This window comes from Falco rusticolus, chromosome 13, assembly GCF_015220075.1.
Source record: "Falco rusticolus isolate bFalRus1 chromosome 13, bFalRus1.pri, whole genome shotgun sequence".
Classification (NCBI taxonomy): domain Eukaryota; kingdom Metazoa; phylum Chordata; class Aves; order Falconiformes; family Falconidae; genus Falco; species Falco rusticolus.
This window is the reverse complement of record NC_051199.1, coordinates 29110568-29251497: the sequence shown is the minus strand read 5'-3', so window position 1 is coordinate 29251497 and position 140930 is coordinate 29110568. Positions and strand designations below refer to the sequence as shown.

Genomic DNA, 140930 nt, shown 5'->3' with positions numbered 1-140930 from the left:
AGTAATGTATAAATCATAGTTTTTATATTTAAATCTGAGCTACACTTTTGAAGTATTGTAATATATTTTAACAGTGGCTGCATAGAACTGGGGAATTTGAGTAAAGCATGGTATCAGACAATAAGATAAAGTCTACAAAACTGAGCTCTGCACTGGGAGCACACTAATATTCAAGTTTTCTGATTTTCCCAGAGTTTAGGGTCTGATCCTGCACATAATTTGTACACGTTCTGATCTATGTCAGTCCTCACATCAGTAAAGCTGCACAGCTGATTGCAAGAATCAGAAGGAGCTTTAAGAAGGTAAAAGGCTTTAAATCTGCAATGATATGTATTAAACATCCTCATGCAGATTGCAAAGGAACTTACTGCTTTGTATATCAAAGCAAACATTTTCAAAAATAAGTACCAGATACCTCAGATGACTGCTACAATAGGTATATTTAAAAACCTATGTTCCTTTTAGCTTTCCAAGTTTGTCATCTGATAAAAACATTTTGATAATAAACTGAAATTATGAGCCAAATGCAATGTGTGTTCTTTAGAGGAAATACAAAGTAGAAAAAATATTATCTGCAAATGATCTCTGTACTCGCCCCTGAGCGCCACACCTCAACATCTGTAACAACTGACAAAAGGAGAATTCAAATCATTTTGTTCTGGTTTAAAAGCAGATGTTAGTTAGTATCTTAAGGAAATCACACCAAAATTGCCTGCAGACAACTTCCTCTTCCAGGACTTTTCCCCAACAGTATGACAAAGAGAACAGAAAACAGAATCCTTTTCACAAATTCCCAGCTGGAAGACTCGTGCTTAATGCAAGAGGAGCAGCAAAGGTGCCGGGTAGCATCCAGCCCAGCCCCTGTGGTGCTGGAACTCTGGTGCCTGGGCCTGCAGTTTCCAAACAGCAGCTGAAGGGTCTTTGCTTGTGGTGTGCTGGGCAGAGCACGCAGCCGCAAGCAGCCACAGACCCCTCCGAAGGCACAGCGTGCCCAGGAGACCACACCACTGCCTGCTCGTGGCTGCCTTGCCTGTAAGTCACTCCTCGCCACAAAAGGGAAGCAAAGTGTGAAAAATCAGTCAAATTTAGAGAAAAGCGCCAGAAAAAACTAATGATCGAGTTCACCGGGTTTTCACCTCCCTGCTGGGCCCCTTGCTTCACTCCTCTCCATGTATTTGTCAGAGATTTTTTTATACTCTTTATCATTACCCTGATGCATGCTAGTGAAACTCAACCCTTTACGAATTCAGGCCCATGGAACTGTGAGACAGGATCCCCACGTCACAGCTAGACATGGTAACAGTCATCAGGGAGAGAAAAGAAATTCAGAAGGTAACTAAATAAACCAGTGGATCAATAAATACAGAATAAATAGCATTAAATGTAATAATAAATACAAAATCATTAATAATTAGCAAGTAGATAATATATCCCTCATAAAAACTGAGTAAGTCAATACAGGTCAGTCACTTCTAAAGTGTGTTCGGTAGCCTATTGGCAAGCTTTTCTGATACGCCTTGTGTTTCATTTACCTGCTAGACAAGAAACTACAAAGAGCATATTTATTGTTGGAGATAGTGTCCTCCCTTTGGGCACACTACACAGTGAAGGTTTTTTCACTTCTCAGTGGCCTACCTACACACAAAAATAGTTGTGTCTTGATTCACGCTACCTTCTGATGGAGCAGGAAAGGTGAATTCCAATATATTACTGAGGATATGGTAATTTCTATCACCGCCACAGTAAGAAATAAAGCTGCCCTTGTAGAAAGTAGCCAGCAAAGCTCTGGCTGGAGCAGCAACAGATACCTCTAAGGACAGAACACATACATATTTGACAGCTGGCTTTAGCCACGTCATCAAACCTAGCTTTTACACTCACGAATTTTTAGACTCCCCTCCCAGAACCCCCATTTCATCACTGCTCCCTCACCTTTATTTCACTACAGAAAATCCATCTGTAACAATAAGACAGAGCTTGGAAAGAAGTTTGTGGAACATAAACCAAACATAATGCTTCTGACCAAAAGAAATAGCAAAGTTCCCCTAGGGATTATTGGCTATGCAAAGGGCCAGATATATCCCCCTTTTATTGTGTGAAATCATGAAATGAAGTGAATGGACATCTAGAAAACAACACAAAAGCACCCCAGGATTTGATGTGAGTGAGAAGGATTTGAAGACAAAGGACCTGGTCAATATAGGAACCTAAATGGTCAAACTGTTTGTACAAGTCCTGTTCATACATGCCCATGCACTTGTATCACTTGGCAGAATCACAGCACGGTCAGGGCTGGAAAGCACCTCTGGAGATCACCCAGCCCAGTCTCCTGCCACAGCAGGCTCTCCAAGAGCAGGCTGCACAGGGCTGCATTGGGAATATCTCCGGCAAAAGAGACTGCACAGCCTCTCTGGGCAGCCTGCTCCAGTGCTCTGCCACCCTCCAGGTAAAGCAGTTTTTCCTCATATTCAGATGGACCTTCCTGTGCTGCAGTTTGTGCCCGTTGCCCTTTGTCCTGTCGCTGGGCACCACTGAAAAGAGCCTGGACCCATCCTCTGGACACTCACCTTCAAGATACTTGCAGACAGAAGTTCCCCACTTGGTCTTCTCCAGGCTAACATCCCCCTGAGAAGCCCCCTCCTTCCTTCCCACAACTATTCTACTACACTCACCACAGGCTCAAGCCTGCAGGTGCAAACGAGCCTGCTCATTTCCTTATTCCCCTTTGGAGCGGGTGGGGAAATACATGTAGGGTTGGCCTCCTGGCTACAGCAGCTCAACCAGAACTGTGCGGGTAGCTGCAACTACTGAAATAAGCCCTAACAGGAAAAGATTACACTCCAGAACAAAGAGAAAACAAAGAAATCATCTGCAGCACAGATCTGAATCTCAATGTCTTGTGACATCAATCCTGGGCCTAGGCACATCATACACCACCACTCATCAATGTAGTGTTATCCAAAAGTCACTTGGCACATCAGCATTATTAGTATTTAGTAATAGTATTTAACAGAAATCTAAAATGCAAAATACACATCTTAGAAACCAGACTTTAACCAGTGGCAATTACAATTTCCTTGCTCATGCAAAAGTGAAATTCAGGTCTTCATAAAAGAAAAAGCACTTGTCATTCAGATGCGAGGTACTCGACATTAAACAAGCAGTGACAATCAGAATGTATCTTTCATCACAGCTTGCAAACTAATTAGTGCCTGCAAGTATTCTCCTTCTCAGAGCATTATTATGTCAGGGAAGTATTAATAGACATACCATGGAAGGCATTTACCAAAGGCCTCAAAAACAACAAACAAGGATGCAGAACATGTCACTGTGCCGCATTCAGATTTTACTGCTTCAGTTCTAAGCTTCACGAGAGTTCACATGGGGTGCAAATGTACTGGTCCTTTCTAGCATGCCCATGAGCTTGGCATGAGGCACCTGTGAACTCAGTAAATTGACAGGTTTACTGCCAAAAGTTATAAAAGCAGTAAACATGATATCACTAACACAAACACTGTGTTGCTTAAGTGTTTGCATTTTCTGTAGATTTTACTTGCCTTGGCTACACTACCTAAGAAAGCATGTCTCTGTTTTAAATAAAAGATGCTTAGAATCAAGTTGGCATGAACACCAGAAATATGAAGAATTTTTGACAATATGCAGGAAAAAAAATTAACTAGTGCTTTATGAAGTGTGCATCAATGTGTGTGTGTTAATGTTCAAAACCAGAAAGAGTCAAATACAGTGAAAAAGAGCAAAACCCCATCAGTATTACCACGATGGAAGTCCAAGGGATTTCTGGAAGAGTATTCCATACCTAAAAGAAAGAAAAATATGTTAATACCTAATGAGAATTTAAACTGATTTGTAGATGAATATGGGCTCTCCCCTCCTTATCAGATTCCTCTAATTCCCTCGCCATTGGTAAGTTTTATTCTTGGTTTTTGTTCTCCAGCTTCTTAAATCACCTTCCTTCTATACGCTCTCAGATAAATCAATTCCTTGCAAATAACCACACAAGCACATACTCCATCTGCAGTGTTTTTCCTTATTTCCTGCCCATTTAAGCTCCAACTTCTCCCTCATCTGTATTTTCCTTCAAATACATTCATACGAATGCACTGTCATCTTTGACGCAAAAAGCAGTTTTGAGCCTGCTGCTGCATAGGTCTACTCTTAAATCCAGCATCTTATAATTTATAATATAGCAGAAGCATCTGCTCCCATCTGTCTATTACTGGCCACCTGATCTGCAGTTAGAAATGCACGAGCAAGCACTAGTCAAACAAAAGCTAAGTAGTATGGTACAAACAGTCCTTGTGGAAACAGTTAATACTGCCCAAATATTGGTTACATCTATCACTTTCATTTCCTAACCACCAGAGAAAAAAGGGACGAAACAAAATATCTAAATGAATTATATAAAATAATTCTGTTCCCTTGCATGGTGGCTTTGCAGAGCCATTTCCAGTATCTGTTTGCATGAAGACTGCTGCAAGCCCAGGAGGACTTACACTCAGTCTGGGGGCTAGAAAAGGTCACCTACAGAGCATCACAGTCCCTTTCCCCAAAAGCTTGGTCAGGCTGCAGTTGTCAAATCCTGCCCCTGCCCCTGCCCCCACCCCCTTCTAAAAAGCTCTCAGGTTCTGTGGAGAGCATCAAAATGTGAAGGGAAAAACTGGAGGGAGCACCCTCTCTTTCTCATGATGCATTTTACATTTTTTCATTTTGGCTGAAATATCAGTTCACCTTTTTGGTCTATCACAGTATCCTCAACACCAATGAAATGTACAGGAAAAAAACCAAACGCAGGTATGAGAAAATAGTCACTTATCAGCTTTCTCTGATCTACTTCAGTGCAAGATAGGACTAAATTAAACTCTAAAATAAGTTTAATAAAGAGTGAGAATGAAATACAGCAGGATCCAATGGGCAAACAGCTGCATTTTTTCATACTTCTGGGAAAAAAATCCACTCAATTTTACCTAAAGAAAAAACCCAAAACACTGTAAACAATTTACAGTATCGTTGTCAGCTTCTGTAAAATCTAAGTCAGTCACTACAGTTCTACAGATGCCTTTTGATTGTTTCAGATGACTTAAAGTGGCTTTCCATGGCAGCAGGCAGACAAAACTTTGGGGACTACACAAAACATATAAATACAGACATCGGCCAATTAATTGACAATGTATTAATGAAACAGCTACCAAACACACACGATACACAGCCATCACTAAATAATCTCAGTCTTGCTGAGATGCTGTGATGCACAGTCAGACAGCTTCACGGCTGCCGCCCCGGGGCTCGGGCCAGACGCTCGCTAAGGCCCAGGGCAGATCTCCGAGGAGCTGCGCAGCCAGGACAGTGCTCCGAGAGGTGCTGGGCCACCCTCCAGCCATGACCAGCGTCTGGACTAAGCCCGGAGAAAAGCTCCAACAGTGAAGATGCTGCTGCTAACAACCCTCGGGGACTTTTTCTTCTGGATGAGTGACTAACCATGATTTCTTAACCAGGTGTTACTTATTTTCCTACCTATGCTACATTTGCTTTTTTTTTTTTCCCCCCTTTTTGAACCTATCATTTTTGGATATTGTATCATGGGCCTTTAAATTAACTCCAAAACAGAAAGGACCTGAGTTTTCTCAATCTTTTAGAACATCCAGTGGAAAATCAAATACAGCAAGATGCAAGTACGATACAGCACATACTGTGTCCACAGAAGCCATGATGGACTCATATCTTCTGTAACATTGTGAGGAGAGCTTTTTACCCAAGTGGCTAATGAGCAGTAATTGCCCAAGAAAGGATTTTCCCCAATGTTGTGCTTAATCACAAAGAAAAATGGCAGCAGATTTAAGAAGAAAACTGAAGTGATTCAACCCCACATCCTACAGGCTGTGTGGGAGCTGAAGCTGGAGATGCCTGGCATTCCATCCTGCCCCTGGATCATTCAGAGCAGGCTGTGCGCTTCACTTCATCCCCTGCCTGCACCCTAAGGTTTCCTTCCAATGCAAAACAAGGCACAGAGGCAGCAACCTGCCATTGGAGCCCATCCCTAGTACCTTAGTTCCTTTCCTCAAAGGGCATTACTGGGTGACTGTGGTCAGTAAAGTATCTTGTTCCTTCCAGACCCTAGCACTGCCACATCCTAAACTAGTTCACAGTTTGAGGACACAGCCTGATTCAAAGGCTACCATAATGTCGTTTCAATTCTCACTGGGATGGAGCTTCTTGATGTTAGTCCTTTATCTTAAAAATCACCCTTCACTCATGGCAAATTCAGATGAAAGCAAGCAGGTAACCAAAAAACCCCACAGCACATAGGGTGAAAGATTTAGCAGACACAGATGTCCAGAAATGAAACTAAGGCTAAACTGTCATGGAACAGAGATAAACTTTTTTCCCCACTGCTTATTTCAGCTACTGACCCAGAAAACACGCTTCACTCTTCCCAGCACGACAGCAACCTTTGCACTGCCAGGCTGCCCCCCCAGGAAAAGCCCAGCACTCGGGAGCTCCTTCTATTCAGAGTCCAAATTCCTTGTCCTTCCTTCCCCTTTCTCCTGGACTTCTTACTTTTTACCTCCACACAGGGAAAGTTTTGATGTTACCGTAATATATCACAGTATTTGGCAATTTTCCTTTGGATATGCCCCAGTGCTTTTCTTACTTGACCAGCTGCTGACAGACTGCTAAGTACAACATTCATTTTCTTAGCTAAACCACCAAGGAATTCTTACTCCATGATGAGGCAAAAATCTTTCCAGCTGCTCTGGGACATGTTTGCTCCAAGTGAAGCCCCTCCATACATTGATCATTATTACCTTACAACCACACAGAAACAGGCAATTGTATTTCACAGAGACATGCGCATGAGCTCAGTGCACATGGCTAATTACTGGTGTTTCACTAAAATCATTGGGTCATTTTATTGCTCTGTCACATTACGGGTGTTACTGACTTTGTAAGAAAGGCAATTAAGATAACTGCTACAGGAACACAGACAACTTACAGTGTCTACCATACAGAGACAAAATCTTAAAAAAGTATTTTTTAAAAGATTTTTTAAATAAATTCTGAATTTAATCTCCTTCTATGAATATTAAGTATCTCAAAAGTTATCTGAAAATTAAATCCTCCCACTAACCTAAAAAAAAAAAAAGTCCAAATATTATTTTATCAGGAGGCACTGGAACAAATTCTCTTCCAGAAGAATCAAAGATGCACATATTGAGTCAGTCACACTGTGAGTGAGCAGAGCCGAATTTGGAATTACTTCATATAATACAACCAACTTTACGCTGTTGGAGCAATCCACAGAAAAAAAGCAGTCAGTTCAGAAAACAAATGAAAGTGGTAATAATGATCATCATCATAATAATATATATACACACTGAATTTTTACAGTAGGCAGATTTTTCCCAAATTATTCAGATTCCACAAGTCTCGATATCTCCTTTGCTCTGCATTAACTCAAGCTGTTCTTGTCACATCACACATTGAGACACCAGAACCAAAGATGGGAGGAAGTGATGGTGCTGACCCAAGACTAAAATAAATTCCTCATAAAATCAGTGTTTAATAGGAGTGAGGCCTAATGAGCTCAGACTCAGTAACGGACAGAAGGCTGGATCTGTGCCCTGAAGTCCTACTCACCTCCTCTTTTATTAAATTATATTCATTCCCTCATGCAGGCTCAGCTGGCTGCTGTGTTGCCTGGGACTCCTATGTGATGACTTTAGCACACTTCTCACCAAACGTGATTACCTCTGGTGAGGGAGGTGTTTCCTGTATCCAGGAAAGAAATACACACACTGAGTTCTAAACAATGCAACCCCCCTAGAGCCTTTACAGGTACCATCCAAAATCTTACAAACATAGCAGAATCTATCAATCATACATTTAGGACAACATTTCTCATACTGGCACTGTTCAGACTTCCCATCCACAGCTGCTGTTTTACACTGATCTCCTGGCAACAACAGTACCATTCAGTACATTCTCCACGGTCCATGCAGACCCTCACGTAGCAGTTGGCTATTACACTGACAGGAACAACAGAAAACAAGAAAGTAGTTTGGAATAATCCTTTGTGAGGTTACACATTTCAGGCTACTAAATAGACCATTTTATTGTTCTAAGGCTTCCTTCCTTATATGGGGATTTTATTGATGAAGTTTTACAGTTATCTGAGAAGATTGATCTATTTCCACTTGATTGCTACCAAACATCCCACATCTATTCCAAGTCAACCACGATACGCCAGCAGAATACTAAACAAGAATAAGCTTGCTGTTGCTCTCCTCACTACAATATCAGATATGCAATACAGCATCCACTTTCATTTAGTAATATACAAGCACTGCTATAAACATTCATGTTGGAGAAGACATGGTCAAAGGTGCAAAGTAAGGTGGACACAGAGAGTTGTATGATATGGTTTCTGTTGGACCTTAGAAGTCAGATTTCAATCCAGAGTTCAACCAGCTCCTGAGAAAGAGCCCCCTCCTCCTGCACAGGCCACCTCCTGGCAGTTACACAGTGCTTCAAAAATAGGTTTGTCTGTCAATTACATTCTTTACCCAGAATTGTTTAGATATCCTGGTGTTGTGTCAGTTAGAGCCTTGAATGTAAGGACTGACACTGCCAACCTAATCTAGTATTTTATGAAAGCTAACATAGGAGCAAAAGTCAGTTGTCCTGCTGGTGTTGAGACTCACTATATTAGGCGGGACTTTCTTACAGACTGGGCTTCATGCCCACATGAATTACGTGCCTGTAGTCCAGCTATGAGGCGATGAAGTGAGGTAAAGTCATTAATCACCATTATGAGATATGGCAACCTGGTCAAAACAGATGGCAGAAAGCCACACATAACTTACAACTGCTCTTATGGAAGAGCTTGCATCAGTGAGGAAACCACCAGTAACCCCCAAGCTCTTCCCTAAATAAACCAGTTATCCAGTGCATCTTCAACCAGATGCAAATACAGAAGGCTACAGACTCATCAAAATGTTTTCACCTGTTTAAAAGAAACACTTCCTGCCCTTGCTGAGGACAGCTTTCCGGACTGGACCTGGTAAACCCAGCTGCCTTTGTCAGCCCTACATTCCTAATTCTAATTTACCTGTTGCTCTCCAGGAGGGGATCTCATCCAAGTGCTGAGCTTCTCTAGTGATTTTCTCCCTTCGTCATCACCCAGAATAAGATACCTACACAAAGCACTAGTAGCTACCATTTTATTATAAAAATCAATAAGCTGTTAAATCAGTTTTAAATAGTTCAACTTAAGGCACATAAGTTAGGCAGAATAACTCTTAATTCTGTTAAGAGTTAATATATCCAACAACAACAGCTGTCTTGATATGCAAGGGGTTCAAATCACCAACTAAATCATACAACTTCATGAGCAACAACAGAAGAGGCCATCACAGGTGTGAACCTTATTTGCCCCCCAGCCTGTCATTACCCCTCAGCTCACAAATCACTGGCACTGAGTTGGCTGATAGACTACGCTTCCTTGCATCGCACCAGGCTCACGAGGCTGCAGCCTGGAGGGCCTTGTGCACCGCTGCTGTAAAATCATTAAAGACTGACATATTTTAATCAACATGCCGTGCCTGCAAACAGGTACAAGCTGACCTCTCTGTGAATGCCTGAGACTGTGACCCTCTTTCTAGACAACGGGAAGAGAGTATGCACTTTGGAGAGATGGCTGGAGATGAAGAACGGGACTCATCCCCCAAGGGATCCTTTGTCCTGCTCTCTGGTTAAGTGCAGCTTGCTCACCGCACCCAGATCCTGCATCAATGTCAAAAGCGAGAGGTTGCTGTTAAGTCTGACCTGCTGAAGCTATTGGCGATGCGAAGTGCCCAGCCTAGGATATGCCCACGCGGCTGCCTACAGAGGTCAGACCGTTTGACTGGGGGCAGTGTGAGGGTGGGTTCACCTCCAGCTGGTGAAGCACAAGGTCCCACAAATAACTGACCCAAACAGGCCACCAATTTCCCAGGGTCAGTTTCCTAAACATCAGTAACCAAAACCTGCAATAAACAAAACACAAGCTTGCTACATGACATGGAGTATTTGTTTGAACAGAAAAAAGCCTCTCACGGAACAGGAAAAACAAGTGCTCATTTTTCACACAGGAACCAACATTCTCTTCGGTTTTGTACAAAAAAAGCATTTTTGCAAGCACATGTAATTAATCAGGTGCTACTAATCCTAGTAAAGCAGCATGGCTGCAGAGCCTCTGCTGCACTCTCACATGGGAGCCAGGAACAGGTTGCAACCTTGGGCAGGAGCCGAGTTATGCCTGGATTTCTACACAGAGGAAAAAACACCATTGCTGTTGTACTTGGAAGTATTTCAGTTTCATGCCGCACAGACAGGGTTAAAGACTCACCAGCTATGTCCATAGGTGGCCCCATCTTGGCTGCAGGTTAAACGTAGAGCGAGGCATCGGGCAGCCTGAGCCCTTGCAACACAGCCCGGGGTGGGCTCGGGGCTGAGCCCTGCGCCAGGCCTTACTGAAATATGTCCCAGAGATGGCTGCGAGGAAAACAGGGGGTCCCACCCTGGGGCGAGGAGCTGCAGCTGCCTCCTAGGCCTCTCCTGCAATACCTGGGCTGCCAGGGACGGAGGACAAGCAGATGGCGACCTTCACCTCAGCCCCAGTGTGCCACAGAGCCTTCCTCCTGCCTGCCACAGGGCTACTGGCATGGCCCAGCCCTACCCCTCAGCTCCTCCCCCTTCCAGAAGGTTCCTCGACCCCACCCCTCAGCACCTCAGCTCCTCCCCCTTCCAGAAGGTTCCCCAGCCCTGCCCCTCAGTGCCTCAGTTCTTCCCGCTTCCAGAAGGTTCCTTGCCCCTGCCCCTCAGCTCCTCCTCCTTCCAGAAAGTTCCCTGCCCCTCAGCGCCTCAGTTCTTCCCGCTTCCAGAAGGTTCCTTGCCCCTGCCCCTCAGCTCCTCCTCCTTCCAGAAGGTTCCCTGCCCCTCAGCGCCTCAGTTCTTCCCACTTCCAGAAGGTTCCTTGCCCCTGCCCCTCAGCTCCTCCTCCTTCCAGAAGGTTCCCTGCCCCTCAGCGCCTCAGTTCTTCCCGCTTCCAGAAGGTTCCTTGCCCCTGCCCCTTAGCTCCTCCTCCTTCCAGAAGGTTCCCTGCCCCTCAGCGCCTCAGTTCTTCCCACTTCCAGAAGGTTCCCTGCCCCTCAGCGCCTCCCGTTTCCAGAAGGTTCCCTGCCCCTCAGTACCTCAGCTCCTCCTGCTTCCAGAAGGCTCCCTGGTGGCTAAGCCTCAGCTTGCAGGAAGGGCAGCCCCAGGCCATGCCGCAGCCCCAGCAGCACGAGGGGGTGAGCATCGCCGCCATCTCCCATCGGCCCCCCAGGCACAGAGCTGTGCCGCCCGCCGGGATCGCTGCGGGACAGGCTGGGGCTGCCATGTCAGCGTGGGGGGCAGAGCTGGCTGCCTGTCTTCCCCTTTCCACTTGTACCCAAGGGAAGATGAAAAGCATCGTCCCCCTGACGCTGCTGGGGAGCTGGGGAAAGGGGGCTGCCTTTCCTAAGGAGTGAGGCCAGGGCTCACCCCAGGTGTGAAAGGAACTGCCAAGCCGGGCAAGGAGCTGGTGGGCAGCAGGTTAAAGTGACCTCAAGATCACACAAGAGATGTAAGAGGCATCTTCAGAGCCACTGTCTCTGGTTTAGGTCTGGAGCAGGAAGGGGCTCCTTAAGATAAACTCCAGTCTACAGGCAGGCTTTCCCGCAGTGGCTCCGCTCTGCACGCAGCGGAGGAAAACGCAGCTATGCTCTTGTGTACACTAATAACCTTAAATTGGATTACAAGCACTGAAAGAATATAAACAAGACACTGGAACGGTTACCAGGAAGCCTCGTGCAGCATCCCAGGACAGATGGGCAGAGAGAGACTCATCCCTAACCAACTCACCCAAACAGCTGTTCAGTGGGTAACAGGGAAAGCCAAGCAGAGGCTGTGGGGCAAACTCAGCAACCAACCTCTGGAGCAATAGGAACCCAGATGTTCCCACTTTGCTTTTGTAAACAAACAGATGAAGAATAAGTTAATCAGTAAAAATAATCTTAGATCACAGAAAGCATCATCCTATCTGAAAGGCAACAACAGAAATGAAAAGGGGGCTTGAAAAAGACGCCCACCCCAGGCATGTGCAGGCCAGCTTTGCCAACCAAGAACGAGTCTTGGGTGATGTGATACAGCTCTTTAGACCTCGTTATACTGTAATGAAGCCAGAGTCCTCTCCCACATCAAAATGCAGGTGTTCTACATACTGGCATAGCAACAGAGAAACTGAAGTTATTGCTACACTTTAATAGCAATGCACCTGAATTCTGGAAGAAATCTGAACATGTATGTTTTCTTCCTCTCCTAAATCCTAGCATTTCTCCATTTGAGAGAAAAAGTTTAGTACCCAAGCACTTATTTTTCAAGAAGAGAAAACCCCAACCCTTTTGTTGCTCAATACACCCCTGCAAGCGTGGGAAGCTTCAGCAGTGCATTGCATGATTTCATTATGAAAAGACACCCAGGCGTGTTGTCCTGAAGGTGGTTGCAAAAGGCCACTTTGCAGAGTGGTCAGTGGACTTTAAATAGTGTGTGGGATGCCTATTTTCTTGGAATAATCCTCTTTTTATTACCCTGCAAAACTGGCAGGAACTTCCTTTCCTTTGTATATAGCAAGTTGCTTGACAATATTGAAGCCAGCCTAGAAAGTTATTTTGGTTTGCTCTGCTAAATCAAATCTTTCAGCTCTTAAAACTCAGGTAAAGCAAAACCATACTGTAACATTTATGTTTTAGCTCTGTAACATTTTAGTTTTAAATACTTGATTTGAAATGTTACAACACCTGAAAGTAGCCAGTTGGGTCCACTGGATCTTTCAGAACTATTTTCACCTGTGCCTGGTAAATAAACTGAAGTGTGAAAATCTGTATGTGGCCACTATGAAGTCACTCTGTGCCTGTTTGTCCTGGCAGTGGCTGCGGCCAGGCAGGGAGCGAGCAGCTGGCACGCTCACCCGCACGGTGCCGGCCGTGGGTATGCTGCAGCTGTGCAGCTCGGAGCCCAGGCGGTGCTGCCAGGCAGCTGCTAAGAGAGCTGCTGCTGGCTCTGCATCGTGCTGCTGGCGTAACGCAAACTCCTTACAGGTGACAAGTTGTGCTGGGTAAGAAACTCCCTACTTGCTTTGTCAAAGGAAGAATCTGGGAGATTTTAAAAAACACCAGAGAATTGAACTACATGTGCACCTACCTCCATCTTCAAGGAGCCTCCCTGTTGCCTAGGGTTCAGTCTGGATGGTCTCAGCCTTAGAAAATGAGGCACTGGTCCTTAAAATAAGATAACGAGGTATCTGCTAGAAGTATATGCTTAAACTAGTCTCTTAGCTTACACAGTCTACATGTAAGAGTGACTTAGAATGGATGTTCTCATCTGAAGTGACTAGAAGGCAGTTGGTGATGCTGGAGCTCCTCACATGGAAGCTGCAGCTGCTGCAGAGGTTGGGAATCTCCAGCTCTCCGAGAGACTACACGGTTTATCCCCTCTCTTTCAGGAGATTCAGTGAAACAGGATTGCCCCTTTGCCCTCAGTTCATTCACAGGGAGAAGTAATTTGGTGTTAAGACAATTCCCAGAATTGAACATCACGCTCCAGTGCTTCTGCTAATAGTTGCTGGAGTTGCGAAGGGATGTCCACGGTTGCATCACAGTCAAATACACTTCTTTTTTGTTTGCATTCTCACAGGACAATAGAAACTGGCCACAGATAGAGACAGGACATCTGATCTGATTGACATGCCTTCCTCACAGTCTCAAAATTATACAAATTGCATGAGCAGGAGTCAAAAAAATAGTTTCTTTCTCTATCTAACCCCCATCAAGGGTCATTAAGATTTTTTTCACATTCTCTTACACATACATCTTGCTAGAACCTTCAAGACATGCGTTCCCCAGTCAGTTCTCTTTTAACTGGGGATTGAATTATTAATGATTTAGTCTTCCGAGAACTAAAACTTTTTAGTATAAAAATCTTTGAGCTCAAAAGCTCAAAGCTGCTGCTGAAAATGCAGTGGCTCAGATTATCTGAGGATCATTTCTGATTTAAATGACCAGGTCACTGGAAGGTATCAAGGCACATTATTTAGTGGGTGAATATAATTATCTCCAATTATAATTTCAAAAGGCAAACCCCTTAGTACAGGATAATCAGAAAGCCACAGGGAGTCTGAGCCACAATTCTAGACACTATGCTGTACAACGGACCTCCCCAAACTTAAATAAGTCTGATGTTTTCTTTTTGAAGGACATACAAGTTTCTATTTCATAACAATAGATTCCAAGAAATTTTCCCCATAATAAGGCTCATGAGAAATTAACTCTTGCCTCTTTCTAAAAAGTCTGAAGTTCCTTAGCCAGTGGCAGCTATTTTAAAAGTTTGATATTCAGCGGCATGTCATCTTAAAGCCAAGCTTCTAAAGAAAGGCATAAGAATACCGTACCAAGGCTGATTCAGGCAACACCACAGTATCTTCAGATGACTGTAAGGCAAACAGTTTAGTATACTACATTTTGGTCTGTCATGCAATACCTACCAGCACTTGTGTGGTACCACCTGTCTCACCTAAAGGTCTGTGATCCTCTCAGCTTCTGCACTAGTTTGATAGGTGAGTCTGAACTGCCTCAGTAGCTGCATGTGAGCACGCTGATAATAGAGCACAAAAACTGGGAAACTGGGAGAATTGGCCGACCTGCCCCTTGGATCAAACTAAAGAAACAGTTCTCTCATGCCTCTTCCTCCTCTTAATGACTCAGGAAACATCTAGGAGGTTTTAAGAAAACAGGAAATTAAAGCATTAAATATGTGACAGAAGGCTCAGCCCTTTCTGCTACACAGTCCACAGTATGCTGGAGACAACTGACATGCCACGCATTCATTGAACATTAGCCTCCACGGTCAGTCTCACTGCTCTAATAGCACCGCTGCCTTTCTTCACACAGCTTTACCGACGTGCCGCATGCGTGATCTGCAGCTCACCTCCTATTCTGTGTTATACAGACTTTTCCTAACACTGCACCCAGTATTAAAACGTTTCCCTTGTATGCTAAAAAGCCTGATGTTGGATGTAGTACTTGCCTGTTGTTACTGTCAGTCAGTTCTGTCTCTTCTCTGCAAACAGTCCCACAGAATTTCACAGCAGTATTTACAGTCATGAAGACTCGTGCATGAAGAGATGTCAAATAGTTGCCCTCAGGCACCAAGGCAGGGTCACCTGTACTCCTGCAGCATGCCCAAGAGATGTTTGTCCACCCGTTCTCAAAGGCCTCCAGTGATCAACAATAATACTATTATGCCTAAAAATTTCTTCTAGTACTTCTGTGTCTTTGCCATAAGGACAGCCTGAATCTTTCTTTCTTGTTCTTCATTACTTCTTGCCCTGTGTATCACCAAGAAGCAATTGCTCCCCTTGCTCCTTCAAGAAGTCTGATATATTTAAGACTTAAATTTTCTTCAGTCTGCTCCGGCTGAACCACTCCAGCATGCTCATTTTCTCCCTGGTTAAACGTTACAAACCTCGGTTCCCTCTTGCTGCTCTCCCCCGAGTTCCATCGGTCACAGCCACCTTCTGTGGTGCCCAAGGCGAGCAGGCTGGGGAGGACATGCTGCCACCGGTAGAGCAGGGCACAATTTCATGCATCTCTCCGGCCATTTTTCTGGTATTCATCCCAGGACAATGTTTCGCTTTTCACACCAACATTATGACATTGCTGACCTGAATTCAGGTTGTGATACATGGCAATTCCCAGGCTCTTTTCTGAAAATTGCTACCCAGCCAGCAGTTCCCTGTCCCGTGCTTGCACTTTTTAACAGTTCCTGCAAGGTGTAGAAATTGAATTTTCACCTATTGCAGAGCATTTTTTCCAGACTAGTTATTTAGTTTCATTCTTAATTCTAGCTTTGTTCTCCAGTCTCCTTGAATTGCAGCCTGGCTGGTGCCAGCTGAGCAGGGCTGCCAGCATGCCAGAAAACAGGGCTAGAATTCCACATGGTCTCGATTCAGTTCAGTGCCCGCTGAGTCCAGCAGCATTTAATTTGACAAGGACTGGATTGGTTGCCAGTGGAAAAATACAAAATTGGGCCCTGAACATCATGTAAACAGAAGAGACTGGCAGTTAACTTGATACTTCTCTATATACTATTAAACAAAACCCCAAAGTTTTAGGATTTAGAAAGCAAGTCATATATTTTAGGATGCATTGCTTCCAGGTATGTTTTCCTGTCTGCCTTTCTAAAGGACTTATTTTGATTTATGTATTAGTGTGCTTGTATGACTGACTGCTTTTTTAAAATAGGAAGTTAATGTAGTTTCAGAAAATTTAGACACTAACACTTCAGACCTTGGGATAGGGAGAGTGTACCACCTCAACTTTTTAAATTCAATAGTTTATTTTTTATTACAAAACTTAAAAAAAAAAAAAAGTCTTAACTCACTTTAAAATGTTCCCAAATACATTGAGATACTTCTCCCCCAGCTCAGCACACCTCACAAATGAGCTTAACTCTTTTTTTTGCCCACCATTGCATCACTAACTCGGGGAATACTGTTTCCAATACTGCTTAAATTCAAGGTGGCAACAACAGAAGAACAGGCTGCAGAACAGGCAGGTATCGGACCTACCACTGGACTCCCAAAAACTACTCTGTCAATTACAAACCATTTTAAAACTGGTAAACTGGTTTGATGATTCTTCTTAATGCTCTAATTAGCACATAAAACTTTTGTTGGGGATAAAAAGCATACACCATGTTTACAGTGTTGATATTATAAATAACTCATTTTATACAAATTTTAGTCAATAGAAATTTCAATTTAGCTTCCAGATTCTTCTAATAAACATCATTGTAAATTCTTCTGTCCTGTAAGACAAAGAAAATAACATTTAAAAAGGTGGCAGTGCAAACCAAAGAAAGCGTGGATAGTATGTGATACTGCACGAGTCACTTACTTCCATCAAGAGAAGACAATGTAAACCATCAGTGCACAACCCACTATCCAGCCAACGGCAAGGAGTATAGGTACAACAAGATGTGAAAGTGGGACTTGGGCTGAAAGAGAAAAGATGGTCTTTTTCAGAAAGGCCACATTACGTTGATGTCAAATTCACTAAATTAAACACATCAAAACCACAATTATCGGAGCAAAAAGATACCTGTGAGCTTAGGCCATGTTATCTATGATTGCTATTTTTAGCACTACGTCACCATATCTTGGCAGGCCTTCTAATGGGAATACATAGCAAAAGCCCAAACAGATTTCCACACAGTGGCCTCTGCAATCGGATACGTACAAGGGTTAGCACTTCCAAAAGAAGCAGGGTACGGGGAGACAGAAAGCACGGTTCTGTCCTTGCTCCCCATAGGTCACCAGGAGAACATCTGTACTGGACTTTATTGACAGTAGCTGTCCTGGCAGATTCAGGATTCAATTGCTGACATGTACAACACCTTCTAGAAGCCTTGTTAGGTTGGCAACAGTAAACCAAATATACAGTGATTATTTAACACCACACCTATTTAAGATCAATGCACCTGGGACTGCAATGAGGGGATGCTGTATGAGTTCCCACACCCTGGAGGGACATTTGCCAGCAGCTGTGCATCAGGCCATGCTTTCTGCACACCATGCCCGACTTAGCCCTCTCCTATCCTGGCACTGCAGCGATACGGAGTAGTTAAGGTTGATGTAATTAACCACTGCAAGAGTGTTTCCCGCTTTCAAGTAAGAAAATAACATAAAGAGTTTCCAGTGGGATGTACCACCTGCCTGGCCGAGTTGGGCCAGGCACAAACATGCAACATATTGCCTGTATTGCCCACTATTAATAGAACAAGCTAAAAAATTACATGGAGATGTGGAGTCCCATGCAGCCAACGGGTCTTCAAGGAGCATGCAGAAAGCAGAACTACAGCTCTATATAAATACGTTTCTGTACAGCATCAGAATTTCAAAGACCCTTCTATCAGTTTCCTGCAAATAGCAGAAGCTTGCCAGAAAGTAGCTTATCAGCCTTTCAGATCATATTACTTACCAATATATTACAGTGTTTTAAAGCACATCTTTCTGCAGTTAAAAGACTTCCAGGGTTTTGAAGGGATTAATAAATAATTTAAAACTATTCACAACACCTTGCACAGTTTAGATCAAGCAGACAGACTTCGGAGGGATGCTTAATAAATTAAAGTTTTCCACATCGCTTTTGTAAAGCTATGCACAACACAAACACATCTCACCATGACATTACATGGTGTATCTACCTAGAGGGAAAGAGAGAACACACAGACAGAAAATCTGCATGTGCTGCCATTACAATATCAAGCAGGTAAGCAATGGCACAGCAAAAAGGTAAAACCCTGCACTGAAGCTGGGGTGTCCTTTTGACACAGGGGAGTCCCTCACCCATTTCATTTAAAGTCTGTTATTCCTTTGACACTTTGTAAGGTAAAGCTACTTCTGATGGGAATCATTTCTATTTACTTGCCATTTTTTCTAAAGGTTCTATTATAAATAAAGGGCTGGATCCTACTACAGTACATGGAAGAGTTTTGACAGAGCTCTGTTGAGTTGCTGTTGTGCCTACTGAATATGGTGTGTTGTTATATGAGATCCAGTTTAAATGCAGTAAGGTAAGAGAGGCAGGCATGTCCTGAAGGGTCAGCAGGAATGCTGTGCCCAGCATTTGTCACGAGGCAGCAAGCAGCTGGCTCCAAGGGATAGAGTTTCATGGGCACCATTGGGAGTACTTGTGTTTCACAGTTTAAGAACAGAAATGACCATGAGAGCATTTGGTCTGATCTCCTGTATGTCAAAGGACAAGATACCCCAAGAGTTGAGTTCTACTAAAGCAACTGCTTGGAAGACAGTATTTTATGCCATGAGCGGGAGACAGTGAAGTGCAAGACATGCACAAGGCTATAGGGCTTGGCAGAGTGAGACATCCAAGCAGGTAACCCCTTCGTAAGGCCTCAGAAGGTGACAAATTCCAAGGTCCTGATATTTGGTCCAAGGGAAAACTATCCCAAGCCTAAACCTGAGAAGCAGTATTACCCTTGCCGTGGAGTAAGGCTGTGGGCACCACCAGCCGGAGAAGATCCACATTGTCTGCTTCCCAGCCTGTGGTGGTGATGGGGTGTGGAGGGACTAGCAGCAAGGGAGCAGAATCCTTCTAAGCAACTGTGTTTTGGAAAGAACGAAATCTTTACTGACCCCGGCAGGCAACCAGCTAAAACCCTAAAACGTGAGGTTTCATTATAATTGCTGTTTGAATGAGTGCACGTGTAAGCAAATACCAAGGGAAATGTGGGTTGTTGAGGAGCAGTCAGAAGTATTGCTTTAAACAGACCTGGCTTCAAGGGTTTAAGCCAGAGCCTGATGAAATAAAAAAGCCAATTCTGGATGGCAGTGAGAATAAATAAAGGAATCTCACTGTGATCTATGTATGTAAACTGTCATTCTAGCTACAAATTGCTTTCTTTTTCCCCCATTGTAGTTATCTTTCTCTACTTCAAACATAAATTTATCTCAAAATAAACAGAAGGAGGCTGCTCAGAGCAGCAAACACACAGCACTTTTGCTGTGCTACAGCAGGGCTCCTCTGCACATGATAAACAGACCCTCAAGCTTTCTGCTTCTGCAAGTCAGAAGCCCCAGGAATTGCCCAGCACGGGATGCCCAAGTACCACTGTGAAGTCAAGGATCCCTCAACTACAGGATACAGCAGCAGAGGTTTCCAAGCTAAACACAGCCTAAATATATTGATAAACTTAACCTGACCACGATCTTCTTTTTTCCTAGGGTTTAGCTTTTATCCAGCCCTGTACATTGGCTTGGTTTTGCTGACCGTAGTCAGCCAAAACTCTTACCAGTTACCATGAGCAAAATGATGCCTCTGGTCTCACCGAGCTGCTGCCTTCACCCTGAAATGTCTGGCCCCAACTGCACTGACAAGGATACCCCAAGATACCATGTGGAAAAACTCCCGTTTACTTTAAACAGGCAGAGGCTTGGCAGGTAAAAAAGGGGAATGTTTCCCTGCCTGAGCCTGTCAAGCTCAAACTCACAGACTTATGTTCCCTACTCCAAAATGCCTCAGAATTTCATGCAGGTTTTCTTCGTATCTCATCCAGGCTACACATGCACACACACAACCAAAGCGCTAACCCATCACTGGGATGGCAGTCTGAGCGCCACGCTGGGCAGCAGACTAGGAGGGAATGTGAGGGCATGCCCGGAGGACTATCAGAGGGGCTTTTTACAAGGGCATGTAGTGACAGGACAAGGGGAATGGCTTTAAACTCAAAGAGGGTAGGTTTAGATGAGATATTAGGAAGAAATTCTGTGCTGGGGGGGGGGGAGGCGCTGGCCCAGGCTGCCCAGAGCAGCTGCGGGTGCCCCGTCCCCGGCAGGGCTCAAGGCCAGGCTGGACGGGGCTCTGGGCAACCTGGGCTGGGGGGAGGTGGCCCTGCCCGGGGCAGGGGGCTGGAGCTAGGTGGGCTTTAAGGGCCCTGCCAACACAAACCGTTCTGTGATTCTGTCTCCCAGTTGCCAGTCCTAACAGACAAGTTTTTCCATGTTTCTCGTGTGCTGTCTGTAGAGGCTGTGGTGCTCTGAAATCTGATTTAACCACAGAACTGACATGGACAGGTTTTTGTGTTGAAGGCATTTGCCAGCTTCGTATTTAAAAACCATGCAAACTCTGCGGTTACTCATTTCAGTGAGGTTGCCCAACCATTTCTAATCTGCTCCCTGAGGTTTCCAGGGAGGTGTGTGTCTCCCCAGGCAGGGCACACAGGCACTTGTGGGTGGGAGGCAGTCAAGCCCAGTGGCCTGGGTAGTCGCCACTGCTGCCCAAGGGCTAGTGCTGAGAGATTATGGCCACATGACTTTTTTTTTTTTTTAATTATATCCCCCCCCCCCAAAAAAAAACAAACACAAACCTCCCACAAACCAACAACAAAAAAACAAATCCAAAATACCCCACCCTACACACACATAACAAAACACATCCTACTAACGTGAAATATGGTTAAGTACTAATTCCTGGTAGAATACCGGTATAATTTCTGTGGATATCAATGAAAACTAAAATTAGGAAACATTCAGGTACATTCAGTAACCTGTTCTGAGTTTAGCAGTATTCCACTATCCTTAGATAACAGTGGTAGTGGTGCAAAACAAGGGTGATAATAAAGACTTTCAATATAGCTATGAAGATGTATATAAAAAGTTACTTTTACAAAGAAAAGTACTACCTGAACAACTGTGTACACACCTAACATCACATTAAAACTTCTGGATGATTCACCATCAAAATCTCTTACACTTAAATAAAGAGAAAATTGCAATGAATATAAAATGGATTTTTTTATGAAATGCATTTTCTCCTTGGAGAAAGTGGAAACGTGCTTATAACGAAAAGGCCATTTTTAAAATTTCATTTTGCTCTGCCATTTGGGCTTTGTCGGGTTAAAATCTAGATTATTATATGTTCACCTAGTATTACACTCAGATTTCAGCTGCACAGACAGTATATATCTAAAATGCTGTCAAAGTAACTCATTTTACACAGTTCTGTTCTATTAAATTAGCCAAAATTACAACTACAAAAGAAAACATTCAGAAAACAAAACTGGTAGGATTAAGAAATACAGGAGGAACCCAAGCTACTTTAAACTCATTGCTGTTAGAATTAGCTTTTAAACTGATTACACTTTCTTACTGAAAAATAAAATAGTGTATCATACAAGAATAAAATAGCTGAGTATTTTCACTTTGTATTACTCACATTTACGAGTTTAAAGACTACACTTTTACATTCACATTTACCCATTCATCTTACCTGGTTCTGCCATTCCCCTCTCTGCTAGTTTTATTGGCAAGTTTTAAGGTTTGCCTCTGCAGTTGTTCTTGTGAGCCTTGGGATGCTTTAAATAGAGCAATATTTGGAATGTGCTGCAGCTGCCTTGCTCACTGATGCCAGTTTTGGCCTATATGCATTCAATTGTCTAAAAAGGCAGGAGTTATGGGATTCAAGGTTACCACTTCCTATTCCTGCAACTGCACAGAAAAGTGAATAAAGAGGGGTCATTTTTTGAAGAGGGAGAGAAACAATGGCAAAAACTGCTCCATGGTCTCTTCGCAGCCGTGAAGTACCACATGAGAGTTCATGTAATATTTTTGTGCATCCACATATTTAGAGCATGACAGGGATCCAGCTCATTCTTGGTGTCCCACTCTGCTCTCATCCCTCTCCTATCAAAAAACCAAGCCAAGTACCATTCAGTAATAGTTTATATGTATTTCTATAGTTATTAGTTACTTGCTAAGCACCACCAGGTATCTTGTACTCCTGTGGCTAGCAGGTAACAAAATTCAAGGGAGGAACGTTCCTAAGATAATCTGAGAATGATTTTGTCTTAAATAGGATACATTGTTGCAAACTGTCTCTAATTCAGAAGAGAAAAAACATGGAGATGAGTGCCAGATCTGAGCCAAAGGACAAACTGTGCACTAGCTTGTATCCCAGAAAAGGAGATCTCCCATATAACGATCCCTTGGAGTGATCCTGGCAACAGCTTTTGATCAATAAGCATAAGAAACCCACTCAACATTTATTAGAGAAATGAAGTCCTGGACAGAACATTGGGAGGAACACACAGGTGCATCACATGTTAGCAAAACGCCCCTGAGCAAATGCTTTTTTTCAGGGATGGGAGGGCATTTTCTCTTAACATTCAGCAAGCTTATGCATAATCTCATTTCAAAGCTGTGCCTGGATCCTAAACGAAATGGGGGTTCTTTCTACATGTTTCTGAAATGGAAAAGGACACAAATCGCTGTTCAAAAGCTATTCCATATAACAGGTGCACAGGATGTTTTGAAGAGATCTAATCTGGATGTTTGTATAGTTCAGAGGAACTGGCTGTGGGCTCCCAGAAGACAAGGCTGCTCAGAAACACATTATGCAGACCTTCTAAAAGATATTATCCCTTTCTTATGTGCTTGTTGATTAAAGATTAAATACTTTACATTAAAAAATAAATTTCAATTATCACCTTTTTCAGAACTGCTTCTTCTCTTACAATGGATGCGGAGATCGCATTTTCCTTGGAGCTATTTATCAGACAGCCTGAAGAAAACGAATTAAGCCAATGTCAGATTCTAGAGCACCAGGTGGAAAAAACCCTGGCTTTTCATACCAACACAATCTAACTTGTTCTAAAGCAGGTTCATAACTCAAGTATTTCATTTTGAAAGGACCAGTACTTGTTATAATGGAAATGCAGTCCCAGCCCCTACCACAGAAGGGTCTGTTCCTGTGCACAGGAGCTGCTTTCCAGGGATCCTTTCTCAGTTCCTGCCCAGTCCATGACCGCAGGGGCAGAGCAGAAGGGTGCAGATACATGCCCGATGCTACACCTACAAAACAGTTGGGAAAGACAGCCTTCAATACCCATAGGAAATGCAATTAAATGTCCGGCTATTTTTACAGGAATATAATTTTTTTCATAGATGCAAGAATGGAAACTGCAGGCCCCAGGCTACACATGACTCGTGTCCATCCGCAGAGTACTTTCATCTGGAATGAACAAAAAAAGAATGGCAGTGGAATATTTTAAATACAATTATTTGTATTGCTGTGATCAGTATCTTAGAAACCATTCTAACATACACAGTGCGATAGAGCAGCATTCAACTCTGGCAAGACTTCACTGAAGACAGTTGTTTTACATCAGTGATGAATTTAGCTTTGTATAGATTGGTTTCATTGTATACTATAAACAGTCCCCATTTTTTGATCTTTTGAGTTTGGCATGAATTCCATGATGACGATTACAGAAAAATAACTGAAGCCAAGTCACGTCACCTAAGGAAGTTTTTATCAATTTCTGCAATCAGCATCTTGACCAACCTGTTCCTCAATGGGTTTGTGCTCACTGTCTCTTAGGTCCTTGTGTTTCCCTTTGTATGACGAGGCACTTCAGGTACTTTGAGGCATTATTTCCAGTTCTGCAGATGGAACAGAAATGTCAAGCTTTATTGTCTGCTCACTAACACCAGGTCCATACCAGTAAGATTCTGCTGGCTGAAGAATCAGAGTCCCACATCTCCTAGCAGGAGTACAGGACTTAAAGGATTTTTTTGGGACCTGGAACTCCTTTCTACCAAGTATCAGCAATCATGTGATAATATCTTCTTCGTAGATTTTAATGTCATCTTAAAACCAGCAGAATTTCTGGAACCTGTTACTTTCTAGAATTTCCCATGGGTGGTTTCCCTGCAGTTGCGATGGCACTTGCAGCATCTCCAGCCCTGGGCACACTTCACAATAAAGGCTCAATGAGTCCCCTCAAAGGATTGTGTTTATCTGCCCAGGGAAACTAGTCAAAGGAATTGCACTGGTTTCTAGAGATCCATTTGATCAGACAGGTATGCCAATATAACAACAGAAATGGCAAATTCTCAAGAGTACTGAAGTTTTCTGGTACTGGACATGCCTGGTACATCTCCACTGCTGCCTTTTGCCAGTCCTCTGCATTCTTGAGCAAGAAAGACAGTTCTTAAAAAATGCCTGCCTTTCCCCAAGCACCATGTAAAGAAAGTGATTTCATTACTGCTTATCCATACTGGGTATTACTTTTAAAACTCAGGGCTATATAACATTATATTATGTCGTGCACAATTCAGTGCATCACATCATTTTGAGACAAGAATAAAATGCCAGCTTTACATTCTTTGTCTAGCTCTGCTACAGAGCAGACTCTTCAGGATAAGATCCAATTTGTTGTAAAAATAAATATGATTCTGTTCTGTGTAATATATTTATTGAAAAAAACACCTCTCTGAAACAGTAACGTCATTGGCTGCATAGCTGTTACCGTAAGAATCCTATCTGTTTTGGTTCTGCTAATTATATATGTACATCTGATCTAATGGAAATAATTTCTACCAGGAACCATGTATTCCTAACAAGACAATCTGACCTTCACAGATTGGGATCTTTCCAGGCCTAGTTGCCTTAAACATGGACAGAGAGTTCACAATAGTTCACAATAGTTTTGCTAACTACTACCCTGATTTAGCTGCAAGCATAGTAAGTATTGTTCTGCAAGTCTAAAGCATAAGGTTAAGGATATAAAAGTTGTAACTGCAGCAAAGAATAATGTAACAATATAGACATTATTTTGAACAACACATCTTCTGTTTGGAACAGAGGAATGAACTGCAGACATAAATTCTATAATAGATCTCAGTCCAAGAGCTGAAAAAAAAAAAGCTGGGGGACAGTTTCAAATATAAAAAAACAAGGGGAGTACACAACGCTTAAGAAAAAACTCGAGAGAATGATTCGTGGCAAAAAACATCTACTTTTTTTGCCTACTGAAGAACAATACACAAGAAAACCAACTCCCTCATTTTCATTTCAATTTTTCAAAGTTTCAATTTGCATTATAATTTTTATATAGGTTTTTTCTCTCTGTTTGTGCTGGGACGATGAAATACTCCATATTCAGAGTTAGACTCGGATGGTTAGTTGTGGTCAGAAATGAGATCTCTATTTTAGCCTCCAGTTCACTAAGGTACTCAAACAGATTTGTCTCGCTTAAAGCAGTCTTTTGAGCAGCCTCTTGACTTCAGTCCCATTAACTGCTCAAAGCTAGGAATGCACTTTAAATGCTTTAAATGCCTTCAGTACTTGAAGTGACTTAGGGCCAAAATTAGGAGGAACAGAGTAAGCCAGCAGGGCTATAAGTCTTTCTGGAAGAGAAAGCAATTTTAAGGGGAAAAAACAGTACTGATGTTTTAGAAAACATTGAATTCTCTTCTTCAGATCCATATGGACTTTGCCAAAAGAAAAAAAACCAAAACAAAACAAAAGTCAAGAGGCTGCTGTTGGATTCACTGACTGGCTGGAAGTTATGAATGCCGCGGTTCACAAACCCCAGCATAGCCAGCACATGCTGGTGAAGGGCTGGAACGAACAGTGTCCCTAGCTGTGTTCAAAAGTACCCCACCTCATAATACAAGTGCATTATTCCACTGATTGCTATCTTTTGGCTATTCCTTCAGTCATACAGAGGAGTTCTACGAGCCTGCCATCCTCGTCCAAGCCATTTAACTGCTTCTGCACCAAAATGCCAGGGAAGACCTGGGGAGCTGCTGTGCCTTAGCCACATGAAACACAGGACCTGCAGCACCTGCCCTCAAGCACGGAGGGGAGGACAGCTGAGTGCTCAAGCAAAGTTAACTGGCAAGGGGGCAATTAAAGCCAGAGTCCAATCCTAAAGAAAACAAGCAAAATCAAGCTGACGCTAGCAAAAGTGTGTTTGCACAGCTCTTTAGCAGCTATATAGGAGCTTTCCAGCAGGCTAACCTTACACACAAGGCCAACAGCCACATCGCCACAACCTGTTGTCAGTAATCTGTTTTCCTTCAACAATAATGGGCAGGTCTAACGTCAGAACCTACGGCATCCCCACATCCCTCGACCCACCCGCTGTCTTGAGTTTGTACATGCAGGGTATTACGGTAAGCAGGAGTACAGGCTGTGCTCGTTGGGGGATCACAGAGCCAGACAAACATCTCAGCTTCGCGACCTTCAGGTTTCCTCTCCCTGCATCGGCGCTACTTTCATAGGCAGTATGTTAGAGAAAGACTCAGCTGTAAACAATCGCGTATCACTTTGCAAAGAGGCAAACCCTTCCCCTTTTGTACCAGAGACGGGTTTTCTTCACAGCACAGTCCCCTCTGAGGACTTCTGGGAATACAACAGAGAAAGCAAATACCAACTGCTTGCTAACAACAACGTGGATGCATTTGCTACGCTACTTCTGCTGAATTTGAGTGATTTAGTGTCTGATGTTTGGGAAGCAACTGTCAGGACACCTCATTAAAATACCACCCATTGTGAAAAGAAAATTGGCAATATTTATTGTTTAGACAGCTAATACGTTTAGAGTACATTCTAATCTTCATAACTTCACCAGTACCTAGATATAATATTAGAATGTCAAATTTTTATTTTTGTTAGCCATTCTTCTAAAATCTGAAAATCTACATGCAGCATTCACTAGACTGGCAAAGAAATGCTTTCAGTTTTACAAACATTATATAATTCATATAAATAACTGTAGGCTACACTGCTTTATATTAGACTAGAGGGACATAACAACTCATCCTTACAAAAGGAATACTCCAAATAAAGTGTTTATTTGTAATATTGGTACTAATTTAAAAAAAAAACCCAAAACCAAAAAAAACCCCAAACAACAAACGCCACATTTCTTTCTTTCAATTTAACTTTTTCCTTTTAAAAAAACCCCTGATTTACTAGCAACTCAAAAGCCATGTTTATATGCCTTGAATTGTTTTATCACTCTGCATAATATCTTGGAACCTGCCAACTAACATGTGAGAAGGTATTAGATTATTGCATTGACAAAATAGATATGTGTGTGGAAAAATGCATCTCATTCGACAAATCTATTAGTCACACCAATCTTAGCATTTGTAAGGGAGCTTTCAAATTGCTAGATGTCACTTTCACATTTGCATCATGAAATAAAGACTGATTGTTTATTTATTTGATAACTTTGCAACTGAAGACCTGAAAAATTCCATTAATAAAGCTACTAAATACTTAATTCCACACACTGTTTCCTAGGCTTCAGGGTATACGTGTCATTCCTCAGCTGAATGAGGAGATACCAAATAAAAAAAGCTGTAAACATAATGGAGAAATGGCACTATCAGTTCAGACCTCTACACGTGCAATGCCATTTCTGGATTAGTTCCCCACTGGTATCTAAAAATAATGTTGCTAATGAGGTGGGTTTTGTCTTTGTATCATTTCATTTCAATGGCTGCTGAGTGGTTGGTAAATAACTTTTCTAGCTGATACAGGGATAACTGCTGCAACTAAATCTGCCTGACACATAGTTTATGAGAAACCACCTCAGCTGGATTTCTTGGTACTGAGCTTTAGACAACTGGAAGGCGAGCTGCACTACAAACCGATGGCATGCAAGGCAATGCCAGATTTCAACGGTGCCACTGCAGTGGCCGAAGTCTCAGCGTGCACCGCAGCCTGACCAGGGTTTCCAGCCTGTCCTGCACAGCTGGCCGAGACCATGGACCACAGCCCAGCCCGCAGGGGTGGCTGTACCGAACAAAAAGCTGAGCACACTTAACCGCAGGTATCTGGAGACAGAAAGCAGCTCTGGAGCCCTGTCCTACCAAGTGCTGTGCCCCTTCACCTGCCACTGAACTGAAGGGCATGCAGGACACTAAACGCCCCCCAGGAATAGCTCAGCAACCAAAGTTGAGGTTGCCCAGCACAGGGTCAGCAATAGGACAAGTTTCAGACCCTTCATGTAAAAACTTCACTGAATGTCTTCTCCAGTAGTTATTATTCTGGAAGGTAAACCCAACCCATAACACACCACAAATAACCATGGGATTTATGACTTGGGAAATGTCAGCTTTCTGGAGGATGAATTTTATGATTTACACGTTAGTGTAACCTGCTAGTGTGGCTTTTACTGTGACAGCTGAAGAAAAAATGGCATTTTCCTCATGATTTAAAGGCATTTAATTTTTTTTCAGATAATTTAATTCAGATTTGCACTGAATCTTAACTTCTTGACCATGCTGCTAAGTTAAAACTCCAGCCTTACTATGCTGCATTTTCCATGTGATTTTTCTGCTATCACAAAAACTTGAAGTTAATAAGTATTCCATTCTGTTTCTTTGGATAAGAAAAATTAACCCGTAGAGCACCCTGTATGCAGCAAAATGTTTAAGGAAGATGCCTTGGTGCAGGCGCGGGGAGGAGTGATCAGCGGCAGCCAGGCTGTAACCTCTTCCACTGCTCCATTCTGCGGGCACAAAGCCAAGAGCAGCCCCAAGCCACCCCCAACCCAAGGACAGACCCCGTACTGCGGTAGTTGTGGCCATGACCTTGTCTTCAAGCAGCTAGCTGTGTTCAAAACCCTACATCTTCCAGCCTTCCACTGGCACTGGCCTGGAAAGCTTCCTCTTGTTCCAGATCTGCTGGAGAGAGGGTACCAGGCAAAAAGAAAACAAGGCGCACAACGCCCTTTGCACTATGTCTGGAAAACTGGAAATTTGTAAGAGTTTCACCCTAAAGACTATCAATTGATTGATGATTGCAAGGACAGAGCAGAAATGAGGAACTCCATGTCTGACCTGCTTCGAGAAACCTGAACGTGCAGTGCACTCCCCGGCTCCAGCCACCTCCCCTGTGCCCAAGGGCGGAACGGGGCACACGGGACAGCCTGGGGGGCGTCCCCCTTCCCCGGCACTGCCTGCGGCATGGGGCAGAGGCAGGGAAAGCAAACAGGAGGAACGGCTGCCCAAGCTGCTTCCCAACAGATTTCTTCTCCCTTTACCCAGCTCCCCTCTTTCCCTGGCTTGTAAAGGGGCTGTTCTTGCAGGTGACATTTAAAGTTTAGCGCTTCAGGATCCATTTTTACCATTTCAGATGCAAACAGACAGGAAAAACTTCTGTCAGAGGGCAGATGGGGTGGGGAGCCAGCGGCGCAGAAGGCCAGGAGCAATGTGGGGCACTCCAGCAAGGGGGACCTAAGGGGACTGTTATCCTCAAGCACTTGGGTTTTACCATGATGCCCTGGCCGTACCCAAAGAGATGGAAACAGCAATTTTGGTTGCCCCCTTGTTGTAACTCCTGAAAAACAAATAACTGAAGTGCTCAGCTGGGATGCACGTTCCAGCCTTTGGTTCAGCCCTGAATTTCCTGGTTGAAAACAACTTATTAGACTGAAGATACTGCATGCAAAAACAAATGCTGGCTTCTATGATTTCAGCTTACATGCTCAGCAAAGCCATACACAGACTGAAAACATCTTTATTTGATCTTACAGTGTCCTCTGAAAGAACATTAGATCATACCAGCAAGGAATACAATGGCAAAATACAAATGGATAAAGGAAATTGGATATATTCATTAACATAAATTGTGAAAGACTCTAAAATGCTGTGTTTATCAAAGACTGAAATAATTTCTCGATCTGATCATTCCAGTTAACCATAACCATCGGCTAAAATGGGGCAAGGTAATTTTAAATGTCCTCTTTAGAACAAAACGAGGGATTTCTTCGGAATCTTTTATTCTACATTTTCCCATGTATTAGAAAACTACAACACAACCAAGCATAAGCCAGCCCTGAAATTTGTGCCCTAAAGTCACCCACCCTAAACTGCACTTATGTACAGATATTTTGCTCTTATCCGTACATATGAGGATTCCCTTTTCTTGGAGACTGGAAAAAGCAAGCCTGAACAAGGTTGGCCGTTAGTGAAAGGGGACAAAATTCAAGATCAGAAGAAAACAACTTCTGATAAAGCAAAAACATACTCAGGTCAGCAGATACACACCAAACTGTACCAGCTGAGACTCGGCTGTAAGGAAACAGGATTTATAGGAGTGGTAGAGAGCTCTGCATACTGCAGACTTACCACTTCTGAATGTGAGCTGAACCTGCAGGATCTCGATGCCAGATTTGACACTGTCCTCCTGGAGGGACTGGTTCAGTGTTGAACTGCATTTTGTAGTCAAGTAATTTTCTCCCTCCTTTTCCCGGTGACTCTGGCATGTTTGCCTGGATTCTATACCTCTGTGGAGATGGCCCTTCCATTTGCAGTCCACCTACTTGTGGGAAAACATGTGATGGATCTTTGTTCCCTTCCTTTTCTATAACTTATATTTTCCTTTTTAAACGAATTCTCTGTGCTGGGGAAAATATGCATTTTTAAAAATTACCAGAACAAATCACTTAATTCTAAAAAGCATTGCTAGCCTTGAAAAGCCATTCAAATGTTACTAAGATTTATCCAACCAGAAATAAAGTTTTCAAAAACGTTCAAATATTGACACCATGCACAGACAAAAAAAAAAAAAAAAGAGTAAGTATCTTCTTTGTAAGAACATAGCTAGTTTTACTAGCTAGATGTGTTCTGTAAACGCCAAGTGCTTAAAGACAAGGTGGTGTGGAGCACAGCAGCTCCTACCCTGGTGCTGCAGTACCCTCTTGCGACAGACCGGGCAACCACAGATCTACAGGAAGGCAGAGGATGCTCCTCCACTGCATCAGTCAGCTGGGGCACCGGAGCTCTGTGCACACAAAAAGGTTGCGTGTTTTGTTTTGTTGTTTGGTTGTGGGTTTGGTTTTTTTGTTTGGTTGGTTGGGGGGGGGTTTGGGGTTTTTTTTTCTTTTTTTTTTTTTTTTTTTTTTTTTACGGAAACTAAATATGCTGTACTTAAAACTTTTCTCAGAGAAGATATATTCAGTATTTTGTGGCTTTGAAAAAGCTGAGTGTTTCCTCACTCTGGGGTGTCTTTGCCCTTGTTAAAATGAACCCTACTACAGTTACAGGAAACGAAGCAGGGCACCTGAACCTCACTGTCCCTCAGCCTGGTGTACCTGTGCGCACAAGCCAAGGATGCTCAAAACGACTGTGTGCTGGCATTTTGGCTACTGTTCAGATCACCTGAGTAACTGGGAGCAGTGTCTACCGGCAGAAACACAGATTTTGATGTTTGCTTGACTTTAATCCTCACCCCTGCCTTTCTCATTTCTGTAGGTTCTTTACCAAGAATGTATTTTGCCCCATACTGAGCTCCCAGATTTTGCTGGTGCTTGCTTTCAGAAGCCATTATTATTGAATCACAAAACCAGGGGTCAACACTGCCTAATTAGCCTTCTCTTTTTCCAGAAGAGCCACAGATCATATGCATTAGTTAAACATAGCCACTGCAACAGGTCCAAGCTGTTTCCTAAATGGAAGCCACACACCTGACTACATCACCTCACCTCAGTTTGCCCATGGTACATAAAATCCGTGGTATTTGTCACCACTCTGGTTAGACTGATCTGTTGGGATCACAATAAGTAAGCCAACTTCTCCAGGACTTCAGGAGTCAGGTCTCCTGCATCAGCCTGCGACCTCCTGCTCCGAGCTGGAGTGGGTGCTTGCCAGCAGATGGCAATCCCTGCCTGCAGGCTGGGCAGCCAGGCCAGCAGCATGTCTCACTCAGCCGCAGAGTGTTTGGAAAATATAGATCTGAACATTGAAAAAAAAAAAAAAACCAAACCCACAACCGATTAAGTATTTCTATAATGTATTATTTACATAGGAGAAACATTTTGTGCTGGATTTTTGAACACAAACCTCTTGTCTTAGGATACAGAGCCTACAGAAAAAAAAAAAAGAGCCAATTCTCCCTTCCTCTCTCACCCACCTATGTACACAGATATACATACACTCTTAGCAAGGTTTTGTTTCTTAAACACTTGAGGAAAGGTTCCTTTTCCATTTTCTCAATGATATATCATAGTCACAGACATCAGGAAATGATGTAAAATAATCACCACCTGAGAAAAGATTCCAATTTGATCTACATTTAGAAGACAGCTCTTTCTGCAACAGCCTGGCCTGGAAAATATTTTCATGATCTACATTTCTGTTACACCACTCCCCCCCCCCCCCCCTTTTTTTTTTCTCCAATGGGGCGAAGAATAAATGACAGAACTTGCCTGTCTTTCCTCAAAGAATCAGCATGTTTTGCAATGCACCCTAGGTGACAAACGATGTCACAAATAAAATTTCACCAAAATTGGTGTTATTTTTTTTACCATGTGTGTATGCTTTTCTACTGAGTTAATATTGTACATGGTCATGCATATGGGCTACACAAAATGATAGTGTTTTGCATGCTTTCATTGCAATGCCAACCTTATAATGAGAATTTATCATAGAGATAGCTTAGTTTTTTTAAGACAACCAATTAGTACTTGCTTCAGACAACGGAGGCATAAGACACTCAGTTGAGCAGAGACTGCACGTGTTCTGCTCTTTGAGCTCTAGCTTAGCCTCCAACAACCTGCGGTTCCTCTCTTTCACCCTTCCGCTGCCTGTGCTCCTTCTCTGTTCCCCAGTTCTCCATCTCCACCCCAGGGGCAGCAAGATCCTGCAGAAGACTACACTTTTGGTGAGGAATACGCTTTTCCTACAAAAAAAACCCAAAACAACCACCACCAAACAAACCAAGAATCCACAACAAAACTTGGTTTTTTTAATAGTTATTGTACTTTGTTCTATACATATATATACAACAAATCAAATCTTCACCATGCTAACGGAAGTGGTAGCAGTGGCACAAATTGGAGAGGCAGAGTAACTTGGCCTTACCTGGCCAGCAAAGGTAGATGGGTCTATAAAATCCTCTCACAAAAGGCCACTCATCATTTTTGCGGGGCCTTACTTACACACACAAACTCACCACTTTAATTGTTCTAACTTAATTTAATTGCTGCAAAATGCAGAAATTATTAGTTCAGTAAAAGGCTTTCCTCAGATTCAGTTTATTCTTGTGTCATTTTTACAAAACTGAAATAAGCTATCTTTAAGCCTTATGAAGAGCATGTTATCTTTTGTAACAGCTTAAGTGCTTTAAAATCATGCTGCAAGTAAGAGAGCACACAGAAAAGCCCAAAGGCTAGGACAAAGAGGAAAAGATGAGACTTTCCAAGACTCTTATAGGGGCATAATCTCTAAAAATAGGCTTTTATTAAGTTATCTTGAAGTTTAAATTTAAAGCAAAATCCATAGAGAGATTGCATAAGGGCTGTATTCAGTGTGAGGAAGCAAACAACCCTTCTGGGGGTATAATAACCTGTACTAGATTATATTCTTGGCAGATAACAAGAAGTTCATGTTTTCTGAGTGTACCTCAGAATTACTGATTTATTTTCATCTGAGCACCAATGCCTTGACTGGCAGTTGCTCTGAACGAGTCATCGAGTTTTCTAGGTTACAAAATCACCAAACATATCGAAAACAAAACAATCCCTGTGTTACATGAACACTTAGAAATGTCATCAACTGCCCACAATAGCTTAGAACATACTAAAACCCCAAAAGAAGCACTTTTCCTCTCCTGAGAAACTGATGCTGCTAATACTCGATTGAAGTATATTCTGTGAATACTAATATTATCATCTGATACGTTATTCATGCAAAATGAGAATTCTAAAATACCTATGCTTATTTTTATATGAGCATACACATGGAAAGGAAAGAGTTTAATTTTGAAGTATTTCTGATTTTTTCAGACATTCCCTAAGTGGAGATTTTTTCCCCCCCCGGTAGCTATTTCTGAACAAGCAACACAGAGTTTAAATGTTGTCAAATGTCAAAGGATATTTTCTTCTAAATTAATGCTAATTAGTAGCATTAGTAATTACATTGACTTTAAATTCTGTATGTATTATGTGTGATTCAGAGAGAATTAATACTCAGTGTCATGGTTTTTAATCTTTATCTTTCTGTATTGATACAGTAACATGTATTTGTTAATACAATAACTTTACACAATTAAGAATCTATAATGTACTGATCATCTCCGTGATCACTCTTTCTGCAGCTCCTTTGCTTTGATCTAGTCATGAACCTCAAGGTGCCAAGTCCTCCTGCATCTAACAAAGACCGGTGGCCACATCCCATACAGAACATCACATTGTACATCAGGCAGTAGGGTAGGAAGAGTTTGCATGCCAATGCAGGATTTGGTAATACAGCTCTATATCCTTTTGAAATAAGCTCAGGTGAATTACATATGATCCCAGAGAATTCCCATTAAAAAAAGTGTGCTTCACACAGCCTAAATTAATCTTTAGATCATCACTTCTGTGACTCCTTCCAGAAAGTGAGAAACATCACAAGCCATGCCACCCTTTGTCCTTGCCAACACAACTCTACAGCAGCAGTACTTGTGAAAGAACAAGTCTGTCCGAAAAGCCCGTATGCTGCAGATGTTCTTTCCCCAAGAGGACAATTGCAAGGGCAGCACCAACCTAACATTCACATTTTAGCCAAATGTTGTCATGACCTCAAATGTGGCAATGCTTAAGGCAGTGACAGCATCAGAAAACCTACTTAGAGTAAAATAGTCTTAAAAGCCCATTCTCTGGCCTTTGTCCTGCACTTGACAAGTGTCTATATGCCATCTATAGAGAGAGGGGGGTTTTGTGACACCAGCTCATCTCAAATCAGCCACATGTCATCATGTGGAAACAATTCCCCGTCACCATTTGGCTGGACTGCATTTATGGCAGCAGCAGGTGAAAAGCACTATTCCTTTTACTCTTTGTCAAGGCCACTGTGGTAAACGGCCTCTTGATTGACTTGGGGGGCTAATGACTGACAATGTGTTGTGTTTCAGGCTCTTACCCAGGACTTGTTGACACACAGTCTATTTTCAGTTGATCTATTTTAAATTTAACTTCTGTGTCGCACTTATTGCTGCAAAATCCCTAAACTCCATTCCACATTGCAGTACTGTCACCTTGCATCCCAGTCACTTCAGGGATACTACCTCAAAACCATGAAGTTATCTCCATCTATCTCATATATATACACATACGTACGTATATACAAGTCACTAAGATCAGAGTTTTGTCTTTTTATGCTATGTCCTGGACTCTGAAACTGGAGTGATAACATAAGAAAACATTCACAACCGAGACACCTAAAAATACTACCCTACAAAATGTCACGCTGACTGCACTGGCACCCAGGGCTGGGTAGCTGAAGCAGTTGCAATGTGAACTGTGACAGCACAGCACACCCGTGCTCTCCTCTGTACCGTGACAGCACTGCCTGATGCTGCCGCACGCGAGCAGCTCCACAGGACTCCATAACACCCAGTTCCTCTTCTTGAAGCACTGTTGTGTGTCAGTGGGAGATATGCTTTACGTACCTGTACATTTTGTAAGACAGCCCAGCCTCCTTCCATAGAGGGTGGAAAAAAAGCCTTAGGGAGGCAGCAACTGCGGCTTACATTGCACTGAGATTACAGAATAAAGTGTGAAACCACCTCTGAGCTGATGGCAACTTTCTGGAGACTACCCAAGAAACTGAGCCCTGGGACTGCACTGGCAACCCGCATAGCTCCCTCTAGCCTCCCCAAAGTAGCCAAAATGCTTTAAAATGTCAATAAATTAACTTGCTCCTATTAAAATAAAAAAGCTTGGACATTTCTCTCCAGGCTACTAAATAATACCGATAGAAGGAGCTATTTTTGGAGTTCTTGACTAATTTTCACAAGCAGTATAGGAGAGCCTAGGCTTTAAACCACAACTATTTCTTTTCACTCTGGCAAATCATTTATTTGCTTCCTTTTCTGGCTGGGATGAAGAGCTCTCCCCCTGTTCATCCAGGTATATCCACCAAGCTCATCACAGCAGCATCTGACCACACTAATACCCAACCACAAGTTAACAGCCTGTTGGCATCCCTACCAGTTAGAGCTCCGAGGCACATGAAGGCAATTGATCCCACCAAATAAACAGCCTCATCTTTAAATGCTGCACCTGGAAACGCATTTTGAAATTTAGCATGAGATAATATTAACAAATTCCAAGTATTGCACTTATCCCTCATCTAAAAGGCTTAAGATATTATATCCCCTTCTCCTTGTACAATTCAAGTTATATAATGTATGTGGATTTAATTTGACCCAGTTCCAGATGGCAATATATTACTAAGCCAAGGCTGTACAATTGCAATTGGTGGAAAACGGGTCAGGATTTTATTACACGTCAAAACTCTCAAACTGCTCTGAATATTTCAAATTAAAAAGGCAAGTAGAAAATAACCCTTCTGTTGGAATGATCTTATTGCATTACCTTGCTCATGAATTTATATTGGGTGCATATTTTATCAGTTCTTTTGCTACTTTTCAGCATCTGTACATGCAATTTGTTATGAAAAATCATGGGACAAACCAGGGCTGGAACTTCACAGATACCAAAGGAGAAGGGCACCAGCAGCCTGGCAGCTCCTGCTCTCCCCACTGAATGGAAGAGCTTCAGCTCAGTTCATACAATGAAAAGACAGTTTCAGGTAAAGGAGGAGCAGAAAGGCAAAGAAGGGATGCTAAGCAAGACCTTACATGCAACGGGTTTGAATGCTTGCTGGTACCGACCTCATCTCCTGGCAGGACACTGAAGCCTGACTGTCAGGCGGATGTACGGTTCTCAAAGTTCATTAAAAAAATCCCAGAGAAGCAAAACAGGCTTCCTTCCAGCAATCTGGGGAACATTGTTGCCTTTTCACTTTCCATCAACATCTCCTTTGAACCAAAAAGCACGCAGAAAGTCAGACTGCTAATTCCCCTGACCAACTCAAGGCCAGTCTTCAAGAAACCCACTAAATAAGGGAAGGACAAGACTGGAAATTAATTTAACACATTATATCAATGCCATCCATGAACTGTATCAGTGTGCTGCTTGTTTGGACAGGTTTAATTTTTCTTACGCTACTACACTGCTTATCTACTTCCTGGCCTGTATTAATCCTCTCTATGCTATTTTTCTAGCATAGTTCGTGCTGTTAAACTAATTTGCTGTTAACAATCGATTCCAAATTCATTGAAGGAGATACCAGAACTAAAAAGACTCTTTTTGACTCTCCACTGCCAATTTTAACATATATCAAGAAGCCTCTAATAAGTCATGTTAGTCATTTAAATCAATCAGCTTATTGGTGCTTTTCTATTTATTTTTTTTCTCTTTTGGGAAAAATACCATCATAATGACATAGATCATTAAACTAAACATAGATCTTAAATTATGGGACTGTCTGTCACCAAACAGTATGTCCCAAAACTGTAAATGGTAGCTGACATTTATGTTCTCCTATGCATATCCATTAATTTCACTGCTTTAAGAGCCCCCTAAAAACTATTAATTCTGTTAACAGCTAAACGTAGGATCAGTTCCCTGGGGTGGTTCTTCATACTCCACTGCATTAGCTGTGGGGCATAATACACTCTGCACAAGCCAGCTGTCGCATGCCAGGCTCCCTGGACAAAATACAGTGTCTCATTGCCCACAGATAAAATCAGAAAGGTCAAGTTCGCACATTAAACTGCAAAGGAAAGAGAAATCCAGCTGGACCACTTACAAAATCGAAGTCTTTTATATGTCTGATTCGTACTCCCTTACACAGAGTATCTTAAATACAAATAGGAGTATATCACAGCATAAGGAGTTACACAGAATATAAGCAGCTACTGTTTCTGAACTATCCCTCACTATACCATTTTATCTGTATGTTGTTACAGTGTTGTGTGTATTGATTTCTTAAACAGCAGCTGCTCCAGGAAAACAAAACAAAGCCAGATAATTTCCCTTCTTATTAAATCTCTTTCCTAACTTGTCTTCTGATCTATTCTTAATAGCCTCTTTTTGAACAATCCCTCTACACATTTTGATATGCCCTGCACCCGTGACTGCTCCACTACAACGTCTGCAGCTTTGCTTTTTTTAAGGAGAAAACCAGGACCACCTTCCTTCAATACACTGCAAGCCTGATTATCTAATCCCCCAAAATAATGAAAGGATAGAAAATCTGGAACGCTGTCATTCCTGGCTCCAGTAGGCACTGGAATGTAAAGCACCACATTATCTCATATTACCTAATGAGGTAAGAAAATGCCAAACGCCATATAACCTGTTTTATACAAGCTGGCAGCATCACTGCAGCTAATTTTCATGTCTTGTCTCAAAAGCTCTGCCAGGTGAGCCTGGGGCCCTGGTATCAGGGGCAGGTGAGGGGAGTTACTGCCATGTCACATTTTAGGGGAATGCAGAGGCTGCTCTGCTACAGAAACGGCCTGAAAGGACATTTCTGTCCAAAACAAAAGGAAACACAAGACTGGTCAGAAACAAAGAGGGGTTGGGTACTTGCTGTTTTGGGAAGGAGTTCTGTGGGAAGGAAGAAAGAAAATGCTCTGCAGGGGACAAAGGCAAATGCAGAGACAAGAAACAGCCAGAGGAGCATCCATGCTTTGCCCTGTGGGAGAGGTCTCTGTAGGAGAAGGGCCAGATGAAAAAGAACTGTTTGTCAGTTCGTGTATTCTGGTTAACAGAGAAATGCCATTGCACCAAAAGATGCATCTGATACCATCAGTGATTTTTATTTTTTAGGGGAACAGCCTGCTAGACCTGCTTCCCCAGTTTTGGATAGCTACCCGGCTCAGAAAGTAGATACAACTGCCCTAAGCAGGAGCGAAACAGCACCAACCCACACCTGGCCGCTTCTCAGGACAGGGTGAGAAGAGCTCTTCCACAGTTTGTGCCTCCTCAGCAATGATGGAATGCTCGACTCCCACACCAATGTTATGTCAGGCAGGAAAAAGCACAAAATACCTCACGGTAGCAAAAGGAAGGATTTAGTAGCTCTATCAACATTACCTTAAACAGTAGAATTGGCTTTGGGACAAGACTGCTTAAGTGAAGCAGAGAGCTGAGCTCCCTATGGAGCAGAAAAGGGGTGGTAGCAGCTCATGCCTTTGTGCAGTTGTAATGAAGCACACTTGAAACCGTACAATCAGGCTACTTCCAGTCAAATATCCCCCCTTACCTTCAAGTACTGCCAGTGGTTCCTTGGCTTTATAAAAAAAGCACTCATCAACCCCTCCCTTCTGCAATTAAAATGCTTGCAAAGTATGGCTCAAAGTCTGTCAAAAAAGTTGTCATTTATTAACATGTTTTATGGCACTAACACTACTGCTACAATGAATTAGTCATTTATTTATTCTTGCCAATTATTATGCTGTCATAAAATTCAATATTCTGCACAATACAGAGAAAGTAAAACAATTCACCCACAGCTACTAAAACCTCACGTGAAACTATCTTGGAACACGTTGATTATTCCATAGGCTGAAATCTTACAGAACTGCAGCAACACTGATGATCATTTCCAAGTAACTTTAAAAATACTACTAAAATTAATACATACTCATCATATTTGTTATTTGTGCCTCCTGATATGTGGAAACTCATTGCATCACAAAATAATGTATTTTCATTGCCACAAAAAAGCATTTCCCCCAGTGCATGTCTGGAGCACCTTTGCATACATCGCTACAGCAATGAATTGATCCCTTATCCCTCCCGGCTAGTTAAGGGCTGTTGCCACAAACAAGTTGTTGCAAACAGTCTTTCTGCAGCCAAGTCAGAGTTGCACATTCTCGATTTTTCATGCACTATCAAATAACCTTCTCAAGGAAAAATACATTTACTACATAAATTCAGTAAAACATGCTTTGCTACATAATCACTCGTTTCCTGGCTGCACAGGGGAAAGGTGCTGCCGCATTTCCTGGGAAGCGCAGCCTGAGGAGCCAGTTATTGGACAAATTAAGCAAAGGACTAGGATCAGGAATCCTCCTACATGCTGTCCTTACAGGACAGATTCTACTGCTGTTTCACAGAGAAGATTTCCTTCACATAGAGGAAACATCTCCTCTTCAGCCTGCTTTCCCCACAGCCACCTCAGCAACCTGCCTGGCTGCTGCTGCAGCTTTCTTCCAGAAAGGGAAGCCCCAGGACTGCTAGAGGTGAGCTTCCCTGCTGGGACCTCTGGTCAGAGCAGCTCAAGGGTAACCTGGAGACTAAAGCGACTGACTGCACAGACCCCCAGCTCCTGAGAGGACTCATCAGCAACTGCCTTGCCTGTTTCACAAAGACAGGATTGAAACTGAGCTTTGAGTTTGAAAACAAACAAAACCACCAAACATTCTTCTCCACTGCCATATCCCAAGGTTAAACACACTACAATCCCTTAGAGCAAATGCTGAGGAAATAAATCACCCTCTCTGATACTTCAAAAGATAACGTAGAGAATCAAGGACTGTAACAAAGTTGCTGATCATCTAACAAAACTAAAGCAGGACTGTACATAATATGTTTGGAAAAATTCATAACTCGAAATGCATGAATCCTTAACAAAGTCAGGCTTCACCGCATTTATCCATCAAAGCTCTTGCCTTCAAACAGAGCTCGGCACACTGCAATCCTATCGCAGTAGTATCCAACCACTGAAAGTTAGATGATCCAGATGTTTCTATCCCTATCCAAATGTATGACAAACGACGTTTTCCACCACCTTTTTCCACCTGCTCAGTTACTGTCATTTCCAGGTACAGATCCTCCTGCCTTTGTTTTTAAAACAGAAGGAGATGTCTGTCTGACAAGAGAGCAGCCGTACCTGCTGATTTTATTGGCACATGCCTTTCACACTCAGGGCAGTGGCTGTGGGATAGGGGCTACTGAGAGCTAGCCTTTGTTTTCAAATGCAGATTAATTCATGTTTATTATACAGAATTAATATATGGAAGCATAATATTCTGCATATGCCACTGATTCTTTTTTCCAGTTTCCAGAAAGTTAAAAGATTTGACAACAGCCAAAAGAGACAGAAATGTCTGAGCTGGCTCCAACTGTACATAGAAAGCTTCTGCTTTGTTTTACAAAGCTCCTGGTCTTCACAGTTACAAAAAAGTTGAAAAATACTTTAAATGCTCCTACCCAGAATGAAAAAATAAAAATGCTCAGAAACTCCCAGTCTTGACAGCTCGCTGGAGCGTGACTCCGCTTCTTTCCGCTTCTGTGGGCTGACTCCATCCCTCTCTGGATTAGGTGATGCTGGACACTCCCCACCTTGCTCTGGGCAGAGCTAAGATTTGACACATCCCTGTTGCAGCCCAGGATGGGGATTACACTCCCATGCATGTGCTGATCTCATTAGTTTTTAATAGACTTCATTTGGCTGCCTCAAACCACACAGCTGGCAGCTTCAGCTTCACACCTACCCTAACCCTGTTAGCTAGCAATAGGCACACAGGAATCCTGCCCAGGCTCTGCAGCCGTCCCTGCACTCCCTGCTGCCCTTGCTCAAATCAGCAGCTTGGCAGCAGGGCCCTGCCTGCAGCCAGCCCACAACTGCCCCAGGCACCCCAAACCTGGGACTGCCCACGTACTCCTCCTGTACTTGGGTGGAGTAAAAGCCCAGGCAATTCACACATCTCTGAGGGGCAAAAAGTGACATCAGCTGAGGGACCAGTTTCAAAGCTCCAATAAAACCCTCTGCCAAAACCAGAACTGGAGGCTGTGATCTGTTAATTAGGCTGATGAAACAGAAGCTAAAATACATGTCATGGAAAGCTAAAGCCACACTGCATCTTGCTCCAACACAGATGCAATTTTGTTTTCATTTATAAAAGGGCAAAGAACAAAGAATGCTGGTCCCCGAGATGTATCAAAGAACTCAGGGATCTGAGTTCCAAAGAACTCAGACTAAAACCAAACCAAAACACAAAACCCCACATACCCCCTTTCCCAACAAACAAACAAAAACTCGAATCCCAAAACATTTCACAGAGACGCCAGTTGTGCCCCACAACCAATTGCTTTCTCAGCTGTCCTGGAGCAACAAGGGCTGTGGTGAAGCCAGGCCAGGAACAGACACCCACCATGGGAAGCACTGACCACACACACCTAGTCTGGCACAAAGATCATCTGTACCATCATGTGTTCAGCCCCTCTTTAGCTCTTTCTGTTTGCACCCTGGGGTGTGAAGACAAGCAAGAGAGATGTGCTTCACCCAGGGTGGAGGGGGAACTGACACCAGAATTCTACTGCCAGAAGCCAGTAGCTTCCCACGTACCACCAAGTAGGGTACATTTGGTCTCTGGGTCTTAAAGATGCTAGCTGAATGCTTTGGCAGATAATTTTTGTTTTCCTACCAGCAACACTATCCCTGCTGATGAGCAGGTGTATTAAGTCTTCACAACACAATAAAATCACCAGTGCAAAGTGATATATGCCAGGGCTGTCACATGCAGAGGCCATGTGGACAGGCCAGTGCCAGAAAAAAACCCCAACTTTCCATCTATAGTGTGGAACAGCAAAAAGGAGAGGAACCATGCATGACATAAATGATGGAGGAGAAACTCTAAACAAAATATGACACCAGGGAATAAGTGACTTCACTAAATCTTCCAAACCTGACATCCCTAAGCATCTCCAAATAAATCTATTAAATATATTGAGGTTTGAACCATTCCCATGGAAATGAAAGGATCCATTTCAGTTTAGAGTAGCTAACAGTATTATTCAGATTTGCACTGACAGGCAAATAAAAAGATCTGAAACTGCAAAGGCACCAGAATGACAATACAGTTGCTGACAGAAGTCTGTTCTGCAAATATGCGATAGTCCCTGCCAGCATCTGCAGCAAATACATTTGTCAGTGAACATAAATTGGCTGTGCAAAAGTCACAAAGCTGGATCTATCGTTCATGTCTGAGCAAGCAACTTATTAAACTTTAACAAATGTATCTTTAGCAGCTATTTAGTTAGTCTACCTAGTTCCATAAAGGTTGCTGAGAGAGGCAGGTTAAAACCCCAAACATCCTACCATGCTTCTGCTGCTGCCTCGTCCCATTCCACTGCTGGTCCCTTCAGCACAGCCTTTGCATTGCTGTTAAGCTTATTTGTACCCAAGAAGTAAGCAGACAGGTTTGACAGTGATGGAAGACTGCTTCACCACTATGGAAGAGAGCAGCAATAGGATTCATTTTTTGTGAAGCAGTTCTAGAATCAGTCAAACCATTATTTATTTATTGATCTACGATGACTGAAATATGATAACCACTTTGGATGTCCCAATTCTTTTTCCAGAGGGGTCTCCCCTGCAGAAGGAACGGGAACACACCAACTCACCAGCTCACAGTTTTCACACACCCCAGCAGAATCTGATGGCAAGCTTTTGGTTTTGTTGAAGAGACCATTCAACCAACTCTTCTCTTCCCCAGCAATTTTTCTTCACCTTCTTAGACAGAATAGGATAAACAATAATAGGATATTATTAGGGATATATATTTATCCCTTGAAGTTTCTCTAGCATTTGTTAATTTTTCCATACCACTGCTTCCAAGAAAGGTATTCCAAGTACACTGGCCGTGATTTTTATGGCAAGTGATCATGTTTGTGCTTTTCTTCCGTGGCTTTTACCAGCAACATTTTTTCTTCTACCTCCTCTCCATATAATTGTGTGATGAACCAAGCTGCAGTTAACATTTGATCTATGCAGACTACAACAGTTTTCATTGGGCCAGACAGCCAGATTTTGCACCACTACAAACAACATACCAAAACCTGGCTGCTCTCAGCCAGACGATCAATTATCTAAATTGAGTTCTAACTGTTTATTAACAGACCTTCTATTCATCTTTCATTCTCAGTTTCAGATTTCCCCAAAATCTTTCCCCATGTGTGAGATGAGGTGATTTCTATGCACAAGCTGTGCGATTGAACAGATGGACCTGACAGCGATGGCATATTCTTCCACAAAAAATGACAGGATAATAAGTGGAGATCTTGTTAAATTTGGCTACCGTTAACATAACTGCTTGTTTACTAATATTTCACAGCAAGCCAGACTTATTGACAGTGCTTTACTTGCCAGCCACTGAATGTATTGGTGGCTGCTTTTTCTTAGGCTTAAGGAAATAAAGAAGGAAAAAAAAAAAGAAACAGGACTTTCTGGAGGTAGTCTGGCTTTTTTCTTTTTTTTTTTTTCTTTTTTTTTTTTTAAGTTCAGCTGTCATTGATTAGTATTTGGAATCAAATATATACAGAGAAGCAATTCAGAGCAAAATAACAAGACCAAACAATCTTTTAGAAATGAAAAACCAGCTTAACTTCTTTTTCTAAAGAAGAAAAGCATCAATTATATTGGCGTACATTTCTTTTCAACAGGAGACCAGACTTCTATTTTTATATATGTATATATATTACAAAAAAAAAAAAAAAAAAGGTAGCAGTTCCAAGTCCAAAAATAGAGGGATTTTAGAGGGCCTGGAATCCGATACACACCAGAGTTGAAGGTATTCCTCCTGACTTGTGCTTTCTCTATTTTTCAAAGGAATTGTGTTCAAGGTAGCCCAAAAGGAGTTTTAAAGCATTTTGGAATATCCTTCTCAGTCTTTTACTGGAATGGTGTAAATGAACACTTTTTGGAACCAAATCCTTTTGGATTCTTTAGTGGTTCTGGGTCTAGGCTGAACCTTTCTATCCTTTCTCTGTAACTACCTGTGTAGAAGTACCCCATCCCTTAACTGTTACTACCCATGTAAGCATATCCCAGCTTCTCCCTTCCTCCAGACTCAAGCCATCACCATCATCACACACACACAATGCAGGTGTAAGAACAGTCACTTGTCTGAACGCTGTAGAGCTGTGGCGGCAAACCAGGAAATTTTGTTTACAATTTAATGAGATACTGGAGTATTAGAAGAATATTGAGACAGTATATTGCCACAAAGAATGAAGAGGATCATACAACCTGTTCTTTGGCACTCTGTGCACGAGTGCTGCAGCATGCAACTCCTGCCCTCAAAGATCCAACTCCAACCTAAAAGTTCAGTTTGCATTCACAGAAATCCAAAAAGGCTTTAATGGACTTACACACTGAGTAATCCTGCTTAGAGTTCAATGTAATGTGATAAAAATATCAGGCGTGCTTTCTGTTAGGATTATTTTTTTTTTGTATCTAAGTAACAGTGTGTTGTACTACTCTTGTCATGATACAAACTTGTTGCTCTAAACCAATGTGCATCTTAAGTAGTACAGGCAAGAAGCAAATTTCCATCTGTCAATATCCCAACAGCAGAGAAAAATACAGATGAGCTCCCCCAAGCCTTTCCACACTGCTCCATCTCCAGAAATGACAGAATTCCAGAACATAAGGCTTGTGTTTCAGAGACCTCATGGTGAACGTGAGCGAGTCAGGGCCAAGCTGGCATTAGAGGGCAGAGGTGGATGGATCTGCTTCCCCTCGCTAGGGGAGACATTCATGTCTTTGCTCTCCATGCTTATCAGAAACAAAGAAATTCCACCACCACCACCCCACTCAAATCCCTTGTTCCTTCTACTTTGCCCACAGAGGCTAACCTGGCTCTCTAGTACTTGTGTCATTTCTACTTGACTAGTTTGACTCTGCATCTTGGGCATTTTGATGCATGCACAGAGGAACAAATCCCTTTTGCATGGCTAGAGATCACCCAGCAAGCAGAGACTTTTCCAGAGATGCTGCTTATCTTACAAGTCATTAGAGAGGTAACTAGTCCATTGCATCTCAACAGTTTTCTTGCCACTATTACATCCTTCTCCTTTACTTTATGTTATAGGGATAATTACCTGCAAACTTTCTTTTTGAAAATCCCTTCAACCATTATCTTTCAGCATACCGTGCTTGGGTAAGAACCAGCCTTAAACTCATGGAGTTTAACAGCAAGAACACATCATCCTCCCCTTCCTCCTTCAGCAACACTGGGAGCAGAAATTGATACCGTTCAGAATTACATGACACTAGATTGTACTACCAACACCCTGACCACATACCGCCACACTGGTTTTGGTGTCTTGACTCTGGAAGACAAAAAGATACGATTTGTCTGGTCTTATTCCTGCTACATGGGTGATCCGATGCATTCCTCTTACAAAATGAAAAGATAGTCTCATTTTATTAATCTGACAAGAACACCCACCTCTTGCTGCTCCTTTCTACATCATAAGGGAGGAAGAGAGATTGTTGGAGACCTCACCAACACCCATCCAGAATGCAATGAGGAACCTCCGAAGCTGATGGAGCCTGGGGCTGCCAGTCTGATCTGAAACTGACCCCCTTGACAAAGGATTTTCCTTACACATAGTTCCTTAGCTACTGAACGACTCAGAATTACACAAAGTTTTGCAGAAACTATAAATCTTTCTGGAATGTATATCCATTCAGCAACTGCAGCCTCTGGACTGAATGTTGAGCCTGGCAAGGCTTTCATAGACCAGAAACCCAGAACTGCCATGCTTACAGCATTGTTTTTGACATGTCATACCAGCACTTTCTTCGCAGTTCTTTCACTTTAAAACAAATGAATAGACATTTGATGAATACAACCAATTACTAAGAATTTTGATCTAATTTATACTGTTATATAGCTCCAACAAAATAAAAAATGTTGTTCCTTCCTTGTCTAAAGCTTTGCATTCAGAAGCAGAAGTCAGCCATTGCTTGTATTTATTCATCCTGCTAAGCATTTAGCATCTCTATTAAGTGCAACAGAAGGTCATGTCGAAACTGTTCAAGACACAGAAACCATTTCATTTGGTACTGGACTGAATCCCCCTGCATGATTCCTAGCAAAGACCTACAGCAGAGGATGGCTTACATCCTACTGGCCTGATAACGTATGAACCTGAATTACTGGCAAAACCCCCACACACTTTCACATCTTTTGATTAAAAACAGAAGTTCTTTTCAGCAAGGAAATAAAAGGGACAATTTACTGGACATGTGTGCATCAGGCCTTTCCTCTTCACTCCCGCTGTCAAGTCTAGCAGTATTCTTGTTGCAAAGCTGACTCAGTGCTGTGCTTGGCACAGAGAGACTGAGCATGGAAACCAGAGGCAAAAGGAGACTGCTGAGGATTTATCTTTCAAATTAAAAACTATACGAATGAGTAAATCTTGGTTTATCTCATGAAAGTGTATTGGCTTCAGGGAAATCCAGAAAGATAAATTCCTCTGCAACTTTCTCTTCACACCATAGTGGATGGGGAAGGATCCATTGCAACAAAGGTCTCATGGCTCGCTTTCCCACAGCTGGACCAAGGGGTAAATCAATGCAGCAGCTTTAGCTCCTGATCGCCTGGCTTTGCTTACATGGCCCTGAGACATTTCTGTCTTTCTCCCCTTTACCCCTTGAAGTGTGCTTGCAGCCTTATCCCAAACTGCTCTCAGATTTGTTTTTTTTTATGCCATCAGCAGATTGCCTGTGTCTGCTTCAACCTTTCTGGCTGAGAACAAGATCTCTGGAGAACAACAGACACTTTCTGGTGGCACTACATTTCTTCATCTGGTGAGATAACACAACACTCTGCTCATGCTTCACAAATACCCGCAAACACTGTGCACTTCATGCGCGTGTGCAGGACTAAGAGAGCCAGCACTGTGACTGCCAGCTCTGCGCCCCAGCTTTAGAAAACAAATGAACACCCAATTAAAAACAGTCACTTTATCCACCCTGCACATAGTGCCAGTCTCCTCCAGAGCGCAATATCCATCCAAGTGGACTGAACCTTTGCCCACTGACTACACAGATCAAAACAGAAAATCATAATAATTATCTTCCAGGATTAGGAATGCAGCTAATGAGAATGTGAAAGCCTTATTTTATGTAAGCACTATGCATTACTAGGTTCTCACAAAGCTATAGGAAAAAAATGGGAGTGCAGGTCAGTATCGCTACTATTTATTTAAATGAATTCAAAACAGCACATGCACCCTCATCCTTAAGAAGCCTAGGCATATATTTTAAAATATTTAACATCTCTAGTCCCAAGACAAAATAAATAAAAGGGTATTAATTACCATCTTCCTTACTCAGCATCGCCTCTATTTGAAGATATGGAAAAGTACAAGAAATCTGAAACATGTTTAAAATCAAAGTTCCATCTCTAATGTTAGCCTTTTGAAAAGCTTTAGACAGACTGACTCTGGGTAAGTAGTCAAGAAATAGACTTCCATCCTAGCATATACATCTGGGGAAGCTCCATCAACTACAGTAGTTACACTCTGGATCAGCACTGACTTCACCCAAATTTAGCACTTGATTGTATTCCTTTGCTCCACTGAACTCTGCCCTGCAACAGGATCCACTCAGATGCAACTAAATTTTCATTTTACTGAAAAAAAAAAATTAGTAGTGCTGAAAATAACTAAGTCAAATTAACATGACTTCCAGACCTCTACAACTCTCTATATTCTGTTTTCTCAGTGTCAATTTTCAGAACTTCTCCACTGAATTTAAAAGTGTCATTTTAGACTAATACATCTTCAACTGAAATACAATTTTGACTATAAACGTTCAAGATGGGAAGCACTAAATAAAAAGAATCCACTTTAAAAAGCCTGTAAGTCAGATGAATGCTTGAAAACTCAGCATGAATTAATGCTCTGCTTCAAGACATCTGCTCCCTTAAAAATGTGCTTCCTTAAGACTATTATTCCTTAAAACTGGATCACATAAATACTGTCTGACTTTACTGATGAACTCAAGTCTGTATCCAGATGTACTGAAATTAACCATCCAGCTAACACCATTACAGAACACTGCATGAATCAGGAACATCAGAGCTTCAGGGCAGCAACTGCCACCCAAAGGTGACGGAGCAAAACTAATTCAGCGCTTTATCTCTAGCACTGGTCATAACAAGGAAACAATACAGAGTCCCATGCAACGCTGCGTGAATGTTTTGTCCAAGCTGGGTGGCTTTCCTCCTGAAACCTTCTGCTCTCCTGTACCACTACACAGCCAGCGCAAGCAGGCACCAGAGAGGTACCCTTGACTGTTGGCGTAGCCTCCAGCAAGTGTGTCACACCACTTGTGGAGCACAGAGATGTCCCAGACCCTCGCGCTGACCTAGATCCAAGGTTTTGGGTTGTTAAGAGACTGGAGTTTCCACTTGTGGTGTCATTTTGTACACAGCCTTGTTCCCTGCATGCTGGGATTCGATCTTACTGTTTTGAATAGGAAGGAACTATTTCCATGTCATTACAAAGTCTGAAATGGATGTTCAAATTGTTTTTAAATGCACCCACCAGGAAAAACAGGATTTATCTTTATTTGCAAGAGCTCAGCAAAGCAACTCGTAAAAAATTTAGTTAATTCAGAATCTCAAACTCCCTTAGACCATTATCACTATTCCTTACTCCTGTGTTTTCACTGTATATGTAAACCAGAGCAGCAAAGTCAGGCATTACATCAGTGTAACTCCACTTATAGAAGAGGCTGACTCTGGCTGGAACTAGACCCTAGAAATACTGTTAGCAGTGATTGAATCAAGTCATATGTAAAGACAAGTCTCTGCTGCAAAGGTTTTACATAACAAAAACCAAACTGTTCCTGAAGCAAAGGACTACTGAAGCCAGGCAGTAGCTACAGCTATCCTCCCTCGCCTCCCATGACCCCTTCTTACACGTACAAATACACACATTTGCAAACAGACAGCAAGAGAACATAAGGTATGCAGCTGTAAACTGTACCTGGACTACAAATTCTCCTGTTTAATCTACAGATATACTGGATACTAAGAGCACACTTCAAATTCTATAGCTTTTTACATGCAGACACACATATATAAATTCCATGCTCAACTAGGCCAGCGCAGACACTACCCATTTTCATTTATTTGTGTCTCAATCAACACAGGACTTCAAAAGATAATCTCTGATAGAAATTCAATTTATTTCTCCTTCTGCATGTCTAAGCAGATCTGTAATCAGTGTAATCACTGATCTCATATGTGTGGATTGAAGGTCCTGAACATTGTTTTCCCTGCTGCAAATAGGAACAGCATTAAAATCTTACAAAAAAAAAAAAAACCAAAAAAACCCCAAATAAGCATCAGTCCAAGAATAAAATGGACCCAATATGCTTCTGGGGGAAATTCTGGGGGAAGCGGGTGGCCCGATGCGCCACAGCAAGCCTCAGTGCCCTGTGGTACCGGCTCTCAGCTCTCGCAGTTGCGGTGACGGGCGGGCACAGGAGGCACACTAATGACCAGTCACCCTTCTGTGACAGGAGAGCCGCAAAACCAGCCTTGGGCTCATTAGCATCTGCATGTCACCTCATGCCTGCCCCTCACAGGAGGAAACTTCACAGCAACTGATACAAGAACTGCAGTGAAGAAACACAGGGTTTGTTGTTTTGTGGGTTTTTTTGGACCACCCTGGCAAATCTGAGGCTTCTCTGAACAGCAGTAACCCTGCCTCAAGCAACAGGCAGCTCTGCCGTTCTCTCCAAGCTGTACAGGCGAGCTTTACAACATGTGATCTTGAAAATAAAGAATTAAAATGTTACTCCTGAACGATAAACGTGATTTACCACCTCATCTGATCAACCACATCAGTCATGGCACACCACCTCAGCACTGCTGTAACACAGCATGACTGGCCAAAACAAATGCTTTCAAAATTATCGTTCCAAGATATTATGTTTCTCATGTGTTCTAGATGCCTGAAGTGAACCCCTTTTCCCCATCCCATTGCCCACCCACAGATCGTTCCTTTGGCTACCGCTTCACATCTTGTTTGATACATCAGTGGTGAATCTGACTGGGCGATAAACACCTCCTCGGCCTGTTAGGATGAACAGGAGAAACTGTAAAACTTCCTAGCAGATCTTTTCACCTCTTTGCCAAGAGTAAAGAAAATGAAATCCGATCCCTAACACTAGGAGCATTTTGTACAACTGTTAAGAGTCTAACCACAGTCTGGTACAAATCATATTATCTCCATGCTTTCCACTGTCATGCTACAACAGGTTCTGGTGCCTACAGTTCTTGAATGGTGCCAGAAACTTTAAAACCTTCACAGGAGACCTCCAAGAATGAATAAAATACTTTAAACAGAGAAACTTCAGGGGGTTGATCCATATAGGATGGCAAAGAGAAGGCTGTGACTTTATGTTTATGAGAGAGAAACTTGCATGGCAAGAGCCCCTTCAACTGTGCAGTCAGATAAAATGTGATTTCATGCTGGAAAGTGAAGCTAGACAAACATCGACCAGAAATATTTGTTTTTAAAGCAGTGAGAGTAATCAGCATTGGGGTAAGTTGAAGTTTGCAGCAGATTCTGCACCAAAAAAACCTTTACTAGATGGATTTTCAAGAAGCAGCAGCCTTGTTCGTACACTGTTTAATTAATTTTGGGGAAAAGACTGAAAAATGAATGGCTTTATGAATGTCTGAATTGCAGACCAATTCTGGTCTGTTCTATCCATATATCTAAAAATCCTGGCTCTATACAGTGCTTCTTTTAATCTACGTACCAGATGCTCACAGAGGTTTAAAGACAGAGATGAGTTCAGAAAGTGCTTAATTCGTTGATACAGTATCCCTTAATTTTATTATCCAGTACACCAGGCTACTGAAGGAAGCATTCTCAGTTTTCCAAAACTGTCCCATTCCTACTGCTATTCAGCATCACATTTTAGCATTGCTGTGTAAAGAATGTTACCTCCGGGTTAGATTTTCTCTGACGCTGCAATCATTTCTGCAGCACAAACACACGAGGCCAATGTTTCTCTGATGCTGAGAACATTAGACCATGACTATGTCACGTCATAACAGTTCTAGACTCGTATTACTAATGCCCACAGTGATACCACATCATCCTCCGGATATGGGAGGATCAGCAGTGTGTTTTCCAATAGGCTAGGCCATCTTTATGATGGGAACATCACCACTGGAGCGGCTGCATTGACAGCACGCTTCCAGGCTCACAGAAGCATCCCGAAGAGACTGCCCATTTCCTTCTGGAAATTGGCAGCTACAGAATTAGACCGGTCTCCAGACTGTCGTGGCAGTCAGCGAGCCCAGTCTCAGCATCAGCTAGCCCATCCACTCACACAGCAGCATCAGCAATTCCCAGAGGCACGCATGGACCAATTCTGCTATTTTCAAGTTTATGCCAAGTATCAGAATGTCACAGAAAAAGTGGGTGGTAATTAATCGACACACACTGCTTTAACGTGCCAAAACGTTTATATCTAATATAGTATAGCTGCCCCGATCAGACCTTTTAGTTATACCAGAGATGTGTTTGGCCCGGTGCTTAGAAACAAGACGTTGCCTGCGACAGACTGGTATTATATACTAATCACAGTTCTCATCACCACAGGAACATACTGTTATGTCCTTTCAGTTCCATGAAAGAAAATGAAACTCACTCATTAAACTCACACAGTTAAATTAAAACCTGAAGATATAACGGAAATCTTAAATAGATGTAAAATCCAATGCAATCAATGCAATTGAAAATATAACCTGATACAGAATGCAGTACATCTCTTAAAAAATAAAAAGTTTACACCTAGTGACTTCACTGGAGAGCGATGTCTGCCCATCTCCAATTCATCTTAACCTCTCACTCAGCAACATTCTGTTCCATCGTTTGTCCTTGTCCTACATTTCTACTATTTTAAAGTTCCAGATTCAGAAGCAATATGGGTAGTTTTAAGAAAATGATGGGGTTTTATTTCTACAGACTCTTATCTGGAAAAGAAAAAGTTAACTTGAGGTTTTAAGTATCTTTGACATCTGCTTATAGAATGATTCCTAATTCTGTGAAGACCTTAGCCATATACTTAACAGTAAGCAAAGGAATAGCCCAGTAGCTTTAGGGATTAGACATATTTTCTGACCTGGCACACAAAGGGGAACAGCACTGCACTTGGACTGGACCCTATGCCAGCTGGCAGGAAAACAGAAGGCACATCAGTCCTATGGAGAATTCTTCACCTGCCTATTCTGCAAGGGTAGTATGGACTCAGCTCCTCCAGATCTCAGCTTCTTCCTTCCAGAGTCTGAATGCTCTCCATTTCTAGTAAATTAAGACAGAGATGGTCAAATGGTTATCTTGGAAAGACACCTGGTACACTTGCTTTAATACAAAATACTAAATTTAATCCAAATATATGGTATGTGCAAAAAATACCATTGACTTTTTAGTACTTCATCTTTACTACTGAACCTTTTTCTCTGTAATTATGAACATAAAAACAAGAGATAATGTCTCTGACGTTGCCTTAGACCCCTCTCCAATTCAAACATTTTATACAGAAATCTTCAAAACACTTCATTATGTCACCAAGCTTCTCTGTGCAGAGGTAGCTGCTAAAACAGGTATCTTCATACACAATTCTTGTGGTTTCATGCATTCCTGACATATTGAAGATGTACATTTGAGGTCCAAATCCATTTCTGAATACAACCTAACAAAATTAAAGTTCTGCAGGCTAAAAACTTCTCTCTTATAACATTACCTTTGCCAACAGACATAAAACACCTGTTTTATCAGTTTTCCATGTCCAGGTCTACAAACTGCCCTACAGATTATTCAAGAGCAGAAATTAATGGCAGTTGACATAAGTACTCTCTGCACTCTCAGCCATGCTAGATCACAAGACATTAGAACATCTTGAATATCTGACTCAAGTTCTTCCAGGCTCATAGTATTCTAGCACTGAATAGTTAGAAGGTTTTAGCACACATGCTACAGCACCAAAAAAACCCTTGTGCAAACAAAACAGATTTTGAATCTCGTGAGACAAAAAAACCAACCCAAAACACTAAGTCCAGTGAGACAGATAAAACACTGAGTCAGATGCTCCTTTGACTTGAGTCTACACTATAGAAATCCTGCCCTATTTCACTATTCAAATTTCACACAAAGAACTGTCTCCATCCAAATTAACTTCTAAAATTAAGAGGAAAGAGTAAGAGATTAAGTCGAAAGAGACAACTGTAATAATCTGTTCTGACCTCCTGCAAACACCATACAATTTTTCTATATTAATTCAAATTAAAGCTAGAAACAACCTTCAAGTCAAGATTAGTTTTTTCATGTCCTGCAATGCTTAACTACAAGGCACTTTGTATGACAGTTATTTCTAAAGAATTTATAGGTATCTGAATAGTGTGTGAGCATCTGTGGCACAGAGATTCAGTGGAGCAGATCACACCCTGTGCACATCCACTTTTTCACTTCAAAACTGCCTCTAGACTACCACAGCAGACAAACTAGAGGCAAGTCCAAGTTGAAACCATATCCCCTCCAGGACAGCTCTGACAGTACAAGGCACAGAGCTTCTGAAATTTCCTGAAGTTAGAGGTGACTTCAGTCACACCTTCCAAATTGTATCAAAAGTACTGAGAGAGAAATTCAGGTCAAAGCTTAAGGGATTACACAAGTATCTTGTTCTGTTCCTCCATGGAAAAATGATTTTTATTTAGAAAATAAACTGTTCTCTCCCAAGCGATTGAAAGAACAGCCAGTTGCATCTGTTAGACCCTTAATGGAACAAAATGGGAGTACGCAGGCAGTTAGACACACTCAATAAACATGACTTTCTATCCAGAAAAGCAAAAGAGCTCAGCTGCAGGTTTCTAGCTAAGAACCATTACCATCATGTGAAGTTTTTTCCCTTTCTGAAACCTTATTGCAAGCTCAACACAAGACAGATGTCTGCAATCACTCACTACTGTTAGTTTAAGCACAATTGTATTTGCTACAGTTTCAGTAAACATGTAACCAAGCACTTAAAAATCTATTTTAATGATGTTTTCAATAATAATAATAATACTCTGCATTACAAAAGAAAGAGGTAAAAGGTACGTCTTTTACATATAAGAAGAAACTTAGCACAAAGGCAAAGAATTTCTTAAAACCAAGATAAAGCTACGTTGTTCCCTACTGGGAAGCATCAGATGTTTGAGATTACTCACTTAATTCACTTTCAGCCTTCATAGAAAAAGATGAAGATGGACAGTCAAAATAGTTACTCTACCACATCAGCTTTAAATATTCCACTGACTGTCAACAATGTAGCAATAAAATTACAAATATACAGGGAACAGATCTGCTACTGTACTGAAGCTACACACACAATCAATAGCAAAAATACATAACAAAATATGCAGAAATAGTTTTCCATTCATAAATGCAAAATTACTCCCACATTCCACTCTGTTCAGAAATCAGCATTCAACACGGTGACCAAAACAGGAAGACAACTGTTGTTATGCTTCATAGAACAGGCAGACGACAAACCTACGCATTACTCGCGATTTTGGACTAATGCTAATTCTACAAATTGTTTGCTGTAGAATCATAGTTCATACATGGAAACATGTAAAATTAATATTAACGATTAAGTACAATCACAGAAAAACAATGATGCTAATGAAGGGTCTTCTCATTCCGAGGCTGCTGTTTGCTGGGCAGAACGAGTCCCAGTTCAGCAGTCTAACCCCAAGGACATTACCAATAACCGAAAGCACTATGCTTAGTAGAATTTGCACAAAAGGCCAAAAGTGATCACTAAAAATGTTTTTCCAAACAGTAGGACAGGACATCAGGAAAACAGAATACTATTGCATTCACTGCAATGTTAGGCTTTTGAGCACAGCATTACAAATATAAACCACTACAAATACTTACTGTGTGCAGATAGTCCCCAGACTACTTCACTTTATAAATTCTAAATCAAAGTAACTTGTACGTAAGGATGGAGCATGATTTCTGTTTACATAAGCTTTGACAGGAAAGGGCACATTAAATCACAACTGAATCACTAGCATGAAACTGCATTCCTAAATAATTTAAACCCTCAAAACATTATTTCTTGCTAAAAATCCTTCATTTCAATGAAACAGTTTGTAAACTTTGAAGATGTACATTTATACAATCTACAGTCTCAGCAGGAAGTAGATTTCAGGCTTATCATCACTATTGGGTTCCAGCTGCAGAACCGAATTGCGTGCGTATAACTGGTCGCTACAGCCGTAGTGCAAAGCAGCGCACGCACCCTCCGGCATTCCTCGGCCCTCCGCGTCCTCCCCAGCGAAGCCACTCAGATACCTGGCTATGTACGAGCCTGTTGAATGCCTGTTGATAACGTGAGGAGGTGCTGAGGGCTTGTTCCGAAAGACGACCCCTGCTATGCTGCTTGTGTTAGAAGATATTTGCTTGCTGGCGGCCTCCTGCCTCTCCTTGGCACGGCTGGCTATATTCCGCACTCTGCTCTGGCTTCTGGAGGAGAGTTTTCTGACCAGCGCTTTTGGGCAGTCTTCATCAATCTGCCTGGAGTACAGCGTTTGACGGCTGTCTTCCTGGTCCAGGGACACCAGCTTCCTCAGCTGCTCTGTCAGAGCATCCGTAGAATGTGGTCTCATATTCTTCATAGCAGCAAGTTTCTTGTCTCTCATGCCTGATGAGATAAAGCTCCTACTTATGTATTGATACTTACTTTCAAAATTGCAGGAAATATCCTCTGATGTCAAGTCACCAAGACTTTTGGATTTGCAAGGGCTAGTCTGCTTGATGGCTGAATGAGGTGGGAAAGCCAAAGCCTTTTTGAGCACAGGTGAGCGTACGTTGATCTGGGATCTCTCGGAGTTACACGTTATATTTTTCTGCTTATCTGAATGATGATGACACAAAAAGCCAACATTTTCACACACTGGGAAAGGGAGCTGACTCCCTGCAGTCCTGAAGTTATCAGAGTAGTCCAGGGCAGCAGCACAGAGCTCAACAGTTGTGCTGTCCCCAGAGGTCCTCTCACCACCATGCCCAGTGTCCTGCTTTTGCCTCAGTTTCAAAGGGGAAGCCAACTGGCTCATGTCTTCCCTTTTGTACTCACATGCAGTTACCAAGAGATCTTGAGAATCCCCATCTACTTCTAGGAGACTGCTGCTTTCTGAATTTTCACCAGTGAGAGGGTCAAGTGACTCCTCAAAGATGAGGCTCTGGGAAGCAAAAGAACTGGCAGACTCAGGGCCTTCCCAGCCTGTTCCAGATTTTACTCCACATTTTCTTTTAGGATTTGCATTTAGCAAAAAGAGAGATGAAGGACAAGGAGAACTAGGCAAGTTATTTTCTGTACTATTTAACTTCTTGCAAAGTAATTCACTGTGGGTCTTACATTCAGAAGCTGGTGTAAGGGTTGCCTCATGGATAACGGTGTACACAGAATACTCCGCAGTCTCAGGGCTTGAGAACATGGTAGTGTCTGGAGTTGAGAACAAAGGGGATTTGGTGGATTTTGTGGTAGAAGGGTTGTGCTTATAGGGACTGCTAAGATCCACAGTAAGCATGCGTGGGTGTGTAGCCATCATACTGAAGGTGTGGCTGCTTCTGCCACAGAGGCTCGAGACTGCAGTAAGATCAGTTTGGTCATCTGTGACATTAAACTGTCCGATCAGAGCAGAGACAGCACTATCCATCTCACTCTCATTCGCTAAAGAAACTTCATCTATAAGGCGAGAAATGTCACTGTCTTGCATGGTTAAAGTGGAGTGCAAATCAGGAGCATCAGAGCAGATGGTAGAAGAAATATCTGTCAAAGAAAGAGGTGCTACGGTACTTTTCCTGATGATGGCGTACTTGTGATTTTCCATCTCTACTTTTTGAGAAAAGGAAGTCCCCACAAGAGTTACTTCCTCAGACCCTTTTGCGTCATCTTCCTTTTTATTGTTTGCACAGTTTTTGTCGTGTGTTTTTTCTGTGGAAAGCTCAAAATCGGAGTCCTGCATTATGGGGACAGTTTCATCAGAATGATGATTTTCTTCATAGTCTATGAGGTGATTTGTTTCAGCTACACCAGTTGCAAAAACTAAATTTTCAGGTTGCTCCCGCAGAGGTGGTACTAGAGAGTCAACTGTAGTCTCCTTCTGTTCATTCTCCTTAAACCGAGATGCCAAATTTGAAGTATTTGATGTTTTCTCAGAACATGGAAAAACAGATTCTTTCGAGTTTGTTTCAGTCTCATTTGTGTTGCCATCACTGTTGGCTAAATTAAATAAGAAACATATTAGTTGCATACAAAACTGTGTTCTGGTTATTAACAACTATTTTGTCCTTAGACAGACAAATGGAGAACGCAAAATTAGGTACAGTTGTGACAGAACTTAATTATGGGGTTGTGCAGGTTCAGTACAAATTATCTGAGTGATATGAATAAATGGAAAAATACAACTGCAGGCACTTCATTGAAACTTCCTTTGAATGTCTATTACATCAAGCACATGATGTAATATTTGTTGCAAATAATGTTAATGAGGTACCATATCATAGCTTGCACATGGTATTACCTTCAGCTGTGTTCCTATTCAGATTTGTACTATAAAGCAGCATGGCAATAAAGACAGAACAAAACAGCTCTGTTAAAAAACATAATACTTTGAAACAAGAGGCATGCTTAAAAGAGCTGAGTAAAAATAATCAAGTAGGTGGACTCCAGACTCTGTTATACATGTAGTTATTGTAAAATGTTACAATTTCAGGATTTCATTTTTGATCTTCTACCAGCATGCTGCATTCATGAGAGAAACATTTTTGTTTCCTTGAAAAATACACATCAGATATTTTTTCCACCCAATCTTCTTACTTGTCTTTATATGCCAAATCCAAGCTCCGTGGCTCACTCCTTTGGAGCTTTTAATTAAGCAGGGACTATAGAAGTAAGTGTGGCATAACATACACTGTTTCTAACATTTGCTAGAAGTCAGGTATCCTAGGAAAAACAAGAGAAGCCCTGATCATTCACTAGCAGTGACTGAAACCCCTTGGTGGAGTAAGAACTGTTTCTAATGAATATAGCTTTAAATGCTGATCTCCAAAATCTGAGTAGTTCCCCAAAGTTTCCAGTGCTCCTAGATAAGGATAGAAAAGATGTACATTTCTTTGATTCTAGACTTTTTTTTTTTCTATAAAGAACACAGGAGAAAACTGACAGCACACTGTCCACCTGCATAATTCCACTTGAGGATATATGTTCAGCCATAATGTTTTAGCAAGAAAGATCTCTGTTGGACAGCCAGCCCTTTCCATTCCTCACTGCATCCTGCAATAACAAACACTTCACCTGATTAGTGCCTCCCTGAGGGTGACGCCACCTCCAAGTCTAAAATATTTGAGCTAAACTTACTTCCTGAGAAAATCCCAGCGTATTCCATATGTGCACAAGGCTGCATTGTACCTTTTCTTACCGTGACTCAAAGTAAGTTCTCCCACAAAAAAAGGGCCCAGGTTGCTTTTCCCTGAGCCTACCACTAAGTCATGGATGGCCCTGCAGCACAGAGAAGGGAAAAGGTCCCTCGGGGACAGGAGAGGACTCCATCTGGAATTCCATCTTCTTCACATCTCTCTTCTTTATGTTTAAAGGTGGCCAGTTCTCTTCCATAGGGATTATGGAGCAAGTCTTACAGTCTCTAATGGACAGGATCTAGTCCTCTCATAGCTAGAAGAGGCAGGATTCATTCCCTGTGACAGCTTTTTAGGTCATCTCACCAGGACCTGTGTGTTCTGCAAAGGTTACTCTGCTGTAAGTGAATACCTGTGACCTCCAAAAAGCGTAGAACTTTCTTCTAAAATAATTTTGTGTCTTTGCCTGTAGCATCTTTAGGAAGAACTATTTAAGAAATGATTACGTCTGTTGTGACGAATGGCTGAGCTGTATCACCTTCATGGGCTTAATTAGAAGATCTTTCAATTTAAAAAACACCATTTCAGAGGTAACTCCCTTTACTAGGAATACTCTTTTTCCTGTCTACACTTTCTTCTCAGGGTGGTAGAAAAAAAAAAATAATTGGTTTGATTTTGCTTGCTGTTTCTCCTAAGTCACTTCTCTTACAAGGCGATGTGCAGATTATCTGTTCCTTCAAAGCCACTAGTATGAGCTGCTAATAGAACAAAGGTGGCTTAACAACACATCCTTAATCTGTGCCTGGTAGTTCTGTTTTAGGGTGGCTCCTGTGGTTGCTGGAAGCTGCTGCTCCATAGATGAAAATATTTGGAGAAGAGCAGCATTTCTATCATCCACCCCCAGCCAAGAGAGGTTTCTCAGTGTGTTCCCTGCGTCTTACTGAGCAAGAGAGACAGTGCTGCTGGCTGTCCCGCGCCAGCTGAGGACGAGCCCTGCGGGACCAACTGCAGAAACACTGTGCTGTCAGAACTGACCAGAAGCTGAGGATCTGGCTAGCCCTGCAGCCCCATGGGGACAGCTTGTGTGAGTGCACTTGCTCTTCCCAAGCAAACAAAAAACAGCCTCAAAAAGCAATATAGACACTCCAGGCTAGGGACAAGCTCAGGGTGGAGACAGCAGGTCTAATGAATTACAGCCACTGTATTCAAAGCTTCCTAGACTTATTTAGATATTCCAGTAAATCAAGTATTAGGCAGGCCAAACACATTGACTTTGCTGTAGTCACAGGAATAACTGAATTTCAAAACCAGGATTATTATTACTGAATACACTTAGAAAAAAAGCTATTTTAAGAAATTTTACTGCATATCAATAAGGCCAAAATTTCATCCTAACACATGCTTTCCACATAAATTAAACAAAGTAAGTAACCTAGGCTGAGGATAACACCAAGACTGTTGGATACTACAAAATTTGACCTACTTTTGCCACTTTTACATCTATTAGAAAGTCTGCATTAGTCTTTACACACACCATTTCCAAAAACACAGGCTGTATGCTGTTCTTCCTCCTTGAAAATGGAGAGAGAAAATCCACCATGCCAGCAGCCCTGTTTCAATAAGTAAACAGACAGTAGCAAACTAGAAATTGATGAAGCGTGATTGAAGGCTGGCTCTTAAATTATAAAAAGAAATTTGGCAAGTGTCCTTTTAAGAGCACTTCCAGAAATTACTGTAATTCATTTGCCTAGTTTGCAGAGTAGACAGCTCTCCAGGGTGTCTTTTATCAAAGAGTTTAAGAAGCTATTGAAATACTGCAGTCTTAGGGATATGTAACCATTATGCGAGTTGAATAAAACTACTTGCATAAAGACTGCAGAACTAAGCCTTTTCACGGACTGTTTCCACTTACTACACCAAAAGTAATTTTGGAAGCATCTTACCAGATGCATTTTCTTTTCCTTTGGCATCTTGGGCAGTTTCATCTGCTGGGCATGGTAGTCCTACAAGAAGATATTTGTCCACGGGCATAGAAGCAGGACGTGTTTGCAAACTCCGGCTTGTACGCCTTACAACTCCTTCTTTGTCCTTCAGGTCTGTTGGTTCAGATGCACTGTCTTTAATTTCAGTAGCTTCAAGAAAACCCATCTTACTTTTCTTTCTACCTTTTGCTGGTGCACTGGCTGTGCGCCGGAGAATTCGATCACCAATAGATCGCTTCCGTACATAATGCCCACTGGTTTCAGCAGAATTGTGCTTCAGGTTCTTGTTAAACAACCCTCTGAGTCCTATCAGCTGCTTATTCTGAAAGGACAAGGATAACCAGGGTTTCAAATGAGCTCTGACTGTTATATAATGAGTACAATGAAAAGGGCTGCTTTCAGAGTATTTATGAACGATGAAGACAAAGTTTAAAAATGCAGCAAAGCAAAAATTCACACCAAGCAATTCACATCTACTCTGACCAAGGAACTATCAGCATAGGTCTCCATGAATTCATGCATGTCTGTATTTCTCCTCATTAGGATGGCAGCCTGCCACAATTACAAGAGCAGTTTGCTCAAAGTCTCCTAATCAGAGATGACAAGACTGTAAGTGTACTGCAGTGACAGGCTACACATTAACTTGGAGTTTTATGCATGGGCTTCATCAAAGCAATATTCAAATGTTTCAGAGTCTGAATGAAGAATGATGTAAGTTTGGTAGTTGCAGATCATGCGATTAAGAACCATTCGAAAAATCTGTGCCAAGTGCAAAGTGCATGCTAATGAAGTCTACCTTTGTGGCTCCTAGAAAGTGCAATATTGTGTAACTGGGATTGAGGATTAAAGGGCTCCACTGAAAGGCAAAAAACATGCAAATACATTTGGCTAATGTTTGCAAGACTGTGATACAAGCAAATGAGGTTATAGCACATCAGCTGTAAATACAACTCTAGAGCAAATAATTTAAAACTATGTATTAGTCTAATGTAAGTATCTCTCAGAAACTTGACCAGATATCCTCACTTACAAGGATGCAAATGTATCAAAAAAGGCTGAATGCACATTAGAAACAATAACACAGCCCATCATTAAGGCAAGCACTAGATGAACAGACTAAGTGATGCAATAATCAAATCTCAACAGGTCTTCACCCCTGCTTCCTTTTGTCCTCCCTGTGAAACTACTCTTTACGACTTTTCTTGAGCATAATTCTTCTTTGAAGAGCACATGAGCCAAGAGCAACAGCTGAACAAGCTCCCCTACAGGCTATCACCAAAACTGTACGTGATTTCACACACATAGCCAGATGTGTGCAGAGCTAGGTATATATTGCAGGTGCATTCCAAGCTGTTTACTGCTGCTTTTCTTTTTACACTGATTTAAGAGTAATGAAGTCTACCCTGAATACTAAAAGCTTCTCTTTGTGCTCAGAACATGCACAGGTCTGATTTGGTTAACACTGTTCACAACCTCGCTGCTGTCCTCCCTGGCAGGAGGAACACTGGTGGAGACAAGAGCAGAGGAGTACATTGAGACACTGGTCCCCGCACTGAGACAGGGATGCTGAAAGTGAGACAGATAGCTAAATGGTTTACAGAGCCATCATTAGATCATTCAGTGATCTAATGGGATCAGTGAAGGTAAAGGTAGTGGAGTTAAGTGAGGATCTGGACTATACAAAATCTCAGCCCGTAGGCCTCATTTACATTACCTTCTACCCTGTTCCACTGAATTTCCCTTGGGTGCTCACAGAACTGTGGTTTTACATATTCAACATGACGTTGTCTGCATCCACTCTCAGAAGGCAGAAGGACTGAGGTCTAACTGTTCTTTTCAACCTACACATTTCATAAAGGTGGGGTGTGTGTGTGTGTTTTTCTCTTTTTCTAAATCACTACAAAGGGTTATTTTATTTTAGCATCCTGTTGAACATGGCCTTAATTTCTTTGTGCTAGTTGCTCATGAAGGCATTTGAAGTAGAAATGCAGAGAAAAAGCACTGTGCTTTCACTACTGTTTTAAAATTAGTAATCTTGCAGAAAAGCAAAAAGGTATACACTAAAACCTAAAAGATTTAAAGCCTAAATTAGCTGCTAAAAATAGCTTGTCAAATACCATGTTTTGGTGCAGTTACAGTTCTCAAGACTTACTTTAAGATAAAATTAGTTTGACTCAATAAATATACTTACTGTACATAGATGTGGTAATTACTAGGTGCTAACTTACGAACATTCATAAGTACACACATGCTAAGACTAGAGTAACAGTATGTTATGCACTCCTTGCTGATCACCTGCAAGGAACCCACACGCACACTACAAGCTACACCCTTCTGCGTCCTGAGCACTCCGACAGAAGCATGCCTGTGCTTTATTGGGGTATCTCAGCTGGAGAGACCCAAGTGTTTTACTGGACATGGGTGTGCTGTGAGCGGGTATCCTGGCTCAGTGCTCCTCAGAGAAAACACTACGAATAAGGAATTGCATTTTACTTCCTTGAGCATGCCAATGCTTAGCAGATAACATAGATACAGACATACATATAAAGATATGAGTATAAATTAAGACTTCGAGTTGAGGGCAACAGAATCAGACATTGGGATTTTTCATTGCTGTATGATCTGAATAGTTCATTTAGAATTAGCCAGAGAGAGCTAGGCACTGCTAACCCAATGTACAAAATGCCACGAACCTAAGCGGTAAGAATCATTTAGAAACCACACAAATCCTGTGAGGTTCTGTGGTACATTTAAATCCATTTTTATAAGAAGAATGAAACTAAAGAGTCATAAAATAAGCACATTTCTGGATAGACTTACCTTTCCATAGATCTCATTAATTATTATATGAACAAATATGGATGCTTCTGTCAGTCCTTCTAAATACACATGACGATAACCTAGTAAAACAAAAATATTGCACCACAAATAATCAACAGTTTGCATTTTATGTGTAACTGGCAACAACTATCTATAACAGTGAAATACATACAGTAAGCCACCTTTTATGCCTTTAGTAAAACTTAGGTTCTCACAGGTTTTCCAACCCCCCAGTATAAAATGCCTCCAAGTTATAAATAAAACACCAGTAGTAATTCCCAAAAGCACAGACATCCAAACTCCTTCAAGTAACTGTGAATATACCTTGCTAAGATACCAGAAGAATTGTCCAAGGTCATTCACAAAGTCCCAGAGATATAAGCGTATATCATATGCCAATAACCTCATCTAAAACTTCAAGTTCAAAGGTGTTTGGTTCTTCAGTTAGTATTTAAGTCAAGGAAAACAAGTGGGACTAACCAGGCACAAGACTGCTGAAGGCCACAGTTCTTTGTCCAACGAAGTCTCTCCCAATAGGATCGTGGTCCCAAACAAGGAATCGCACCAAAGCTATTTCGGGCATGTGGATGGTAAAAGTGAGTGTTTCCTCCCAAACAGGATTAAATCCTGTAAAACAAACAGAACAGAAATTTTGGAAAACAATTCCATAGCAAGCGCTAGCCTCAGTTTTCATGATGCATAGCAAGAGGTATAAGAAACAAGTAGTCCAAATACACATATGAAAACTCATTACTTATTGCTCATCTAGATCTAGGCGCTCTCAATCTCCATTATGTAAGTAATTAAAAGTGAGAGATCTGTCTCTTGGACTGCTTTTACAGAAAAATAATTCTGGCTGGGTAGCTGGCAGGGATACCAAGGCAAGTTGTTGTTTTGCAGAACTATGGTAGGGTAAAGACAGACCAAACCAAATAGGAACTACCTTTTTTCCCCTCCATGGTTTTCCAGCAGCCTATGACAACTGATGGCCCCTTCTCCTGCTGCAACAGGCTACCCCGCTCTGTTATTTATCTCCTTCCCATGAAGGCTGAGGTAGCAGTTAAAACTCCATAGGACATGATTTGTTTTCGTTGCATTTGAAGTTATACATGTATATTTTATATACATTAAAAAAAAAAATTGGAACTTCTGCATAAAGGAGATTTAAGCACAATCCAGGAGAAAGATACTGTAGTGAAGAGTTCTTGTCCTTCACCTCTTCCTTTTGTCTGTCTCTGCATACCAGAAATTGTCCAGAAAACAGAATTAATTTCTTAAATACATGAATTTGATTTTGTCAGATAAGAAGCCTCGCAATTTAGAAAGTAATAACAGATACCGAGTCATTTATAATTACTTAATATTTTACTTTAAGAAGAAGAAGAAGAAATCAGCTAGATTATCTTACCATTGTCATCAACCACCCTGGTCTGATCTTTACAGCAGTCAACAGGCAACCCAATAATTTCCACCTCAACAAAGGGATCTATAATCTATTTTTTAAAAACAAAGCATTTTAAAAGCAAGTCAATGATACAAGTGAAGGTCAATTTTTAAGAAAATTCATGCAGAGAGTTAATTTAAATTCATATGAGAATTCAAAAACCTATGATTCACATGAATCTTCAAGCAGCACTATCATGGGAAATGGTTTAACGAGGTAGAAGTGATGTATGGTTTGTAGTCTCAAGAGCTATGGCCAGCTATGACTAATTTTCAAAAAAAATGAAGTCACCCTCAAAATACAAAGCAAATCCACTGTTAAACATCATGGGGTTTTGTACCTCACAGGATACAAACTCTGTGAGAAAATGTAGTATTTAGTGACCAAAAGCTTGACAATAACCAGTGTATTTAAATAAGGTGAAAATTTATTTATTTGAGTCACATGCTGCCACGTCACTACAGGACCTCTCATGGAAGCATTTGTTGGTATCAGAGTATCTTACCTCTCCTCTGTCTCCTAACATTGAGTCAGGAGGCTTAGGTAGCTGCTGTCCACTGATGATTTTCAGAATAAGCTGCTTTTTAGGACTGGCAGGAAGTGGATCAGCAGAATAGGGGTTGAATGTGCCTGAAAGATGGCAAGGAGTGAGAAATGTAAGGAGAAAGATACACAAAATAAGTATTACCTCCAATGATGCATACATATAGCCAAAATTCAGTCATAAGCAAGTAACAAGAGTATGAAATTTTATAATTTCATTCCAATTTCTTACAACCCTTTTCTAAGCTGAGCAGCCTTTGTTTATGTGATTGTGAGACAGAAAGGACCCCACTAATAGTAAGGTTTTACAAGACTCCTTTGGAAAAAAAAAAAACCAAACCAAAAACCCCCAAAAATTTCTTCTGTAAAGTAGTAGCTTAAAAAAAATCAATAGTTATCACCCGGATCAGCACTGTGATCTTGTTTCTTGCACAGCTGCCCAGATGTTAATGAGAACAAGCAGCCAGGCTTGAATAAGGTGCTTCCTGAAGCAGCAGTGCCTGCTTCAAGTACCCAAAACTTCCTCTATTGTTTCTCAAGTACCTTTCAGTCAATGCCACTGCTTCTTATGGCCACATTAAGACATATGGGCACGATCAGATCCCAAATCCACAAAATATGGAAGGATTGTCATTGCATAACACTGAAAGCTACGGCTCCTGTTTTAACAGTATTCTGAGGAATGAACCAAATCCTTTTAAACATAACCAAGTAATTCCACTAACTTGCTTGAGAGCTGGACCAAGTCCTTGGTCCTGGGCCACTGCATCTTTTTCTACTTTCTTGCAGTTGGCTGTCCTAGGACCCCTTTTTCTGTTTTTAAACATATATTAATAAGATGGAGCCCTCTATATATATCTATAATAACAGCAAGACATTGCATGCTAGTACTTACACAGTCTAAAGTCTATGAATGTATGGAAATATGAGAGATTCTATGTATGTTCTTAATCCCCTTTCTTGTGTCTTCACAACTTCACCATAAAGACACTTTCTGAAAGGCTTGACACTTAAATAAATGTATAGTGGGACATTACCTTTGCACATCTGCTGAGGTTTGAGGACATAACCACAGTTGCCATTTACCCTAAATTTTGCTTCATTTAATTGCATCACGCGTCCCTCAGACTGGTAGTTTAGTGCCACTGTTGAAAGAGATAACTCAAGTGTCATCGATAAAGATATTTACTTAGCAGATACACAAGAACTGGGAAGTAAGTTTTTCACAAAACCTACCTAACTGGCAACCAACATTCCAGTAAGGTAATGGATTAAAATTGCTGGAGTCAATCCGATAGGCTGATGGATAGATCCTTGTAAGCTGTTTCTGGTTGTAAAGCATAAACTGTTCGGCCTTCTGCTGCACTGCTTGGTGGGCTCTTGTTTCACTGAATGATAGCACATTCCCTGTTGATCCTGTGTGTATTGTTAAATCAACAAACAAGTTACAAAGCAATCTCAGGAGATGGGGGCCTGAACTCAGAGCTCAGTTACATTGATATTAATCAAGGGGAACATGAGATTTAGTCCAAAGTTACAACAATAGATTGTCTTGTCATATGCAAATCATGTACACTGCATAAGTGAAGGGCACAATTTCCCCTTCCAGGAGGGTCTTTTGTTCTACCCTCAAGTTTCCAGAAACAAAAGGAAAGCCAAGCAAGAGTTCAAGCTAATTGCTAGGGCCTTTTCTCCTGCAAAACCCCAGACACGGCTGCTATGAGGAATCTATAGAGAAATCTACTAATGACAGCATAATCAAAACTATCTCACTGAAGAGCTTACAGCCAGGGGAAAGGAGTGTCCAGCAGGGCTCCAATTTTGCTCTTGTCCTTGTAACACATTAATAGCAGCACTCAACCCATTTCTCTCTCACACAAGTTTCTGCAAACTCACCCTTCCTCTAAATAATCCAAGCAAACTTTTCCAATTCATAAGTCTTCCCTCCTAGCATTTTCTCACCTTCCGCTGACCCCCTTTGAACAGCCCTCTGGGAGAAAGACTGACCAGAAGACTTTCCTAGGTGAGAGTGCCCAACTTTGAGGGAGCAGTTAGACCAACTCAGCTATATCATCTCTCCATGCCCATCTCTTCAGCTAGCACCAGGAAAGCACTAGATGAAAAGCAGCAGTAGTACTGTGCTCTGAGGAGCAGATCCTCCTTTCCAGAGGCCCACGAGCCATGAGGTGGGTTCAGCAGTACCACCTAACTGCACCCAGACCTGCAGAAAAAGCTGAGCTGTCTCTCAGCTCAGAACAAGACTGGAACTCTACAAGACTATGTTCTTGTAGGATTTCTTAGACTCGTTCTCCACAGTGCTTTCACCCTCCTTAATTTCTCTCATTAAGTTCTATTAAATTAGGAATTAATTTTATAGTAATTACAGAACTTCATACACTGTTTACATACGTTTGGTGACCTTTCCCACAAATTCCTCTACAACTTTCTCAATTTCCATTTTGCCTCTAACACATCTAGTGAAACAACTGCACGCTTTCTGAACAAGGATCACATCTATTTATCACAATTCAAATCTACTGCATTACTAAATTTTAAGTAAAATTTATCAAGTTAAATGATGATGACAAATTCTATATAACTGTGAAACCAGGAAACAGTTCTCCTGAAAGCCTAGCTTGTAAAATTGCTACTAAAACATGAATGCCATAAGAAACCATGGGAAAGTATACTTCCTAGGGAAGAAAAAGGTGGTGCTTTATTCTTTCTCCACTGTTAAGTGAAAGGATCAGGTTAGCTAACTACTCTGCCTTTAAAACATGTTTGAAAAACAGGGGAAACCTTTAAAACACAGACCTGTTTCCTATCCAAACAGAAAAATTAAAAAGGCACATGCTTGTGCCAGCAGCCTTACCATCATCTACTATATCCTGGGCCGCCACCGAGTTTGTGTACACCACTAGGTCAGACAGAGCTCGACACAACTTCACCGTTTTTCTTCGACGAGCTAGTCTGTGGAGTTATATTTAATGTATAAAGCAAGTTGGGAATTTTTCAATATTTAAAGCATATTTCAACTTTTCATGAAAAAGGAAATAAACAACTGTGAACAGGAAACCACGTATGGCAAACTTCCTTGGAGAAGGCTCAGAGATGACTGTTCTGCTTGTACCTCTATAGTCACACTACACAAACAAAATGTTTCATTTAAAACATAATGAAATAGCTGCATCATGACTCTTCTCAACAAAAATACAGCTTTGAGCTGTATCTGAAAATGGAGCATTTCTGTGATGACAAATGCGTTCTCAATGGCACTTCTTTGATTGCTTTTTCTTTACATTCTCAGATGTAATAAAGTTGGCTGGGCTGTGATGTGCCCTTATTTAGCTTAAACAGTTTTCTTTGAGCACTATTTACAGCATGCAAAATGTAGACTGGCATTTTTCCATTAGAAGAGTATTACTATAACAGTTCTTTTCAGTTTAATGGTAATTGCTATTTGCAACCTATGAAAAGCTATGCAATTAAAATATCAGGCTACAGCAGTCACAGCAAAATATAGCGCAACAAGAGTGTCATAAATGACCTGCTCTTAAGAACAGAGTTCCCTGAGGAAATCACATATAAATATTGATAGCAGCAAACATGCCTATAGCTTTAACTGAGGTGGAGAACTGCAGTGGTTCACAGCTTACCTGTGGAGCTGCCCCATTTCTTTCCCAGAAGAGTTTTGCTGGCTTTCTTCATCATCTGATGCACTATGGTATCTGGATGCTGCCTTCACAGCTTTCTGTTGGGAAAGAATCAAGCACAGCTGTGTCAGTCTATGGGGTGCTTCTATAAATTCACATGACTGTAAATTACCATCAGGTAGGTAAGGAAGCGAGCTGCAGCAGGTTTACAACACAGGACCAGTGTCCTACAAGGATGCAGAATGACCCTGGGGGTTTGACAGCAGGAAACCCTGGCTGGTATGCCAAGTGTTTCCATACATGCGGAGAAGGAAAGCCAACACAAGGCCTGTGCCCTGATCTCTCTCCATCTAACTGCCAGGATCCAAGCCTGCAGCTATGGAGCAGGTTTACCTGCTGGCAGGCAGACAAATCCAAGCCTGGAGAATTTTTTTTCTGCAAACTGGCTGCTCCGTTGCGGCCCCCATGCATTCTGCAGCTTCTGTCCCCTGCTCCCTCCTGGCAAGAGCAGCCAACACTGCTCCTGTCTCCAGTACACTGGGCACTGATCCTGATGAAATTCTAACGTATCATACCAAATTTAACAAATAGTAACACACAGTAGGATCTAAATGTACAGTGCATTGCTTCCACATACCTACGCTTCCCTCCCAGCTTAGAAAATTTTACAAATTCATTTGTGAAGTTGAGAACAGAGCCAGGGAAAAATTTTCAAACATCATCTTTCTGCTGCCATTCAGTTATCCTAAATTATTACAGTATACAGTAAAGAAAATAGCTATGATAAAAAGATTTAAAATCTCAAAAGCACCTTTTTTTTCAGAAGTATCTATTATTTAATACAGTTTTCAACTTCAACAACATTACATTTTTTGTAATACTAACTATAGATTCAAGTGAGAATTTCTTTAATTCCCTTTTCATCAAGAGGTAATAATATAACTGAGAGCTCCTTATCCTTTTGCTCATATGGCTAATTGAGCACACAGTTCTTTTCTCCTGTTGTGATACACCAATATTCTACATAATTTAGTTTGCTTTGTTTAGTGCTGATATGAAGTTGACTATGTTGGAAATAACCTACATGGTTCAGTTTTAGAATCTGAAGGTCTGCACTGTGGATGTTTCCTGCAGTTAACTTGCAGAAATTGTTAGCTTTAGTGTCTTTGTCCTCCACTGGCAGTTTTTAAAGAGTTTATATGTGGCACATTTGGCACAAGAGCTGGCTGAAAATGTCACAAATCAATATCCCTCAGTGGATAATTCTGTATCTGCAAAAATATGAATAGTAACCATCCTTCCCAGGCATCCCTTTAACTGGAAAGGCATAAGGGGGAAGTTACTGAATGTTGCTGTTGCCTCACTCTACAATACAATCATTTTTTTTTATTATTTTTATTTTTTTTTAAATAATCTATGTATTTCTGTCTTATTTTTTTCAACAGAGATAAAACGAATGGGCTTTCCAACATGCTACATCAATTAGGATAACTAGTTGAAGTAATTAAATTATTGACATACTTTCCAGCTCTCAGTGCAACCAACAGATTTTAGTTGCCAACTTCTGTCTGTGACATCTCATTCCATAGCATTTGCCTTCCCATCAACAAACATGGGTTACAACGAGATGTGCCCACTATCCTGCACAACAGGTATTTGCAGATCTCAACGCATACTGAGTGAATAATGTGCACTTAGCTAAAGCAGCTGAAATACGACCACTTTAAGCTGTTGTAAGTTTATAATCGAAGTGTAAATATGAGTCCTGGTATTGTTTGCCTAGGGAAATTTTGATGGCACCTGGCTGGCTTCAGGGCAGATGAGCTGGTGGCTGATTAAGTTCTATGAAGTATTTCGTAATCACTCTTTTTCCTAAACTGCTACTCAGATTATCAATCAGAGTGTGCTCCCTGCTCGGCTGCAGCTTTCACCACAGGCAGCACTGAAGAGGAATACAGGCATCTAGGAGGCTGGGGGCAGAGGAAGCCACTGGTGGCACAGGGACTTGGCTGCAGATCTGCTGCACGCCTCTCTCGTGACGAGCCGACCTGCTGATTTACTGGCTTGGCATCTAAGTGACTCCCGGAGGAAGGAAGCTTGCAGTTGTATCAGCTCATGCTGAGGCTATGCGTTCCAGAGATCCAAGCCTTCAGGCACCATGGGAGTGTGGAAATAGGGGAGGCAGATGACAGGAACACATTTGTCAGGATATGGGAATGGGAGGAAACAGGGGCACAGTGTCCCTTTTGGTGGCCGCTATCTGTACAGCTGTAAAATTGAACCTCACCCTCTACGTTATAGTAGCTCTTGCTTGATTCAACAGAGCCACCACAGTGAAGACCCAGCGAAACAGACAACTTGAACTAGCAGCTACATGAACATAGAAATACTATATGCAAAACCATGAAGAGAAAAACACACTTTTACAAAGCAGGAGCCCAGAGCCAGTACTCAAATCATAGCGGTTCTTTAAAGCAAGAGGAAAGACAGTAAACAGCACACTGCATGGCACTGCTCAGGGTATGAAACAGACTAAAACCGGGCCTTGAATGAAACAAACATTGTCAGCTGTGTGGACAGAGCTCTGGAAAACAAGAATACACCAAGGCATTTGTCTACATTGCTCTTCTGCTGCTGCAAGTTTGATCAGAAAATCAGCAGTTCCACATCACTAGTAAAGATAATCTTTTTAGTCAGGCAAGGTTTTTTCCTGAGTCTGTGTGATTGTCTTTTACAGGGTCCTCCATACTGCTAGCAACTAACATTCTTCTGAACAGCAAGTGTAATCATGTAGTCTTTCCTCACTGCCCTCATATGCACTAAGCTCGTCTCCAGCAATAAAACATACCCAGAGTCTCTAGAATGCTGTCAGACCTAGAAGAGCAAACTGAGACTCTCATTTTACTTACTTTGTTTTTACCAAAGTTGCCCATTAATGATCGACTATGAGACTTTTTTCCACCTTCTTTTGTGTCCAGGCTCTGTGCAGAGAAAGTGCAAAAAAAAAATGTAACTAGATACCTTCAGAAGTATCTTTAGAGAGTCTGCTACAGTCTCTAAAATACAGTTTCAACCTAATATAAGTTCTTGTATGTCACCCTGATTGACTGTTAGAAAAGCACAGTGATAGCAAGTGAAAATAAAAATGATTCAAAGTCTTAAACACAAGATAATCATCTGCAAATATAAATCGAAATCCAAAATCTCATTATAGGACTTTTCTGATTTCTTTATATACTTGATAGCTTAGCAATCCTCTAACAGTAAGGAAAAAATACTAACATTAACACTCAAAGGCAACAAACAACAATGTAGAAAAAAAGTCTAGCAACATCAGGCAAGCAACAACAAAACACAACAGCATTTGAAAGCGTACTTGAAAATAGCCACAAAGGAAACAGTAGGGAGGGGGGCGGGGATAATCTCCTAACAGATAAATGTGGACTTTTCATAGCAAGCCTGAAGTATGAGTTTCACATTTATAGCCATGCCCCTAGACATCAGTTTGATAATTCCTGGCAGCATGTAGCTTCGTCTGTCAGAAAAGCACATGCCTTCATCTTCTAAAGGGCAAAACAAAGACCTAAAGGTGCTGAAGACTATTTCCCCCAGAGTTTCAGTGAGTACTGTGAACTTCAGTTACTCTGTTCAGTGCTGAGCTGGAGTTCACTTCTGGCTATCATGACAATAAGAACACTAGATGGTTTCTTCAGGTCCAAAAAAGTCGATAGCCTTTGTATCTATGTTCAAAGATTCGTTCCTAGCTCAGCCTGCAAGTCTCTGTAAAATGCAGAAGACGACGTCAGCAGATAAAGTACTTTTCTCCCTCAGGTATGAGTGAGAGCTGACAGTTTCAACAGCAAATCCAAACTAGTATCAGGCCTGACTGACAGTACCATACACATTGCCTTTCTCCCTTGCCCTCCCAAGAAATCCACTTGACTATTACTGGAGATTAGTACACAAACTTGCATTGTGAATGCTGCTTTTTTTTTTTTTTTTTTTTTAAAAATAATAAGTTTTTGGGAAAATGAAAGGCACATCAGTAATGAAGCAAGGGAAAATGAGATTTTACCAGCCAAAGCACACTAGAAAAAATACTAGAAAAGAGCTTTACAACACCAAGGCTAGCTAATGAGTTACAGAATTACTAAATCAGCGCAACGTTTAACCATTTAGTTTTCTCCCATCTAAACCAACAGTTTCTATAAATTAATCTTCCAGTTGTTTTAATTTACTATTACTAATTGTTCAGCTCTATATTGCTTAAAACCCTTGAAACCATAGTCACATACAATCAGTCTTCACATAGCAAGGGAAGAGATCTCTGAATGTCCCTTAATAATTTTACAATTAGTCAATTAGAAAATTTTAACATTGAAATTATTACCTGATAGATGTTTGAATAACACACTTGCATTACTGAAGTATTTTCAGTATTCTGGTCACATCAACAATAGGCAATGGGTAATCTGAGACATCATATCCAACACCAACAGATCATGGCAATTTGCATTCGTTAAACAAAACTCCCTACCCCCCGAAATGCTATCTAGGGGCCAGTCATTCTCCAGATACCAGAGGACATACCAAATGTAATTATTCTAACACAATATACATTGAAATAGCTCATATCTTATCATACGTACCAATATGGGGAGTTTGCTCTCTGAAATCCCACTTTTCTCATCTCACAAAGGCCAAAGGGAACCAGCAAACTGACTCTGTTCTCATACTGCAAAGTCTGAAAATAACCCTTCTCTATCGGGTCAGATGGCTTCATCCTTTGCATTCTTACAGCCTCTTCCCACCACAACAGAGCCTTCACCAGACGTCTCAAGCATCAGCACAAGTCAAGTCTGGCTTCAGGCAAAAGTCTCATAGGCCCAACTTCAGAGAAACAGACTGACAAGAGCTATGTAAGCCCTACAGAGTGGGAAGACATGCAGAAAGCAGAGCTACATGTACTTGACCTTTAAAACTACAACGCTTACAGAGTGGGCACATCCCCTGTGGAACAATTCACTCTGTATTCTAGCATAACGGGGATTTGCAACCAGTTGAGGTGAAAGTACAGTAAGCGTGGATCCAAGGTACTAACTGCTTATTGATGTATTCAAATTTCCAATACATTTTACTGTCTTACAAGAAGAGTTTGATGTCAAAAGGGAAAAAATCCATACGTTCTTGATCTAAAAGAGTCTGAAAAAGCAGTCATGAAAAAGCAGAACCTTGCTTCGGGCAGTAAAAGCACAATCCTGTGTTTTAGTGCTGTACAAAACAGCCATCAGCATTAAGGCAGACAACACTCTGGGTTATTGCGGCCGGTCTTGATAGGACTGAGGCAATAGAAAAAGGATCTTTCTCCAATAACCTAGACACAAACCAAATTGCTTGACACATGCTTGCAATACTAGTACTTACTGAATTAGTCACTTCTAAGTTTTACAAGGAATAAACCTGATTAGAACTCATTGAAAGAACATATTCTTCACACTTGACCATTGGAATTCACTCCCCCTTGATATCATCCTGAAATAGTTCCAAGTTTTCATTTGGATAAAACAAACTCAGAACTTGCTCCTAAGTTATCAGCTTCCTCATCTGAAAAATGTACAACATACATTGTGCTGTCTAATACTCAACAGAGCATGTGAAGGGGAAAAACCCACATACCTGCTTCAGGTTAACATTTAAACTCTCATGAGTTGCCTTTAGCAGGGCTCTCACAGTGAAGCTGTCAGGATCTTCCTTGTCCCTGATTTGGGATTCTTTTATCAGAGATTCCAATTTTGTTCTTATGAAAGATTCCACCTGGTGCTCAGTTGCCCCGTTACTCTGAAAGACATTAAGAAAACCAGTTAAAGTAGATTATGATGTCCATCACTCCTGGGACAGCCTGAGGGAGCATTACACATGCTTCAGGCCACAAAGTGCTGCTAACTTTTCCTTTCTCTGTGCAAGAAAAAGCTTCTTGTGTAATACTGCCTGATTTTGCTTTTTCTATTGGTGGCTTTTACTGCCATTTCCATTTTCCTTTTCTCTTTACTCCTCCTGACAAAACTTACACTGCCTCCCACCAAAGCACACTACCACACAGATCACCCCAGAACCCTGGTGTTAGCTCTTTCATTCAAAACTGTCACAAGTCTGACTTCTCTTTCAGAAGGCAGCATGAATTTTCAGCCAATGCACTTACACACTTCCTCCAAAATAACAACCTAAGCATCATTAGATTGCTGCTCCAAACAGTAAGAAAGAGGAAGCAATTCCTGTTAACAGCAGTCATACGGACTATACAGGCACAATTACATAAGGCACTTAAAATAAAAATGGATCCTATAGAACAGTGTGCACCTAGCATTCCTCTGCCTGTGGGGCGTGAGAGCTCTCCTGGCACAGGACAGGAAAGCAACTGTTCTGTCCTAACATGTTCCATGCCTAAAGGCATACTGTGTTTTGCATTGGCATTAAGGATGGCCAAATTTTGTCTTAAGTCTTTCTGTTAAAGAAAGCATCGTCTCATCAGAAGTGCTCAAGCCACATTAGTAAATACATAGACTGCTCCTACTGAACAGCACATGACAAAACATCAGTCATTACATTGGTTTCAGAACTGGTTCAGCAATTTTATCTTATTACATCCATAATTAAGAGTTATATTGATTCAATACATAATTTTCCCTGAACTTAAACCTGCAGAAGTTTGTACCTGTACTTAAAATTAATCATATTCCTAAAGTTTTATGGGATTGGAAGTCTTCAAGCTTCCCCACAAATTAATTAATACCAAATATTTCCAGTTCTGTAGTAAATACTAAGAGAAATAAAAATTCTGAGTTATTGAGCAAGCTGACTGTATCCTGTGCTTCAAGCATACTTCTGTATGAGAGAGACTGTCTTGTGGAACATATGGGTTGAATGACATCCAAGTGCAATTTAACCTCAAATAATTAAGAAATTAATTAATTATGATTCTGTCCAGTAGCATAAAGGGGTGCTAAAGTTTATTGGAAAGGGGGGGGTGGGGGGGCAAACCAACCAACCAAGAAAATCAAATCAGCCCTTCTGTATGGTGTACAAGAATCCCCCAAAGGATGTGGCTGACACTAGCATTTTAGCAGCATCAGGGTAGGGGAAGAACCTGCATAAACATATACTTCCTCTGAACCAGTTCAGATGAGGACTTCTTAAACAGAAGCAAATCCTAAGGTATTCTGAAAAACCTTCAATCGCTAAGAGCAGGCATATACAGACAAACTAAAATCTCGGTATTTAAACCAAAACCATTTAATGAGAACTAGAGATAAGAACAAGGCAAACTCACTGGGCTACATTCAAAAGTAAAGATAAACATTAGTCTTGCTAAATATTAATTTGAATTTGATCTATTCTTTCTGCATCTCCCTAGACAGTATTTTCTTTGTTCAAAAGTTTTAACTGGTGAAGCAAGGCTATCTCCTGACTAGAAAAAAACAAAATCAACCACACCTGCTGGATAATGTGTATTAGCATCATATGTCAGTTTCCATTTGTAGCAAAAAACCAATGTGTTAATGAAATTAACAGCAGAAAAATACACAGAGTCTAAAAAATAAAAGGAACAGAAAGCCATCTTCAGTGCCAAAAAATAAGAAATGGAAGGACTGAAAATAAAAAGGTTTCACACCTCGAATTTTTTTTCATTCCATAATTTTCATCTAGCATTTGGTGTAGCAATTCCATCATGGCATTGCTTTGAGTACTACACATTTGTATCTGAAAAAAAGCCTAGCAGGCTTACAATGCTGGCTATTTCAGTCTATTATAACTAAAGTACTTAAATCTGTTATTTATATGATTTAAAAGACAAAGTGTGCATTTCCAACCAAAGTTATTCCATATCTAAAAGTGGAATTATATAACTTCTATATTTAAGGTCCTGACTTAGAAATCAAAGTTAAAAACTCTGATCTGCTTACAACTGTAAGTAGCATGACAGAGTATGCATGTAAGAAATGTACAGATGTAACAATTCTGGGAACTGTGTATATGCACATACATAGCAGGGCTTTAGCTTGCAGTCATCTTCAATTTCATCAGCACTATCCTCATCTGAAACTTCTCCTTCCTCAGCATCTGCTCCAAGACTGTATGGCAACTTTTTACCCTAAAATGAAGAAAAAATACTCACAATAAATGCACACATCGTCAGTGTTTCTCAGTGCAAAGACCAAAATAGCCCATTCCTCAATTATTCCTTATGTAAACTGCAACCAGAGTTCAGAATTTGTTTTCAGAGAGTCTCATGCAAACCTGTTCAAGGACACAGATAATCATAGGTAATATTTTAAGTATTTCTGGAAGAGTTTATTACTGAAAGAACTTTGCAAGCTTTTTCAAGAAAAGCATACTACCTCTCATCTCCAGAGCAAGGCAGAAAGTACCCAAAATATTTTTTAAGCAGACTCTCAGATATTTCAGGCTTACCTCTAGCAAGCAGACCAACTGTATATTTAAAATAAAACTCTAGAAATCAGAAGCTGAGATTCTGTCATAGGTTCTTCATCAGAAAGCAAAGTGCAGACACAAAAGAACTCACTGCAAGCAGGCACCAAAATGAAGGAAGCAGCAAAGCCTATTTTAATATTGTGTGCTCATGCAAGAACCTGGTCAGCAATCCAAATTAGTTGCTAATCCAGTACTGTGAATGTCATATACTTCCATTAGAAAGGAACTACTTTAATTCCATGTCTAGTTTCCAACACCCGATTAGAGTAGTGAGCATCAAACAGAGGTTATTAGCTACTCCTGGTAAAACAAAACCCAAACAAAAAACAACCAACCAAAACCACAAACCACCACCAAAACCCAACCAAACAAAAAACCTAAAAAGAGGCCCTGACAGATTAATGAACTTTTTTAGAGCATTAATCTTTAATTCTCCTGTATGATCACTTACAGTGAAGCCAAATCACAGAATTTTAGAAATGTTGGGCTATTGGTCTCCAGTCCAATCTCCCACTAAAGGAGGACCATCACCAGCTCTAGGTGAGCTCTGCTTAGCCAAGTCTCACAAACTTTCAAGGGTGGAGTCTCTCCCAGCCTTCTGGGCAGCATCTTTCCATGCTCCACTACCCTCAGCTGAAAAAGCTTTTCCTGCCATCCAATCTGCACCTCCCAAGCTGTAACTTGTATCCATTGCCTCTTGTTTTACCACCTGTTACTTAGTAAATCACCTATTAAACTTCTGTGTCATTACTTCTGTGTCTTCCTCACCAATAGCAAAAATGTTCGCAGTCTACCTGCTTCCTCAGTGGCAGAGGTAGACAAGAATTAGGCTCAGATTTCTGCAGAAATGGATTGATTTATAGACTGCATTTTGAAATTAATAATGCTGTCCTGCTAATGAGTGGGTCAAATTCACTTCACATGGGCACCTTTATACTGGTTTAAATCCGTAAGTATTACTAAAATCACTCTTTAAATACACTAGCAAAACAAAAATTATGCCATTACTTGAAATTGTTTGGCTAATGAATCAATCCTGCCTTTAAAAGGAAAATGTATAAAACAGAGCAAAAATAATAGCAAACAGATGAGAAACTGGCTTACTTCTCAATAAGATGCTAATTCTTAAATACGATTTTTATCTTTTCCAACAGGGCTGCTTAAATTGAGCAGGCAATGGGAGACAGGTTTGTGAAAAGAGACTGTGATGCTTAAAATAGTATTTCTCATTCTGAAAACATTAGCTCAGCTTCACACCATTCTGTAACTACTCTCAGGGTTTCAGGACTGTTAGCTGAAGAATTACACTGAAGTTACAAACTCAAATGTGCTAGGAAGACCAGCTCAAAAGCTCATGTAAGAACTGCACAGTACTAAACCTCTCTTGCCTTCTGTGCATTGACATAATATTTCGAGCCAGGTTTGCTGGGTTTTGTTGCATGACTGACATTACATACTATTTTGTTTGACTCCTTAATACCAACACTACATGCTTGCATCACTCATTAACCAGCAGTTATACAAGAAAACCAACTGAGTGAAATTCAAAATCACAGTTGAGCACTCAAAGGTTTTCTAATTCAGGGTCAGTTCTGTACTATACACTGAAATACGTCCAGACTAGCATCAAACCAAAATTGTGAATCCTTGTAGCCAGCTTGATACAGAAGATGGGGGGTTGGGCGGGGGGAATAGTAACTCAAGAGCTCACAGCAAAGGAATTGCCCCCCATGTGTCAAAATTAGACAATTTAATAAGCCACAACTATATAAATTGCCCCCTTAAAGGTCTGCCTTGCTTATTATATCCTATCCATCTTGGTTTTTGAAATTCTTTTCAGAGCAAATCTGTTCATAATGAGAGGCTCAAATAATTAGTCTTGCATACCACACTAACTTCAGTGCTCCAGGGCCTCCTCCCTCGCTGCTCCTTATAGCCACCTTCTGAAGTGCTCCTTTCATAAACACAGCTGATGAACCATGAAAACAGTTTCATTTCATGAACTAGTGCTCATAGCAGGGTGAAGGGGAAATGCCAGAAAATAGAAGAAATTTTCACTTTTATATGACTCCAAAATGTTTGTCCAAGGAGGGACTGTAGGATAATGTTTAGATACTATAGGGATATAAACCATACAGACATCCACTAATAACAAATCAGACAAAATTTTTTTAAAAAGACCAGGTTCAGGTAGCTGTCACAGTTACTTCTATTCATAACAACGCATTTTATGTCATTTTTCTGCTCTCCTGACTTGGTGCTAAAGTGCAAAAATAAGCACCTCTGACTAAGACTCTCAGATAAAGATGCTTAAGGAAAAGAATTTTGTTTCCACTGTTGATACCATGTCCCTGTTGAAACACTTACACAAGTACTCTGGAACACATGCCAAGTCCAAAGTAAACTCTGTTTCAATGTCTCTGAGAAGCTCAGAATTCTAACTCATTGCATCTGTACTATTCCACATGGTACTGCTGAACTGGTTCTCCAAAGCCAAAGAAAATCTATGGTAAATATCACATGCTGCATTTTGAACATGCCGCCAGTAGCAAGTTACCTTCACTAGGATCTTCCCTTTCAAATTTTGAGGACTAGGAAGCTGTCTGGAATCTCCAGTGACTACAGATGACAAGTCCAGTTTGTCACCAAATATCTCCTTCAAGTACTGAGCGATCTTCTTTTGTTGTTGAATACTGCAATGGTTTTCGATAGACAGTATCACTGGAAACCTAGAAATAAAACCCCCAGACTCTGTCATAACTGTGTTTTAAGAGAGAAGACCTGCACAGCTTACCACATAAACTGGTTTAAGCAGTTTGCTTTTGCACTGTCAGCAGCCTGGAACCAAACTCGCTTTGGGAAGAAGGACTTTGCACATGAACTCCCAGATCCCTGCTCTGTCAGAACCCCTTTCTCAGTCCCTGCAAGCAATTCTGCCCTTTCTTGAACCCTACCCACAAGCACATTGGGTGACAAAGTTTGAAATCCATGATCACCAAGTGTGAGGCACAGAGACAGAAAGCTCATCAGCAACACGATGCCCTTCTGTTCTATGTAACGGAGCAGAAGGTGTGTTATTCCTTTGCAAGCCATATACAAAGTCTTCACAAGCCATAAGTGATCAGCAAGCTGCTCCTGAAGAAAAGCATTTTGACATAAGCAGTTTCAAAGGAATTGCTAACTCCTCTCTGTGTTCCAAGACTGATAGCTGCATGAATGATTTGCCTTTCTTTTAGTAAGTGTCTACAGCGAGTCAGACCAAATCTCTGAAGCTGCCCAGACTCTGGAGAAGGAGAAATTATCGGCAATACTTTCCAGAGTACTCTCCCAGGCACAAGGAATTTGCAGCTTAAGTTTCCTGAGCTAAAGACATTGTTTCTATATATAACAGCCTATTTCTTGCAAAAATTTGCCCTGATTTCTAAACTTTTGGCAGCCCTGGGATCTTATGGCAAGGAACCCCATATGCCAACTACACACCAAATGAAGAACCACCTCCTTCAGTTTTGAAATCACTATCTCCTATTTCTAATCAATAACACCAAACTTTTGGGCTCAGGTTTTTTGGTTGGGTTTTGGTGTTTGTTGTTTTCTGGGGGGTTGGGGTTTTTTTTTTCCCCTTTTCAAATGGCCATTGTTGGGTCACTTTCTTCATCTTCTTTCCACACCACACCCCCCACACCCCCCCCCAAATAAAGAGAAGTAAGCATTTTCTCTTCATTCTTTCTAAACTACTCAACATTCTGTACACCCACTCATAATTTGAGACTGTTGTATATATATATATATGGTTAAACACCATGATTTTCATAATAAACTGTCATATTGTACTATGGGAAACAAAATAGAATCTGAACATCCCACATCTCCACACTTCCTCATACTACGCACGAGACAGCTTTCAAATTTTCTTACTGAAATTTAGTATTTTCCTTAGGCAGAGAATACTATGCTATTGATTTTTAAGAATTTCCCTGTGGATATGAGTGGGAAGTTCTGTTCAAAGATATTCAACAGTCTCAGACTGCTCAAAATATTACTGCATTTATGATGCATGAAAGGTCTTTCTATCTTAGGTTGACCTTTCTAATTTGATTGTTGGAAAGACCTCATGCAGTTGAAGAACAAATAAAGCATAAGCAATAAACAGGGGAACAGAATCAACTTTTCTAAAATCAACAATTTCTAAATGTGTTTAAAGGAATACACCTACTTCCTGGTTTTGCCTTTTGATTCTGACATGGGATTAACTACACAAAACAGACAGATGTAGCTTCAAAACCGACTCTACACTTACTCATTGTTGATGAAGGCGTATTTATTGATAGTTTCTGCCACATCACGGAAGAGTATTTTAGAAGTAAGAGTATAGCCATGGTGTACTACCGGCTCTCCATCTGGACCATCCCAGCAATCCACTATTAAGACAGAAAAAGTTATACATTAAGAGATGCCCATGATCTTATACATTTCTGCTGATCTTGCTTGCCAGCAGAACTCATGTACAGTACTCAACCACGCAGGTGTCAACAAGTTTTGATTCAATCTATTATGATCTACCAATTGACGTAAGACTAACAAGACAAGTCTTTTGTTATACCAAATGAGAAGTCCGCAACCTAAAAAGGGGGTTTCCCCTTATACTAAACTGAGTGGTTTTCCTCATATATAAAATTATAAAGGTGTAATAGGTCAAATGATGTTTACAGCTATTTCTTAGGAAAGCAGCTTCGCTTCTGAAGACAACCTGTTTAAAAGCAATTTAATCTTCTTCCACTCCAAATTAAACTTGCAGTTTTATAACCGATGATAGTAAAAGTAGCATCAAATCCATCGCATATTGAATGAACTAGGACAGTAATATTTTTCCCAATAAAATTACTGTACCCTGGATTTACACTAAACATGTCACTACTATTGGCTGTACAGGAAGTTAAAAACTTCACAAAGTGAAAGCTAGGTATTACTTAGGCTGTACTGTATCTACAATAGTTTTGAGGTCAAGCGAAATGACATACTATGCGCATTCTAGTGAACTTTACAGAAGGGAAAGTACAGTGAGAGATCACCCAATTTTATCTGGTTCACTTTCTCCAATTATTTTTTAAATTCAGATTAACAGATTTTTTTTCCCAATTATGAATTTTGTAATACCAGTCAAAAAACTTAATAGCAAGTTTAAATATGTCAAAGGACTTTATTCCACCCACAATCTTAAGAACAACAATACTAATGTTTTGTTATTATTTAAATAAGATACTTAAGAGTTTATTATTATTTAAATAAGAACTTAAATAAGAATCCAGTGCTATCTCCAGGCTATCAGACAAACAGCATCTTGTTTTCCTCCACCAGCATCCTGCCAATGAAACAGAATCCTACCTTTCTGTTGTGGCAGACCAAAACCAAGTTTCTCAGCTCGAAGATGGCGACAGAAATAGATACACAGCTGTACTGAGAGAAGGCACTATTGCTCACCTGTCCTCCTACAGGCACTTTTCGTCTTCCCTTTGCATCTGCAGGAGGAACTGCATATGCAAACACCCACTTTCCTATTCAGCTTATGAAAGAAAAAGGTCTTTGCTGGCTCAGCTCATTCTGAACAACATGGATCAGGAAGCATTCCTGTGAAGCAGTAACCTCCGGCACAGGAGAACTGCAGAGCAGAACAACTGGGGCTTCTCTGCTGGGACTGCCAGGCCCCAAACAGATGCCTGCCCATTGCCTTACTTGAGCTTGCGCAATAAAAAAAAAAAAAAAAAAAAAAAAAACACTTCACAAAAATGCAGGACAATGGAAAAGTTGCACTGACTGAGTAAAGTGTAACAATAATCAGCAGGCAGGAGAAAACAGTACTGTCTATCATGTTTGTCTAAGATGGCCATTCCCAATAGAAAAATTCTGGTTAGACTGCTAGAAAACAGGAGTTTATCACTGAAGTTAATCAGCCAGTGAAGCATTCACGCTTTGAGCTTGCCAGACTTTGTGCTTAAAAGAAACATTCATCATACTTCTCACAACTAGCAAGTTAGACAAAAAACATACCTTCAATACATCGACAACCATCTTGCAGCACTCGTGCATACATCTCCGCTCTGGACTGGGACAGCAGCTGGTCTCCTGTCAGGTACGTATTGTGAGATGAAGCAATAAAGTAGTTACAAAGTGGTTGATCCATATCCTGATGCACTTCGCAATGCAGTGGATTAAATACATCACAAGCAGGACTGCGCATGAAGTTGGTGAAACCTTAGAAGAAGAGAAAGTTTTGCCATGGATGCAGTATGTGTTACCAAGTAAATGATTTGCACTCTAATGTTTGCTTTTTCTGTTTATGCTTGTCAGTGCTAACTCATTGTCTCCAAAACCACTGAATCTTCCTGTACCCCATGTTTTCAGCATATTAACTGCTGTCTGTGCCTTGCCTGGTTCTTTGCAAACTGAAGAGGCTACACAGACTCAGTCCACTGTTGGCACACACAGAGGTATTTCTTTCTGAAGCCTGTGGAAGTTCTGATACCTTTGAGAAGAACACATCTCCAAGATCCAACCTTTGTCCTCAAACAACTTTCAAACAGCTTTGAACTAGAGAAGACATAATCTAGAAAGACATATTTATGACTGCCAAAATTAAAAAAAAAAAAAATAATCAACAAGCATTTGCAAAACAGGGCATTGAGCTAGGCCTCTTCATGACTTAATTAACAACCAATAGTAAAAAAAAAAAAAAGTAAGATTCTAATAAAAGCATACAATTGCCAAATAGTAGCTATACAAGAAGACTTTTAGTCACAGATTGATATGGCCACTGCCCAACCTATTTGCTGATCAGATGCTTCATTCAGACCCTCAGAAGGGGCAGAAAACAAAAATGCACCTATAAAAATTCTCTGAAACCCTGGAGAACCTCCCTATACTAAATCCAGTGCACAGACTAAGACAAGTGTGCTCAAACTGCCTTCTGCAGTTCAGACAAAACTGCTCTGCTAATACATGCAATAGAAGAAGGTATTGGTTCTATTAGTATTAGTAGAAGAAAATACCCTCCCTCACAATTATTCTGGTGAGATAAAAATAATCTCTTCATCTAGATGTTACTGCAAACAGACAGTACGCAGCTAAACCACGAGTCGTTACAGTTGTAAAAACTGCCTTTTTCTCCTTGTCCTTCTCAAACTGGTACCCCCTACACCCTCTTGATTCTTGTTAAAGCATCAGTATAACTGAGAAATTGGGTCAAATGCTTAGACAGCATCAGTCTGCATTTCCTGGGACGCTGAATTGTGCCTTGGAGTGCAAGCGACCTGCTTAGAGGAGCATAGCTGGGTAGATGGAAAGGGGGGAACCTCAGCCTCACATTCAGCAGGATGCAGAGGATTTGACACATGCACGATGTTTCCCCTCAATGGATGCTTCTGATGGATGGATGCTTCTGATGGCACAAGAGCTATCCTGTTCTGCTCCATCACAAGGATAACATCTTGTAAATAAGAGGAAGCAGAGGAAATCCCTCAAATCCTGGGCAGCAGAAAAGACTTAGGTATACAATGCCTGCAAGAGTATAGGTTGGTATTCTGCAGGTCTGTCACGACTTCGTGCTGCTGTTGATGCCTCACAGGTCCCAAGTTGAGAAGTAATCTTCAGAAGGTAGCAACAATGTCAAGAACAAAAGAACACGCTCCTACCAAAGTTAAGAAAGATCTGACCATTTATACAGCTCACAGACAGGAACGAGAGCCAAACTGACTTCCTGACTTGGAAGCTAATGCTTTTTTATCCTGAGTTTATTGCTGACACTTAGGCTCTGCCCCAGTGCCACTCTTCTGCTGTAAATAAGCACTACCCTGACTGAAGATACTGTGTAGACAAGGCAGCACCACCTGAAGCACTGCACTGCAGCACAGGGAGCATGGGGGCCCATGCTAGCCAATTCACTGATCTAGCCCATCTCACTAGTTCACAGCTTTCTCTGTGCTGCACGTTTCTCTGAAAAGATGGTACTTGGTTTATATCTCTGTAAATTAGATCAGCATTAAACAGAGAAAGTTTTAAAAATACCTCCTATGAGACTGAGAAATGTAGAATATTTAAAAGGATAGTGCAAACAATACTAACCGTGAGAGCAACTCCAACATAAAAGCAGCAGCAGTAAGGTTAAGAGGAACAGAAATGCTTTCAGAAATATTTTTGTAAGCGCCATAGCTTGTTCATTTTGCTTTCCTTATTTCAATTTAAGTGCAGTGCCCTCGGTCATACCAGAAGCTTGTTTAAGACGTGAGAGGCAGTCACCAGGATTTAAGTACCATGTGGAAGATTCCTCCTTCCCCACCCCAAAATCATCATGTAAATTATACTGCTTCACAAAAGCTATCTTCTGGGCAAATTAACACACCATAGCATTTAATCTATTTTGTTCCAGTTCAGATTTTGGTTCGATATTAAGTTGGATTCTGAATAAATACACCATTTACAATTGCTTTAGCAAGCAAGGTGAATAAGGTATTAAAACCAAAAGAAAATGCAACTATCCATAATTTATTTCACATAAGCATAAATCAATGGATTGTACAGGAGCGATTCCAGATCTACAGAGCAGAGCAGAATGAAAACTCTGCTTTTATTACTTCAGTTATAACAGGCTATAACATAAAACATTCTATACCATATATTTTATGTTTATATCTTACAAACACACAAGTAGCAATAAATTCATGCAAGCCTAAGGCATTCCCATTACTGTACAATGGCCATGATATATTGCTGTATAACACTAGCTGCTAATTCACCCCACCTACTCTTGTCTCTCCCATGTCTCACAAAAATGCACCTACACTACTGACTGCTGCTCTTCTATGTTACTATCACAGTCAAATATTATAAGCTACACAAAAACATTGTTAAAGCTTTTCTATTCCACTACAGTATATCAAGACTAATTTTGAAAACAAAAACGTTACCTTCAATCCCAAGAACATTTTGCTTCTTGTTTTCTTCTGATACTTCAAACTTCTGTATGATGTCAAGACAGTATTCTGGTGTCACATTATTCATCTGCACAAAAACAACAGTGTTGGTGCACTTGTTTTTAATACCATGTTACCAGCATACAAAAAAACTACTTTAAGCTTCTGGATCCAGTTGAAAAGCCTTACAATCAGACACCGAGTTCATCAAGTATGACTAGGACAGTCAGTAATACTACTGTAAAAGGACTTCAAGATGTTGGTTTGATTAGTGCTGCACAAGGCTCACAGATCTTACCTTTGAGGAGAAAAACAAGACTGAAAGGCAGCTATCACTTAAAAGCTGTATTATTTTAGTTTAAAGATGAAAATTACCTGTTAAGCACCTAATAATAGTAGTACTGGGCAATACTGCTGAAATGAGAACTATGAAGTTATATTCTTTAATATGATCTACTTAAACATGCAGAAATATTTGGCAGGGTTTGATTTCATTTTCATGCATTTTCCATTTCTGTGATTTCATTACTTCCAAGAGAGTTCACTGTAATATGCAGGCTATGAGATAAATAACTAGATTCTGAAATGAAAAAAACAGAATTGTTCTGAAACAAGTAAGAGTTTTGTCATCACCTTCAACTAGCCCACAACTGAAGTCCTAATTGGTGGGGCCAGAGTATCGCCATACACTTACATTTCCTTTAAAATTAAAGGACTCACCTTTTCTCATCCCCACCCCCATTAAGTTACAGACAGCCAAAGTGAGAACTATGACTGGGTGTATTTCTTTTCTTCCACTAACATCACAGGATGACAATGACAACACTAAAACCTTTGGCAGCTTATTTGTGCCCCTATTCTGTCTACTGTTCATACCCTCCATCCTTTGCCAAGGTCAGGTCAAATGGCCTGACATGAGGGACAGGCTGGAAGCAAAGGAACTTGCAGTCCTTTCTCAGATAGCGTGTCATCTCTGTTAACATGACTGCTTCAGGCAAAGGCAGGAATGAGCTTAGTCATCATGCAGATTACACAATATTTATTGTTTAAATCTGAAAATGACCCCTCTGTGAACTGTTCTGTTACTAATGGACTTCTCTTTCAGATGGCAAAACCAATTCCATTTCCTCTGCTCTGTCTACAGCCTCTGATGAATTTGCTCTTTCTGCTGTTTCCAGTAGCTCAGTATTCCCAGCATCAGCATTCAGCTACATGAAAATCTGTAAGTAGGTTGATGACTCTTAATATGGCCTTCTCCAAGGGCTTGATCCTGCCAAGTGCAGAGTTCCTTCTAAGAAATGCGGGTGCCATGACTGACCATGTTTTGTAGCACCTAAAAGGCTACAGTCTAAGTATGAAAAATCACCAGAGCAGGAGAAAAACTAGACGTGTCAATATTAGAAGTATAGTAATAGAAGGCAAGCAAGTGAGCAGTTCAACCCATATAGTGACTTAAGCTGAAAAACTTGAAGATACTTTCCAGCCTTTTTTCTCTTCACCCTGCCCTCTGTTTTTTGTCTTGTATAGGGAAAGCATAGCTCAGTCCATTTACTTCTCCAGGCATTTTATTTGTAACTCCTTGCTAAGCCAACAATCACAAGATGCCTGCAAGAATTACACAGGATAATAGGAAAGAGAACAATTCAGCAGCAAAAAACCCCACCTGATTCTTCTAGCTCAAGTAGATGTTGCTGTTTGATTGCAAACACTGTTCATAGCAGGCCCTTCTTCAGCACAAGCTGGCCAGAAATAACTTTTGCATTATGGCTCCTTGATGGCCGAGTGGCAGGGTACTTGTGTGCTTTAGGAAAGAAAATGTCTAATCTAGTCCAAAGCGTGTCTGCTAGGGAAAAGTCTACTGATTTGTGCTTTTTAACTGTAGCTAGAGAGATGACTACTTAGGCTACTCATTTAAATCTGTTTTCATTAAGTTTTAAAATACTCCACTAATAATATCAAATAGTAATGATCGTTATTGATGACTGTATATTTAGATACATTGCTTATTGAAAGTGGTCAACAGTGGAGCTTGCAAAATCTCTTGGACACATGCCTCCTTTTTATATCCCTGGTTAAAAGTTGTAACTTTGATGCACGTATGTTCTTTAAAAGAGTATCAGCCTTTGAACAACTAGTAAGACCTTGGTTTTTAAGTAAATGAACTACCGATTAATTTTCCTAAAATAAAATCCTACAAAACTACAAAAAAAGCAACACTATCCCTAATCTTCAGTGTAGAAGTATGAGGAAAAAAAAGAGGAAAATCACTTTTAATTTCACCAGTCTCATTGGAAGCAGGTCAGACAAACCAATTGCCAAAAATATACTGCCATCTGAAGCTGCAGAGCACTGCAAGGCCAGGTAACGGGAGAGCCCACTTCTGTCAAAGGCCCATAAGTTAAGAATGGGAATAGTTCTCAAGGGAAAGGAAAAAAAAGAAAGCAATATAAAGTAGAAAAGAAGTTATAAAACAAGTGCAATGCCAATAACAGGTGTTCTTAGACAGGATGCCAACCCACCGGCATGTCAACAGTGCTCTAATGGTTTAGGCTACGGCTGTTCACAGTTCATCATTCTCTAAGAAAAATCAAAACACAAATAATCAAAGCAAAGACGTTTTTCCAATTTCAGTGCAAGATGTCAATGTAAAGTATCATGACATATTGAATCACCACATAAATCAGTTATACTGATTATCCTTCTGCATAAGCATGAAAGAGGAAGGCATCAGCTCACTTTCCAATTGAGAATTTGTGCTGCTGCCATAAGGTTTTTCTGTGAAAAGCAGCAAGGATTGATCAGGCATGATGACCTAGCATTGTCTTCCTTGTCCAATATTAACACGCTCCACAGTCTCTGCTCTTTTCAAAGTCCATGTACCAACACTGATATTCTTATAATTTCCCTATTCCTTTTGGGATACTGGTTCCTGATATCCTTCAGTACTCACCGTTTCAGATCATAGCCAAACATATACTGACATGCCCTGGCATATACTGTTTCATAATATCCCTTTAAAACTTCTTCCAAGAGAGCAGGTATAGTGGTTTCATAGAGTACTTAATCCCCACTTCCCATTTTTTGTCACATTTTCGCTATTCACCACACCCCTAGTTATTCCTGTGATACTGTATAATCACTGCAGACAAGTAATAAAAGTCAGCTTACTCTCTCTCAAGCAGGCTTAACTCAAAATGCACAACTTCATATTGAATAATTAAGGAAAAGCTTTACATAATTATATGTGTATGTTCCGAGGGTGTAATTGTTACCAAATTACTTCCTCTTCAGCTCAATTAAAATGAGTTGGGGGCTTTAATTTTTGCCACCAGTTCCATTGCATATGGCAGCAGCCCTTTTAACCACAGAAGATACTAGTTTGGTACCCATGTGATGGCATGGTATTAATATTTCCATCTGGTTCCTGTCGCTTGGGAGTACAACAGGGCGCATCACGCACTACGCAGCTCTTCCCCAAAGCACGCAGAGACTGCTGCTGTAGGCAAGATCTCAGCAGGCTGTCCTCTTCCTCAGGACAGATAAAAACTGTATTGCTAAGTAACTGATCCACGGCAAGGCAGCAGCTGGCAAGCAGGCACACAGGAAACCTCACCCTCAGAAAACCAAAACTAAACATTTCAGGTTTGTGACACCAAGTCAGCCTTGTAACTGCATAAAACCATAAGCAGAAGAGTTGAAAAGGTCTCTGCTATGACTGAAACAAAAGCACTTGATGTGATACAGATACGGCATGAAGGAGGAGGGAAGAACAGACAGCAGTCAGACAACAGGTGCAGGCTGGCTGACCCCCCCAACACTCCAGCAGCATCACTACAGGGCTCCCAAGGCCAGGGCAGAATGAGGCCACTCACTCTACAATGCAGGTCCAGAACTGCTAGCAACTGCAGAGCTGCTCTTTAACAGGGAAGACTGTTTGTTGAGCCCAATTCACCCAAGCCCCACTACTCAAAAGGCAAGTATGAGACAAGCTCTGTTGGTCAAAAGAGCCTGGAGATCCTGCTGTGGAAGCTATAGCAGATCAGTTTCTGGGGAGGACCAACTCAGGCAATTATATTGGTTTATTAAGAAAGGACATTCCCAAAAGGAGAACACTCAGGCATGCAGGCATGACTGCACATCTAGAGATGTTCCTCCCTCACGCCACTTGTGCTAAGAGGACTGCAGGACCAGAAGTCATTCCAGAAAACAGCCTTTCTGCTCTTCTTGCATTTGAGGTTGTATAATTGTAATTTCAATAGACACATAATAGCAATTTCCACCTAAGCAGAAGTAACCTGTTTCATGAGCTCTAGGGTAAAGGCAAAGGGGAGCTCTCCTTAAAAAAGCAGCCAGCTTAGCAAGTTAACAAAAACCCCAGAAAACAAAACCCCCTTTTGTTCTATCCTCAGGCTGCACAATATTTAAAAGTTTTGCCAGAAGAGTAGCAGATGGAGTTGGACAGACTGTCCACAGATTTCCAAGCAGACAGACAAGAGCAAAAATGAAATGCTGTTTGCTTGAAGGCAACTGAGAGCTGCATTATGATTTGAACCATCAGCTTGTGAAGACAATCTTGCCTTACCCAAGGACATGGTTATCACCTCTGAGTTCTGAAAACATTTAAGGATAAATCTGCTCTAATACCGTTAATACTGGAAAGTGGAAAAAACAGAGGAAAGAGGCAAAGAAAGTGCAAGGTGCTTCTATACTGCACTGCCAAGAGGTTCACCTACAGATCGCGCTTTTACTCTTCCTATTGTTTGTTTTGGGAATAACGTTGAGCAAAGCATTTATAGCAGATAGCCCTGTCCACATTCAGCATTTTGAGCAGTGTGTAGACAAAAGAGGATGCAGTATGCCAGGCTTGACAGTCAACTTGTTTTCTCTGCTGCATCAGTAGTTTAATAATATCCTTGTGCACCCACAAAGACAGCTCTTCTGCCTCTTTCACATGGTTTTCTCCCTGTTCCAGGTCCCTGAGTGCCCTCTCATACCACTGCTCTTCAGCTGAACCTGGGCACTTCAGCATCTCCGTGAACATGCATTTCTTTGCTTTCCCATCAGCATCAACCTTGCTGCTGCTGTCAAGGGTGCTCCACTGAAGGGCACCTAAATAAAAGGCAGTGATTAAAAAGGAAACAAAGGGAAAATCAGTGAGCTAAAAAATCTTAGAGAAATAGTTTAATGGGAAAAAGACAAACACATTTTGTGCTTTCAAGTTGTAATTAACAGACTGTCCAGGACCAGACTGCTTGCAGGAATCTGTGTGTTGAGGCTATTACAGCAAGATCAGTGACGTAATAATGCTCTGTGTTTCAAGCGGGAGGAAAGAAGGAAGAACCAGGGAGTTATACATGCCAGGGAATTGCCACAGTGGCCAGAGGGAAATTCAGCAACAAACCTGCACAGACTGTTGGTATTTTATACTAAGGATAACTCAGAAAAAACAGCCATTGCAGGCAGGATCCCAGAACGGCACAGGAGATTATCCAATGATTGCAGGCAAAACACAGCATCTACACCCAGGAAGCTGAAGTAGGTTGGGATGTTACAGGGTTTTTTTGAGGTTGTTTTGGAACAACACTCTGCAAGGACACACAGAGTGAGCAAACCATCCAAGGACCAACTGCCAGAAGCAAACATGAGTCCTAGAGATTGCAAGGTTCCTTCTGAGCTCCTCACTGTCCAGTATACAAGTTGTGTCCATGGGTTCCACAGGCAATTTTTGTAGTAACCCAGTCTCTTTCAAGATGGGCATGAAAAACTGTACTGGAGCAAGATATATAGGAATGCCTAGAGATATGTTTTTTTGTTCAGCAAGTTTGTTCATAAGCACATGGGGGGAAAAATCTCTGATCTTGACCCAACTTTGCTTCTTGAGTTACTTATGCTGCTTGTTTTGTTTTGTTTTTTAAATTCCTTATTGGTGTGTGTGTTCCTGTGGTTCCCTGGACCTCATCTCTCCCAGTTGATTCTCTCTGAGAAACTTCAGATAGAAGTGCAATGTTCAAGTCCCACACATGTATGAGGAAAACAGACTTCCTTAAAGAAAAATCGGGAAAGGCGGCAGAAGGGGGGGGGAGGGGGAAAAAAAGGATAGAATCCTGGACCTCAGCCATGTTGGTGCAATATCCATCTTTGTATTACATCACAGAAGTATAATCTTTCCTTAAAATTTAATAAGAGATTTAGGCCAGGTATAAGAGGTTCTTCTTTGTCAATATTTGAACTGCTGTCTTAACAATAAAAACAGCAGTGCTTATAATTACTCCTACTACTACTGATACTTGGGAACTCCAAGTTCTATATATCTATATATCCAAGAACTTGGGATATATAACAGCAGGATTCAACTTTGCTTACAGGAAAGGATATGCGGACACAAAGATTCATCTTGATGTGTTACCGTATTAAGTCAAGCACATGCAAGCCATTTGTAGATAATAAGAAATAGTTTGCTCTTCTTATTTTGTCATGTGTTTCTAGCCTTAAAACATATCACATATCATCATATTTTAGTGCATATCTGCCAAGATCATTACTCACAAAAGGCATCTCCTGGAAATATAAACATCCCCCTACCACACCAAGAAACAATCCAGACAAGCTATACAAGAGGAAGCAACCATGCTAAGACACATGATAATCACTGTAATTAAAAAGTGTGAATTTTAAATGCCATTATAAACAAATAATTAAAAACAAAAAAACATATTGCCCTGCACTTGCATTTCTTCTACCAGTGTCCAGAAGAATTCAAACTTACTAGAAGTATTTAGACTTCTTTTTTGTTACAAAACCTGTGCTTTATCCCCCTGCCCCAAGCTAAACTCTTCCATAAAATTATTTCCCTGTACTTGAATGTATTTATATGTACATATATATGGATGCATAGTATTCTCATACCTTTTGTTCCACCTTTAGAAACTGAGCAAGTTCTTCAACAGTGAGGTGATCCTTCTTGTCACTGTAGCTTAAGAGCAATAAGTAGAGATCTCTACGTAAGGACATCATCTTGTAAAACACTGAAAATTCTTCAAAATTTAGGGTTCCTTGGTTCTCATCTGTGTCTGCTTCCTAAGAAGTAAAGACATTCAAGTAAGCATGCTAAACAGAGTTGACTTCAGGGAACAAAGCAAAACAGGATTTACATACATAAACAGAAATGTAATAAGTTTTAGCCTGCAAGATTCTGTTCACACAAATCCTAGTAGGCTAAAATAACGGCAAAATTACAATACCACCTGCTGGATTTTTTTTGTGAAAACAGTTACTATGCCAAAACCACAGGTTCCCTATCTTCAGTTTTGAACGTTTCCTTTGTAAAAAGGCTCCCCCTGGGCTTTATTCTGATCTCTGTTACTCTCCTGTATGCCCTGCAGTTATCCTGGATTAAAACATAGCAAGGAACACAATTTCACCCTGTGGCTTCCTCTAACAAAGTCTGACATTTTAACATATTCAATATCGCAGTCTTAAATGTATGTTAATTCAAACTACAACACTCTCAACCCTGTCAGCACTCTGTAGAGGGGAGATCTGCAGCAGCAGTACAACACCACACAAAAATATAAGCCCAATAGCCCCAGTCTTGATGGTAGCTTTTGTTCATCCTCAGAGGTAGGAATAGAAGAAAACAGTATTAACTCATGTTAATACAAGCTTTTTACTGTGAACACCTGCCTAAGAGGATTGCTTTGGATTTTCAAAACAAAGAATATATTCTGGAGAACTGCTGTCAAACATTAGGTAGGTCTCCACAAAAAACAAACTTCAGGGAAGCTACAACTTTGCTAAGTTTGAGGCTGTAAGCAAATAATGGAGACAAGGTGAAATGAACATTTAAAAACATGCTGTTGTTCCCATGAATAACGTCCTTTGTTGGTAGCTGTATATGTTTTTTTCTTTGTAGTTATAAACCCCCTTCCATTCCAAAGTCATGTTCTGTTAAAAATGGTGCTTCTTTCTGTCCAGATCAGAACACCTTCTGTGCAGAGTCCTTTTAACACTGACTTGGGTTTGAACTTGTTGGCTTGTCTCTACAGTGGTACACCAAATACAAGTTCTTCTCCAGACGAAGGGCATCCTCATCTGGCTACCACTTCTTCCTTCTCAAGAAAGCTCTTCCAATTGGTGTCCAGCCTCACTTCTTCTATAGAAGAGAAGTTAGTCTAATAGCAGATGCAATGACCATATCTCTGGCCTGTTTTTCTTTCCAAAGATCCAATTTTATTTTCCCTTCACATAAAGCAATCTACTGAACTTGAAAGCATATCTTCGAACAGGAATCCATCCTTATACCAGCGACTTCTAGTACACACACACAAGTAGCAGCCCCATATTCCACTGCCAGAGGCAGGACCTGGACTGCTTCATAAGCCTAGCCACCCCCATGGAGCCACAGGTGCTCCTCCAGGCTTTGTGCCATGTCCAGAACCATAACGCTAAGTCACACAAACAGTACCACCTGAGCAGACCAAGTGGAAGAACAGTGCAGAGTGGCTAAATACAGGGGTGAGGATTTGTCCCAGAGTTACTTTGCTACTCCCTTAATCCTGCATTAAGCCCTGGAAGTCCCTAGGGCTTGCTGGCACAAAGCACTGCTCATGGGGTAAGGCCTTTAAGATTGAGCCCTGAACGACTAACAGCAAACCAACCTTCTACAATTTTCATATTTAACCTTAATAACTTTAACCATGCCTGTGAGTTCTAGGATACTAACTCAGGTATAGGCTGGCAGCAACAGCAGCAAAATAAAAACACGTAAAGCAGCTTATTTTAAACCAAAAACTGTCTCTGATTATACAAAGGACAATGGTTGCTAGAGTGCCCTACTTCATTCTTAGACAGTTTAAACAGTGCAGACAGAACTTTTTTTTTTCCCCCCCTCTTGGTACATGGCTTCACAACTCTCTGCTCTCCTGCAGCAGTCAACAGTATAAGCAAAACCCAAGGATCTCAGGAAGCTGCATTTCATTACCTCTTGTTAGCAGTCTGTCATCTGAGCTATAAACTCAGATCACAGCAACTAAGCAGAGAAGAAAATAATTCCTAGCTATCTGGTGTCAAATGGGATTTTAAATTATTTTACATCTAGTAGATATCTTCAGTGACATTTATAATCTCCAGGAACAAGTACAACCCAAATTCACCTCCACAGCACAACCCCACCAGTTTCCACACTACAAGTCTTTGGGGAGTAACTTGATCCTCCATAGATATATCTCTAATGCAGATTTTATGCCAGACAAACAAAGAGCTTTTGACCATGGAAGATTCTTCAACTTTCCCATGTTTTATAGCAAACCAGCTTTTGGCTGATACTGTTTTGAAGATTTAAGAAAATGTTATTTTGGTTTCCATTGTGTCCTTTGCTTATCTTTCCTATCCTACAGTAAACACTAGGGCTAGTGGAAAATGATAACTGACAGAAGTAGAACATTGAGTCTGGCTAAGTAAGAGGAAGTTGTTAAAAATCTTAATTAATAGTTCTGTTAAATACTTTTCCATAAAGGAAATGAAAAACGATTTCAATAGAAACAGAGTAACTTCACTGTCCATCAATGCCAGCATAGAACAATCCAGTTCAGAGAGATGAAAACAATAATGCAGAAAAAGTACTGTTGTCTTCTATGTGGTTCATGTTGTTAAAACAACGTTCTGATGCATCTTTGTCTACAAAAAGGTAAGACTGTGAGGTGCTGGAAAGGACAGAGTTTTAAGTCCCAACTCACAGATCCTATTCTGGATCCATCTATTTCTAGACCATAACTGGCACTCTCTTACCACAACAACGCTGGGTGCTAGAGGCCACCAACCTGAAACATCTGCCGGACCTTCCTGCGGGGCAGGTTAACATTTAGTTTACGCATCAACTGGTGGATCTCTTCTATATTCAGCAGGCCATCTCCATTCTTGTCAGCCTCCTCAAAGGTCTGTTTGACCCAGCTACAAACGTGTCAAAGAAAGGTACAAGAGGGTGATTTCCTCACAGAGAAGAAAGGCAGCGCAGTTGGGCAGGTAAAGCACAAGACTTGAACTCAGGAGAACAAGACCCTGCCCCAGCTCTTCTGGGCAGGAGGATAATCCTCCTTAGCAGAGGACCTTAACATCTTCCAGGAGAAAAACTGAGCATTATTCAGTCCAGCCTTCACAGACATGTCTTTTTCAAGCCAGTGCCTCTGGGTAAAATATTGAATTAACATTTCCCACAGCTTATATTAAGAGTTATTGGGGTACACTGAAATAAAGTCAATGCTGGCAAAGATCTGGCGCTATCTACATCATTCTCCCCACACTGATGCCAAATCAAAGCATTTTTACTACTATACACCTTCTGGTGCAATGTGCTATTGCTGTTGTACCTCCTGCCTGGTGCAACTAAGACTGTTACATCTGAGGACCAATGGTTTTGTGACTCAAAGGAATCAAGCTCAATAGCCACCTGGATCAGGGATGATGTTAATCTAGTGCAAGAGGATGGAATAAGGAAGACACTGTGAAATTAGCCCAAGTACATTATTATCACCCTGCGGTTTCCATAAGAACCTCATTAAAAATTAATCCCTCTTGTTTTTTCCAAGCTCTCTCCTCCAAGACTGCCACACAGTTCTTTCATCCGTGTATTTGTAACTCTTCCATCTCTGGACAACTACTTTGTCCACCACTTCCTCTCCAATATCTTTGCCTTCACCTTGTGCCACAACTTCCACAGGACAGCAACAACTCAATAGAATCATAAGCTGCATAGAGAAAATGAGTAGCACTTATGCATTTACTGTTTCTCCCCTCAAAGGGCAAAATGGCACCAAATAAAGCTAGCAACTGTCAAATTCAGAAAACAAGAGGTGATCCTTCACACAGCATATGGCTCATCGCTAATATAATCTTTTGGGGGATGTTCTACAGGTTTACATGGGATTGAAGTGACACTGAACCAGTTTTTTTCCCCCTTGCCCTTGCTCCAGTTTCATTCAAATGCTTAAAATTGGTACTGGTTTATGGCAGTTATTTACCACTAGGTTCACAGTACTAGCTCCTTTGTGCACTCATTTCTGCTACTAGTTTCTCGTCTGAGAATGTACTCTTAAGTTTTCCAGTATTGCTGGGCTTGCTCCAATATCGTCTTCCACTTCTCCCTTCATTCAGCTTGAAGGTCTCCACTTTCAAACCAGTACCTTTTACCCCTTCTTTGCACATATATCCCTTTGCAGATTTTGCCAAGTTCTTACACTATGTGGAACTGGTACAGGGTCATTTTGTCTGCAGTCTCCCAGTTGCCACATTTGATAACACAAACGAGACCTGGAAGTGATGTTTCACCAGTACAGAACATACAGCAGATATGCAAGTTCGGAAAAGTCGTGGATAAATATAGCAACCTGAGTATGTGTGCAACAGAGCATGCAATATATCCCCCAAATGAATCTGTGCCTATCTTGTATCAGATTTAAACACTGAAAATATAAGTTAAAAATACCTTAAGTATGTATATTCTCCAGGAGGAGTATTTACAAGAGACCACCGTAGATTTCTGTGTGGCAGAAGTTACAGTTTTAATCAACATGGGCTTGCTTTGGGATCGTAAATGTTCTTTGTATTTAACATACTAGTCAGCCCTGTTGTGAAAGAAACCACATCAAGAAAATACTCAATGGACATGGTCCGTACAAGAAGTTCATTTTGGTTACTTGCCCACAACAAACATTTAAGGAGCCTTAAAGATTTGTGCTCCTGACAATCAATGGAGGCTGAGAAGTACATACAGATGTCTGACATACGCTAACCAAGAGAAATCGTGATGGCCAGGACTTACGAGTCAGTTTACTAAAAGACTCCCAAAAATGTTAGGTTTCACCTGTGCAGAGGCTAACAATTATCAGTATCTTGAAAACATTGCCTTCTAATGGAGCTTGCAATTTGCAGCAGAATAGCTAAAGCACAGCTGGGCAAGTAGAAAATGACAGAAATCCTGAAATCATGCCAAGGTTAGTATTTATTAAGATAACTAGAAATTACTGTTTTGACCCTTCAATAAGAATTTCACTAACAAAATGCAAGACTATCCCCTGATTTCAATGCAGTTTAATCCAGTTCCTAAGGCACAGCTGATACTTTATTGCACACATAAGTGTCCACGTCAAACCCATTTCTCAAGTTTCCATTGCAATCAATGGCAAGGTTTTTGGTCACGAAGAGGAGGTGAAAGGACACCCTATGATTAAGTCACTAAAAAACAAGCCAGAAATAATGAATAAAAAGCTGGAGCTCAGGCTCATAAAAGGATACTGATCATGTGTTCTCTGTCGCTTAGCGAGCGAATCCTCGTCACTTATTCCAGCCAGCAAATATTTCAGTCCTGTGATCCAGGTGCGAGCTTCCTCTGGGTTAGATGTAATCAGATCCAGTGACTCCATGTGGTTGCCGTGGTAAATGGTAAAGCAACAGCTTGGGTCAAAGTTCCCCTCTGCATGGCGGTGAAAGATTTCAGACTGCCGACCTTCAGTGACTTTGTAAATGGAATCGATGACAACTATGGGAGGAAAAGGGAAAACAAAAATTTACATGCTTGGATATCCACTCAACTTCTTTCCGTTTTTAGCATTTCTGAATTATTCAGGCTAAGAGTCATTAATTATATTTTTTTTTTAATATTACATCTTGAAATCCAAAAGTGCTTTTTGATTCCTAGTTTTATCCTTGCTTTGGCTGTGCCACATGCACAGCACAGCTGCCTTGAAGGCAGGCCAGTGTAGGTACACAAAGGTTACAGCAAGGCTCTTTGAGCTATGTCAGAGGACTGTAGGCTATGCACAGGGGAGCATGGAGACAGATACCAAGTGTTTTCCATCTATCAGTGAAACGCTGTGTAGCTCCAAAGTGACTGCTCCCACCACAGCTGTGCTTTCTACAGCAGGAAGACAGGGATACCCATCACTGTGCTAAGGTAACATGGCTCCCAGTGCAATGGCACCTAACAGCTATGCTGCTCAACACAGCAGCTCTTAGCCACCATACACTGGCCCCAAACCATCAAGTGTCACTATCCGCAACCTTCGCAACGGCTTGTTTTTAATCTCAAGCCTCTGGGACAGTTCTGTGAATTTCTACTCCTTATTTTATTCAATAAACCAGTAATTTGAATTTCCAATTTAAAACAGTGCAGCAGGAACAGTTTCAGTGAGAAATATTGCTACACAGTAACCTCAAAATGTAATAATGCCTAAAGAAAATTACGGCTAGTATTAAGAAACCTCAGTCTAAAATTTTCTAGGTTCTATATTTAAATTTGTGATGTTTACATTGAAAAGAGTCCAGCATAGTTTGTTATCAAGTTCCTGTTCAGTCTGTTCACAATTCATATAAACCTATGGAAAAAGTTGACATGTGACTGAACTACACTCCCTTTCCTTTCATAATCTTGAACTTTTAGTAGGTGGTTAAACTCTACTCACACTCCTGAAAACCTTCACTTAAGTATCGCATCGCATTTAAAATAAGCATCAAAAAGCATTTATTTAATTGATCCCTCTATAATTCACAGTCTAATAGTGAACTGCCCCAGAAAGTGAAAGAAATAGTAAAAGTTTACTTTTTGCCTTTTCGCTTTTTCTGGATGGTCGCCATCGGATGCAGGTCCTGTGCTCATCCAGGTAGAAGAGCCGAACTAGCCCTTTGGTTCCACTCTTCAGCTTAACCATCTGAGTCCCAGACTGCATAACACTCATGCATCTTTCGACTGTAAAGCAGAACAGAATAAATTAAACTGTTATCGAATTCCACTAATAAAATGACTTACTGGTCTTTCCAACATCTGCCAAGCATATACAATTTTTTTTCTACCTTCAGTTACAGAAACTAGTAATTGCTGTGTGAGACATACTATTTTTCTTCTTCTTCACTACTAGCTTCTCCATATAGGAAAATTAAAAAAAAAAAAAATCATCTATCAAAACACCTTCACAACAAAGGAGGCAAAGAAAACTTTACCATATGTTGAAGGAAACTATTTTATGGTTGTTCCACGCTTATCTCATTTAAATATTTTTATATTATTATACATAGTACTGTAATTTTAAACCACAGTACTCTGCAAGTTTTTTGAATAGTGAGATTAGCATTCAAACTCCACTTTCCTCCGGGCTCAATAATCCTTCAGCTTCTATCTTGTGCTTTTGACACTGTTAGAACTGCTAATAGAATTATAAATAAACAATCCCTCCTCCCTACCACACACATTTACACCCTCTCCATCCTGCTACCAAATTTCAAGCACGTACTGTGATGACTTCCCTTCATCCACCCATCCAGGACCATAAGGCTTTGTTTCTCTGTTTTGACTAAAATACACTGGTCTCTTCCATTTCATCTCACATCTTCCCTCCTACAGTGTTCCAAACACTAGGATCAAGATAAGATTGTCTCTTGATCTCAGTTTATATCCATGCTCTTAAATTACCTTCTCCTGTTTTTATCCATTCACAGCCTCTCCTCACTCGTATCAGTCCAAATTCACCTCCCAGATGATTTGTTTACACTCTGGCTGGCTCCCAAATACTATCTTGGTCTGTCTCTGTTTCTTCTTATCAGCCGCCTTCTCTTCACCACTGCTTTCTTCAGTACTCCTCTTGGTATCATGACAAAGACTAATATGCCCTCCCACTCCTCTCTGTCAGAGCTAGGATTTATTTTCTCAGCTCCTGACACCTCTTTAGTTCCCACAGCATGTGGCAGAAGCAGCACAAGCAGCAGTGGACTCAGCACCGGCTGAAACACCACAGTGCTCCCATACACCAAAAGATGTCGTGGCCCAGCTCAGTTCATCTCCATGGCAGAAGCATGGCCAGAACACATCTTCCAGCAGAGAGCCACAAAACCCAGAGGCCATCAGTGAAGCAGTATAAGCCTGCTGCTCCTTCCAAAGCACCTCGGTCTGATGCAGTCAGAGCAGCATCCTAAACGTTAGTCAAACACGGGCTGAACAGCCGTCATTGCTGGACCAATTTCCCCTGGCTCCCTCACACAACAGACATCGGCAAACCAAACTTCATATCAAATAACTGCATCAGAAGCCGTGGTTTTGCTCAGTAGTTGTCTTTCTTGGAGGAATGAGAGGACTCGGGTTGAGCTGAACAGAACCAAACTCTTCTGAAAGCACCACAGGTGTGCACGAGTGCAATAAATTGCCCTTTAAGTCCATAAATATATGGCCTTCCCTGAATCATCAGCCCCCTCAAGTGAACAGGTGCGTTTGGAAGCGCTTTAGGATGAGTCAGAAAAATGACCTAAATCAAGCCAAAAATAGATGTTACACAGTATCCACATGTTGACTGTGGCGGTTTTAACCTCTATCTGAAGATGCACAAAATACCAGGAAGACAAGCCTTTACACCACAAGGAATGCAAAACTCAGAACCTTAAAGAAAGATAGGTTAACTGAAGCAAAAATAAGTCTCTAAAACTTACTACATACATACACACACACCCCTTCTCTTGGCAGACTCAGTCTTTTACTTTAGAACTGAGTTTAGATCAAGTTTGCCTTGGATTCATACCTAACCACCAAGAACTGTCCTCCAGCACAGAAATAAGGCTCTCCATAAGAAAAAGTCCTACCAGTGTGCATGGATATACAAGTTTGAACTGTTACATTAGCCTGGCACACAAACTGCATGCATGTTTATTTCACGATCAGAGTGATTGATTGCAACAGGGTTTTAGCTCAGGAAGAGGTTCAGCAACAAGCTACTCAACAGAGAAAATCTGCTTCTTTGCACTTAAGGCTATCAGTTTATTAATAAAAGTCTTACAAAAATAGCTAGTCACATAAGCCTATTCTCATCAGCTCAGTCGTCAGAAAAAAAAACCAAACTGATTTCACTAAGATGTTGAGAACAGCTAGCAAAAGGCAGAAGACAGATGACTACATTTCTTTAGTGTAAGAAAAGCAGAAAGTGGGCCACACAATTACAGGCAACAAAACCACGGTGGACAATAAAACAATAAAAAAACCCAAACCAAAACCACACACACAACATAAAAGGCAATCCAGTTTCTTCTTCAACATTTCAGTTGCCTAAACATTTCTACACCACATTTGTAATTGTTAAAGATGCATTTCACATACACGTTTTCAGATAGACTTCAGAATCAAAGTTTCATGGAATAGATTTTAGAAGACCTTTTTCCCCTCCACAAATAAAGAACAGTGAAGAAAGCCAGTTCCTGCCAAATTCCACAGCATTGTCTATTTCTCAAATGCCATCTGCAATGAGTCTAGTGCCTAAGTAAGCACCATCTTTTCTGCTTGCACTTTTCCAGTTTCAAGAATATACCAGCAGAATGCAAACATTTAAAGAAGAACAGTAAACGTGTAAGAGTTCATTGCATCATCCCTACTGTGTAGGTGTTAGTAACAGAAAGAATCCACTTTAAAAAATGGACTATGGTAACAGAATACCATAACATTATAGGCCCACTGGATTTCAACTCTGCAAACCATTTACAAGGAACACCATCCTCTCCTTTAAGCTATTCATAAAATATAAGCAGACAAAGGAAAAAGTCTTTTTCAAATCTGTTCCTAATATGCTAATTTCAGTCTCTAGCCAGACATTCACAAAAGAGAGACACCGCATATTAGCATCTGAATAAGTTGAAGTTATTGAACACAGGCAGTTCAGAATAAAGCTCCAGAAGAGCAATTCAAGAACACTTTTACTAAGGAATAGGAAAACTGGTTCCAGAAAAACATTTAATCCTCTATATAAACCATGAATACTAAGTAAATGAAGCAGCTCCTCAATGCAGATGCATATTAAAATTTTGAGAAAGCAAGACATAGTGTCCATTATATGGTGTTTTTCCAACATGAGGACTAACTGACCATTTTTTGGCCAAAGTCTGAAAATTAAGTTAGACTAGAATACAATATAGTTTATGTGCTACTAGAAGAAATTAATTAATCTGGAAGTTCAAATAAGCTATTATGCATTGTATATTTAAAGCTCTACTTTCAAATGGAAAAAATCTGAAAACTACAGTCACTTGTTCCTAGAATTATGCACTTACTCTTTACAGCCTAAAATCATTCTAACAGACATCCTGTAGTTTAATGGGTTTTAATAATATTGAAATACCAGTCTATTTTTTCCTCTCAAAATAACCATTTAAAGCAAAACACACCTCAAGTCAGAGAGCATTTATTAATTTTTAGTTCAAGCAATGATAAACATTTTTAGTGGTACACATATCTCCCTTTCAGAAGGAGCTGCTGCTCTATTAAATGGTAAACCAGATACAAACCCATCTGTGCCAGCTGCACTTTTTCTGAAGTAGCCACACTCCCCAGCACATGGTAGACCTCTGAAGCCAGGAGGAAAGCCATCCAAGCCCCTGTAAGTCCAGATGTTACTTAAAATCTTGCACGTTAGGCAGATGTTATTTACTCTACCTGACAACACTGTTCCCTGCTGCTGAATAAATCAAGCTGCTGCCTGGGAACACTAAGCTGGAACTCTGACCACTAACCGTACGCAGCCTTATGTTCAAAAAGCACTCTAATCCGCCCCAAATCAGCCAACGCTACCTTCCGTCCAGCTCTGCTCTAATCTATCCCCATGTGCAATCAGGTCTTTAATAACCAGGGAATAGCTTAGCACTGCACCCCGCAAGAATCTCTTGCAAAAAGTTACAGCTCTGTTCACAGGTTTAATGGCCATTCCCTGTACAAGACCTATTTTTCAATAGCCTGCAGTTAACTTGGTTTAATTCTCAACAGTCATAGTTATGATGTACACATCTGCTTGCTGTTGTGCTTTACCACAAAGCCTTTAAGGCATACAGGACCTTTTAGCTGATAGTAGAAGGAAAATGTGTAGGGAATTAAAACATTATACCTGGCAGCACTTTCAGTAAAACAGAAATGCACTTTGATATGCAGGGCACACCACGGCAGTAAAACAAACATCCACTCCCCATAAAACATGTTCATTCAAGATTAAATACAAATATTGGTCAGTTTGCAACCAGAGCCAACAGGCAGGCACCATGCAGGAGTGGCACTGGCACCCAAAGGACACTGGCTGGGACACTACGTGTACCAGCTGCCCCCATCACCCACACACAACAGCCAATGCTGCACCAAGGTTTTCTGGGTTACCCCAACTCCTGAGTCCTTGGTTTTGCTGTGTCTTCAGCCCTGATTCTTCCCCAGCCCTTCATTTCAGTCACGCAACCCTGAAAGTAAGCAACAGCAAAAACAGGTTTGAGATTTTTTTGCTGCTATATTTTGGGTTTTAGTTATTAAAGAAAATACTACTACCTAGCCATTAGTAGCAAAACTCTAATGCCAAAAGCCTGCAGCAAAATCTTGATGGAATACAGGGTGTTTTGGGTGAACAAGGGTTTATCTCCCTATTTTTAGCCACCTTCAGTGGGATTCTGCTTTAAAGGCATCCTTTTTTCCACCGTTGCCTTCAAAGAACCATTACTTGCAAAGATGTGATGTTGACTACTGGAACAAAAAAAAAAAACAAAAAAACCCCACAACAACAACAAACCAACCACCAAAAAAAAAGCTCAAGGCCCCACACATTTTACTCTACGGGTCCTGTGCAGTAAGTCACATGCCACGTACAAAGTTTCTACTAAACTTCCATGCTTGTCCTAAGTTTACTCACAGCAGCCTCTTGCCACACTAGCACTCAGCTCACCCTGAGCCTAACCTCACCCACATTTCCGTCAGCTTCGGTGAGATAGCACAAGAAAGCCGTTAGAGAATGTACACTGGTCTTTAAACAGTAAGTTATTCATTCAATGTCAGGACAGGCAGTAAAACCTATTTTTGCAAGGGGCAGCATGTGCAACTGCTATATGCAAACAGCTCAAGTGTTCACAGCAAACCCTTAGTAAATTAATACAGCTGGCCCTTAGCAAATGCAGTAGAATGTAGATATATTTAATAGCTTTAGGAACAGTGTCTTACAACTGACTCTTTAAGATTGCACCACTGAAGTGAGATGGATTTTTTTTTTAATGAAAGATTAAAGCAATTTTTATTGTTGTCCACAAAACCAGTTCTTTCTTATTTTTCCCCATTATACTACTATGTGTTAAGAAATTAATATTTCAAAGTGCAATCAAAAGAAAAAAGGCTTGGTCTCCTGTCTTGCTTTTACAGACTTAAATGTTACAGCTGTCTGACAATACAAAAAGATTAAATAAAGTATAAAGAGTATTACCAAACAACGAGAAGTGTAATTATGAAAGAGGATATAAACTGTGTTTCTAAATTATATGCAACAACTGCATTAAGCCAACATTAAGCTTAAGGAGATAAAAGAAACCCATAAAACACAGAAGTTACTTTTTCAACTGCAACATCTGCTCTTCTCTCCTACCTTCAGTAATTTTGGTTTTACTGTATACTTTGTGAGTATATTGCTGGTTCTCCTCTGCAGAGAGGGAAGAGCCAAAACCCCCACTACCGCCACCCAGGACTCGCAGGACTTCTGCAGACACCTGATTCACCATACTGCGTTACCCCGGGAACCACAACAGGATCCTACACTTCACCTTAGGGTTACTGCTCCTATGCTATCGAAAGCATTGTTTATCTTACTTTATTTAAACCCCCAAATGCCACCGTAGTAATTCTGTCAAGTTTTCAGATTTAAAGACACCAAAATTCCAGAAACTGAACTCTTTAAGTGAGGCTGTTATACAAAAAGTAGATGGTTGACAAAGAAGTCACAGTGTGCTCCTGTCGCTGGAATCACGCTCCTGGATTCCATTTTTTACTGACGGAGTGCACATTCCCAGAAGCTTGCACTGAAGAAACATGCAAAATAAAAAGCACACACCCCCCTGAACTAGAGAACAGTAGGCAATTAAACTCTCATGATCCAAGTAGGGAAGACAGTCTGCATGCTATCACCACTCCCTGCCTCAAAAAAAAGAAAAAAAAAAGGAAAAAAAAACCACCAGAAACACCCAACATTCTCAGTTGTCTGAACATTTCTCATCACCCTATTTTGCATCATTTATTCACTATCAGTATGCTGTAAGTTCGCCTTCACACTAATGCCATTAAAAGCCATTTACTCCCTACCTCCATCCCCCAGAGAGCACATTTTATCTAAATCCCATAGAACAGCACTAATATCCAGCACGCCATGCAGCTTACCACTAATGTCATCAAATTGCTGATTGCTGTTTTGTTACATAACAGCCAAAAAACCCACGAGAGCACAGAACACAGATGCAGGTCTGGGGGAATTCACAGCCCCAGTCAGGGCCATTCTTAATAATTGTATCTCATATTTTATGCCAGATTTTAATTTGCTTTGCAGCAACTGCTCCAACCTTACAGAACTTTACATTAAGCTTCTTACAGTGGGTTTAATGATAAGCTCCGTGAAGGTCACAGACATGAGATGGCCAATCTCTCACACTTCTGCAAAACTCCAGAAGTCCTCGAGGAAGTCACACACAACTAGCAGAGACCCCAAAGACTGATGCTAGTCCTTGCAAGGCCCAGCTGAAAAGTGCACAGGTATTTCATTTCAGCCTTCAAGACCAGGAGGAATGAAAATAAGCAGCTAAATACAAACAATGACTACTCAAAACAATTGTGAATGGGTTACAAGCAATGAAAATCATAAAACCTGAAAAACAACCCATGCTTGTAAATTCACTAAATAATATGCAAATAAAAAGAGGGGTGAAGCTTGAGAACAAAACCATACACTAGACAGAAGGGAAAATAAAAGCAAAAAAAACTAGCCAAGCAAAATTATCAGCACACTTTTAATGCTTTGTAGGTCTGGGAACTGTTTGGTGTTGTCTTTTTCTCTTAAAAAACCCCACAAACAAAACACAAAAACAAGAAGCTGGAATTAGTAGCTTCCAGAAGTTACATTTGAGTACTACAAATTTCATAGTAACTGCTCTTGCAGGCTACCATATTAAAATTGCTGGCTTAATGCTTCTAGGATGTTCCAATTAACTCACTTCCACGTTACAAGCGAAAGGTTTTTGCTATATGCCTTCACCACAGCCGGTCCTTGACAGTAACTATTGCCATGGGAGCACCCAGAGTCCTCTCCCAGACTGAGGCCCCCTCTTCTTTCGCACTTAGAGATCAGAAAGCAACCAGACACATCAAAACAAAGACCTGACACTACAATATAGTCCCAGAAGAGTTTTAGTGATCCTTAATCATAAGTTTTGTTCCTACAGTGAAACTATCTTTTACAGAGTACTGTGCAATGCAAAAAAATTACTTGCTAGTACAGCACCTTTTTGACAGGGCCTATGAACCCCTTTTGGAGAACTACACTTCAGTATAGCAACTGAAGTCTATGAGAGCAACCCCCGGATAAAAGAGTAATGTGTGTTTTCCACCTCTGGTCAAGGGTACTGGCCTTATGCTAGCTCAGCAGACTTCTAATTATTATTTTCAAGGAATTAGCCCAAATTTCATTCAAGCAGTGCAGCAGATGAACAGATTGTTCTGCAGGTGCAGCTTCTCTGCAGTCCTACCAGACACACTGCTGAAGCATCCTGAGGTCCTGGGTGGTCAGAAGGCTTCAGGACCCCAGTTCTAAGTGTTACCCGTAAAGAAGCACCTTCAACAGGCCACTGCCTGCCAGCACAGAGCCATGAGACTGACTGTGACAGCTTCCAGGGAAATGTTACTGAAATACAATAAGTATCTCTGAGATCTCCCTTTCTTTCTTCAGAAACACACTGCAAAGCTGTTCATTGAGAGCTCTGGTGCCACTGCAACCCAGCATGACTGAGGACTGTAAGTTTTCCAGTAAGACTACGGAATTAGTCCTTTATCAACACTTAAAAGCACAATAACTGAACCACAGACATGGGTAACTGCCAAAACACATTGTCACATCAACAGAGTGAACAAGAACGTAGAATTATTAAACAAGAACAGTTAACAAGCTTGCACATCCTAATCCTCACTGTTGTGCGAGGATCCCTTGGCAGCAAGGGCACAGCAATTGATTACAATGCTACAGAGCAAGTGGAAGAAGCAGCAGACAAGAATAAATGGGGAGGGCCAGTTTCCACTACACCTGCCAACAAGGAGGATGGGTAGGCAGGTCTGTACATGTTGCTGTGACAGCCTCCATAGCAGGCTTCAAGACAAAGGGCAGAGAGGCATTTGGCTTCTTGGGCAGCATCCTCATGCTGCCATAACCATTTGCATGTTATGTACCAGAGTACAAGACATTGTTCTGAATGTGTGGCCACATCCGCAAAGGAAACCCTAGGGTCTCCCCTTAGCTAGGCAAGCTTTTGCTCAGTTACCAGAAAGGACAGCAATAACCCACCCAGAGGGGCTGAGTCACCTGGGCATGCTCCTCAGCAGTGTTAAGACAGCAGCTCCTCCTTTGAGGCCTCACAGCGACCAATAAAGAACAGTCTGAAAGGCATCCCAGGACCTACACCTCTGGATGCAGAGGTCACAGTGGAAAACAGTAAACCACAATAAGCCATAAGCTCTTTCTCTTCCAGAATCCCTTGTCTGCCCTCTAAAAATCAGTAAGTACATAAAGAAGGATCATATGCCCAAGAACCAAGCATGTCTTGTTCTAAGCCTGCCTTTGTTGTACAGCATTTAATATCATCCCTGTTCCTTGATCCTTTAGTAATACCCAGGACTTCAGTGAAATACAATTCTCACAACATATTGACCTGGGTCAGATCCCCTCGTTTCCCCTTCCCCCCGAAGAAAACCCCCACAATGCCATTCCTTTATATCCTACCCCTCCTTAACCTCAACACCACCACTAAAATAGAAAAACCCTACCAGAACACACTTCATAAAGCTTGCTCCTGCCCCTGCACAGGTGGTGTGCAGAGGGTAAACTGCCCCAGCTTCAGCACAAACAGTGAATTCTGCTGTCTGCAAATTTATCAGCAAATGGCAGTATGTCAGAGCAATCTTGGCACCTGCAGAGCATCACAGCCTGGTGAGGGGAATAAATCACAGGGCAGAAGAGCAGCTGTAGCTGCAGGATGGAGCAGGTGGAAGAGGGATCCAGTCCCCAGGACCTGGAACACGCTTCTCACATTGGGCTGTGACAGCAGCTAGGCAGGAGGGAGCATTGCTTCTCCTTCAGTCTGCCAAAGAAATCCACATCTGGGGCTCGAATAAAGAGTAGGAAGAGAAAAAGCAGAGTGGAACTGAAGGTGGAGTTAATTAACCTTTAAAAGTAATGAATGAAGACTACAGTGCAACTGATGATATGAACTAATTTATTCACACTCCTCAGAAACACCATTTTGCTAAAGACATGTTTATCTGTTCTGTTCTCAGATTACCTTGGTGCAATTCACTGACAGCGAGTCATCTGTGGACAACAAATTGACAGTCTCAAAGACCAAAGCAATTTTGTTACCAAAAATAATGATGTTTTGTGCATCCGAGTTTCATGCTGATCGATGTTTCTATTGGTAACACGAAAATGCCTCCAAACCAGTTATCTGTTATACTACTGAGGACACCAATAACCAGATGCAGAACAGGCACAAATTTCCTCACCTACTGCTGAGTTTCCTTCCTTGCATAAAAAAAGTCAGCTGATGGTTTCCCATAACTTTAATTTCAGTCATCCAAGAAGCACAAAATGCTGCCTGCATACTAACAGGCTGTCCTCTAAGACATGAGCTTCTTAAGGGACTACTTCAGAAATGTATGGTAAAGAGGAAAAATACGCACACGCATTTCTTCTTCCAGGTAAGCTCAGTGCTGGAAAAAGCTGCAAACTTGCTTCAGGAAGCTGTGTTCACCAACACCTGGTTGCACACGGCTACTGTATGCCACAACACAGACACCTTTAATGCTGATCCCAACATAGCATTTAGCCATTTCAGTCTTCATCAAAGCAGTGAAAGAGTTACTTTAAGAGTTTAAGTTTATGCCACATAGTTTTAGAAAGACATAGTTCTTCAGCAAACTCTGAGAACCTTTTGAGTTTCACATGACAGTATTCTGTAGATTCATTGAAACAAGAGCATATTTAATTCATAAGCACACACACAAAAAGAATACAAAGTAGTTAACAAGCACATAACCTAGTTACTAGTTGGTCTACCCCACCCTTGGCTCTGCAGCAGCAGGTTAGGTATCTCTCATGGAGCCATCAGCATCCAGCTCCAGCATCCTCTGAAACCTCACTGGTGCCATGGAAGGGACCCACAGCGACATTCTTTTCAGGCTGGCAGGTGAGGCATTTCACTTCACAAAGGAACATCCTCAGAGCATACCAAATGACCCAGAGGCTTTAAACCTTTAAAAGCTGCTACATGCAATGCTAATTTATTGTGAGTGCATATAACACCGTGTTAGATTTAAACTATTATTGGAATTAAACCTGTGGAAGACCAACTTTTTCACAGAAGGAGGTTGGTGCCTTCAATACCCACACAGAACAGCATGCTGTTGAGAACTAATTCCTTTACAATCACTTTACTATTCTAGAGTCTATACTTGTTTTACAGGCGCTTGGATAGATTTAAAGATACAAAAGTCCTGAAGAAGCACTAATCAATGACCTTAAAGAAGGCTGCTGCAACAGTCCCTGTGAATGAAATGCAATTTAGTTCATTGCTGTTTCTCTGCCTAGCTGTACTGACTGCAACCTTCGTGTTCTGCTAAAGCAGTAACAACAAGATAACTACAAAGCTCCACGGCTCATCAGCCAAGGACCCAAACCCCATAACCAAGGGAAGTCCATACCCTCCCCCCACGCCAGAGAATCACAGAACAGTTTGATTTAGAAGGGACCTTAAAGCCCACCCTAATTCCCCTTGCCACAGGCAGGCACACCTTCCACTAGACCATTCATGTCCCACTGCCAATACCTCTTAGAGCACAAGCACATTTCCTGTTCATGAGGGTTAACAGTCATGTAGGAACTTACAGCCAAACCGCTGGCAGGTGCAGAACCTCTGCTTCCTGCAGGCACTCATCACGGAGCCAAGTCAGACGGTCGGCCAGTGACAGCACACACAGCACCCACTTGTTCAGTTACCCCTTTATCCAGGCGCTATCGGACAAGCACTCTTACGTGCATAAATTGTGTGAGTGGTGTGATCCTGCTGGTACTGGTGCCAGAAGGCTAAAGTAATCCCCAGCCTCTATAAGAGGGAGATCAGGCACCCTGCCTTCTTCCACCATCTAAGTATGTGAATATATTCATGCCTAGAAAATGCCACATCCAAGGGCCACACTTGCGTAGTGCTCTGTCACCCCTCCTGCATGCAGGGGGACCCCAGGAGCCCAGCCTCAACCCCACATGCACGGCTGCAATGCCACCAAAGCGGCCAAACCCAAACCCAAGCGACCCCGAGTTGTACTCACTTCTGCATCCTTTAACCGCTTCCACCCGAGAAACGGTAGTCCTACTAACTGAAAAAGGCTAACAAATTTGGCAGTTGCTATTATATCTCGCTAAGGAAAAGGGACTGTAAAATGACCTCAAACAGAATTTCGCCACCAAGTACTTTGGTATGAAATGTGTTTGTCTAAACACAGACGTATATTTACACAAGCCTCAAAAATTAAACCTGATGCTTTTCTTCTAGGACTGTTCCAAAAACCCCCTTCAAATAAGTCTCTCTCTCTTAAATTATTAAATGGGGACATATCCATTACCTTCTGCGTCTCAGAAAGCAGATGGAGTAACACCTGGTTGCCTTTACCTAACCATATGCATCAAAGCTTAATGTAGAGTTTTGCATAACCAAAACCTTCAAAATAAAAATACAGTATTTGGCACTGTAGCATACCAACTCCAACATAGGAGGCCCTTCCCTGAGAGGATATACAAATAACTGATTTTTTATTTAAACAGCCTCAATTTCTTATACAAAAGCTGTGTCTATGTCCAGTAACTTTCCTAGTTAAAAAATATTTATGAAATCATCCATGCTAAAGAAAAAAAAAAATAATCAGTATATCTCATCCCCAAACACTGCCCCTCACTTTTTTTAATGTACTTCATAGTGGGCAAAATGATATCTCAAATTTTTAGTGGCTTTAGTTTAGATTAGTTTATTTGTTTTTAAATTATAGATAATCTTGTCAGAAAATGTCTTCTGAACTACCCAATTCTGACAAGCCAGCTCTTCACTGAATGTATTTTGGAAGTTTTTATTTAAAAATACATAACCTAGCATCATTAAGGATGAGTAAAATACAAAAATAAACTTTATCTACCATTATTTCTCTCCTCTACAGCATATACTCCATATCCACTTAAGCGGCTTAAACTAATTACCACTTTCCATCCAGCACTGTCTTAAATTGAGCAAAATCAGACATTATAAACTACAAGTTACTGAAGAAAGTTCAAGATGTCTCCCTTTTTTGTATCATCCTTCTACAAATCTTGAAGAGACACATATTTCTCATCCAGTGCTGTTTGATCAGAATTTCACACATCATTTGCATACGTGTTACAGTATTTATAAGTGCTAGTAGAAAAAAACCACAGAAACTCTTTTCCATAGAGAGCTATGCCACAGCTAAATGACCAATAGATGAAAAGCTCAAGAATAGGGTTTTTTAAAGGCAAATACACTTGTAATAATTTAAGATAAAGTACAAGTGCAGTTTATCCATATCATAGGAGCAGTATCTCACATACAATCCACATGTTTTTACGGAGAAATGTATTTTCAAGTCAATACCAAAACACCATGTTTTCCTCTTCAATATTCAGGAATAGAGATAGATATATACATTTTTCATACTAATAATGTCCACATAAATATTGTATGTAACTTACCAATCACAAGGATAAAGTTACCTGATTTTTCTATAAGCACTTCCAGAAACGTTATGAGCTCTTCCTACAGTAATTCCCAAACTCAAACATCCTTACCTTTTTCTGGACTTAAATTTTTATATACTTCAAGGTCTGCCATTAAATTTGTAACTCATGCATTATTGGTGAGTAGAATAGAAATTCTCACTGCAGGAAATCCTCAATTTAATCTTCATTTCTCCAGAGCTAAAACGTTTGGAAAGCAATCCTTAGACGTACAGGAGAACATTGCCAGCACTGCTCTTTACGAGGAATAATGAAATCTTCATGATCCATAATGCAGAGACAGGAAAATACAAATCCAGAGACAATACTAGGCAACTTTCTTCAAAACCAAAAAGCACAGCCTAAGAAGGAAGCCGGAAGCATCTGCTCTGTGCTGCTGCTGCTCTGGGAATGCAGGAGCAGCAACTACTTTTGGTATGAGACGTGCATGCATAGTACAGCGATTAAGATGCTCCAGGCATTAAGCATTTGTAACGCCTGGGAAGAAGAGCTCTACAGACAAGTGCAAGAAAATCCTGCTGGCACCTAGGGAGGCCAGTCAGGAACGGATTACCATACTTCTGTTAAAGAATGGGAGAGTGACGCAGGGTGAATGCAGAAGAGAAAAAACCACCCTCACTCCAAAGTAACTCCCAGCATCTGCAGCCACGAGATTCTGCGAGGCGGAAGGAGAGAACCTCTGTGGACCACACACCTTTCCCCTAGGTTTTCTGCCCCCTCCTCCTGTCTGTCACTAACTTGAGGGGAAACAGCCATTCTGCAGAATCAGGCCAGTTAGAGCACAAAGCATGCAAATGGTTCAGTCTGTGCATCACTGAGCATTTGATTTCGTAAGAACAAGTAGTCTCCTGTGAGATGATGAGCACTAACTCTCCCAGTAGCTATAAAAAAAATAAATAAGTTACCATGCTACTGGCTAAATACCATGCTTGTTTAAGCAACTCAGTGATACTGAAATCAGTAGGTTTATAGTCAGTGTGGAACAATGGGCAGAAAACATTCAGACTTGCATAAATTGCATGCACTTACGACAGAGCCCAAGGGGACACAGTGCTGGAAAGTATGGCAAGAATAAAGTACGCTACATATATAATGCTTCGCATCTCTGATTTATTGCATTTTCTAATTGTTTCACTATTCAGCTGGCTTTTACACAGTGACATTTACATCAGCACACCAAAGGACTCCCCTGCTATATTCTCTAAGATTGTGACAGCAATAAGAGGACAGAATTTGTCTAGAGCACACTAGGAAAAAGTTACGTGGTAGACAGTGTGACTGAGAAGGGGGAAAAATAAAACAAAAAACACCCCTTTAGTTCTACATGCCTGTAGAACTTCAGTGAGATGGGAGACAAGAAACAAGCTGAGTTCACACATTTTGCTTACTGAGAAATCATTATTTCTTATCTGTGGCTAACACAAATAGTAAGACTTCCCATAGTCAGCACATCACTATAGATCGCAGCACACTGCAAGATATGTGTGGACTATATCTAGCAACCTATAAAATGAAACAACCCCCCAGGCCCACTGTAGGATTGTTCTTGGCTGCACTTGAAGTTTGTGCTTCTAATCAGGCTCTCAGCTGAGGATGCCACTCATGGCAGAAGCCATGCTCTGCAGAGAGAAGTGTCACTCATCCTCAGTTATAACAAGGGAAACGGGACAGCCACAACTTTACTGCACCAATGGGTTCACACTTCCATTCACAAGATTAATGGATGAAGTCTTCACTCTGAAGCCCCTAAAGAGTTATCAATACTTTTACATTCAAATGAGTTGATGTGTTATAGCTGCAATTCAAAAACAAAAAATAAACTTCACCACTCTGTAGTTTAATGCTCAATATATCAGATGCACTTGATAATGTAAGTGCACACTCCTATCGTTCCATTAATGAGAGGACCTATACACAAGCATCTTTAACACCAAAGCTGCTCTGTAAGAAACCTTGTCCAATCATCAATACATTCCTTATTATTTTGTCTTCTAAGTAAAGCTCATTTTAAAAACCAGAAGTGCTTGAATGCTGTATGGCTTTAGAAATTAGAGCATGCTGCATGGGTTAGCAAGAACATTAGAGTAGACATATGAAGACTTGTGTATAATTCAGAAGACATATGCCAAATGGTATGAAAATACTTGTAAGTTTATTCAACTTAAAAAAAAAAATAATCACCATGACAACTCTTCACTGACAAGCCAGGCTTTGCATTGAATCCCTAGCCCTGTCAGCATCAAATCTGAAACTGGTGCATCCTTGAAGACACACTACATCAGAGTTTGACTGTCTGCAAAGGGAAAAGTCAAAAGACAACTAGTTCACTTTATACCATCTGACACTACACCTACAACTTACTTAAGCAGTGGCCAAGTAACCCTCACATCTTCCAGTTTGCTTTGCTTTCACATGCATCCCCTGTTCTCAGAGGGACCACAGCACTCTGCGGAGCCACAGCACGCAAAGTTCTATCAAAGTCTCAGAGCTGATGGTGACAAGCAAGCTTTCCAAATATGAAATTGTTATTCTGTTATCTGCATTTGACTAACACCAATGATCACCATAACACAACTGTACATATTGTCAACAGTCCCTACTGTTTCCTAGGTATTGTGCAATCCCTAGATAAGGTTTGGCAGGAAAGGTAACAGACTCACTTGTATGCCTATTTTTCCTACTTACTCTTTCTTGGGAGACCTTTGCCAATGCCTTGCATGCTTAAAAGTCTGGGTTTTTTCAACCTTTTACACTGGTTTCAAGAAACACGTGAACTATCCTCCAACTCTCATCTCACCAATAGCTTTTAACAATTCCAGCTACAAAAGCACTAAAATGTATTTAAAAGATGTTCATTCACTCAAAATCCATCTCCCCCAGGCTAATATTATTTTCTAGCCTTCTTAATTTGCTGCTCAAAGAAAAAGTTCTGTTGTTGAACCACTGAAATTATTTTGAGTACCTCTGTACAGGTACAAAGTAGTATCAAAGCACTGTCCCTGTAATTTCACTAAAAAAAGGGGGATTTAAAGCTTTCTTGTAATATCTGTAAACTGTAGTTCTTCTCCTATGCATAGTTACAGATATGTTTTCATTTAAAATACACCATGGTTCAGCTCACAGCTTCTGGCTGAGATGGGGGAAGTGCGGCCTGTTTTGTGCAATGCCAGAGGGACAAAGTGGTGCTGGCTTGTCTTGGGGTATAATTGCCAAACCAACACCAATATTTTTAGCTCCCTGGAAGAAAAGATAGATTAAACCTGCCACCGAGGCACTCCCAGCTCATCCATGCAAGCAAATAGCCCACAGGATAACCCAGCAACATTCCCACAGCAAAACGGGTAACCAACAGGACAGACAGACAGCTGCAGGAATTGCTGTGCTCAGGCCTCTCCTCCCCAGGCAGCTCAAGTCTGTTGGGCCACAACAGCAGCTAATGAGTCCCTTGAAAAGCATGGAAGATACATGTATGCCATGTAAATCTGAACCGGTAATGTGAGGGTAAAAATCCTGCCTCATGCTTGCTGCGGATGGGATGCGGAAAGGCCCCACAGGGCTGTACCCACACCAGCTCACACAGGGGTCCCCTGCAAGGGCAGACAGCCCTGCGCTCAGCAGGGCTGAGTGACCACGGCCCAAGGTATCTGCTGGACAACTGGCTGTGGTGCAGCCCTGCCCGTGCCCTGAGACACTGGAGACTGCCTTCCCCGCTGGAGACTGCCTTCCCCGCCTCCCCCCGGCCCCAGCCTGGCAGCACCCGAACTTGCCAGTGGTATCAAGCAGCTGCTGCATCCCTATTCACAATTAAAGAAAAATGCATTACCAAAAGTGTCAGCCTTTGCCAAATTGCCAAAAATGAAAGTTTTTGAACAGTAAAAACCATACCTCACAAGGCTTAGATTACTGGACAGACACACAACAGTGCAAGTTCTACTGCAAAGTATTCATTTTCCAATAAACGAGAATATGATTTAACTAATAGTTTTGAAATTACAGTATCAGAAGAGTATTAGTTTTCTGGCTCATTGGTTTTTCCTTTTTCACTGTCAAAATCACTGGAAACTGGTACAAAGACTAATTCTGCTAAAGAATAAGAAAAGCTGATTAAATAATTTCTACCTCTTACAGTAAATAGATAATGAAATGACAACATCTCCATATTCATCATCCAGATTTAATCTTAGACCTAAACGTAATACAACCTCCTCGTGAAAAGTCAGCTAGCAATGAATAAAACTTTATATTGGCTGCATGAAAAACTTGTCATTTTTATCAGATTAAAGCTTTATCAACTCTACTCGTTTGTCATTAATGAAGACACGGTTCTTTGGAAAGCTGACAAATATACAAAAATGGAAAGGAAAAAACACTTGGCATTAGAACTGAACCACCTGATACACTGGCTTGAGACACATCCCACACGTGAAGCTCCTCAATTCAACAAAGGATGCATCTAGTGATAGTCAGAGGGTTCTTAAAGGTAGTTACACATTCAAAGCACTAAGATACAGTTTCTTCAGGCATTTTAAGTATTCTTTAATCTATGTGAACTTTAATAAATAAATTCTTTAATGCCCTTGCACATACACTTTCAGTTATATCTGGTTGTCTCAAGGAATGAATTGTGATCATTGTGCTACCTAAATCAGGATATAAACCAAAATATAAATTACTGCACTATTAATTTGTCCTGCTTTCCATGCATCATTATAAAACTTAAACTGAAGCTGACTATTAAGATATAAGCCTACATGTGGCACCTTCAGCACTGTAGCCTCAAGCATAGGGCTTGCATGAGGCTTCAGCAGAACCAATTATAAAGCACTGTCCATCAGCAAACATCAAACCTAACACATACATGCAATTCAGCAAAGATTTAATATTGTTCCCTCAAAAGTCTTGTGCTCTAAATAACCCAAATAGACCATTTTACTGCATAACAAGTAAAACATAATGCATTTTATGTTCCCATTCATGTGGCACAAGTTTAAGATCACTGAAGCAAAAAAATCCTAAAAACTTGCACAGAAGCTCAGCTCCGCAGACTGAAACGAATGGAAGAACACTGCAATAACACCTGCCATAAGCAATCTCTTATGAAGCTGTCCAAAACTTGTTGTGTAACAGCAGTAGGTGTTCATCTGTCTATATATATTACATATATATATATATATAAAATAAAGGTGGTATACAATCGCATCCATTACATTTGGGAAATCTTCGAGATGATCTCTTAAAATAAGCAATTGCCTTGGACTAAGTCTCTCTCTCTCACTCTCCCCCTCCCTCCCCCATCTCGCCCCCAATTTGGGATGTATACAAGGCAATTTGCAAGAACCTTTTGAAAGATGAGATGGATATTCCTGAAACAAGAGACACTAAATGCACATGCAGGAATCCAGATCAGCAGTCAGCAATTTCCCTCGCAAGTTTGCTAGTGGCTGGGACAGACAGCTCACTGTACATTGTCAAATGGCAAAATAATTACTAAAATATATAATTTACTTAGTGCCAGCTCAAGACCAATGTTTGAGTGGCCTATCTCAAAGTGCCATTTGAAGTGGAAGTGCCAATATTCATGGCAGCGCTGTGCCAAAGCTGCGCTGCAGTGGCTCAGGACCTTGATACTCAAGTGTAGAACGAAGTTCCCATTCCTGCTGCTTTCCCTTTCCCAGGGGCAGAAGAAAGTGTTATTATCACAGTGCTCACCCATTTCCTCAGTAAGGTGTTAGAAGACAGACGTTCAAAGCTACCAAAATGCCTAACATGACTTCAGTACCTGTCTACTTCACAGCCTTGGCCCTTGGTTCAGTACATCCAGTCAATGGTCTTTCCAAGGTGAAGTAACCAAGCAACCAAACCTGCTCCATGCATGACAGTCTGAGTGTGGCAAGACTGCATGAAATTACTGTTTCCCTTCAAGCAGAAGGTTTACACCAATCAACGTGAATTTTGGAGTTAATTCCCACAGATGGTCACAAGCATGAATGAATTCTGAAAAACTTTAGAAATAAAAATTTAGCAGATGTAAACTTAATAAACGTAGTTATCTAGGTGCATCTTCTAGCTGGGGAAGCACTTAATGTTGCTGACTGGCAGCACTGTGAGCGAGTGCCACAGCAAGGGTTATTACATACTCATTGCTTGCTTCCCCCACCCACCCACCCACTCTTTACATTTCTAGCCCCAAACATCTGCTAGGAAAGTAGATGGATGTTTGGTCTGAAAATACAGCCATTCCTACATTGTTATTGCCAGCAAACAAACCAAATATGATCCACAGCTTGAAAACCCTGAGAAAATTAAAAAAACCTTTTACCAAGCCTAAAGGCATGATGTACTTTGTGTTTTTGGCACTGTTTGCAACAGGAAGGAAAAGAAACTGGGTTCATCAAGTCCTCAAGGCTATTCTGAACATTATAATTGCTTATCTGCTCTATTCTACAGAAACTGCTAAAATAGCTTAAACCTAGATCTGTCTTGAGTTTGTTATTCTCTGTGTGCACACACACAGTGCTGTATCTCGCTGTTACTGAAGAAAACTGACATTTTTGCTTCTAGGCAGATAAGACTCCCTAGACTGCAAGCCACAGCAGCAGCCTCCACTTCTGTAACCAAAAATTTCAGACATAAACAGATCACAATTTTAATACCCTCCAAATGCAGCTATTAGCAGCTTTTCCTAATAAAAGTATGATAAATCCTTAAGCAATTTTGATATAGTACTCAGGCATTACACATATGAATGTTCAGTCATTAGTCAAAGATAACCCATTTAAGCACTGTAGAAAGGCACACAGTTGTGTATCAGTACTTGCCTAACAACACTCGTCTCAAAGCATCATTATAACGCAGTAGAGCGGCCTCATCTGTGTACAGCAGCATTTTCCAGAATGAAATGGAAACACTGCTGTTTGTATTTGCTGTTCACTGTACACAGGAATTGAATTGGGACCACTTAAATAGTTGTCCAGCCTTATATTCACATTAGTCAATATATTGCTTGCTACTAATTACATTTACAACTTCAGAGCAAGAGCACAGATAGGATGCTTTAACAACTTTTCCAAACCTTACCAATTTCCACCTCAAAGCACATTATTTTTTCCTGTGTCTATTTAGATACACGTGGACAATTTTCCATTTGCTCCTGTACCAACTTTCGCCATCAGTTCAAATAAGCCTTTTCTTCCCTATGGTTTCCCTTCACAATGCATGTATAGTCAGCAGTCACATCCCCTCTCAATCTCTGATTTTCCAAGCTAAACAAAACACATTCATCTCATTTCCACTTCTGTCGTCCTCTCTGCCTGTTCCAGAGCTCCCTTTGCTCGAATACTACTGACTAAAACTACATTAGGCTGGGCCGTGCAGCACTAACACCTTATCTCACTCCACAACACTCAAAATTGCATCTGCCATCACTAATGCATCACGTGAGCAAGGTGCTGTCCTCCTGTTGTTATCTTACATGCTTTGTCCTCTACCACCTCCTCGCCTACAGCTGATGGTCTCCCACATTGGAGCAGAAGCATTCACTGCTTGTCTTCTAAGCGACCTTCTTTGACATTCACACAGAGGCACCATGCACTCCAACAGGTTATACCTGCAGTGCTGCAGCCTCATTTGGGTCTTTCTGCTCTAAGTTGGGGGGTGTGGGGTGTTCTCCTTTGGTTGGTTTTGGGGTTTTTTTTGTGGTTTCTCTGTCCTTTTATTTTTTCTTACACAAAACGTTTAAATTATTGCAAATAAACACAGAGCTTCAGCATTCTTATTTATGCAGTCCACAAGAGTTTCTTACATTTAAACACCTCACCTGAAGGTGAACAAATGGAATACTATCTATTCAGGTTCTTAAAGCAATGCAGGTCCCAGAAGCGTATGAAGGAAACACCAGAGATAAACACAGTTGAGCAGCAAAGTTTATATTGTGTGCCTCTGTAGACACCTCTAGTCCTGAAATCTCTAGGGAGAAAGATGTTCCTGTGCTTTTTCAAATGATGCAGTGGGATATTTTTATCTGACTGGCTTGCACCTGAGGTGCAACAACTCTTCCAGATTACAGGTTCAATTACAGATAATAACCTGCCACTGTAACGTGACCTTCCAGGCAAGCCTGACACAACTGAATTAGTCCATTGCTCTGAAGGAAAGAGTGCAGTTTAGGTAATATGAGCAAGACTGAATTAACATGACATCCTACCAAGAGCAGTCAAGTCTCTATTGACACAGGTCTGGAAAGAGGTGGAGAGGCCAGAAGACAGAAATTAGAAACTAAAGAGAGAGAACTAATTACAAATCTTTTATTTAAATTGCATTTCCATAACTGTATTTCTGAGAGAACTTAAGAAAAGATAATTTGCATAAATAACTAATAAGATAAGTACGGACAGCTACTTTCAGAGCTGCTGAGACAAAATCAGCTATTTGCTGAGCATGTCACAGCTTCTTTCTGTTTAATGATTACAGAATATAAACATCCATAAATGTAAAAAAATAAGCTAATCAACAGCTCTGTGTGCTTTTTCCCTGAAAAGCCACACTCTTAATATCAGAATATAAAACTATAATAGTAATATTTACCAAAATATCATGAAAACACTACATAAGTTAGAATTAGTAGATACTAGAGCTGGACACATACAACCCAAACACTGAAGTGTCAGCAAATCACAAGGGGTTGGATCACAGTACCTTCCCTGCTAACAGACAGTACCCTTCCCATGTAGAGTTCACATTGGATTTTCTTTCCTAATTTCCCAGTGGTGTAAAATAAAAGTTCTAAACAAGTACAATTTCCTTATGTCTGGTAGAGAAAATATGGTCTCAGAGACAGGTAAGTCCCAGTTCGGTTGTTTGGCATTCACTTCGTCATGCAAATGCCAGAAGTTCACTGTTCAGTCCCACTTGGGTCCCTCTGAAAGAGGCAAGGAGGATGGGTGAATCATTAAGGAACGGAGGCAAGCACCCAAGCCCACTCACCCCCACCCACCCCACTACCCTTTGTCAGGACCTACAGCATGAGAAGGCTCACTGACAAAAAGCAAATCCTTAAAAAGCTCCATCAACTCTTTTATCTGCATCAGCATAGTCCCATAGGAAACCAACTTCTCCCAAGCATCAGGAGCAACATGCTAATTCCTAGGGACATTCACAAGTCTCCTTATGTCATGCTGTTGGGAACTGCCGCCTCTGTCACTGTCCAGCAGGGATGTCAGCTCCTTCCATCGACTTGGAGCAAAAGTAACTGTCACGGCAGTGTCTTGCTTAGGTTGGAGAAAAAAAATGGGAAGCCCTGAAGGGTTCTGCCAGGGAAAAATAATTAATCCTGTCTGGTCATGAAAGACAAATAAATTAAGCCATAGAAACTGTCTGGTTCCTGCTAATTATGTCTTCTACTTCAGATGATTATCAGTTTGCAGACTCATCACTCAATAGCTGTTCATGGGTTCTGGAATTTGTGTTAATGGATCATTATCCGTCCTTCGCACCATTAGCAAGATAAAGACATCACGCTGCTCAAAAAAAACCACCATCTCAAGTCACAGAGTATGGATCCGGCTTTTCTTTCACTTGGTCTGGAATAGCAAAACTGTAGCAGATATGCATCCAAAACATAGCTGCCCCAGTTACACATACATGCCAGAGAGCAGACTGCTGCCTGGAGAGAAGCACGATTAACGGGCACTAACCAAAACACTGCAAGAGTGCTCAGACTCAGCAAAGGGGGACCTGGGTGAAGACGTGGGAGACCACTCTCTCCTTCCACAGTGCCAAAGAGAGCTCAGAATGAACATAAGCCCACCAAAATCAGAGGGACCGCACGACTGTCCTGATAAATCCTAGAAGCGAATATCAGTTTCATTTGAGAAGCAGTACAGTTCTGCCTGGAGATGACAGGTTCACCAATGACAGATTTGTGAACCATCTTCCCTGCAATGCATGTCCCAAATGCAGTGCACAGATGAATTAATATGACAATGCCGCTGTCAGACTGACTTACAGAAAAGTTATTAACATTATTCTGGTGTCCCAAATAGAACTAGCAGTGCCTATGGGCAAGAAAAAGCACTACAGGGAAAAATGGTGGTGTCTCTGAACAGGCTTTCATTAAAAAGATGCACAAATTGACAGATGATTAATTCTCCCACTAACCATTAGCTTCATTGATGGTGGCATAATCACAGTGACAAAAACACAGATGCAGTCAGGTTTACAGTGAGTCACATCATAGTTCTGTAAGCTGCAAACTTCCCCAGCTTCTTGACAAATACAGTGAAAATGGAGATGTAGGCCCTCTAGGGAAAAAAAAAATTACCTTTGCTTTTGAAAAAGATGAGCATTTCTACCTTTAATTTATAGGCATTCCATTTTGCTGTTATAAGCAGTACTGTAAATCTACCCTGAAGTGACAGTTTTTAATCACTGACCTCAAAGGGAATAAGGAATACAAAATTTGGGCCTCTCAGAAACAGCATTAGAGAGTCACTCGCCCCATAGGACAGGCAGGGGTCCAGCTGCCTTGTGAGACTAGACCTGTAGGAGTCTGCTTCAGGCAGGAATGGCTCCCAAATCCTGGTGGTCCCTCACTCACTGCAGGAGCACGGGCTGACCTCAGCACTGCTCCTTACCCTATGCCAAAGGGTAAAGGTACCCTGCAAAGGGAGAGAAACCTGTGTGTAGAGTGCATGCACTCTCTAGTTAAATTTTAAGCATTCAAAATTAAATTCTGAAGTCTTTAATATCAAAATGTCTTCACAGTATTTCCCAATTTTGCTGTTGGAAGGATACTTCAAGAACTGAATGATCATAGCGTGTAATATAATGGCAAGAGACTAAGGTGTGAGGGGTTCATAGGGGACTAATGAGGAATCACTGTTAGGCATCTGTTTTGCACAAACGTCTCATCAATGCTTGGAGGTCAGGCTCTTTCTGACACTTTCAATTCCTCCTCGCTAGAAGCAGAAGGAATGCATACCTGCAGATTTCGCTGGAGTTCTAGAAATGCCTCAGGAGGCAACACTTAAATGTAAGGCAGCATCAGACCGTGCGAACACAATCAACCCATTTCACTGCAAAACACCGTCGCCATCCACACCCAGAGCAACTCTGCCCGCTGCTCTGCTCTTCTCCAGGCGCTAATGCTTTAGTTAGCGCTCGGGCTCAGTTCCCCTGAGCACCTGCCCGTCGGTGCCTCCACCCCGAGGGACGGGGAGGGGGCGCCGGGCCGCTCCACCTGCCCGCAGCCGCGGCGCGCCACCGGGACCCCGCACCGGCAGCACCGGGTACGCGGGGCGCTCCCGCAGCGCCCCCTGGCGTGCCCGCGCGGCAGCACCGGTAACCGGCCCGTGCTCCCCCAGCCGCCAGCACCGCGCTACGGGGGGCCGGCCCCGGGCACCCCACCCGCTGAGCAGCCGCCGCAGCGGGTCCCGGCCAGCCCGGCCTGCACACCCGCTCCCTGCCACCGTATGGCACAGGCACGGCCGCAGCAAGGCCGGCGCAGCACCAACCGCTAACTCACCCCAACAAGGTATACACAGAGATTTCAGTGGCCACTGACAGCAGGAAACACAAGAAGCCAAAAATATGAGAAAACCTGCAACTTACCATGAAATACACCATTGTCCGCTAGGAAGTGCCTGCAGTACTGCAGACAGCTTTTCTTATCCAGACTCCAGTAACTCATTGTAAGATGACTTTCTGCTCACCATCAAAAGCGGTGACCCTACAAAGTGAAACAGAAGATGGATAATCATGAGTTAATTTACAAGAAATGCACAACTACCGCAAGCACTATAAGGGTATTTATTTGTGCCCTTCATGCAAAATAGTTCACTAGCTTCATGCAAAGCATTACAACAAGCACAGTCCTTCACTTTCCAAATGTGCCCGTTTCCAAGGTCATGCAGGCGAAGGGTGCAGGCAGATCACTCAGACCGAGCTAGAGACGGACTGCCAGCAATGCTTACAACCAGCAAGTTTAAGACAGCTGAGGTGAGCCCACCCTACCCAGCAGTTGCTGCACCCGCGCCGGGTGCCTGTTGTTACTATCAAACCCCACAGCCCCTGCAGGCTATCACAGGGCCACGGAGAGATGATCAATTTAATCTATTTCATTAAGCTGCCCCATATTTAACAAGCTACAGACACATCAGACAGCACCACAAAACTGTAAAACCTCCCCAAGTAAAGGTTATTACAAGATGTGTATCAAAGGTAATTACTTCCTGATTTTGAGACCACAGAGCTGCATTGTGTGGACACAGAGCCCCCAAGCACTCCCCCTGCATCAGCACACCCTTGCCCTGGGCAAACATTCACCCATGGGGGCTCGAGATGAACGCTGCTGGGGACAGGCAGTTCAAGCAGCTCCTTTGAGGAGGTGCAGTTACATTACTGACGCAAAATTAGTGTCCTGCACCTGTAAGGGATCCAGGCTTTGCACAGGGAGAAGATACTCTCAGTTCAGAGCGCAAGTTCTACCAAGTACAGAAGCACAGGATAAATTGTCTATGTGCTTTACCATCTTTCCTGCCTGCCCTATGACCCCATTATACAGCTAAGCGCTGATGGGACCAAACAGCATGAGTGGGAGCAATACCCTTCCTGGCAAACACCACCAGCCGAGGACAGCCCAGAGCACAACCAGAGCCTGAACACTCCCCCCTTGATGGCTGCCTGAACCAAGCGTCTTTATCCGCAGGCACAAACAAGCCCACATTGCTGCACAAGAGGAAGACTGGGATTCATCCCTGAAGCACTGCACTCTTTTCAGAGGCAGATTGCAGAGAATTCCCCTGAGACCACAGCAGACAGCCAGCAACCCTTCCCTGCACAGGTCCGTGCTGGCCCCTGCCTTCCCTGCTCACCTGCCAGGGTTGAGGCTCCCAGCACTGGCACAGGATGAGTTTTGACTCCAATGCCAGCAGCATAAGAGACAAGCCCATCAAAGTATTCATGGCTAATTTGCCAGAGGTGCTATCACCAATAAGCACTGGAAATGGAGAGCAGTCTTTTTGGACACAGGCCCCAGAGTTCCACTGGAGCAAGCCCCCCGATAGCCAGTTTTTCTTGGATCCAGCCAATAATATTTATAAACCAGTTAAAAGGGAAATGCACAGCAAGCCAGCACAAAACAAAGACCAGCCAAGCGAGGGCAAAGCAAGTGGCTGAAGCCAATCACTGACAATGAGGTGAAAAACAACCCCCTCTCAGCCCCGGGAGCCTTTCCATCACAGCCACTGGCTGTTCCACTGCCACAATCCAGGACAATAGGAACCATCAGAACAATTATTTTTAGAGACCTAAACAGTAGAAGTTAACTCATTAATAAGCTGGTGGTTATAACTCAAGACAAGGCTGTATTTGTTAGTCATTTCATTGAACTTCCAAAGGATTTCACCCTTTTGTTTTGCAAGTTGGACCTTGCAAAAATCCATCCCACCCACAGGTCTTATTATGCACAGTTAGAGTTACAGCCAAACAAACCAGCATTTCATATTTCTTTGACATTTGTTGCTGGAAAAAAAACCAAACTAAAATCCCATGGACTCCTTGATCTTCTGACACCCAGACACCGAATCCTTCTCCCTTTGCTGTTTTATCAAGTTCAAGATTCTTGTTTCAGCAATCCAGATACCGCATCCTCTTACAAGCTCACTTTGATCTCCCATTTTATCTCCCTCCCACCTTCACTCTGGTCAACCCAGCTGCTTTCTCACCCACACTCGGCACAAAACAATTCCAACTGTCTTTATCCAAGCAAACCACTAGCAGGATGTAAGGACACTGCCACTCAAGCCTCCTCATAAAACTACTGTCAGGGGGGCTTAGTGACAAATCCCCGCCCCCCCCCCCCCAAATGAAATATCACTGCACACTGGAAATGCCCAGACTGCAGCTCTGTGAGGAACACAGGTGTATTTTGCTTATGTGATTTCAAAACAAAGAGGGAAAGATATAACCTTAAATCATAGCCAACAGGACTCATATTATCCCTAAGGACGAGTTTAGCTACAATCATTCCCTGGGACCCAGCCACTGTATGCAGCTGTAAGGGAACAGAAGAACCTGGAGAACTTTCACTCCTTCCCCACGCAGCAGTGTGATGAATGCTGTCTCCTGCAGTGGTGAATGTAAAGCAGCTGACCATGTAGAGCCCAGAAATACCTGTTGTTTCTGGTCCACCTGGAAACAACCCCAGTCCTACCTCTGTTGTGGTCCCCTGCAATGGCTGGGCCGACCTCTGCTCCCCTGCCACTTCTGTCAGTCACCAGGCACCCCTCAGCTCATCCACCTCACAAACCAAGGGAAAAAGCAGGCTGTTCCTAGAGGACTAGCAAGCTGAAGGAGCTCAGAGAAGGTTCAACAGCACTGGCACTGTAAAGGGGTAGCAGTACCCTGCAACCTGGAGGCAAGGTAGAGGGGAGCCAGCTTCTCCCTCTCCCACCAGCGAGCTGTTGGGTCAGACGAGCTCTCACGGACACCCCTGCCAGGGGTGCTCCAGTCTGGAAGGTGGCAAGAAGTGGCTAACACGGGGCTGAAGCGTAACTTGGTGAAAAAGTGTAGCGATGTTTATGCTTACTTGCACTGTCGATTAGTACAAGCATTAGAGACCAATAGGCAAACACTAATTGATACCTGTGATATTTCTGTTGCAGGTTTGAGAGGAGGCTGTTGTTGCAGATGTGGGATTTGCCTCTTCGCTGTTGCTTCCGTGGGGAGGAGAGATGGTCTGAATGATCCACTGCAGGCGTGAGCCAAAAACGCCTGTTCCTGTTCTGCTCTATCTTAAAACTATCACAGCCTCCATTACAGTATGTGTTTTGGGTATGGCCCACATATTGTTTACACTAAAGGCATATTTTACTAAAATTTGGAATGCTAAGCAGCAATACCCGCTACCTCTGCCAGACTTCATCTTCTACATTTCCTGGACTTTTGCCCTTGCCAGCCATAAGCTTTCATTATAGCTTGCCATAACTAGGGCCACTCTTCTAGCATTAATTAATAAGGCACAAGCTGTTAGTTACTTTTAAAGAGTAGGAATAATTCTGTCATCATAGTCCAGCCTACTGCCAGGCGTTTTGCTTTAGGCTATACAAATAGAAGTAGCATCATGTTTTAATTAAAAAACCCACATCAAATACTCATCACTAAGAATTTACACCAAATAAAGAGAGATGATCTCTCCTGCTTTGCTCCCACACAGAACTTGTATCATGGGGGAGATGTATGGGGAAAATGTTGCTATCTATATACATAAGCAGTGCCTCCGAAAGAAACCCTTGACCCCCTCCCTCCCCTTTCATGGCTCATGCCGGTACAATACTCCTTTGTTCTTGTACAAAGGGTTCTCCCACACCACGGTGGCCCCTTAGAACAAAGGTTCTCCCTGGCACAGTCAGGGATGAAGGCAGAATCCCAAAGTGGCTGCATCAGCTGACACAAACATCCTGTAAGAAAACCTTCCTACGAAACAGCAGCAGTTATTTGGATGGCCCTGAAAGTTATTTGCTTTCTCTATTACAGAGCTCTGGGAGAGACCAGCCAAGATCATGTCTTACTGTATTGTACAAAAAAAAAGCAAACAAAAAGCCAGCCAGCCACACACTTTGGGCCAAATACCATCATTTCAAATGAACATGCACTCAGGAACTTCACCGTACACAAAACTTGCACCATTTCAACAAGAGTAATATAGTAGAAAACTAACATCCTGATGACGTCAGACCAGAACGTCATACAGGCCATATGAGTAAAAAGTCCCAATAAGCACATAATTAGGTTTAAATAGGAAACGACTATACCACCAAAACTATTTTGGCAAAAAGCTACTGAAAACCTGAACAGATGCAAATCTGAGTTCAAAACTAGTTTGTGTAGTTACTTAATAATGCAACCAATTCAGAAAGGGAGCTGAAAACACTCCTAGCTTTTCTGCTCTGCAGGTTTCTCAGTGTAGGGGTATCACTTTTTCACAACAAGCAAAATTCCTTGCAGGTTCAACCATGAGCCTGGCACATTCATTCCAAGAGGCAAAGCAATCGGTGCTTCACTGCCTGAGCTGGGAGATGTTACTCCAGTGTGACAGGAATCCATCTACTTTGTATCTGGATAAAGTGTATTATTAACATACAAGTTGAGTACATTAAGTAGTCTGCAGAAACACAGGAACTTGAAGGAACTGTATCTTCTATTTTAGCTGATTAATTTCCATTATACATGTCAGCCACTTTTAGTACTTCGAGTACTTGTTCCATAAGAGATGTACTTTCAAAAAGAAGGGCTATGATTAGTTCTACTGAAGAGTACTTTACGAAAGAGATATTAAGGGAAGTTAAACTGATCTTGCTCAAAGAAGCTTGATACAAAAAATAAGTTAAACTTATGTATTCGTGTGTGTATATGCATGCATATACATGTATCTGTATACATATAGATGGATGAGATGAGCAATTATGATCTTTATTTTGTTATCAAGATAGCGGTTAAACTCACAAGGAAAGTGTCGTTATATGCACACTTTATGAAATTGTTTCATTATAAGTTGTAGAGATGAACGTGTAAGATACTTCTGGATTTAGCAGAGGACACATATGTCCCGCGTAGGTTGTGATAGATGCTTCCTATTACAAGAGGTGTAACACCAAGAACGTAACACCTGACACCACCACCACCCCCTTCCCCGGTCTCACTGCATTCTGCAGCTTTCCCCTCCCCGCACAGAAAAAACCCATGCTTTAGCAAGCGGTGTCCAGGGAATCACAAGCCGTTGTACCAGCAGCTGGAGGGCAAGCAGCACTTTAAGCGAAACATTCTCAGCTCAGGCTGACTGTTATGGTTAGCACTAAACTATTTTAGAAAGTAGCACCATAATCTAAACATTTATCTGCAATATTTAACCAGGACACTGTGCAGGTCCCTAATGTGAAGAGGGTATTAAGCACACATCCATTTAGCACCAGACAGGAACTCCTTTTGAGTCCTATACACAGCTCTCTTGAGAGCCTCAGACAGATAATTGGTAGTTAAGTGAGCAGTATACAGTGTGGAGAGACTGCTAATCTCACCTTTTCTCAGCTGCCCCCTCCCCTTCTGGTTTCTGAAGCACTTCAACAGATAACAGTATTAAGTCAATCAGATACTATGAATCGTTCCTAATAACAGGACAGTTACTGCAGTTCACCAGCCCTTCCCTCTGACAAAACCACAGTTCCAGCTTCAGAGTTCACTGTTCAATATAAACCCAGTGAACATATTTTGAAGGTATGATTTATTAAAAAATTATTCCTTTCCTTAGCACAAGACTATGTATGGTAAGAACAAGTATTTTGCAAAAAGTTCTACCAAAGTTTGGGTTTTGTTTTTTTTTTTAAAAAAAGCCAAAACCACTATCTGTCTGGCAATTATGTTTTCAACAGAAAAGAAAGTGCAGGAAAAAACTGAATATTCAGAGGGCTCCAGATTTTGGAAGATTGCACCTTTTGAGATACCTGTTAATAATAATTTTTACAGTGAAAAATAGTTCAGAGATACTGGATGTTACAATTGACATGTAATAAAGGGGAAAAAAACTGGTTAAAAACAAGAGCAATACAGAGTCAAGCAAAGGACACACTAAGTGTTAGATTAGAAATAATACTGTATTAGATCCAGATACGGCCAGAGAGCACTCTTATGAGCATTAGACACATTTGTATGGGAGGGTGGAAAGACCATCTGGCTGGCACTAAGTAACAGGAATACACTGTCCAGAAACACTGGTCTTTAATCTGGCAGCCGTGACTATGGTGGGGGCACCCAGAATCTCTTGACGACTGCCATCACGTGCATCCAGTTAGCTTCCAGTTATCGCAAACAGCGGGAAAAAACCCACACCAGATCACAGTACAAATACTACTTTGACCTTTCCTTGGAGAATACTGAGGTAGTATTCAAAAGCTAAGCAACTTAGCTTCACAACAAATCTACATACAGTATTAGAGGAGAGGGTTAAGTTAACTGCGTTATCTTAAGTCTAAGAGTAAGCACATTATTTGCACACCTCAGGAACAGAAAGAGGACTGCCCAGATGGGATTACCGGTCTTTCTGTACAACCTCTTAGTTCAATAAAGAAAATGTTCCAGATCAGGCTCTACATCATTTCTAAAGATGTCATCAGCACTCAGCAGCTTGGCAAACACATTGCAGTGGAAAACAGAGTAAGAGATACTTATCCCAGAACCCACTCGCAACAGCCCAAAGGCTGAGCGCTTTATTTTACTAATATTATGAAATAACAGAAACTGAAGGGGGAGTGAAGTCGTTTTCAATTCTGTTTATACCACAACATGCAACCAGGAAAATTTATGTTCTCACCAACTTTATTTCCCTGGAGCATGTTAAAATATGCTGCAGGATTTCTCCAAGGTTAGTTTATCAGTAAGTAGCCATCAACAGGAACTTCTTTCCAGGCTTTATAAATGAGAAAAATAGCTGCTGTTTTCAGCCTGTGTTTTTACTTTCTGCAGAAAGTATCAACAAACCTTCTGGTGGAAAAACCTTCAAGCTTTCAGAGACCAGATGCTGCACAATGTGGGCTGTATTTTTTTTAAAACAGTATCCACAAAACAAAGTAGCTATTGGATGAAAAGCTTAGCCATAGTTAGACCTGAAAACAAAATCTGAAGAGATTATAAAATCCTAGTATGAAAATATTTCATGGGGCATCCACCCATCTGCAGTCTTGGACTTCGTATTTCACTAAGCCACTAACAGTCACCCAAATACTGCTAAGCATTTAAGCTGGTCTGAATTCATGCAGATTTAGATTTAACTGTCATACAAACCCAGACCCTAAGGGTTCCATCATCTGTGCAAATCACATCAATAAGCATCAAATATCGACACTCACTCAAAATAACCTGCATAAATGTTGCTAACATTACATGTATAGGAGCCATGCAGAATAGGCAAGACACATTAGCTGCATCAGACGAAAGATCCATACTGCTGATACAAAAAGACATTTTCATCCTTAAATTGATGTTGCTCTCATAACTTAAGAAAGTTTCGCCTACCTATGGTGTAAACTGTTTCATAAATGTAGGGATACTTTCCAGAAGTTAAAAGCACCTTGAATAAACAAAATGCTTAAAAAAAATACCCACAACAGAACACTCCCTTTTCAACAGCAAGTATATCACCAGCATGAAAAAAGATTATCAATAATACTTGGTAATAGAAAGGAAAAACATCCAGTATCTGATCCTTTTCTTATTTCTCTAGGAACTGGTCTGGCAAATCAAATACGAGATTTTTGTCGGGTATATTTTTCTGCCAGATCAGTTCCCTAATCTAATGTGCCATGAGGCCACAAGAACAGCTGTGCTGGCACAATGCCGGCAGTAAAGGTACTAGAGTGTGCGAGCCAGCACAGTAGCAAAGAAAAATTTCCTGTGGATTTCACTGGGAGCAACTGGAAACTCTTAGAAGTCAGAGTTGTCTATTCAAAGGGAAAAGGGCACAAGAGAGTTTGGATTTGGGATACAGATGTTGCACTTGCATGCATTGCAGATGAAGTTTCCTGAAAATGTGAAATTGGCGTTTTTTTCTTAACCTGTTTTTTTGGCTATTCCCTCATTACAGCATTAAACACTAATCTGTCATACATCATTCACCACATGAAGACAGACCCTGATGTCAGTTTGCTTGTTTAAGTGTTTGAAAAAGCTGCTTTTAAACCTGTGTTCATTTTACAGCAACTAATCATCTACCTCAGCAAGCCAGAAATAGCACTATCCCCAGTGACACTGCTGCTGCCACATCAGGCCACAGCTCTCTTCACTGTCCCCTATGCTAGTTCAGTCTCTTGTCCCCATACCAAGGCTCGGCTGGGAACAGTCAGGAAACTGCACTCGGCTTCACTTGGCCAGCACCAAGGCATAAAGAGCAGGCAGGGACGGCTCACATCTCCCTCCTAAAGGCACCAGGGACAGGTGAGGTTCAGCCCAACCCTAACCACACCTAACTTGGATCACACTAGAGGACCGGTACCCACAGCTTGCTCCATGAACTACCCTTCCACTTCCCAGGAGAGGAGCAGGTAGGCTTCAGTGCACAGCACTGTACATGGTGTCTGGCCAAGTTACCCAGCCCCTGTTCCTCCCCTGGTTAGCCCACCCAGTGCAGGCAGGAGGCCAGTCAAGCTGTGTTAGCCTCTATAGTGGACAACTTTCTTATCTGTCCTACCCACAGCTAACTACAGCAAACCTTAATGTTCCTGGGCCTTCTAATTCTGATGGAGCTTTTGTTTCAAGTCATTTCTCTGCTCTTTCTGGGAAGTCATGAAAAGCATGTGTCAGCACAACTTGCTGAGAAAGGCATTAAAAAGGATTTGAACTGACTCCCCATGGCAACAGACCCTGAAAGGGAATTAGCATTTGCTCCCCATTCCTCAAGAAGCCTAAATGGAATTTGTTTTTCTCCTATTTAAGGAATTATTTCCAGAAGAGCAGCATGCTGCTGCCTCTACCGCTCAGCAGATGCAGTTTCAGCACACCCTGTGTTCAGCACAACAGCCATCCCACCAGACACAGAACTAATAAATATGAGCAAGTGTACATCAATGTTTTTCTTACACAACTTTCCAGTACTCCGCACACCCTTCTGGTGCTTTTGCCAGCTCTCTGTACATCAATTCACTAATCCAAATAATTTTTTGGTTTTGCTGCCAGAGGTTTTCAATCTCTGTATGTCAAATGCGAGCGTCTTTCTATGCTGGAGATTTTAATCTACCGAGAGAGAACACACTTTACCACATTGGCAATGATTGGGTTTTTTTATTGTATCATCAACAACACTTCTTCAGATTCTATTATGCTCTGAGATTTTTTAATGTTTTCTCGTATTTCTTCTGTAAACAACACCACCCACTTCAAAGTAGGCAGAGGAACACACAGCAAGCACAGAACTGTCAGCTCCAAGAACCATCAATCCCAACATGAACAGTCCCAAAGTCAGGGGAAACGATTAACCTCAGAGGCAGTTCACAAACTCCCAGAGATTCCTAGCTCATGCCTCAATCTCCAGGTAAAAACTGGAACAAGGCCAGGGGGAGGAGGGGAATAGCCAACTTCACCTCCCATGCTGGAGATGATAAATTTCCACAGACAAAGAATTACACTACTGCATGGGGTCAAGAAAATAAACTCCCATTCACAGCACTCAGTCCAATGGCGCTGATGCTGACTAGGCTGAACTATTGAGAGTGTTGGCAAAGGGAGACCACTGGTCTCCCAAAAACACGTGCAGCACTGCTTTTAGCTGAAGCTCTGGTTAACACTGCTTTGCCATGGTGCCTGGACTGTGAAACATCAAAGACGAAGGAAGGGAGGAGATGTTCTCACAGAAATTCAACAGAGCGAGAAATTCACTGAACAGCTGCTAATAACACATCTTTAAGACTTTCTGAAAATACCTGGCACAGACTTTAAGACCTTTTCCCAACAGCAAAACAATGCTTTAAAGACATGATGTCATGATAATGAACACAAAGTGCAAGCTTACCTTGTTCCTACTTACCATGATTTTAGAAAACAGTAATTCTCTTTCTAGACATTAAAATAAACATTTCTCTTCAGTAGGTCATTCCATGGCTTTAAGAAGGACCTTCTTTACCTTGATAGATCAACAGAAACATACTCTGTAAAAGGCAGACAGTACGCAGCACACCAGATCATGCCTGAGAGTATCTGTCTCTCACTAGGAATAAATACTTGATAATTTGGACAAGTCATTTTCAGACATACTGTTAATATATGAGACCCTATTCCTTGAAATGGCAGCACTGCCTGTTTAAATAGCTGAAGCAGCTATTGCTGAACTCGTAGCTATTGCTATAACCTACAAAACCCTGGATGTTGCGCTGCTGTAGCATAGAATAATTCAAACCATGTAGTAAAATACAAAATTAAAAATAAGATGCTTGGAAAGGACTCTGGCCAACACAGCCAGCCATGTACACAGATGATCTGCATCTTGTACATTTGGCTACTTACCAACTGACACACAGTCCCCCAAAGAACAAACATTACATACCACAGAACCCTTCGCGTTTGTCATCAATTGATATAATTGGTAATTCTTCCATCTTGTTCTTGGGGGGACACTACCAACCAATGTGCCAATCACCCACGGCTGGAACTAAGACTAAGCAAAGAATATGGGAAACCCATTGACAGGAGGCTCAGTAATGCCCAATTTAGACCTATGCAATTACAATCGACACATCCTGTACTCCATCTCAGTGACATGCTTGGTCATGCTCCGTGTGCATGGGGACCTGAACTTTAAGTCAGTTCCAATAACTCAAGCCTGTAATGGAGCATGGACTGCTTTACACAACAGCTTGTCTCTACTTGAAATTTCTTGCAAGCAACCTTGAATTATTTCAGACTGAAGAGACTCACACAGACATCTCTTGCCAAGAATGATACACTGCTCTAATGCACACAGCCAAACGTCCATGGAGCGGTTTTGCACTGCTCACCGGTGGACCCGAGCCTCCGCAGGGGTATGCTGCATCCCCAGCATCAGGTCCCTGGCTTTTTCTAGCACTGCAACAGGCATCTGCTTCCAAACTGCTGTCAGCAGCTCTGCCCATCTCTCCCTTGCACTCTTCTGCACTCCCACTGCCCTTGTGGGAACCTTAGTAAGTGCCTACCTGCAGGTGCAGATATTTCCTCACATTCTGGATCTGCCAACCTGCCTTTCCATCTCTCAAATGCCTGCTCCACATCACCCTCAGCTACCCAGGTACAACTAGATAGTCCTTCTACCCCTTCCTGGGGTGCGTGAGAAGCGTGGGCAGCAGGTCAAGGGAGGTGATCCTCCCCCTCTACTCTGCCCTGGTGAGGCCATGCCTGGAGTTTCTGGGCTCCCCAGTTCAAGAGAGACAAGGAGCTACTGCAGAAGGTCCATTGAAGGCTACAAAGATGATGAAGGGGCTGGAACATCTCCTTTATGGAGGAAAGGCTGAGGGAGCTGGGCCCGTTTAGCCTGGAGAAGGCTGAGAGGGGATCTCACCAACGCATGCAAATGACTTGAAAACGAGTGTCAAGAGGACAGGGCCAGGCTCTTTTCTGCAGTGCCCAGTGACAGGACAAAGGGCAACGGGCACAAACTGCAGCACAGGAAGCTCCATCCGAATATGAGGAAAAACTTTTTCATTTTGAGGGTGACACAGCACTAGAAAAGGCCGCCCAGGAGGGTTCTGGAATCTCCTCTGAAGACATTCAAAACCCGATGCAAACCTGTGCAACCTGCTCTAGGAGAGCCTGCTTTAGCAGAGAGTTGGGCTAGATGGATCTCCAGAGGTGCTTTCCAACCCTGACCATTCTATGATTCTGTAATGCCAGATAATCAGCAAAAGGCTCTGTAAGTCAGGAAAGCAGAGGGCAAGCTCAGATCTCTGGAGTAATGACAATGCCCTCCATGTCCATGGAGATTGGAAGAAGAAAGCCACCTTTGTTACAGAAAACAACTCCAGTTTCCTAAAGTAAACAAGAAAGAAAAAAACCCACCAAAACAAAACAAACCCAAACAAAAGAGAGTACACACACCTCCCTCCTGACCATTAGATCAGCCTGCAGGAACATTGGCCGACCTCCAGTGGAAGCACCTTTTGATTATGAACTTAGAAACAAAGACAGATTTATTCCTAACACAGTCCAGGCTCAGTGGTTCAAACCAACTAATCTCTGGGTCGTTGTTCAGCCCTGCTCCATCACCCAAGGGTACCACACTTTGCTGGTTAGTGGCTTTAACACCCTTCCAGTACAACAGCCACAACGATTGCTTAGAACATGCTGTGCATCCTGCTATGCCAAGGGGAAAATGTTGTAATAATAGTGTTTCTAAAGCACCTTCATTTCAACACATTCAAGTAAATCTGAAGTATTAGTAAAATAGGTTTCTGTAAGACCCTACAAGGCAATTATGCATGTCAGCCTTACCTCCTCTGAAGACACAGGCAGAAAAAAAACTGTCCTGTTGAAAGTAACACAGGAGGTCTCTAGCAGACCTGGAAACAGACCTCTGCTTTCCGAATTTGAAGTGCTTTTGTTATTTTTTTAACATTCAGACCTTTTTAAGCTTATTAAAGAACCCAAAGGAAACAAAACACAACACACACCCCTGCGAAACAAACCAAAAAAGTCCACCATCACCACACCACCCTGTGTACCCATAGCCCTGGCTTTGCCATCTAGGTTATCAATTTAAATTCAATTGGATCTTGGGTGACACCTTAAAAAAAGAAAAACCTTATTCAGATTTCATTAAAGGAAAACCATTGTATTTACAAAAAGATCACTGTGTAAAGCCAACAGAAATACACAGCTTCAGTGTTAAAGCCTTTCCCAGAAATAAAAGGCAGCTAAATATTGAATAGGAGACTAATTTTCGTTGTATCTTGATGCTCATAAAACTGTTTTACTGCCACAGGCGTTTCTTGACAGTGTTTTCATTACAAATCAAGTCATGCAAAACTGGGATCTTTTAATAGCAGGTGGCCTCTCCTTTGATTTTATGGAGTGAAAATTTTATTCTCCTTTACAAATACTGGCAATTTTGATCAAAGTCATCATGGGACACCCGCCTCAAAGGGTGAAAGGACAGGAGCATTAAATCAATTCCCTAGGCAACCTCCCAAGCTGAGCCAGTATTGTTAAAATAATGAGTTGTGCACCACTTGATCCAAAACCACCAGCTGATCCCCATTTTTATAGACAATAGGTAGCATAAAACCAGAAAGCGTCTGCCACCACTCAGATCATTTGTCCACAAATCATGTATCTTGAACTGATAAAACTTAACGTGTTTTCTGGAACAGCCTACTAGCATTTTTAAACCTAGAAAAAGTATCCTTCAGAGTTTAAAAAAAAAAAAAAAGTAGTGTTCTCAAACTTATTACAGAGAACTAACCTTTAAAAAAACAGGAAGGTTTTTAACAGTGTACATGCATTCTTGTCTCACCTCCCCCCAAAAGTCCACATTTTCTTGCTATACACCGTGTTATCTTTAACTTAGGTGTCTCGTTGAACAGTTGAATCCTGTCTTTTCAGTAATGTTACGTGCAATTATTCTTTCATATTTCAGAACAACAGACACCTAACGTTTTCCCTTGCTGCCTCCAAGTTTCATAACATGTGGGTCAGAATTCCCAAGGACAAGTAAATCAGGAGAGTCCACTGAAAACAGGCAAACATTGTGCTTTATAACTCAGGAGTTAAAGCACACTTTAAACAAAGAGCCTATGACTAGTTCATCAGATAAGGCTTATATCTTTCTCCCTGGAATCTAATAACACTTCTAAAAACACTTTCCAGTCAGCTAGAGTTGAAGTTCCCAGAATTATACAGTTGCTTAATTACAACAAAACAGGCACGGAGTATAATTCCCAGCTCATTGTATTATTTTTTTTTTTTTTAATGAATTATGGAGTAGATGATCAGCCCTCAAACAAGGTGTTTTTAGGAACGACTCAGTCCACTCGGGTTCTCACCTCGCACCTATTCCAGCACCTTCCAGGGTCAGGGCCAAACACGCTCAGTCAGCGCTTCACCCTGCGGGCAGGCTCTCATGGTGGCACCCGGCTCCTCACGGGGGGTCAGGATCTTGTTCAGCCTCATTTAACCGGGTCTGGCCCACGCTTAAGGCAGGCCAAACGGCTGCACTTCTCTCTGGTTTCAGCTGGTTACCCAGCAGTGCTGCGCCTGGACTGGCACAACCTTACAGCAGAACCTCCCACGCCACATGGCAACAGTCCGGTTTACCCCCGAGAGGGGGCAAAGCGCCCAAAGGCGACTGGAAGTTTGTCCAGCATGATTCATTATTTAACCAACAAGGACAGACCGTGCCAGGGGAAGGAACGGCCGCGGTTTCTTTATAAAGCGAGTGTAGCAGCATGCCCTGAGATGCCGAGTGTCTCACCGACCAGAGAAACATTTTATCCGGGGGCGGGAAGGAAAAAAATAAAAGTTACACTTTGTAAACCCTCAACTTGCGGCTGCAGACCCCGGGAAACCCCAGCGTTAACTCCCACAACGAAAGCCCAGCGGAGGCTCCCAGAGGGCCGGGGACAGCCCCGTTCCACCGCCCAGCCTCGGCCCCGCCTGAGGGGAGCCCCCCCCGGCCTGAGGGGAGCCGCACCGCGAGGGCCGCCTGTGGCGTGGCGCGGCCCGTCCCGTCCGTGGCCCGCACTCACTTACTTACTTACTTACTTACTCACTCCGAAGCACCGGGTTCGGCTCGGTCCCGCCGCCGCAACCTGCTCTCCCGTTCAAACGCACGGCGCTGCCGCCCGCCCCGCCCCGCCCCGGCCCGCCCTCCGGCGGGGAGCGCAGGGGAAACCTGGAGCAGCGGCGCGGCCGGAGCGGAGCGCGCTCCCCCGCCTGCGGAGCGGCGGCGGCGGCTGAAGCCGACGATCCAGCCCCGGTGTTGCTGCGGCCCTGCGCCCGCTCCCATTCAACCTGCTCCATTGTGTGTCCGCTCCGAGCCGGCGGGGCGCCGCCGAGGGGCCCTGTCCCTAACCGTCCCGGTAGACCCCTCCCCACGGCGGGACTCTCAGAGCTGCCCGAGCCGGGGCCGCGGGCCGCGCCCCAGCGGGAGC

General features: G+C 41.7%; 2 protein-coding genes across 11 annotated transcripts; both read right to left on the bottom strand.

Annotated features, from left to right (window-relative positions):
• Positions 1-16494: 16494 nt before the first annotated feature.
• On the bottom strand, positions 16495-23670 carry STRIT1 (small transmembrane regulator of ion transport 1). 2 transcript variants are annotated; one of them, XM_037407332.1, is made up of 3 exons: positions 21921-22131; positions 17031-17130; positions 16495-16941 (listed from the first exon to the last, which is right to left on the bottom strand). In XM_037407332.1, the coding sequence occupies exons 1-2, from the start codon at positions 21931-21933 to the stop codon at positions 17036-17038; spliced, it is 108 nt and encodes a 35-aa protein (XP_037263229.1). In that variant the 5' UTR covers positions 21934-22131; the 3' UTR covers positions 16495-16941; positions 17031-17035. The 2 variants fall into 2 exon arrangements, with proteins under 2 accessions (XP_037263229.1, XP_037263228.1); XM_037407331.1 differs by lacking the exons at positions 16495-16941; positions 21921-22131 and adding exons at positions 23137-23210; positions 23381-23670 and having other exon boundaries at positions 17046-17130.
• Positions 23671-55079: 31409 nt separating this feature from the next.
• On the bottom strand, positions 55080-140606 carry PLCH1 (phospholipase C eta 1). Of its 9 annotated transcripts, none has more exons than XM_037407155.1 (24): positions 140542-140606; positions 125884-126001; positions 101007-101153; positions 99704-99947; positions 97234-97363; positions 94322-94492; positions 87410-87503; positions 84498-84701; positions 82750-82870; positions 81010-81181; positions 78004-78111; positions 75639-75800; positions 72872-72943; positions 69966-70060; positions 69182-69279; positions 67546-67725; positions 67347-67454; positions 66272-66396; positions 65731-65815; positions 64803-64949; positions 64323-64402; positions 62299-62358; positions 61464-61824; positions 55080-58387 (listed from the first exon to the last, which is right to left on the bottom strand). In XM_037407155.1, exons 2-24 carry the CDS (start codon positions 125960-125962, stop codon positions 56286-56288), a joined length of 5145 nt encoding a protein of 1714 aa, XP_037263052.1. In that variant the 5' UTR covers positions 125963-126001; positions 140542-140606; the 3' UTR covers positions 55080-56285. The 9 variants fall into 9 exon arrangements, with proteins under 9 accessions (XP_037263052.1, XP_037263053.1, XP_037263056.1 ...); XM_037407156.1 differs by lacking the exon at positions 140542-140606 and adding an exon at positions 128917-128958; XM_037407163.1 differs by lacking the exons at positions 125884-126001; positions 140542-140606 and adding exons at positions 58689-58717; positions 104720-105051 and having other exon boundaries at positions 58271-58387.
• Positions 140607-140930: the final 324 nt, after the last annotated feature.

What these genes read in the sequence shown, in the direction of transcription:
- STRIT1 (XM_037407331.1), bottom strand. Translation starts at nt 23,486, where the DNA reads ATGTATCTGCACCCTTCTGCTCTGCCCCTGCGGTCATGGACTGGGCAG. An exon ending in CAGGAACAGACCCTTCTGTG is followed by an intron (nt 23,211 to 23,380) that starts GTAGGGGCTGGG and finishes CGTTTTCTTCAG; the next exon opens with GCTGTCTGATAAATAGCTCC. An exon ending in AAGAAGCAGTTCTGAAAAAG is followed by an intron (nt 17,131 to 23,136) that starts GTGATAATTGAA and finishes TTTCTCTTTCAG; the next exon opens with CCCAAGTCCCACTTTCACAT.
- PLCH1 (XM_037407154.1), bottom strand. Translation starts at nt 104,801, where the DNA reads ATGGCTTTCCTCCTGGCTTCAGAGGTCTACCATGTGCTGGGGAGTGTG. An exon ending in AAATGTTCTTGGGATTGAAG is followed by an intron (nt 84,702 to 87,409) that starts GTAACGTTTTTG and finishes TCTTCTTCTAAG; the next exon opens with GTTTCACCAACTTCATGCGC. An exon ending in ACCTCAGCAGATGTGCAAAG is followed by an intron (nt 66,397 to 67,346) that starts GTAATGTCCCAC and finishes GCCATCTTTCAG; the next exon opens with GCACATTCAACCCCTATTCT.